This window comes from Achroia grisella, unplaced genomic scaffold (genome assembly GCF_030625045.1).
Source record: "Achroia grisella isolate CSIRO2021 unplaced genomic scaffold, CSIRO_AGI_Agris_v1 utg1847, whole genome shotgun sequence".
NCBI lineage: Eukaryota > Metazoa > Arthropoda > Insecta > Lepidoptera > Pyralidae > Achroia > Achroia grisella.
The window spans coordinates 617143-761321 of record NW_026712687.1 but is presented as its reverse complement, the minus strand read 5'-3'; the positions used below and the strand labels follow the sequence as shown (position 1 = coordinate 761321).

Below are 144179 nucleotides of genomic sequence, written 5' to 3'. Positions count from 1 at the left end.
GTACACAGATAGTCTAGACCCTGCGAAAGGACATAGGCTACTATTTAATGCGAAATAAGGCTTGTAAGGGGTTGAAAGGGGAAATGAAATGTTGTATGGAATTATTACCATTTTTAAAACTAGAAGCTTAAAACTATTTAATTTATATATTTTTTAAGCTGTTGATTAAATGTAAATAAATATTACTTTCAAAGTTTATATGAAATATGTTCATTACTATCAAGTCTTCATCTGACATTTGAAATATAATTTTAAAAAGTATAGTCAACTTTAACACATTAGATACACGCGGATAAATAATCGAATAATCGGAAGTGATAGAACATGCTATTCTATGAAGTCAGTTAATAATGAAATTACAAATTACCACCAATACAAAATAAAATTAACAATAAATAAGCTTGAAACAGTTCTTCATAAAATATATCTAAAGACCATCACGGTCACTTTAATATTCAATAAAAAAATCGCATCAATCATCATTCAGATGCCACAGACATACCAAACTTATAAAAAACCCCAGAGAAAATAAGTATGTTCATTTATAAATTCTAAATCCTAAAGGTATTGTAAACTAAGTAATATATTTACTGGGCACTGCATCTACCAGTAAAAGATAAATAAAACGTGATTTTCGATAAAACTGACCTTTAAGACACAAGCACCAGCGTATTATAATAGAACTAAAATCAATCTTTGTACGTCACCCTTGGGAGAGACCAAACATGCAGATTAATATAAACTAGTGGCCACCCAGTGGTTGAAATTCGACCATAATTAAATTAACATTCAGTAAGTTTCTTTCAGTCATTCAAAGGTTGACTGGAAGAAATCCCTCATCCCTTACACTCCGCCATTGTACTAGGTACTTATTTTTTAAGATCTTTGTATCCTTAGTTAATTTAAATGTATTTACAATACAATAAAAAATTATATAATATCTTCTTAATTTATAGCCTATATGTGTTATTCTGCTGTATAAGCTATATTACTGTTGAGTTTCATCAAAATCCGTTCAGTAGTTTTTGCGTGAAAGACACACAAACTTTCGCTTTTATAATATTAATAAGATTCTAAATTTAAGTTAATCATTTTAGGTTTCCATAAACTCTTTAACTGAATAGAAATACTTGGAAACTAAACATTCTTGCTGTAGCGACCGTAGCAGGACTACACTGTGTGTGTGTATACTGGTCAATAGTTAGTAAATCACGTGATAAAGGAGTCCGTTCATGGACTTGTACCACACCAGTGTGTTTTATAGTGTCGGGGTCGGCTTGTTTCGGATTACAATTCGCGGCTCGTCGAGGTCAATATATTGCGCGCGTGCATCGACTGTAATGGAAACCGACTAATGAATTTAAAAAACAATAAGTTTGTTTTTAATTAGTCTGTAATTTGTCGATATATAAGTTAGGTCATGTCATATTTAGTAGTCTTCATGTTTTTTATACAACTAAAATGGCAAACAAACTGACGGCCACTTGAATATAAGTGTGGTGGTGGTAATATGTGAATGAACCTAGCCTGCTTTCGGCTGGAGAGGACCACAAAATCCGCTCCTCCAAAGTTGCCGGTCCCAAGCCCGGATAAATAGCGAGGGTCTTTGTATACAGTATATGTATGTATATTATAAAATAACTTACAAGTAATGTCATATTTATATTAATATATCCGTCTTCTCTTTCAAACTATCATATTTATTTCAATCAGCTGCACCTAGTAGGTGAGTCTGCAGCACATATGTATATATATTGTATCAATAGTGTATTTATAAATAAAATGTGCCTGGGCAAGCACCAGAATTAATTATAGCCTACTTATATATATTTACCTATATACTATTAAATTTAAATAGCTTCCTGCACCTACCTGCGCTAAGGCCTGCGCAGTTGAGCGCCGTAAGCGGGGAAGACGGGATCCTGGGAGGTTGAGTCAATCGGAGGTCGGAGCAGTTACTTCCGGGCGACAACACGCCTCCTTTGGCCCATATTTCTGGCGAAACGGTCGCCTGAGCAGCCAGCCACTGCTCGGGAAATGGTCCAGTGCTTTACCGTCACAGGAGCACGGCGAGGAGTGGGAAGGTCTCTTCGGAGAAGGTAGTCGGCCATGCTGACGGGGTAAGGCACTGTGGAAGTTCTCTAGCCGCAGTTGTCCGAACTCCCGATGTCGCGCAAAGACGCCACCTTTCTGCTCCTAGATCCACTCGAGAAGATCCTGGTGCCATTGCGGCATCCCCATTTGCGGGCTCCGAGGAGGGTGGGACATCGAGTGGACGACTTTTAAATATTCTCACAATATGGACATCATCGATGACATTGAGAAACTGCTTGAAGGAAGTACCTTGGACGAAAATGAACGCCAAGAACTTTCATCCGATGACGGAAACTGTTTGGAGATGGTTGTTGAGCCTACAGGGACGGATGACCTAGGTCTAACGCCCAAAAAGGACTCAAAGCCAAAACCAAAACGAAGGAGGTTAACAGGAGCAGCGCGGAAACGCCTAAAACTGTTAATAGCCGCCAACATCAAGGCTGATGAAGCCTTAGAACTCTGCCGGAAGCCAATGCGAGACCAGCCCTCAGAGGTAAGATCCATCAAGCGCCCACGGTCAGAGGAGGTGTCCCCAAAGGAGCATACGCACAAAGCGCCTCGCGTGGCGCAGCCGACGCCCACCGGGAAAGGTACCCAGGCAGCGGAGACTGCAAAGTCACCAGCGCCTACTGTACCTCAGACACCTAGAGTCACATACCAGGCACTTGCGACACCAGGTGGCTCTTCAAGCCCAATGGTGTTTGCACCAACAAGTGTCACTAGTAGCTCAACTAAGCGCTCTACGAATACGGCCCACCAGTTGCGAACGCCTGCACCCAAGCAGCGCGTAACGACTACAGGGACGAACGTAAACGCAAAGGAGGAAACTGCAACCTATAAGGACGCTCTCAAATCGTTCCGAGTGGGGATCCGACACACGGCCCCAATGACGGACGAAATGATGAGCATGGTGCGCTCCTCAGTTCTCCGGGAAGTTGGCAAGATCACGGAAGCTGGGAAGGGCCCTCGATTTGTAGGTTGCAGTTTCAAACCTGGTTGGCTGCTAATCACCTGCCAGAATGAGCCGACCAAAATATGGCTGGAGAGCATAACGCCCTCCCTAAAACCCTGGGCCGACGCAGAACTCTCTGTGTTGGACGAGAGAGCGATGCCCAAACCAGCCATTGGAACGGCCTTCATCCCCAGTTCGGAGACAAGGTCGGTCGATGAGGCACTCAGAATGCTGAAGTCCCAAAATGACTGCCTAAATTCCGAACTGTGGAAAATACTCAACCGTAAGGCTGAAGAGAACGGTACAGTCCTGACCGTATCTCTGGACGAGCCTTCGGTTGACTTCCTCAAAACACAGGACTATAAAGTCAACCTTGGCTTTAAAAAAGTCCTGTTCCGGGTCAAGGGGATCTCCACGCCTACACAGCAGCCTACTTCGGACGGTAATGGAAGATCTGCCACAGAAATACCCACACCATCCGAAGCGGCGAAGGGCGTAGACACCAACGCCAAACCCGCCAGAGGCAGCTTTCCCCAGCCAAAGGGGACCTCGCAGACGAGGATCCCCAGTTTCAAGACGGGACGGAAAGATCGCGGCAGGAGCGCCACAGCTTCCAATCGCAACCCAAAGGGACGCCCACGTCCCACAGGGAAGGCGAAAGGAAGCTGCTAACACGCCCACACGCAAGAAATGTATCAGAGCCAACATTGTCCAGGTCAACTTACATCATGCTATGGCAGCAACAGCGGTCATAGAAAACCTCTTCCGCAAAAACGACCTGGACCTTGCTCTGATACAAGAGCCATGGCTCAACAAAGCCACGCCTTTAGGCCTCAATGCCTCAGGTAATATTCTTTTTAATACCACTGGCACTAAACCTAGAGCATGCATTCTTTTTAATAAGAAACTAGATTTTCTGACTGTTCCAGAACTATGTACAGACGACCTAGTGACAGCCTTCGTCAATTTCCCTGGATGCACAGGGTCAAAAGTACTGGTCTGCTCTGCATACCTACCTGGACATGATGAAAACAACAAAATCATCAAAGACCCGACAACCGGCCTACAGCCTGTGGTGGAATACGCCCGTAAGCACAAGGCCGAACTCCTCGTGGGCTGCGATGCAAACGCCCATCACACAAACTGGGGAAGCTCTGACATCAACACCAGAGGTAAGTCACTTGATGATTTTATACTAACCAACTGTCTTCAAATCCTAAATACAGGGTGCACACCGACGTTCGTCACTGCCACAAGACAAGAGGTACTAGATATAACACTCGCGACCGACAAACTGGCCGAATATATCACTCATTGGCATGTCAGCAATGAGAACTCCATGTCTGATCACAAGCACATCAGATTCACAATTGAGGCTGCAACAGACTCAAACCCCATACTCTACAGAAACCCAAAGGCTACAGATTGGCCTAAATACAGAGACAGTCTTACAAGCCTAATTGCGGACCTTCCGAAGAGTATCAAATCTCCTCTAGAACTAGAACTCGCTGTGGACATACTTCTAAGTGGCATAATAAGTGCCTACCAGAACAACTGTCCCATCAAAACCAAAACCGCCAAATGTAAAACACCCTGGTGGAATAAGAGTCTAGAAAAGCTGAGGAAGAAAACTCGCAAATTATCCAACAGGGCTAAAAAGGGACCTTTCGAATGGGCCCAATATAGTAAAGCCCAAACGGAATACTACTGCGAAATTAGGAAAGCCAAAAGAGCATCATGGCGTGCTTTCTGCGAGGAGATAACTCAGACTCCCCAAGGATCCGGATTACACAAAATGCTTGCCAAGGCGCCAAATAACCAAATTGGACTTATGAAAAGGCCCAATGGTACCTATACGACATCAGAGGAAGAAACTCTACAGCTGCTATCTACAACCCACTTCCCTGGTTCGGTTCATATCTCAAGAGATAAGGAGAATCCTCCAAGCTCACATCTACAAAAGCCCAACCATGAGGCGTGGAACAGAGCTGCGAGGATTTTTCGACCAAAACAAATTATATGGGCTATAAAATCTTTCAAGCCATATAAATCATCGGGAGAAGATGGAATTTTCCCGGCCCTGTTACAACAAGGGCTTGACATCCTATCTCCCTATCTGGTAAGAATATTTAGAGCCAGCTTTGCCTGGGGTTTTATACCAGAACCATTAACGAAGGTCAAAGTTACCTACGTACCGAAAACCGGTCGAAGAGACTACTCGCAGCCAAAGTCTCACAGACCTATAAGCCTAACCTCTTTCATAATAAAAACCATGGAAAAGGTTCTGGACCAACACATTAGAGCTACAATCCTCGAAAATGCTCCCCTGCACAGGAATCAACATGCCTACCGCAAGGGACATTCCACAGAGACCGCCTTGCTCGAACTCACCGACAAGGTCGAAAAGGCCTTTGAGGACAAACAAATAGCTCTATGTGCATTTCTCGATATTGAGGGTGCTTTTGATAACACGCCCATAGAGACCATCTCACAGGGACTCATCCGCAAGAAAGTGGATGAAACCACCACTCAATGGATCAAAGCAATGCTCTCAAATCGAACCATTAAAACTACTCTTTACAATAGTACGTTAGAAATCCGACCTACCAAAGGATGCCCTCAAGGAGGCGTTTTATCGCCACTGCTGTGGCTACTAACGGTAGACCAGCTCTTAGATGTTATGACCAAAAACCAATTTGAGGTACAAGGCTACGCAGACGATTTAGTAGTCATGGTCAGAGGGTTCTGTGCAACAACAATATCAGACCGCATCCAAAGAGCACTAAACATCATAGTTAAATGGTGTAAGGAAAATGAATTATCAGTAAATCCTGATAAAACAGTAATTGTTCCGTTTACAAAAAGGAAGAAACTTGACAAACTTGTCATGCCTAAAGTAAATGGAAGAATATTAGAGTGCTCCAAAGAAGTCAAGTACCTGGGCGTAACCTTCGACCAAAAACTGACATGGAACACACACATAGACAACATAACTCAAAAGGCGAAAACATCCCTAGGTATAAGCCGACGGGTAGCGGGGCCCAGATGGGGAATCAACCCCAAAATTGCCCTATGGCTTTACACAGCAGTGGTGAGACCGCTTACCACCTATGCCTGCGCTATCTGGTGGAGGAAAACCCTCCAATCCACAGCCGCCACCAAGCTAAACAGCCTACAGAGAATTGCTTGTCTGATTATTACAGGAGCCATGAGCACCACGCCGGGAGCAGCTCTAGACGCATTATTGGACTTGACGCCCCTTCCTTTATTCATACAGGAAAAGGCGAAAGCCAATATGCTCAGAATAAGTTCCCAAAGGAGGATATCTTGGTATTCCCTGGCCATAAAAACTATACAAGACTCGATTATGAGTGATCCTATTCTGGGAATGCCTGAAGACAACATGGCACCAGAGTGTAACTTTGTACAATATTACAAAATCGAAATATCTGGAAGAGACGAATGGCAAAATAACCATACACCGTCTCACTCAGAGCATGACCTAGTCTGGTTTACAGACGGGTCCAAAATAGGAGATGATGTAGGATGTGGAATATGTGGTGTAAAACCCAAAATCTGCAACTATATAGGCTTAGGAAAATACGCCTCAATCTTTCAGGCAGAGACTTACGCCTTAATTAGATGTCTGGAAGTAATCCTAAGCCTCAACTACATCAATCAGAACATATACATTTATTCGGACAGTCAAGCTGCTCTACTAGCACTTAACTCGTACGAAATCCGTTCTAAACTTATTAGAAACTGTATCCTGCTACTAAATGAAGTAGGAAGCAGAAATAATATTATTCTGAGATGGGTCCCCGGGCATTCAAATATTGAAGGCAATGAGAATGCCGACCATCTGGCAAAGTTAGGGGCAAAAACCGTCCAACTGGGCCCCGAACCCTTCTGTGGTGTGCCTCGTTGCCTAAAACTGGGACATCTCAAATTAATAACCAAACGAGAAGCACTGAATCACTGGCAAGAAATGCCAGGATTAATACATTCAAAAGACCTTATATCGGGCTTCTCGACCAAATACTCCAATCGATTACTGCTATTGAGTAAAAACAACATATGCATGATGACTAGGGCCCTCACAGGACACTGCAAATTGAACAAGCATATGGCTAAGCTAGGCCTATGCACGACTAGTATCTGCAGATTCTGCCAAACTGAAGAGGAAACGCCGCTTCACATCCTATGTGGTTGTAGCCCACTCATGCATAAACGAAATATCTCCTTTGGAAAGTTTACACTCTTTCCCGAGGAGATAAAAACGATCGCTCCTAAGAATATCCTTCAATTCTTGTCCCTGACGGGTCTAGGTAGCGAACTCTGAAAAGGGCGAGCACAATAGATCTATGTAGGTCGCAGTGCTACAGGTGCTACACATCTGACAATAGCCCAAACAACCCAATAAAAAAAAAAAAAATATGTGAACTTTAACGAATGTTAGTAAAAAAGCAAATTGAAAACTATTTTTATACTGTTTTAAAGACGCGATAATAACTTACATGTACAATTAGGAAAAATCCGGGATCTTACTTCCATTAGTAGCAACAAACGCATACGTATGAAGGTAGCGAATACGTCAGTCCATAAAATAGTTTATTTACCATCTACCCGCTGCATCTATCAGTTTACCCATAATCATGGCGGTTGAAACGCTGTCGAAATATCGCGAACTCAAAAAAAAAGGTAAGATCCTGTGATTTTTCCTAATTGTACGATGTTTTCCTTGTTTTGTCCACCAGATTTGAACACAGTATCTATGGGGTTGAAGTCGTGTAGTACCTAGACAACTAGCCCACAACGCTATCCGCTGACAATAGAATAAATAAAATTTATACCAGACGGTCTGTCATGGGCACTTGAAAAAATTGCTTCCCGTATAGTGATATACAGGGCCGGATTAACCATGTTGGGGCCCCTTGGCAATACAATTAACAGGGGCCCACAATTTTTAAAATGTCGAATATATGTCGCTCCATGCTAATATGTTATCTGTGATGCTATTTTACATTTATATTTACATTTGTATCGAGACAAAAATAGATATGGTCATTGTACCAGACTGTATAAAAAGCGAGGAAAATCAAAGACGATAGCAAATAAGAGCACCATATTCTCGCAAATATTCAATTGACTTACTATAACAAACATAGACAAAATATAACAATTGTTTACAAGAGTCATTGACGCTACAGATTTTCTAATTAAGTTATCAAATATAAAGAAAACAATTACTTTAAAAATACAGAAAACATCTTTACATAGTATAAAATGAAGTCGCTTCCGTTCTTTTAACAACGGATTTTAGTGCAGTTTTTAATATAGATAGAGTCATTCAAGAGGGAGTTTTACACGTTCTCCTGTGCGAAGCGGGCGGAAAGCTAATGTAATATAAAATTGTTTCCAACAATCCAATTGAATATTCACAATTTTAATTAAATTTCCACACTATGAAACATATTATTTTAAGCGCGCGGGGCCCTAACCGATGCTGGGCCCCATAGGCAAGCCTATTCTGATTAATGGTAAGTCCGGGCCTGTATATATGTATTATGTATTTACTACTATTAGTTCGAATATATCGCGAACTGTAAACAAAAACATTGGTCATTGCATCACAGATAATAAATCCCGTATTGGATAGCTTCCAAATCCTAGAAAGTTTGTCATATTACCTACCATCTACAGCGTAAGGATCTTGCTATAGTGCTTTTTTTATCGCGTGGAAAATTCTTCCAAAGACCGTCCGCGTGTCAGAGGGGTAAAGAGGGGGTATGTGGGATTCTTACCCATTAAAAACACCGCTTTACTTCCGATGGTCGCGTGTTCAATTCCTCGCACGGTACAAACATTCGTATTCAGGAGTATGATGTTTGTATCGGTCTGGGTGTTAACTATGTATATATGTATTTAAACAAAATAAGTATTTATATCAGTTGTTTGGAACCCATAAGCTCTGTTGAGCTTGAGAAAAGATGAATATGTGTGAATCGTCCAGGCATATTATTATTATAATTAATCAATTAATATTGATTATAATATATAGTTATTTAATTTCCGAAATTTCAACGTAGTGACATAGGTTCACCTGGTTATGGCACACACACAAACGAACAGATAAATCTGTCTACCCATTTCTGTGGTCATTTTCTATGAATATAGTTTAACAGTCATGATACGATTGTGGGATAAGCAAAGAACAAAAAACATATAATTTTATATTTATTAATATAATTCAGCATTATCATAGTGCACCCATAAATTTAATAATTAACATATAATTTATTATAACCACAATATAACATTTTAATTTTGTGTCTAATTGAATACAGTTTATAATATAACAATTATTATTACAAACAGTTAAAATAATTATGCCGTTACTATTATTATGAATATATAGTTACATTTTCTTCAGCGCAATAATATTTTAATTTAACATACTAATGATAATAATTTAACACAATTAATAATTGTTTTTCTTTTTAATTAAATACAATTTTACAAATTACAAATTTGGTATTATCGCAGTCAAAAGAGAATAGAACCAATAAATTTCTTAACTCAAATACAATATATAAATTAAATTTATTATAAATTAATAATTTTGGTATTATCGCAGTCAAAAGATCTCAACTTACATAAATTAACAATTTTATTATTATCATAGCCAATATTTATCACAATAACAATTTAACATAATAAATAATTTACTTTTTAAATTAAATATAATTGTTATAGATTTACATGTTGGTATTGAAATAGGCAAGACTGTCATTTTCAGTGCTTTATTAATATTACTTTGTTAGTTTATTAATTAGTTTCTATAAATATAAAAACTAACTATATATATATATAAAGTTAGTATACATGTTGTTACCATAACCCCATAACAATAGTATGTTTGATATGTTGTAAAGGGTATACCCAGACAGGAGAGGGAGCTGACCCCCACTAAACATAGTACTTGTTTCTATATATTCGGCATTAAAAACAAAATTATATATTAAAATAGAACCATTCGGCTTTTTGTGCACCTCTTATTTTTTATCATTATCCCAACATCCAGTTCTGCTGCTAGCTAGTTTAGTTGAGAAGAAACAAGAAGTTATTATTATTTTAGTCAGTTTCTATCTTTAAATATTACATTTGTTTATTTATTTATTTATTTATTTAATTAACACAATATAAACTTACATATCGTTTCAGAAGTGTATGTCGAACATAATTTAAATATAAAATCCCACGTTATATGTTAACAACTAATGCCATATAAGGTAGTCTGCAAATAATAATGGTTTACAGTTATACTTTCTTCAATACACATTTCTTAATATTTTTTTAATTCATGAAACGGCAGATTTATAATGTCTTTAGGTATCATATTGTATAATTTAATATAACCAATATAATTCCCAATTCCATAAAAAACATATTAATTTCATCTAAACGAAATGTGGGATTTAAGTTTAGAAAAATCGATTCCCGGCCTAAAAGTGACTCCACTCTCCCTGCATCCCAAAAGATAATCGAACTTGCCCCTCCCTAAAGAAGAAACTGGGTACACCCGTATATGTTATATTATTGCATTGTATAAAATATTATTTATATTGTCGAATAATTTTATGGTAAACAAAGGTATTCAGCCGTGGCCACGGCTAGTGCAACCTAATCGAAATGTCGAGAGAGGTAAATTTTATTTACCATAAAATTATTCGTGTTAAGACCTGGCTAATAATATAACCACGAAAATTTAAAAATAACTATTGTATAAAATATGTTACTTCTTATAAAACACCTACCCTTTATAACGTAAATCAGGGCTGTCCAAACTAGATAGGATCTAGTGCCAATAAAAATTACTAAATCCATTTAGGGGCAGCAAAATATTTGTAATAACAAAATGCAGGTATTATATCAACATCAACGTCAATATTGGTAGTAGCTAGACGCTGTGCATGCTTATAAGAGCAGAAGAGAAAATTAGTTATTTATCAAATCATTTGGGATTACAAAAAATCTAATTATAATCTCACTACAAAAAGTTTGTTATTAAAATAAAGAAAAAAAAACAATTTGCGAGCCGCATCAATTCAACCCATGGTTTGGACAGCTCTGCCGTAAATTATGAATAATACCAATCCGTGCATTATTACATAGATGTGTGAATTACATTTGTAATATTCGATCCATTGATACTGTAATTTTTATTTTACATAAAATGAACTGTACATTGTAGCGGTGTACCAATAGCAATCAAGCATACGGCCCATCTGATAGTGAACGATTACCGTAGCCTATAGATGCCTGAAACACGAGGGGTATAACATTGCATGCCCTGAACTAGGTCCATAGGTTATGATAACCGTTAACCACCAGATGGGCCGCATGCTTGTTTGCCATCGTTGTAGTATAAAAAAATTAGAATGGTGGAATGGCCGCCCTGTTTGAAAGAGGCAATCCGTCACCTATATACATGATCAGCACAACGGATATCACGTCATCATGTGATGCCAGTGGTACCCCTAAAGCGTTGCCATTCTTAAGAACAAGTGTGTCGTACCCTGTGATTTGGTAAATAGATAGATAGATAGCATATGCTTTATCTACATTATACAATGTTAATGATAATAATAAGTACAATTAATCAGAAAACTAAACATATGTGTACAAATACAACAAGACGAACCTATTTCTGAAATCAAACTTTTCAAGGCAACCTTAGGGCAATAGATACAATCATAGGAAATAGTACTTTGATATACTTTCTTATAGTAAAGGCACTTTTTTATGTAATTGATGTGGCAAACAAACAAAACACTATAAATGATAACCGTCGTCTATGTACATGAACAGCACCATGGATATCACGTTACCATGTCCGTGATACTACTCTAGCGTTGCCATTCCGGAGGACTAAGATGTCATGCCTCGTACCCTGTAGTTCCACTGCCTTATCTAAAACCTTATCTCAACCGCAACACCAAGGGAATTGCAAGTAAGTTTTAAAAAGTAATAAACTCTTTTTTTTTTTCGAAGGTTTCAATACTGTATCGGTTCGGAAATACCTTTACTGGAAGGTGATTCCACAATGTGGTTGTGCGGGATATTTTAGAAATATCTGAATAGGACCACCGTTATTACCTTAGGGTATCAATAATAGCCTACAACTTATTCTCAGACCTAGCAAATATACTCCAAAAGAAAACATAAAAATAGGTCAAGCCATTCCCGAGGAGTTCAATGACACTGAGATAGCCGTAATGGCAGCAGTTCGATAACAAACACTGAGATTTGTATAAAACTTTCTTTAAATCCTTTATTTCGTAATCATTGAGAATTTCTCATTGCAGTCTGTCCATCGACGGCTGCGTTCGACCGAATATTTTAAACACCGTAGAGAAGGGTCAATGGATTGAATATCACACCTTACTATTACATCGCCGCTCGGTCCATACTGTATGTATGGGTGCGAGTGAGTGCCGCTCTAGTAGCATCATCCAGGTCTTACGACGCGTCTGTCTGGAAATTTAAGAGTTTGTGACATGTATATTAGTTATTACTAACTACATGATAATGGGTATATGGGTGCGGATGACCTGTGTCCGGTGTTCTATCGGTTTAGCACACCATTTTACTTCTGTTGGTCGGGGATTTTCGCTTCCTCGCGTGGCTCAAACATTTGTATTTATGTGTTTGATTCTTTGGACGAGTCTGCGTGTTTTCTATGTATAGGTAATATTATTGCCATTTACCATTGGATCAGTAATTAAAACAGTCAGATTGCCATCCGAGTTACATTAAAAAAGAAACAAATTTTAATAATATAAATGTATACGTACGGTGCACAGCGAGTCCTGACGATTTTTATTTGTCATTGTCTCTGGTCTGTATTCATTCTCCAATCCGAAATGCTGGAATAGTAATATTCATAGTGTCAAACATTTGTACTATTTAAAGAATAGAATAAGAATAATAACTTTCATTTTCGAAAAACTTAAAATAAGGTACAGCCCACCTATGACTTCGCACTAGACTATGGCTGTATCGTGGAGATCAAAGCAAGTGAAATTAACAATAGTACGACGATCAGAGATAATAATAATTATTATTATAATACTGTGTGTGTGTGTGTGTGTGAACGATAGAGAGAGAGACTGACAGACAGACAGACAGAAAGAGAGAGAGAATTATTATATTATCTATACATATCAATAAAATTGGAGTGTCTGTTTGTAATATTGAAATAGCTGTTTTTTACTACATGCATATAAATACGGTACATATACCAAAACAACACTGTGTGTGTGTGTGTGTGTGAACCGATTTTGAGAGAGAGAGACGAGTAACATAGGCTACATTTATTTTAGAGATAATAATAATTATTATTATAATACGTGTGTGTGTGTGTGTGTGTGTGTGTGTGAACGATAGAGAGAGAGACTGACAGACAGACAGACAGAAAGAGAGAGAGAATTATTATATTATCTATACATATCAATAAAATTGAGAGTGTCTGATTGTAATATTGAAATAACCGTTTTTTACATGCACATGAATATAAATACGCTACATATACCAAAAAAACACCTTTTACAATTTTTTGTCTGTCTGTCGGTCTGTTTGTACCGGCAAAAAAATTTTGACGGGACCTTTTTTTGCTTTGATGTAATAACGAGTAACATAGGCTACATTTTTTTAGAAAAAATCTTTTAAATTAGAACAATAAAGTTAAATTCCACGCGGACGAAATCGCACGAACAGCTAGTACTTTATAAATTTGAACTTTTTAAATATATATTTGAATTTCTTCACATATGTTAACTGCCAAGGACATATTTAATGGTTTCATATAAAAGGGGCGTCCATAAATTACGTGAGATGTTTAAATAGTCAAATCTCATTTAATCTTACGTTGGAGAGCGGGGGTCTCGGCAAATATACGCAATTTTTTTTCTGATTGACACAAAAAAAAATCTTTGTCCATTTTTGATTTGGTCCATTTAATCCAATTGAAAAATCAAAAAATATAATAAATAAAATAAAGAAGCAATTTTTCTTTCTTTTTACAATTGAAAAATCAAAAAATATAATTGAAAAAACAAGTTGAAAATCTCACGTGAGATTGGGGAATGGGGGAGGGGGTTGAATAAAATCTCACGACATCTCACCAGGGGAGGAGGGAGGGACAGAAAATTTAAAAAAACACCTCACGTAATTTATGGACCCCAACGTGAATACTCATTTTATATAGCCGCAAGTTGTTCCATCTTCGGTCTGATGAGACCGAAGATGGAACCACCTCATCTTCATCAGATAAAACTAGCATCAAATTTAATATTTAAAACGAATCCTAAAGGCTTCAGTTTTGGTTCTGTCATGGGTAGAATAAGCAAAACTTTTCTTTAAGTGCTTACTTTTAAATGACAGAATTATTAGAATCATAGTATGTTTACTTGCTTAGAGATGAGAAAATATGTCTCAGATACAAATCAACAAACAAATCAAACTAACAGAAGTAATAACCAAATTTAAAAAAACAAACCTTCAAAATCTCGAGATTAGGCAAGTGATCCCCGGGTCCATGCTGAACAAAATGCTGGAGCAATTTCCCGCCTTTTTCGACCAGCAACGCGCCGCCGACTTGCACCCAATCACCTCTCAAATCCCCACCGAGTCCTAATTAAAAAACAATAAAAAATGAACCTCGAGTATATCCACATTCGGAAGACGATCGGCAGGGCCGCACTGCTTGAAGTGTTGTAACAGTTTCCCGCCATTTTGTATTAATAACGCGCCGCCATTTTGTAATCCGTCACCAATTATATCGCTTTGTAGACCTGTGACAGCGCTACTGTTACTATGATATATTTGCATTTAAACTAATATTATAAAGAGAAAAGATTTCATTTTTTGTTTAGTATGTTGTAACAGTTTCCCGCCATTTTCTATTAACAACGCGCCGGCATTTTGTAATCCGTCACCAATTATATCACTTTGCAGACCTGTGACAACACTACTATTACTATTGTTATAAAGATAAATGAATATTTTTTTTTGTTTATTATGGGTAAACTCGAAACTTTAGTAAAAAAGAGCTATGAAACTACATTATCAATTAATAATGCTTATATTCCATTTTCAGAAATAATAAAAATTCTTACAATTCCGTGTTATCTCTTATACATACTATACATCATCAAAAAACCGGAACACAGCTTATGAATCAAGCTAATTGGTGGCATACATAATAATAATATCCCTGGACAAATCACACGGCGCCTTCTAATCCCAAGCTAAGCAGAGCTTGTGCCATGGGTACTAGACAACTGATAATATGCTATGATTCATTTTCTGTAAGTACGTACATAATACACATAGAAAACACCCAGACTGATACAAACAATCATACTCATGACTACAAAATATTATTACCGTTCGAGGTATCGAACCCGCGACCATAGGAAGTAAATTAGTGTGCTGTACCAAATACATGAAATATGGATTCATCTATTTTTGCCGCCAAATTTAGGCAGACAAATTTATAGAACATCTAGTTCGATAGTGTTGCCAAAAATACAATAAATTAATATTTTCCATATGGCAAGGACTTCTGTCGTCCTCAACAAGACTCTTCTACTAAAAATTTCAAATACCATAAAAAATTAATAGGGTACTTGCCCATATCTCGGCCTTTGAACACAGCTTCTCTGGACTGTTTCCAGAAAAGTGATGTGATGATTGTGACCACGTTGAACCTCTTGAAGTGAAGTGCTTGGTACGTGGATATGTCTTCCACGTAGTAAAGATCTGGAATAAATAACGAAGGTAATCAGTAAAATGTTATTGTAGAAATCAATCAATCAATCATAATATCTTTATTCAGTTAGGTATATTACAGACTCTTGTGATATGTCTAGTCTACCACCAGTTCGGAGTTCTTTCGAGGTAAGAAGAACTGACAAAAAACTCAGCTCTTATTCTTTTCTCAAATGAGCTTGTACATGTTTACAAATGTATAGATTTTTTTATTCTGTATTGTACAAAATCACATGTACAAAAGGCGAGCTTAATGCCATATGGCATTCTCTACCAACTAACCTTGATGTAGAAATAGAAAGCGTTGTTTTTTCAGATTCATTTTTAAATTTAATTAGGCAGAATACAGTATATAATAATATTGTATTTTTAAATTTTCAATACTTTGTATTCACAACGTAACTATACCGGTCAAGCCCCATAGCAAATTCATCGGATGTCCAATGGGTATCTCTTTTTTTAAACTTTCGTGTATAATATACATTATTTATATTATTAACCGGGTATTTACACGAATCAAATCTCGACTAGGTTGTACTAGTTGTGGTCACGACCTGACTGGAATAACAGTGAAAAACGTCGAGAGAGGTAAATACGTTTATTTGCCATAAAATTATTCGTATTAAGACCCGGTTAATAATATAATATAAATAAATGCATATCTCTTAGGATACCCCAATTAAGACTAGAAGACTTGAAATTATTTTTTATTTCCTTACGTAACCGTTTCTAAATCAATGCCATATTATAAATCAGTAGCATTAGTATCGTCTGAAATAACCGACGATAATTCCGGAAAGGACCGACAGATTGTACCATTATAATAGTACTGGTAAAACAGATATCTTTAAAACGAAGAACATCTTATTTGAAGACATTTTCAAACATTGCTTAACCTCGACAATCGAAATTGATTGCTAATAAAATTTTTATCGTAGTCCACAAAGTTCAAATTTAATGGAACAATTATTCGACCAATTTCCATATAAATTGTACATATTTAAAAACACGTACAATTTTCTTATAATTGTCTTTATTACTGCAATTATAAGGTCGATTGTGATTTATAAAACAATAGTGCAATTATTTACAATTTCGGTAACTACAAACTAATGATATAATTGCGGACACATGATTCTTTCACAATATAAAGATATCGATCAACAAAACAACCTTAAGCATATTTGATATACGATACACTTTGATATCTGGCTGACTGAGATAAGAGATAGACTTTGTACAAAGTCATCTACGTACCTGTAGTTCTGGTACATTAGCGCCAGTAACTATTTAAACAAATACACAAATAGGTATTAAGCGTCTGCAAGTTAGTTAGTTTTTAAAAAATTCACTTGAAAGACTAAACGCTAATTTTAAAAAAATGTGTCTGTGTGTTTGTTCTTGCTAATCTCCGAAACGGCTAGACCGATTTTGACGGTACTTTTACTCGCAGATTGCTAATGTAATAACGAGTAACTTAAACTACTTTCATTTTATATATTTTTATAGGAAAAAAAAATTTCATGCTGACGATGCAGCTAGAATAAATTATTCAAAACAAACTTAGTCCTGCCCGCGGTTTCACCCGCATGAAAATTAAAGTATATGTGTTATTCTGATGTATAAGCTATATTTTTGTAAATTATAAAAATAAGTTTTATTAAAATGCATTCTTTAGTTTTTGTGTGAAAGAGTAACAAACATACATCCATCCACACTCACAAACTTCCGCGTTTATAATATTAGTAAGATACAATATACTTACTTCGATATCTATCTGATATTGAACTATTGCGTGAGATAAGAGGTAGACTTTGTATAAATTCATATGCGTACGTCTGTAGTGATGATGCATATTTGTGTAAGACTAAGTATACGGAGATATACCTATATTAGAAAAGTATTGATAACAGAATGAAAAATACATTTCTGATTAGTCAGATACAACAAGAACTACAGAAGTTTTTTTTTACTATGATAGCATACAAGTATACGGCCCATTTGAAAATATGCAAGTTTGTTTTGAAGCCTATGTTCCTATTAGAAAAATGAGATATTATATATTTATTTATTAAAACTTTAATGCACATATCTTACTAATATTATAAACGCGAAAAATTTGTGAGTATGGATGGATGTTTGTTACTCTTTCACGCAAAAACTACTGAACGAATTTTGATGAAACTTTACAATAATATAATATATAGGCTATATTTTAAAAAGACATTATAATAGATGCAAAGTTGCGCGTGTCAGCTAGTACAAAAATAGAGATGCATATAGCGGACTTAACACCATAAGGCATTTTCTCCCAGTCAACCATACGGCAAACAGAGATTAGTTGTCGGTGCATTTAAGTAAATAACATTAAATATATAATTGACGGCGCGGTGGTCTTGCGGTTTAGAACACCGCCTTACTTCCAATGGTCGCGGGTTCCATTCCTCACGCGGTACAAACATTTGTATTCATGAGTATGAATGTTTGTATCGATCTCAATGTTTTTTCTGTTTAATATGTATATATTTATATTTGTATCAGTTGTCTAGAAACCATAACAAGAGCTTATCTGGGGACTAGATGTCGCGCGATATATTACTTATGTTTGTACTTTGCTTGTTCAGTAGTTAATCTAGTACAAGTAGGCATAAAATATGAACCATCTATGACTAATGCAGGTTGTATATACTTATAGTATAATTATACTATAATAGTATACTGATATATCAGATTAAAAAAATCACTATCATAAAAACAATTTAAATCTGATAAAATCGATGACTATATAATTGATAATAAGTTTTATCATAATATACTAGAATGTACTATATTCGACATACCGTGGTGGTACGACAGTAAAATACACTGCTTCACAATCCAATGGTTTCAGGTTCGATCCCCACAAATTACCAATATGTTTACATTGTTTTTTTTTTATCATTAAGTAAAAAAAATGTATACTAGTATGGTGTAGACGATGTAGATTTTTTTAAATATATCATCGTCGGGGTTGGTTCTATAGATGTTTTTTATTACAAACTACGATGATAAATTGCTGGTGAATTTGCCATGATGGGCTAACTGGCCTAATCTCATGCTTATCCTCCATTGGTGTCCCGCCTGCGTAAACCGTTAGCTCAAGAGGGTGCACCATTCCTTTATACACCATCACCTTTTTTTTTATAGCATTTATTAAAAAAATAGGTGAGACTAAGGTATGCTAAGCTATGTATGCTATGTAAGCTGTATGTTCACCTAGGACATACATTAAAGCTGAGTGGAGCCATTTCAGTGCATATATGGATGTAAAAAAAATATTATTTTATGTTTGTTTTTAATTATCTACACGGTAAATTAAGTTTAATTATATGTACATATTATTTGCTCTTTTTTTCGTTTATTGTCTATATTGTATTTTTTACATTGCACTGAATAAAATATTTTTCTGTCTGTCTTTCTCCTCACACATTCTACTTTTTGCAATTCTAGTGTAAGAAAAACAATACCTCCATCAAAGAATTTCCGTTCGACAAACTCCTTGCAGCCATCTTCTTCGACACCGATGCCTATCAACTTAATGTTATTGTTCTCCAGCACTGATGCTATTTCACCCAGCTGAAAATATGAATATATAGTAAAATTACCCTAAGGTTACCTTGAAAAAAAAATGGTTTCAACTATAAAGCCGCTGTTATATTTTATTATATTTGTACAGGTAAGAAAAAGAAAAGGACGGAGAAAATTTTATATTAGGATAGACTACTGACATATAACAGAATAGAATGAAAGTGAAATAACAAACAACAATCTACAAAAGGCACTATAACTTTTAAATACAAATTTAGAATATAAAACATTTTCATTACCCAGTTACAACAGCCGCCTTCTTGTATTTCTACACACATCACACTATCATTGTATAATGCAAATAAATTATAGAAATAGATATAATGTTTATTCAAATAAACTTAATATAAGCAGTTTTCAGTCATTGCAGACTCATCATAAGAAACTTGCGTCATGTTGCTCTTTTAAATAAATGTTTTTCAGAATTATATTTTTAAGAATTTTGTGTGAATACAAACATATTCTATCTATCTATCTAAACTTTCATATCAATTCAATCGAGCCTTTAACATATATAGGACATGCCAAAATTACGCTAGAAACGTCAAAAAGTGTGTAAATATTTTTAGTAATTTTTACAACACCCCCAATTATCGTAACTTGAAAAACCCAACTTCAAAAAAAACAAAATTAGATTCCTTCAATGCCAAAGTTCCTAACTATTTATTGAGATAGAAAGCTGAAAATTGGTATGAACATCTTTAACCAATTTTGAAGTTTCTACCCCATAAATATATGACATTTGAATTTTTAAAACAGTTTTTTGGCTCTGTTGTAAAGTTATGTTTTTAAGTTACGACAATGCCGCTTTCTTCCGTCAACAAGACGCCTGTAACACTACTCCTCTGTTGCCATTCCGGAAGACTAAGATGTCATGCTTCCATAGCCCTTCCCCATCTCATCTGCTCTAGATCTTACAAAACGAACAGAAATACAATGCAGCAAATACTTAAATATTGCCATACCTCTTTCGCCCACAATCTGCAGAGCATGCAGCCCCAGCGACGGAAGAAAATGATGACCACATTCTGATTTTGCCAGAAGCTCCTCATTTCTGTTGACTAAAAAATCAATGTAATTATGATAGCATTATACAATATAAAAAAATTTATTAATTTATAAGGAAAAAGAAACAGTTACTGTAAAATAGGAGTATATATATGTTTTTGAAAAATACATTACATTGTAAGCTTAAAAGTTAACAGTAATTAAATAAATAAGTATATTTAATAGAATAGAATAAAATAGAAAACCATTTATTCAAAACTTAATTTAAGCACTTTTCATAGTCAGAATAGTCATAACAATGTTTTTTTAATCTACTGCTTATTCGGAAAGCCGTCTCATCACAAGATGTGAAACATGTGAATAGAAACTACCAATCAGCACTAATTTATTAGGGTTAAATAATAAAATATTTGTATATCCTTGAAATAATTCACATTGTAATTAATAATAATTAATACTACTAGCAACCTGTTTCGGCTTTGCATGGATGCATTACAAGTCTTTTCATTTCTCGGCTTGTTCTATACTATAACACACATGTATTATACATATAAACCTTCTTCTTAAATCACTCTATCTATTGCTGAATACTGCTTTAAAATCTGTTGCATAATTTAAAAGACATAAACAGACAACAGTGGTAACTTCATTTTATACTATGTAAATATATTTTTCTAGGCATACTCTAAACTTGAAAATTTTATTTTTTATTTTTATCTATTTGTGTCTTAGTGCTTCATAATAAGTGTATGCACACAATAAATTTCTATATTTATTACATAGTATTAAAATTATAATAAAAATTACTGAAATCAATATATATAATAATAGAAAGATTAAAAATATTTTATTTAGTTTATTACACTGTCTACCTAGTATTATAAATTAAGGCATTTATTGCACTATCAATAATATATTTTTTTAAACAAATTTAATTGTATTTATAAAGTTACACAACATTTTACAATATCTTAATTAGATAATTTGTATTTATGTAACATATTTCTGTTTAAAAAAATGTACACGTGATTCTCGAACTATGTTATAAGAAGTGTATCAATAGCATCATAAATTGTGGAAAAAAACTCTAACAATATTCCTGACTCACTCTATTCATACTAGATAAAAAGAGGTAGGAACTATGCAAATTAAAAAGTGCACGCTAGAGCGGCAATTCTAATTGCGCGTAATAAATACCGGTTCAGAAGCAAAACAAATTAATTAATATAAATTGTTTTAACCATTTAAGTATTATATAAACTGTATTAATATAAATTTTAATTTATGTATTGTTTATTATATGTTTTTTACAATGTTCACCGTAACTTCGAATAACTAGTAATAAATAATATAAATTTCTTTAAAATAATTGCTTACCTCCCCAGTAATAACACTCTTCACTCTATGAGATCCAATTACATTGATATCGGTGGACATTTTTAAAGATCTTAATTAATAAATCTTTAATATACGAAAAACCAATATCTGAAATTAAACCAACTATAAAAGTATGTAATCTGAAAGTCGGAAACTAACTGAACTGAAAATATGAAAGAAAAATAGTTGAAAACAAAATTCGAATGGAACGTCAATTTCTGACGAATACGAATGACATTTTTTTTTTTTTTCCATATTCGTCCATCTCCTTTTCAGTGATGGAACAGGCAAAGATCCTTAGACCGTACAGCCTAGTCTACTTTTAAACTTCTTCATATTTGAACAAGTGATGAGGCCAAAGGCCAATTCTTATGTATATTTATTTATTATGTTTTCATTCGTGTTCAAAATTTAAGTCTTATCCGTAGTCCATATCCTTGTATCAATTATTTAAAGTTTCATCGATATCGAGGTAACGTATAAATATATAGGTATATATGTTTCAAAATTAGTTAGCATGTCTTGGATGTCGCGCGGGATTTTTTCCGGTTTCTTGTAAATGTTCAGTAAATTATCAATAAAGACCAAGCGTTGAATATTATAAGCAGAACATTCGAAAAATATGTGATTTAGGGTCTGACTGCTGTTATTGCACTCTTGACATGCATTTGAATCAATTATTTTCATTCGGCACAAATGACTATTGAATCTAGCGTGACCAAAACGAAGTCGTATAAGGAGTGTGTAAAATTTCCGGTTTTTATAAACTCTAGATTTAGTGAACCAGGGTGAGGAATGAATATTTTTGTTAATGGAGTAAAACCAATTACCCTTGGTCTTTAGCGAAAGTTGCCACTGTTCAATCCATTTTTGACGAAAACTCTTGTAAACTATAGAAAGAATGTCGGAATAAGGTATGGCAACATCCTTGACAACGCCAATGTCATTGTTGGTGATAGTTCTTGCCAGGAAATCTGCGTTTTCATTACCGAAAACACCAATATGTGATGGTGTCCATAATAAAATAATATCATAACACTCCAATGAGAGCTCATATAATATTTGCTTAATGCTATCTATGATATAATTAGTTTTATAATGTAGTTTGTTACTTTGAAGAGCAGTTAAAACACTCATACTGTCTGTGACAATTAACCATTTTTTGCAATTGCCCCTATCATCTTTTATATAACAAAGTGCATTTAAAATAGCCAAAGATTCTGCTGAAAAAATACTAAATTCTTTATGTATTCTAGTTCCATGACCGGTTCTGATACTTGGTAAGTATAGAGCAAAGGATGTTCTCGATTCGTTTTTAGAACCGTCTGTAAATATGGATTGATGAGTTGAAAATGTAGACAACTTGTTATAAACTTCTTGTTTGGTCCTTAACTCAGAGTCAATTACAATATTAATATTTGGAAATTTACTTTCAAATGGTCCATGGTAACAATTCCAAAATCTATTGCTTTTGTGAATTTTGTATTGCTGATCAATATTGATTGAGTCAGAGAAATCATGAAGTATATAGGGAACTGTTTTAGAATTAGAAAGGGTAAATAAAGAAGTAATATGTTTGAGCTTTTGTAAGAGTGGGTCTTCAGAAAAGGATAATAATTTTAGGATGAATCTTTGTTTTAAGTACCAGAATCTCAGGTTTAATGGTGGTATACAGCACTCTACTTGTAAGGAATTTATAGGGGTTGTTTTCATTGCACCAGTTATGTATCTTAAATTATTATTCTGAAGTACTTCAAGTTTATGAAGCTTGTTTTGGTCAGAACCAAAACATAGATAGCCATATTCAAAGTGGCTGCGAATCAAGGATTTGTACAGCATTAAAAGGATCTTAGGATCACATTTATATAGAGCTTTGATAATATTAAATGCTTTGGAAGCTTTACCTAGTAAATAATCAACATATTTGTTCCAAGACAAATTGCTACAAAAAATAACACCTAAAAATTTAACTTCAGCAGTAATAGGTAGTTGTGAATTATTATATAATATTTTAATGTTTTTGTATGATTTATTAGTTTTAGAAAATATTACTACTTTAGATTTGTCAGGGCTTACATCTAAATTGAGGTATTTAAAGTAATCTGTTAATCTTAACAATGCATTACTTATTATTTCTGTAACTTTATTAATGTCTGGGCCTGAAAAGTATATAACAAGGTCATCTGCAAATTGAAGATTCCTGACATGTGGTCCTAAAATTAAATTAAGTTTGTGTATGTAGAGGATAAAGAGTAATGGACTAAGTATTCCACCTTGACACACACCTTTATAAGAAAAACGAGGTCCTATTAACTGCTTGTTAACTTTAACAAAAACTTCTCTACCATTTAAAAAGTTATAGACCCAGTTTATAATTTTTCCAGGTATACCAATAGAAACAAGTTCCAGAGTGAGAATGTGATGATTGACATTATTGAATGCACCGATAATATCAAAGAATATCAAAACTTCATTGCATTTAAGTGCTTTAAATATATCAATATGAAGATGAGTAACACTCTCAGAGGCAGATTTACCTCTACGAAAACCAAACTGATTTGCTGGTAATAAACAATTACTCTCTATGTAGAATTCTAGTCTTTGTTTTAATAATTGCTCAAATATTTTTCCCATGCAGGAGGTCAGAGTTATAGGTCTATAGGAATCTATTTCATTTGCATTTTTGTTTGGTTTTAGAATTGGAATAATACAATCTTTTTTCCAATCGGAAGGAATAAGTGAATCTTTCCACAGTGCATTATAAATACATAAAACAATATTTTTAGAGTTATAAGAGAGGTTTTTTAATAATTTATATGCTATGCCATCGAGACCAAATGCTGTATCTCTTCGGGTAGATATGGCTGCATTAAATTCATAAAAAGTGAAGGGTTTATTTAAATAATTTAATTTGTTACTATTTTCATTAATGTGTGATTTAAATTGGGTCTCGACAGTGTCAGGAGTATATTTTTTAAGAAAATTAGAAATCCAGTTATTATTATTTGAAATCTGACTATATACATAAGTTTTATTGAATTTTTTAACAGTATTCCAAATTTTGGAAATGGGTGTGGTGCGATTAAAATTTTCACAAAACTTATTCCAGCTAATTGATTGTTCTTTTTTAAGTATTAATTTTTTTGGCTTGTAACCTTTTAAAAGCAATATAATTTGCCTCTGATGGGTCGTTTTTAAAATTAACATATGCCTGTTTAGAGTTATCTACTGCAAGAGTACATTTTTGATTCCACCAAGGTAATGGAATCCTTTTATTTTTAAAAGGAATATCATTTGTAGAACTTATGGGTTTTGATTTTGATATACAACATTTGTCTATAGCTAAATTTAAAATATCAATTAATTTAGAATAACACTGCAGGGGTGAATTACTATAAGTGTAAAGTGTAAAATCTTGTAACAAACTATCTGTGGTCTTCTTATACACAGTCCAATCTATAAGATTGTAATTATGAAATTTGGGATAATCTAAGGATTCTGGTAATCTAGAGCAATTGTTATTAATTACTATTTTTGTTATTACAGGTAAATGGTAGCTACCTAAGGGATCATTATGTACTATCCAATGTGAAGCAAGAGATATGCAAGGGGATGCAATAGTAAGGTCAAGCGCATTACTCTGCCATCTGTGTGATCCTACTGTAGTCGGTGTACCATCATTTAAGAGGACCAAGTTGTTACCATCAATACATTCAAGAATGTCACGACCGCGAGCATTAATAGACGAGCAACCCCATGCTGTGTGATGAGCATTAAAATCACCAGCAACCAACATGGGCTCTGGAATACTATTAAGAAGATTACTGAATTTATTTTTGTTAAAACGTGGACTACAATTATTTGGGCTATAAAAACTAACAACTGACATTTCTGTGTTTTTATATTTTAATCGTACCGCAATATTCTGTAAGGAATCATCACTATATGTATCAATTTTACTGAATTCTATAGTTTTATGAACTAAAATTGCAACGCCGTTGTGGTCATTGCCTGAGTCTAATCTAACAATGTTAAAGCCTTTAATATTTAATTTGTAGTAGGCTTTTAGCCAGGTTTCTGATATCAGAGCAATATGAATATTGTTCTCCAATAGAAAATGTGTAAAGATTTGTTGATTACTTACTAAACTTTGTGCATTCCACTGGACTATTACTATATGGTCCATAAAGAAATAAAAAATTAAAGAAAGAAAGATTAATCTGGATTTTTTTTATTCTGTAATGTCTCTAGGAGAACTTGTTTTATATTTTCTGTACATATTGTTTTGTCATTGGTTCTATTCAATGTTATAATTTTAACAATTGATTCTAATAGGGTATTTAAAATTTGGTCAGAATTAAGTAGGGATATAAATTGTGCCGAAGGTGAAGTTTTGGTACTGCCTAATTGAGGAAATGATTTCTCTCTAACAATATCAGCATAACTTTGTACTTTATTTTTATTCTCCTCTATTTTCTTTTTCTTAATAGGACACTGTGATGAAATGGCTATATGATTACCATTGCAGTGACAACATTTGGCTTCGTTAATATTTGCCGAACAGTTTCTGAAATTATGATTATTTCCACATACTGAGCATCTTTCAGCGTTCTTACAAAACTTAGCGATGTGACCATACCTTAAACATTTAAGACACTGCTTTACAGGAGGTATGTAAGGCCTCACCACAAAGCGCCAGCTATTCAGGTCGACGGTGTCAGGAAGTACAGGACAGGAAAATGTGATGGAGACGGTTTTAGTTGGCTGCATTGTAAAGGTGTTATCATCACCTTTAATACGCCTCATGAATCTGCGTACACAAACAATATTTTTTGAGCTGGTTATATTAGAGTATATTTGTTCGTTCGATAGATGCGTAGGAACATGCTGAACTACTCCAGTTACTTCCGTGGCTGAAGCTGGTATACTTGCCTTTAATTTAAATCCGTCTAGAAATTTTTTATTAACTAAGGCTGCATTAGCTAAACCGGGGCGTTCGAAAATGACGCCGATCTTAAATTTATTCATCCTTAATAATTGCTTAACTCCTTTATTATATTTTTTCAAATTAGTAGCTAAGTACATCATATCCCTATCACCGATTGGCTTATTACTATCTGTACTCTCCATAAATACAATGTATTCAAAGTTTCCACCATCCTCCGGATAGTACCGAACATAATCTGGTATTTGAAATGCCTTATACTTATCCACATCCTCAGGTGCCGATTCCGAGTCAGACCCTAGAAAATTAATATCATCGGATGTATCATCCGATATTTCCTCTTTCTTTTTTCGCTTCTTCCCGCTCCTCTTCGTCATCTTTACTAGTTTTGACTAAAAAAACTCAATAAAATATTATTTTCCAAAACTAGCGCGAAAAAATACGTGTAGTCGCTTTGAAAGTTCCCGCGCTTTTTCGAATACGAATGACAATGACAAGTGATAACCGTTCATTTTTACGTGTAATGATAAGGCAAAGGGAAGTGTGCGTATACAGCTATGTTAACTGGCATTTGTCAATTGGCAAGTTAACTAGCATTCTAGCCTCAAACAAAACTTGTTAAAGTCGAATGAAAAGTCCGAATTAAAAATCAAACCTCTTCGTATTGTATATGAGTGGTATATATGTGTGGCGAATTTACTATTATCGCGCGGCAACACCGTTGCCTAGTTACGACGATAAGAAGAAATAACAATCTTGCATTAGAGACCGAATCACCAATTGTAAATACTTTGTTAATATAAATATATAAATAGTCACGACTGGTTTCTATTCACCTCCCTCTTCCTGGTGCTACTGCTACAGGAACACATACAATACAGAAATAATAGTGGCCCCAACATAGCCGCTGAATATGGTTTATATCAAGTATTATGTTCCTTGGTTTATACTATGACTGAATTTAAAGTTGACAATAATAAATTATCTTCTTTCGAATTAAAGTGAATGCTAAATAAAATAATATGTAATACTTTAATTTATATTGTAATATGTAATTTTTGAGGGCTATAAAAATATTACAGGTACGTAATGTAGTACAAAAACCAATACTTAATTGATACTAGGTTTTAGAACTGTCATATTCCTAGACAGATACTTAATTTATTTGCTTTAACATTTACAGTGTTAGGTACAAATGTTCGTCTAATATTAAAAAGCATGCAAAACTAAATAGACCACACTGTAATGGTTTAAAACAGTCCAATAAAATTTAATTGAGATATAGATATATAATAAACTTCGACTACTTAGTGCCCGTGTCTTACAGGGAAATATATTTAATTTAAAAATTGATTTAAATATTACGATTTTTTTTATAAAAAAAACCACTAGCTATTACACCGTCACACTAATTAAAAACAATTAAGGACGATGAAAGTATATTATTAGTAGTAGTTACAACTTTTTTCTTGTTAACAAACGAAAATTTTAACACCTCCGTATTTTTAATATATAAAAATATATTGAACCTGGCAACACGGTCCCTTTCATTTTGTCCATTCGCTTCACCTCGTGTTCTGCCGGTGTGAAAAATTAGAATTTTAATCTATTCCTACACGTAAGTGCTATATTCTTGTATTAATTTCCCGTTAAAAAATACAATTTATTGTATTTTATCATAGCAAATGACATAGGTATATAAATGTAGTAAGAAAATAATATTGACCTTGTCATGACGTTGTCGCAATTGATTTTTCGTGTTTGTTTATTTTTAATAGGAATATATTACTATGTACATAATTACTTATCATCATGACTTTCATAAAAAACTTGATTATTAAGTTTTCAATCTTGTTTAATAGTTTAAGTAATAAATTTAGCTGATTCCAATTAGGATTTACGTAAACGCTTCACGGTTTCCGCTTTTTACAACTTATGTATTTATAATTTATACATTCTTACCGATCGTTATTGGAATAATATTTAAAATATTACCTAATTTCCACCGAATGGATGTAGAGTGACTACAGGACGCCGAGCTGTATTGTATTATGCTAATGATTTTCGTATACCATAAATTCGAATGAAAGAAAATTAATACAGAAATACCCTCAAATTTTGCTTTATAATATTATATTAATAACTAAAAAGGAACATTAATAACAAACAATACAATTACATTCAACCCACAAACATATTTTTTTTTTATTTGAATTTGCCTCTTCACAACATGGAATCCAGCTAAATATTATAGTTATCTTCCAATTAAAGAATACATTTTGAGTCAACCTTATATATTCACATAGGACATTTCTTTGCTTCTTGTGCATGTGAATTTTTTTATCACTATACTAGTTTAGCTAGGTAATTAATACAGTTGAGAAGAGATGGGAAAAAATCCAACAGAACATTTTTTTTTATATTTTACTGTGTATTTTTTACAATTTTAAATGTTACTTGATCAGTACAAGACTTTCCGATTCAGAATTATCGGGTGTACAAATTATTTAAATATGATATCTACCATGGTTATATTATTTATGAGCTCTTAATACTTTTATATTCTAAATATAAAATATATCATGAGTTAACTTTCATAAATTACATAGTCATGGTAAAAACACTTTTATGTAATGTGTACCAACAATATTTATCACATATAGTGTCATACTATTATTTTTTTTAAAAGTAGATAGTCACAGGTAACATCTATCAAGTCAAGCTTACACTCTGCATTTATGAATATAGTACTCTACAGTGAAATTATTTAAACCCTTGAAGGGTTTAAATAAACCACATACAGAGAAACTTTTCAATTTCAAATTACATTTGTGTAGAATGAAAAAAAATTCATTTTAATCTATCTTATTTTATGCAAAATTATAAATACAAAATTGGAACTAAAAATAAAGGCATATAAGAATTTAATACTACCTACATATTACCCGTGTAATCATGTCTAGTCACCTATATATAGAAGTAAAAAAACAGGAGGTGTACAGGAAACTAATATTTTTTTAATATTAAACACATCCTTATATTTGACACACACATATATATATATATATATATACTCTTTTTTATTGTTGGAAGTGTGGTAAAGTTGAGAATAGATTAATATTATTTGTGTATAATATTACTGAATGTTAAATTAATTATGGTCAAATTCCGACCACTGGGTGACCACTAACCAAAATAATTATTTGTCCTATCGACAAAGTTATTTATGTAACCTCAGTGGTTTTTCAATACAGTTGCACACATAAATAATATTTAAATATAAGTTATAATGAGATTGTCAGTAACTCCTATCTTAATCAAACAATACTTGACTGTTTTGAATATACAACTATCAGGTCATTCACATTATCTCCTCTTTGTAGCAATAAAACTAATTATGTGTACTCTAAACACAAACCAACTCTAAAACTACAAAATGAATTAAGTCTTCAATATAATATATAAACTATGTTCAGTGCTGTCTACTTGAATTGTAATAATCTAAGTTGTCTTCGACTTATTGTTTGACTTTTTAAAGGATTGTTAGTAATTGGGGGAGGGGGGGGGGGTTGTTATTCATCCATTACTAACACATCATTGTTATTATTGTTAGTGGGTCAACTTGAGGACAGAGGAGTTCCCCATTACTAACAATCTCCTTTCCCCAACCTGCTTCACCACAATGGAAGCGGCAGATTTTACTGTTCTAGTCTAGTCTAGATACTATTAGGTCTCTTAGGTCATCCACAGTCGCCCCTCCGATTGATTATTCGTGTACCCTCAGACTAAAGCCGTAACTCCTAGCAGTGTCCTCAGACAAATTTCGTATCCATCAGGGAGGAGTTGGCCGTCAGCCTCTCCATAAATCTTTTCTAGGGTTTGGAGTGTCATCTGCACTCTGCACTTGCCCCTATCGTTCGGTGAAGCTGTAAAACCCCGCTGTGGCCAACCGCATTAGAGTAGGTCGAGAAAAAAATAGGTCTCATATTTATGAGGCTTCGTCATACTTATACTATGATGCACACGCGGATTTCAACGTAATTTACCTTCCTCTTTAATTTGTCAATGTAATAATCTGAGACCAATTCAAGGTTGTGAGTCATAAGTACCTATTTACGCCATGCGAACTTGTATTACCAACGAAATACGATGACAAGGTAAGAGCGGCCGTACACAAACGATTTTTAGTTGCCAGACTGTAGGACGATTAAATCGTGCACGCTTTAAAATGTTCAATTATTATATTATTAGGTAACTACTGAATCCTCAACTCTACCTGAATATGGTTATTTATATCAACCGTGTGTAGACCATCGCTTTTTACTGTTGTGCTTTATGTTTTTTATATATCTCATTCTTACATTATTTGTTCGTACATAGTACAGTAGATAGTTCATATCAGTAGACGATGTTTTAAATATCGTCTACTGATATGAATAAAGATTTTATCTGTTTCAATTTTTGTTCAGCAAGAGAACTATGCTACGCCTATTTTGCTACCGTTAATAATAGAATAGAATCGAAACTACTTTATTCAAATAAACATTGAAGGACTTTTGTCTAGTCATTACATTTTTTTTTAATCTACTGACCATTCGGAATGCTGTCTTGCGTGTTGCTCTTTTAAATAATTTTATTGTTACTTTATATTTTTTAATTTGAAGTGTGTGAATACAAGCTAACATCTAGCACTAATTCAATTAAATATTCTAATAGAGAAAATATTAAATATACATCAATTAGTTGAGTAACTAAATCAGTTAAGAGTTAAAAATGCAGTTTTATTTTCTTTCTCTCACAACGCGATATATCGTCTACGGCCGATCGTATACGTCCAGCCGTAGTTAACTCTTCGTGGCAATGCACCCCGTTGAATAAAATAGGGCATGTATCAAAGCGTTCTCTTTAAAAATTCAACGATGAATCGTTAAGATAAATTTAGACGAGTGGCGCGATAAGCAATTTTAGTTGGCAACTTGAAATTGATAGTGTGCCGTCTCCCTAAATCTATGCTATACGTTTCCTTGACCAGTTAAGGTATATACGCCGTATCAGACGGACGTTTCATATATTCTAGTGCAGAATCTCTGTGATATTAATTTAAGATTAATTTACGGTGAGTTATTAAGTGGCTGTTGTTTTTTCTTATAATGTATATTTAATTTGTTTGTAACGTTTTTTTCCATTCTGTACAGTGGGAACAATGATGTCATGTTATCAGCTTGAACATGTCTATTTAATTGTACTAAAATGTCGATGATAATTGCAGTCGATAAATAGTAATTTGAAAGAATTATTTTTTTAATTTTGGCTAGTATAGATCACTTTTAAGGAAACTTACTCGACTAATTTGGTATGCAACATTTTTTCTTATATCCAATTATAAATTAATGTGTTAGAAATATTTTAATAGAAAGTTTTCTAAATTAATATAAGAAAAAAAAATGAAGTTTAAAATTATAATAAATATGTATCTATTTCTTATTCCAAATCTAAAGTAACACTGTAACGAGTATAATTAATGTATCTTTATTGGTATAAAACAAAGTTTCTCCCACTGTCTATTCGTTTAGATCTTTATTTTTAACTGTTTTTAATACATTTTTCAGCGTTAGCGTTTATGTATATAATACATACATATCATAGTACAAAAAAGCTTAAAAATTCAAAGATTTCTAATGTGATGTAACGTTGTATCTATGGGAAGCCGGAGCTGATCGCTAGTATAATATAAATTACATTTAAATAATAAAATATATTAGAATACTAAACGTAAGCTGACTAATGTAAACTTGTATGCGATGACATTGCTTCCTAATGGATTACAATAATTCTTACTTTGCCATTAATTACACATAAAAACGAGTTTTATGGCAGTGCGTTAAGTGGCTCACTTTGCGTAAATATTTCCAAGTTCTTTCTTGATTGCTATAAAGAAATCATAGATAACAAATTTAACAAGAATATTCTTTATTCAAATATGACTTATTGTTTTTATTTACCGCTCATTCAGAAAGCTGTCTTATCACAAGATGAAGGAACTTGCGTTTGCTCTTTTAAATAATTGTTGTAACTTACATTGTTAAGTTGAAATGTGTGAATACAAACTACAATCTAGATGTGATAATATGATTAAGTAGCACGTGACTGGTGTTTCAGGCATCCATAGGCTACGGTTACCGTTTACCATCAGATGGGCCGTATGCTTTTTTGCCACCATCGTGGTATAAAAAAGTATCACACCTTACAACAAATCCTGTATATGATGAATGATGATATATGATAGACTAGCTGTTATTCGTAAATTCGTTTGCATCCTTATTCTATGCTTGTATCCCTACAATTTTTTGTGATAAAAGTTATCGATTGTCTATCTTCGAGTACTATCTTCACGCTGAAATTCATCAAAATCCGAGCAGGCCTTTAGTCTTGAAAAGTTAACGAGTAAACAGACAGACATTTCAATATTTATAATATTAGTATAGATATTTCATTGTATTATTATGTGTAATTGAAGCCATTGAATAATGAAACCTAATCTAGGAAACGCTAGTCATTTTGCGCAGGACTGTTTCGACCTTTGATTGTAACATATAGATACACAGATTATGGGTACAAGTATAGATTGCATGAGTTATCGTTGACGTGTAACACAGCCGTAAGATTTATAAACCGACTTTAAAGGAAGAGGTTCTAAATTAGTTTTTTTTTATGTTGGACAATATCTTTGCGAAATTAACAAATTCGATGATTCCTTTTGCAGTCGAAACGGATTTGTTTCAGTGTTGATTTTTATCTTACAATGTGATCTTGTTACCATCACTTGGAATTTAATATACTTGAATTTATTACTAAACCAACTGAAATGACGGCCTTGGTGGTCTAGCGCTTTAGAACACCGCCTCACTTCCGATGGTCGCTGGTTGGATTTCTCGAAAAAATATAGTTAATCTTTTAATATATAATTTTACTAGCTACTCGCCCCGGATACGGTACATGTATTATATATATAAGCCTTCCTCTTCAATCACTCTATCTATTTAAAAAAAACCGCTTTAAAATTCGTTGCGTAGTTTTAAAGATTTAAGCATACATAGGGACGGACAGACAACGACAGCGACTTTGTTTTATAGTATGTAATAATAATGATATTGCATTTTTATCATGGGAGCCTGGCTGACACTTCTAAACTTACCTACCCTTATTACTGTTTGGTATATATTTATATCAATTTTATTTTAAAATCTTGCTATCTAGGAATGTTAGACAATTGATACGGCTATTTCCCCAAGGAATAGCTACATCAAACAAATTGACAAAATGTTTAGTATATATTTATATCAATTTTATTTTAAAAATGAATAATTCCAGTAACCTTTCGTGGATCAATAAATTTTATTTCATTACAACTCCTCTCTTTTTGAAGTTGGTTGAAATAAAAACACATTAATGTTTACAACTGGATCTGATACACAAAATGTGTACAAACAACATAGAACCTACTAACCGTCAGGCCTTTTTTGTTTCGCACAAGGTCTATTGATTGCTTTTATTGTGAGGCCTTGACTGAGTTTTTGCTGCAGTGTTCGTTAATCATTTACGTGCCTTCTGTCTAGACTCCACTGTGATTTTATGACGGTTATAACAGTTTAAATATTTATTTATTCTTTTGCACACAATATTGTATATATGCCTGATGGCATTCTCTACCAGTCAACCGTACTACCAATCGACCAGTACCTAATCAAAAATCTCTCAACTAATGCATATATACAACTTAATTAATTAATAATATTATTAACGCGAAAGTTCGTCAGTATCAATGTTTGTTACTCTGTGACGCAAAAACTGCTGAGCGGATGTTAATGGAACTTTACAGTAATATAGCTTATGCATCAGAATAACACATTATAGGCTATATTTTATGTTTAAATTTAACGCGGTTGAAACCGCAGGCACAGCTAGTCTATTATAAATTTAGATATATTACAAAATCACACAAAAAAGTTAATTACAATTAGATTTAACCTTGTAACAACAAAAATAACCAAATTAATAAAACATACGACTAATATTCTTCACTAAAATATGAATGGAGGCCGATCTTGCACTTTATACGGTTACATTCAATTCAAATTCAAAAATCATTTATTCATGTAGGACATTTTAGCCGCTTATGAACGTCAAGTTTTTACATTAGAATATTTTTTCCCTACCGTCCAGTTCGGTATATAGATCCAACTGAGAAGAACTGGCAAGAAACTCAATTGAATTACTTTTTTTTTTTAAATCCAGTTTATTTACAATGCATTTATATAGGTGTCTATGTCTAACATTAAATGAAAATCCCGAACATGAAAACTATTGCCATGCACGCTCGTCATTCAAGTAATCGTTTAGTGAGTTAGGCCTTGCTCAGTAAATATGATTTAACAGATGTTTTGAATTTATTTAAGAGTAATTCCAATATATCCTTTGGTATCTTATTGTAAATTTTTATACCTATTCCCATAAAAGACCTATTGACTTTTTCTAAACGATACTTGGGGACAGCAAGTTTGTCTTTAAATCTAGTATTAATATTATGAATATTGCTGTTTTTTGGAAACGATTTACATGGGTATATTAATATAATATGGACTCTATTCTCAGCATTTAGACTCTCATCTGGGCCGTTGTGCGTGTGAATATTGTATACTAATCTTATATATAAAATTCTCATGTCACAGTTTTCGTTCCCATACTCCTCCGAAACGGCTTGACCGATTCTCATGAAATTTTGTGAGCGTAGGTAGTAGTAGTAGGTCTGAGAATCGGCCAACATCTATTTTTCATCTCCCTAATTTTTTTTTTATTTTATTGCAAAACCACGTTTGCCGGGACAGCTAGTAAACTATATATTGTCCCCCGCCCCGGGTTTGCACGGGTAATATCATTAAGAATGATATGGGGGTATTTTTTCACAAATTAATAAATATTTTGGGGCTCTTTTACACCTACAAAATATCCTACAAACAGTAATTTCTAAATTAATTTCAAATTAAAATTTATTAGTAAACAATTTATTTATAATATGTGTTTTTTTGCTTTGAAATTTATGACTAACCCCTTTATCATAGTGTCGCACTTCGTCGACCCCCATCCCGCCCCTAAAGTTCCTGTATGACGCACTACGTTCCGAATGAGTGATATAAAAAAATGTGACTATTCAAATGTGTTTATACTAGGTTCCGGGTGAGTAATAGAATAAAAAAAAAAAAGATCATTCAAACGTGGATATATTAAGTTTATTTGAATAAAGATTATTTCTATTTTGTTTAAACTTTTCTAACTGTTATTTTCATTGCAGTCAGCATGTCGATCCACATCAAGGACTCCGAAGACCTGAACACGAGGCTGGCAGACGCTGGTGACAAGCTGGTCGTCATCGACTTCATGGCCACCTGGTGCGGACCCTGCAAGGTGGTCGGGCCTAAGCTTGACGAGATCGCCAACGAGATGATCGACTCCATTGTCGTAGTCAAAGTATGTACTTTATGTATTTTTATTTATTTATTTTAGGCTACTAATTATTAATTTGACAGTCTGGATGGTCTAGTGGTGTAGCGGTTTATTCCCGATAGTCGCGGGTTCAATTCCTGGCACGGTACAAACATTTGTATTCAAGAGTATGATTATTTGTATCGTTCTGGGTGTTTTCTATGTATATCATCTATGATTTAAAGATATTTAAAACAGATACTTATATATTATTGATATATATTTAAAGATGATTTTCATATTTTAGATGTATTTAATAAATCTAAGTATTTAAAACATAGCTCTCTCTTACCTTGGGACTAGATGGCGTTGTGTGAATTGTATAGGGGTATTATTATAAATACATTATTAAAATACATATAAATGATATTGAAATTAATATAAATTGACTGTGGTCACGGCACTGACAACGGCAAGCAACCATGGTAGCGCCAATACACCACCCCTTTTGGCCAGTAGTCCTCCTTCATGAAGGTGGTAAGCGTGTTGGTGGAGACCCTAGTCACAAACACCTTGAAACTCATCGTATGGTGCACCTAACTGAGCTAACGTTATGCGCTCAGTAAGTAAGTCAGGTCAGTTAGCCCACCGTGACAAGTACACAAGGAACTTACTTCGATGGTTTCCAAGGGAAAACACGTGGAGGTCAACCTGATATGGTAATTGCTAGCAATGGGTTCATTAATCCACATGACTAACAATCCCCTTCTCGACCTACAAGAAAATATTCCCAAATGTAAATTGTTAGCCGTGGTCGCTAGATCGGTATCATGTTGTATTTGACCTCTGAAATGGTTGAGCATTAGTTTTGTTTGACCTTGTATGTAATTACTACCAAACCTCGGTTTCGCTTGGGTGGTATTACAATAGAGTTTTCTTTTAAACTAAAATACAGCTCACGTTATTCACTAATAATAACTATCTACAAAAGCTTTCTTTTGAAAGAAGTTTTACAATTAGGCAAGAAAGTTTTTTACTTCATACATTACTAGTACAAGCCTGCCTTGGCATTGCTCTGATGCTCATAAATTTATGAGTTTTGTATTTATATATTTTTTTTACTTATTACAATTTTCATATTTATTTCTATGAAAATTGTAATAAGTAAAAAAAATACACATAATAATAATTCACACAGCGCCATCTAGTCCAAAGTTAAACAGAGCTTGTGTTGTGTAGTAGACTACTGATACAAATACATTTTTTTTTAAATACATAATATAGATATATAGAAAATACCCAGGCGGATATAAATAATCATACTCATGAATACAAATGTTTGTACTGTGCGAAGACTCAAACCCGAGACCATCAGAAGTAAGGTATCTAAACGTAGGTGACTAGACCTCAGACGCCGTCGAATAAATTTATGACTAGTATATATTAACATAGTAATACTGTACCTTTCTAACATTTAATGTATTGTTCAAAACGGCACAGTAGTTTCGGGACTTTCTACGTAACGTTTTCCTCTCTCACTTTGTAATATTTGTAATATAGATTATTCAATACAAACGTACAGAAATCAAATCCTTCATATTTGTAAGTAAAAACTTATGACTTGCATAGGAGCCCGAAAAATCCTATATGAATAAATATAGTTTTAATTTGATTTAATCTAGTAAATGTTGTATTATATTATATTGTTATATTATCTATCTAAAGTTTACAATTTATTTTGTCGACTCATTGAATAATGATCTGATGGTACCTTTACCATTTACAACTTACAGTGATATATATTATACATAGTAAAGCAAATAGGTAAAATAAAATGTCAGACTTATCATCCATTTATAAAACAGCTACGTTGATAAAATACTCATCATTATCATTCAAAGATAACAAATGTGCGATGCAGAGCTGTTCAAGCCAATTACTAACGCGGGCAAACGCATGCCACAAAATTTACGGCCCCCAGATATACCTGCTTATATTCGATACATTACATATACGTAGTTTAGAAATTACTTGGAGCATATTTTTTGTACTTAAATGGTTGTTTTCTAGATATGATATTTTGCATTGTGTTACATTACAGCAAAGGTAGACGAAAAAATCGTCTGAAACCTTAGTCTGAACTATTTTTGCCGTCAAGCAGCTTGCTTTGTAAGCTGTGTTTCAGTTGTAGATTAGGTCCTCTGGTATGGCAACACATAAGTGGTGTCCCGGGTGCCACATGATAACGTGATATGATATCCATAGTGCTGTTCATTTTTATTTACGGTTAACGCTTACCAACGGTGGGCCGTCTGCTTGATTGTCATTACAATGGCAAAGAAACAACGTCGTCTCCCACGAATTTATGATAGATCAAGAGCAAACTGCGGGTCGCACAAATATAAACCCTGGCCCGCATACTACACATGGGCCATGGTTTAGAATGACTCTGGTTTATAATGACTACTTAACATGAAACAGTGACGTGGCGACGGCGTGGTATATTGTCAAACGACCTATTTTTTTTTTAAGTGCAGAGCTATTATTGATTTTATGATTAGGCTCATGCATCTTTGTAGATTATAGTTGTAGATATTTTTTTTTATTCAAGATAATGGAATGGTGCACGCTGTTTAATTACGCTGAAATTACTGCTACTGCTGAATTACGCTGTTTCTAATTTCAAGTTTACATCAGAAAAATAATGTTTTATTTTTGTATGACCGTTTGTTCTTTCTAATCTCTGAAGCGGCGTGACCGATTTCGACGGGACCTCACTCGCAGATACCTTAGATATTGTTAGAAGGAGTAACGAAGGATATATTTTTTAGAAATATTATTTATTTTAGTTAAAAACAGTTTATTTTCACTCGGACGAAGTCGCGAGTAGCTATCAGCTAGTTTTTTAATATGAAGGTTCCGAATACACGCTCTTTTAGTACCGGCGATTACCTATTTAGTGCTCTGTGCAGCGATTGCATGCAACAGTCGCTAATTGTGGTAATTCTCTGGTTTTATCGCCAGCAATTGCACGCTACTCTATACACACGATAGTTCATTTTTCTTTTAATTGGAATAGAAATAATCTTTATTCAAATAAACTCAATACAAGCACTTTTGAATAGTCATATTTTTTATTCTACCACTCGTTCGGAATGCTGACTCATCATAAGAAGAATGAGTAAGTAACCGTGTGTTGCTATTTTTAATAAATGTTATTTTAAATAAATAAATAATGTCGCCAGAAACGTCATAAACAGTGTGTGCATTGTCTTCAAAATACATATGACCATACAATATAATAATCCTGGACAATTTACAATGCGCCATCTAGTCCCAAGCTAAGCAGAACTTATATTACTAGGGTGCTACACAACTAGTAGAATATTCTTTTTTTTCATCGAATAAACCGGTGTGTAACTGCTAAACCACTTAGGCGTCTATAAATTCGAATAGTATTATGAGAACACTGTATTTTTAACATGGACTTCTAGTTCAATAACTAATCATGAGATTCAATAATCAAGAGTACTCGTCAATTGCGCAGTATAACGCAAGAAGTTAATTACTGCCGGGGATGCTCCCTAATATTATTTACACTGTACTCATACTCAAGATACCTTCAATCTGACCACACATATCTATACCACAGTCTATATTCGGACTTCTAAAGAGGAAGAATAAAGTTGTTTTTTTATTTACCACACTGGTGTCAAACTTATACGCCTATCTAATGGTAAACTGTTATAATACTTATAGACGTCTAAAACACTGGGAGAGTCACGCAGCGGGCTCTTTAAAAACCCATAATAAATCCTATGCTGTATGCATGTGTTTCTATAGAAAATTTCGTCAGGGGTTTCCTTTGAAATGCCACTTTTGGAATAATTATCAAGTCAAAAATTTATGTTATTATATTATGTACTAGTTGTACCCGCGAATATGTGGATAATATTTTTAATTATTTAGGATAATTATTTTACAGCTAAGACATGCAACACATCGTTCTTGCTTCAAAAATGATGAATGAAACCAGTGTTTTCCAACCTTTTTTTGTGCCATGTCCCATATTTTAAGTATCGAACTACTAGTTATGTTATTGTATGCGAAACTCACGAATTATGACCACTCGGGCGAAATTAAGTTGAGTCTACTTTAATTGTATTTCTGTTAGTTTTTTAGGTAGCTGAATTTAAGCATTTGAGGGGGTGGGCAACCTTATATCCAGCTACCTGGGGGTTTTTGCCCCCGGAGTTGATGACAGGGCAAAGGGGTCACCCTGGGGAGTTGAATGATGGAGCCTCAGGCGCGGTTTTCATGACCAGTGTCGGTCACTCGGGCGAAGCCGGAGCAGCCCACTAGTATACATATCTGTATATTCTGCATCTACATCACAGTTGGGCAGTCATAGTATAACTTGTACAATATTATATGAAGCGTGCGGTAATTATTTCTGTTCTCAATGACATCAGCCAACGACATTGAAAACAATACTCTGCAGTACGCGTCATTGTGTCTATATGTCTAAACAAATCTATGTAAGTGCCGTTTGACTAGTTAGTAATTCATTTTATAGGAATTGCGTTAGGTTTTAGAAACAATCTTCTAGTCTGTTCTAAATCTGCCAGAAAAAAAGGATCTTAAAAAACATTTACGTAAAAAAGCTTATCACAAAATTGAAGAGTTTATAAATTATATAATGGTTTTGTAGAAAAGTTAAACTTGAATTTTATACCACTGACAATATTATCTGATTGCACAACGATTGAGTGCGTAGCGTTTTCTATCTTGATTGTCATATGTGTAATCTTTGTAATTATGTATTTTCTTAGAATAACGATTATTTAAAAGAGCAACTCATAAGTTTCTCGCACATTCTTCTAGTGATGAGTCTGCGTTGCGAATGAGTGGTAGAATAAATATAAGATTATTTCTATTTAATCAATATTTTATTATGACAGTCGCTTTCCCCATGTTGCTTACGTACTGGCCACATACTTTTATAGTTCATATATTGTGTTTTTTTATTATTAAAAATTTTACTGTATATATTTTTGTATACAGAACATTATAGTCTAATAAATAATTGTGACAAACAACAACACTCCCCATATTGTTCTATACTCCATATTTCATAAGGATAGATCTGTATAGGTTAGTTATAATCACAGATATCGTTTGCATGAAATTGGTCACGTCGCAGATATGAAATCTCCGCGTCCAAAATCTGTCAGACTTCATCCAAATGTGTATTACAAGATTATATTGATAATTTTAGATATATGTTGTTTGTTGACTTGTAATTCGTAAAAAAAGAATCCCGGACAAATATGTTGACGCGATGTTTTATATAAATGTTTAATGATCTAAATGTTCTTGAGTCACAATTTTCCAACAATTTGCTAACATTGAATTATACACACACATTGACATTAACATTGTGACTCAAATATATTTTGCTTCTACTTACACCGCGCGTTGCATCATGCCGTAATTTAATAGTGATTGACGGTATTATATTAAAAAAAATATTCTTAGCTTATAATTATTTAGTTTTTTGTATTAATTATTTTTAACCTAGCATCCAGTTCAGTTATGGATTCAATTGAGAAGAACTGCTAAGACACTCAACTGATTTTAATAGCCTGTTTCTATACATTGTACACTTATGTATGTGTTTATGTCTAACATTAAGTGAAAATCCCGTGCATGAACTAGTATTTCAAGGCACGTTCACTTTAACTATTTACTTCATGTATAGGTAGGTAGTTGAAAGTGGAAGAGGAAGCGATTCCTCTGTATGATAAAAATGTTGCAGATATTATTACGATTGATTTATTAATTGAACTACGACGCTATTATTATATTCTTACTCTTTTAAATTTACATAATAAAATTTATTCATGTAGTATCTTATATGAGTTTATTTTGTAAAAAAAAACTTTGTAACTTTTTAAAAATAATAATTTGGATATAAATTCCATGTAATTTAGAATGGTGCTACTTGTTTCAAACACGTCAATGTGATAATTTAATCATAATAAGTCTGATAACCACAACATATCTATATTAGGAATTTCTATACAATTGATAAGAGCCTATTAATATTTTCTGTAGGCAACAAAGTTACGTCGCGTTGATTTAATTTTATTAATTTGTTTGTAAATAATTGTATAAAAAATAAACTAGAATATATTTAACATATTAAAAAATATCATACATAAAAAACTATATAATATATCAATATCAGCGAGTACATTTGCTGTATTTTAATATTACTTCGCACCCAAGCAGAGTTGGTAACGATTGCTAGTTCCGACACGAGTAGGTACTTGATACTTTTGTAACATTATAAAGATACGGGATATTTACCAGCATTACGGGTAATATTATTTAACAGGTCCTGATATATAACATCGAGAATACAGAAAAAATGTTTTTTTCGAACTACTTAACAGCGTTTAGTGCAGATGGTACTCAGTGGCATAGCTAGCTAACCTAGTACCTAGTAGCAGTACCCCGAGCCCCTCAACCAAAAATTCTCGATCGAACAGAACTTTGGAAAATTTCTCCCATTTTCAAAATAAATATGACAGGTTGCAACCCGACTTTAATCATGGCAACTCAGTTGAGAAAATTTCGAAAGTTATACGTTCGGATGTCCCCTAAATTCTTTCTGTGGGATGGCGGTTGGTTTGTAGTTGGTTGATATCGATATGTTTTAATAAAACTGGTAATGTAGTTTTTTGATTTGCCCCAGGGCCCTTGGTTACCTAACTACGTCAGGAATGGTACTCCAAACCAAAGAAAGAACTTATAGAGCGACTGGAGGCCAACTCCCACTTGACGGATACGACTTTAGTCTGAGGTCACCGCTAGGAGTTCGAACCTCGGCTCAGGCCGTCGTAATTTCGCTCTCTGTTTGAATTGAATTGGATACCAAAAGTACTTGAAACAAAAGTATTGAGTTGTTTACCATTGTACACATATATATGGGATATTTACCATGATAATATTATTTAAATCGTCAAAATATAGACACGAAACATGTATTTATAAGAAGCAGAAACTGATATTAAGTAAAGATTAATTTAACCTGACAAACTATAAAAATCATGTGCATTACACTGTACAGTGATACCTTAAACGTATCGACAATTTGGAGTACTGATATGAGTGGTATCGACAAGTAATTTAAGTACTACTTAAATGAGTAGGTATCGGGGCATCCCTAATCGCAGTTTCATAAATGACAATTTCATTTAGCTTTAATAATAATATTTGATAATGTAACATTCCTAAGATATAGATATGATCCTATACATAACGTTAATCCTGTACAATTAACACAGCGCCATCTAGTTGCAAGCTACGTAGACCTTGTGTTATGGGTACAAATACATAGATAATTTTTGTTGTAAATATCTAAACATACTATTTATAGGAAACACCTAGACCGCAACAATCAGTCATAAAAATTTTTGTATTTCCGTGCGAGTAATTGAATCCGCGACCATCGGAAGTAAAACTGTGTACTAAACCGGTAGAACACCGAGGACATCAACGATGGTATAGATATGTTTACCCGAAAATGTATGATACTCCAATATCATGTTTGCGACTTTTATTGTACCCAGGGGTCACACCGGCCGCTCCTATATCTACAGTTGGAGTTTAGGTCATAATGTTTGTTCTGTCGGCTTGTATTAAATCGTACGATTGTCAATACTATTTCAGAATAAATATTCACCATTCATCCCCATTTCACTCCAATACTATCTCCTGAATGGTCACTAGATATATTTTTAATGGATGAATTTGAAATAGTTCACCCCCTTGCGCTACGTTCTTGATGAATAATGGTTATTTCTTTTAATTACAGGTGGACGTTGACGAGTGTGAAGAGATAGCAACAGAGTACAACATCAACACCATGCCCACCTTCGTGTTCGTCAAGAACAAGAAGATATTGGAACAGTTCTCCGGAGCCAACGTCGAGAAACTAAGGGCCACCATCTTGAAGAATAAGTAAAAAGGACTGCGGGGGTCGCACGCTATCCGCAGTTGCACTAAGATGTGTTTACATGGGTGATTCGATTGCATAGTCCTGGCTCAAAGGACCAAACCACGCAACGCACTAAGTATCCAAATGACGTCATAATTTATAGTGTCCTAACACTAAGCGATTTAATACACTGTCAATATAGAAAAATAAACTATATATAGCTATCGCCAATAGTCAAAATATTACCCTTGTAAGCACATCTATATTATTATTGAATCGAGAAGTTCTGGTTCAAGAAACTTAATAAACATAGCGGATGCATTTGTATTAAGGTTTATATGATATATATGAGATAGTTTTAATTGCATGATGTAACCAAATGTTTCTAAAAGCATAATGTTGAATATTTTGGCCCATTGCCTTGTAACTCTTGAGATATGTAAAACTAATTCGTATTGATGCTTAGAACAGCCTTCTCAGCTGGTTACTTCCCGTTTGGGTATAATCCATTTCTGAATGTTTTGGATTTATTTTTTTATCTCTCCAGGGGCCTTATAGATGGGTGTATCCATCTGTTTAGATCGCGTTCAGAAATTGGATTTTGCATTACCAATAAAAGTAACAGAATTTATAATGTTTTGGCGTATTGCCCCAAATAATTGTATAAGTTTTAAAGAATATTAACTAGTGTGCAATGGGCAGAATATACTCTTTTTTTAATTATCAGTTATAGTAGTGGTTGCTGTAAAGTGGAAGGTACACAGTTTATTTTTTTATGTAGAAGCCTGATATTACACTGCGCGCTGGGAACGCACTTGTGGCTCTGGATTTGCGTACCCCACTATGCTCGTTGTATTTAATTTCTGCATATTTTTATGTATGTTACAAGTATTGTTACTGCAGTAAATATTGTGAGTAATTGAAAATTTTATTTTCATTTCCTGTTAGCTTTTAACCTTTTTTTCCGGACTACTTTAATGCTGTTGGCCGCAGCTGGCCTTGACGACAGCTTTGCCAGACTGGGTGGCACTCCAAACCCGCAGAAAAACTTATAGACATGAGCTTTTGGCCTATAAGTTCTTTAGACATACTACCTTTTATCCTATGTTATAGTCAGTAGTTATTAGTTTTGGGTACAATGGGACTAGCATGTACTTGTAGTTCCTACAAAAGTCCTACATTTCAAAGATTATTTAAAAAAAAATGTATCTAAATGGAATGGCAAAAAAACAGAATACTCATCACTTATATATATGAACAGCAACACAGCCATTCGTCATCATGTGTGACGGTATCATTCGTATTTCGGAGGATTAAGATGTCATTTTATATGCTGTAAAATCACTGCCTATCTCTTCAGCCGAATACAACTTATAAAAGCAGTTTTCTTGGCGGCAGAAATCCTACGCATAATAATTAGTGCATTGTTCCTTCCATCCACATTTCCTACACTTGGTCAGTATGTATCTTGTAACAAATTTGCTTCTCCCCACGATTCATTTTGTTTTTTATAGCGTAGGAGACAATTTGTGATTTCGCTGCTTTTATACGTAGGAGGCAAACAAGCTAGCGGCACATCTATGTTATTACGGCCGCCCATAAACACCCCGCAACATGAGGGGATTTTCAAGTGGTTTGCTGGTTTTTTAAGAAGGAAGAAATTTTGCCTTGAGTTTGTCAATACAGTTGTTTAATTCCTAAGTTAGGAGGTGATTCCATAATGCGGTTGTGCGTGATAAGTTTCTGGATAACAGTAATGGGTAATTTATCTAGGAGATGAGGATGTTATATGATGGTACTTCTAGTTGGTTGTGCGAATATCGAATTCAGCTGCTGGTATCAATTCGAATACATGATCAGAGTTTATTCTGAGTAATCCCAGAACAGACAGAGCAAGATTGAGTGTAATAAAAAGTAGACTATGTTCATTATAATATATTCCAATTTCATTATGCGTTAGGGGCGTAAGTATTCAAATTAAACTATTAATTACCAAAATTTAATTAAAACTAGCTAATACAATATAAAACGAATTTATTACTATTTATTAATCTTACACCTAGGAAGTAACAATCGTGCGTTGGAATATGGTATCTCGTGTCTGAAACAAAAAATATACACAGCTCATATCATCATGATTTACAATATGACGTGAGTTTATTTTTTTTTAATTCTAAACTATTTTTTAATCTGTGTTCACATTATCAGGTTTAGTCCCAAGGCCCGTGACAAAAATTTTCGAATAGTATATTTCCAAAGCCGGGCCAAAATGAATTAAAGAATAGAATATCGTTTGTTTGCTGTTCCAGACTGTCTGACACTGTACTCGGGTGACTAATTCAGATCAAATGATTGTACTATTTGACACCTTTTTATACTCCTGAATTATACATTGAACCAATTTATGTTTAATTATATGTCATAACAACAGTAGATTACAGATTTATCTGTAGCTTTATGGCAAGTTAGTTACCTATTCACCTTTGCGGCACATAAAGCTACCTCCATTTGTTTTATTAGTACATTTATTGTTTCTGTACTCAAACATGTATATTTGTAATTGTAGAATAAAAAAAATATTTATCTATTGTATTGAAATCGACTTCAATGAATAGACGTGCAGTTCAGTAAAAAGGTTAAAGTTGCTCATACCAATTGACTAGTCCCGCCTCTTCTTCCCGTGTTGATCATGCCTCTCGTGGTGGTCACGCTTACGGCCAGACTTGTCTGCGCGTTTAGCCTCCGTCAAGAACCGATCCAGACCGAACGGATCGAAGTCTGCATCCGGTTGATTACGCGCCTGTACCATAAGTTTTATTAGTGAGATTGATAAATCATTAGGGCTATACTCAACAAAAATCTGCAGTTTTTGCCAAGCTGAAGAGGAAACGCCACTACACATCCTATATGGTTGCAGCCCACAATATATAATTATCATGCATAAATGAAATCTCCTTTCGGAAGTATACACTCTATCCTGAGGAAATAAAAACTATCGCTCCAAAGAATCTCCTTCAATTCTTGTCTCTGACTGATCTAGGTAACTATGAAAAATGGCGAACACAATAGATCTTCGTAGGTCTACAGCACTTGACAATAACCCAAACATCATTAGAAAAAAGATAAATAATTTGTTTGTTTGTCACAAATCATATGCAATTAAAGTTTTATCAATATGAACTAACAACTGTCGATTAATAAATAATTCGATTTACTAATTTATGTTATGTAAATAGATCGTTAGCATTGTGTGTATTGGGGCTTAATTATGTTGTTTGGTGTGATAAGACAATAAAATTATAAGGTACATGACATCTTAGTACTCCAGGCTGGCAATACTATGAGTAGTATTATAGATGTCACAGGATAACGTATGTCCATTTTTTCATCGTATAAAACAGTCACCGACGCTGTCTGTTCGCTTAGATCTTTTAAACTACGCAACGGATATTAATACAGTTTTTAGAAATAGATAGTTATCCAAGAGGAAGGTTTACACTGAAGTGCTGCGTTTTTTGCGTATGGGCGATGCACACACTACGTTACCTCCACGCTTTTACATTTGTACCTACATTGTATTTTGTCAACTGACCATTGTAATTGTGTATTAAGCCTTGTATGCCAATAATAAAAATCTTACCTATCTATCTAGCAGCCTCGAAACTTCATTTATTTCGAGGCGGGCAAAAATTAAAAAACGCCCTTCCTTATGGCCAACAATATACATGTTAACATACAATTTGTCCAATTAGTATTGCAGTTAATTATTGTGGCTTTTTAACAGTTATATCTTTATTTTCAAATCTATTAAATATAATTGTCATTGGTCAAGTTATCCGTCGTTATTAATAAGATCCGGGGCTGCTATCTACAATCAGGAAAAAAGAATATTGTTACTGCAATTATATGAACCAACTGTTATACTGACCGGCGGTGCGTCATCTCTAGAGGGAGCGTCTTTCTCAAATTGCACGGGGCCTGATCTCGTGTTGGTGCTGCTGGTACCGGCAAATTCTTTATCTGCTACAAACCTGATGCAGTAAAATAACAGATTAATTATCATATCTATAAAAATAAATAAAATTTAAAATGTCTGTCGGTAATTTCAAATTCTGCCGCTCCATAAGACCTTCTGCGGGTGAGGAGTGCCATTTGCTGTACTCGCCCGCCATCCTGCAGTGAAGCTGTAAATGTCAGCTGCGACCGACAGCATTAGAGTATACATTATTTATAATATTAGACGGGTCTTAACTCGAATCTAGTGACGGTAGTAGAAAACACTGTGCGCACCTACCGATATATACATACATCGCTGTTACTCCCATGGCAATCGCAACCTAGACGAAACGTCTAGAAACTACTCCTGTCAGCTCGTGACTACGGCTAGTGCAATATAGTCGAAACATTTGCCACCATAGTAGTATAAAAAAACGTAGAGAAAGGTAAATACCTTTATCATTACATAGTATTAAACAAAGTCGCAGTCTCTGTCTGTCCGTCTATGTATGCTTAAATTTTTAAAACTACGCAACGGATTTTAAAGCTTTTTTTTTTAAATAGATAGCGTGATTCAAGAGAAAGGTTTAAATGTATAATACGGGGTGAGTAGCTACTCACCCAGTATTATTTTAAACCTTACTGTATTAAGGTAAACTAGCTAGTTTACATTACAATTATTGGTGTTAAGACCCGGTTAACAATATAAATAATGTATTATATATTAAACACGAAAGATTAAAAATAACTAAAGCATTAGAGTAGTCTGAACAAAAAAGAGCAATGTAACTTAGACTTAAGTGCAATCAAACCTGCGTTGATTCACTATGGAGTCAATATCTCCACCGTAATTGTCCTTGTCTACGTGTCGAGTCGGTCTGTAGATGTGTGCTCCCACAGAATCTTGATTACGCCATGGCTTGTCATAGACTGTATACGCTTCGTCATCACCATATCCTGCAAAATTATTACATTTGATGAATCTGAGATGAACTTCTTAGCATTCTATAGATTCACCGCAGGCGCCAGGTCCATTGTGTGGCAGAGGGAAACTCCAACTCCCCGAGGGGATTTGTTGTCCTGGTTTTGGTGGATATGGAATACAGTTATAATTTTTTTTTATGGATGGTTTTGGGCTATATTCAGGTACACCCCTGGTGTTTCAGGCCTCCATGGGCTATGATAACAGTTTACTATCAGATGGGCCGTATGCTTGCCACCATAGCAGTAGAAGAAAAACCAAGCTGCTTAGCAACTGAAATATGTGAGACTGAAGTACACATGCAGACAATTTTTTAGTCTGTGATTATAATAACAATAATAATAAAGCCTTTTCCCAAGATTGGAGTATATTATGTATAAATTGTAGCGCAAATTAGTGAGCCTTTTAGCATAGGCCTCCTCCAGCTCTCTTCATTGAACTCTGTCTTCTGCAACCCTATTCCAGAATGGTCCCAGAGTCAGGTTGATGTCATCTTTCCAACATGTTCTTTGGCGACCCTGTCTTGTGGTCCCGTCTCAAGGATACTAAAGAGTCACCAAGCCAATTATTTGCCTCGGACACTATAGCCCCATCTGCGAGAAGTCCTGTAATTGGTCTTATAGATGAGACGTTAATGTTATTTTAACAGCTAACAGCTGAAAGGATAAGGACGTAAATTAAAAAAAAAGTATTAAATAAATACTGCTACTGACCACTGTCCATCCCCTTGCTGTTGTTGAATAGTCGCTGGTCGAACATGCCCTCGCCGGACTGGTTGGTCTTGGCCGGAAGACCGAGTGCGATCTGCTCGGATATATCACGCTCTCTGTCTTTCACTAGTTTCGATCTGGAAATACATAAATCTAAGTTACACGTAGTACCGTCAAAATGTATTAAAATTACAATATGTCAGGATACAATTCACACGGCGCCATCTAGTCCCAAGCTAAGCAGAGCTTGTGTTAAGCTATAACGGATACAAATACAAATATTGACAAAAAATTATCTATGCATTTTTTTTTAGTGTGCATAGCATGCACATGCAGTATAAGTACGAGTATAATCATATTACATCGCGTTGCATAGCGCACCTACTGCACGTCCCTGCCCAGTCAGTCTTGTATTCCATGTAATGTAGGAATAACGTATTACATCCGTGATAAGGACTCCTGAGTTTTCATTTCGTGAACTCACATACACCACATCCAAATACGCTATACTGATGACAATCTGTACTACGCATATACATAATATAAACAGCGAACTAGTTGATATAGTGTATAGTTTTGACAGGTACCTCTTGTCAGGTGCGGCTCGTGCTAGATTCCGGTCTCGTTGTCGCTCCCGATGCCGTTCAGCTCGCAGCTGGTCTCTCTCGGCGACATCGTCCACTGATGCCCCCAGACCTGCACCTTCGCCGTCTTCAGGACCGTGGATACCTGCAAACAAAGGGGCACTATTCATAAACAACAATTGCACTATAAAAATGGAATAGATTGATAATTCAAGATTTTAGGTAACCATCAATAAAAAGTGGTTCATGTAACAAAACCAGAATAGAATCACTATTCCTTTATAAGAAAAAACGAAACAACTCACCGGCCCTATGATCTCTGGCCCTCTGCGCCAGCATCCTCAAATGTTCTTCCTTCTTCTCCTTCTCCCGCTGCGCCAATCTCCTCTCCAACTGTGCTCTAGCTTCGACCGCCTCTCTTGCTTTCCTATCAGCTATATACAACGCCTCCGCTAGCTTGGAGAAGTTCTCATTTATGTGCACTTGTTGAAGACCACGGCCGTCCGCAGCCAATCGCTTATCGAGAGGTATGGTGTAACCTGTTTGTTTAAAATGGTATAAAATATTTTCATATAGTATAGGAGACAAACGAGCTTGCGATTGTAGCCTGTAAAAAGCTTCTGTAACTATTTCAGCCACCAAACAAGTTTTTTAGCTGTATTTCGGTTCTAAAGCAATGCTTTAGGCAGTAATATAACGGGATAAGAGGCATAACATCTTACTCCTCTGGAATGTCAATGCATACACGTTACACTCAACAGTATTTCGGATTGTTATATTTGGATCATGAGCAAAATTTATTTAGTAATACTAGTAATATTTAGTTTGTGAAGATTGGTATAGAATTACATTGTTAAAAAAAAATATCCTCCCTTCATAGGTCTGGACGTTATATATTTTTTATAATGGATGATAATTGTTTGGTGCCCCCGTCTGATATACTTATGTGTATACTTAGTGGATGAAGATAGGGTGAGTATAGTCAGGTCAAATAGTTAGTCTATCGTGACAAATTCGCCAGAAATTTATCATGATGTTTTCTAGGGAGGACTGCGTGAACGACAATCTAACATGGTTCATTGCTAGAAATGGGATTGTTAGACCATATTATTAACAATGCCCTCTGTGGCTGTATATCACGTTACCTTTGGCGTTCTTCCAATGTGAGACGCAGGGCGGGACCTTCCAGTCGCGCTGCTGCTTGACGGAGACTCTCCGCGGGGGGGAGTGCAGCACGGGCGCGGGGGGGGAGGGCGCGGCGCGCGGGATCTTCTTGTTGATCTGGAACCGCGGCGGCTCCATCGGGTCCACCTGCGCCTCCACCATCCTGACCCACACATGCCCAACTATTAACTATGTCTATCTCACTGCTGAACCTTTGTTTTTTTTTTTAATTTACACTGAGCTGTCTAGTTCCAGGCTAAAGACAAATTGTATTATGGTACTGACTCAATAAACTAATTGATGAAGAATATTATCAATTAATACATTTTGTTGTAATACAGAAACGTAAATAATACTTATGAGTTAAATTTTTTGTATCGTGCGAAGATCAAACTCGCGCTAGCGCCTGTCCCAAATAGAGCAATTTGATTAAACATACACATTTATTTAAATTTAAGGTTGAAGGGTGAGATGTGGCAGTTATAATTAAATTATTACAGCATTTTAGAACTCCAAATAGCAACACATGAATGACATCACAAGCATAACATTATAACCTGATGTCGTAGTGCTGTTCATGTATATAGGTGACAGTTACCATTAATAGACAGACTTCAGATGGGCCGTAAGTTTGGTTACCATTCTAATTACATAAAAAAAGGTACATCATACCTGATAACTCTTTGTTTGGCGCCGGAATTGAAAGCGCCGCCCTGTTGCGCTGGTGTATATCTGATGTACTGCGCAGGCGCCTAAAACATGGGGTACTATCAACGCGCTTGATAATATTGAGTTCTAACGATACATCAATGATGGATATTGTCTATGAATAGTACAAAAGACTAATTACAAAATGCGAAAATTTGTTTAAAAACAGTACTTTGATGAAACTTACAGTAATATAGTTTATACATTAAAATAACATATAGGCTATAATGAAAAGAAATATTAAGTAAATGATAAATGTCAAGTAAATGATGTTGCGCAGGTCAGCTAGTAGTACATACTAGTCTCATAGACTATTCTTGTATAAGAATACCACTGTGACTTTTCATCAACTTAGTTAATATTAGATGATACCCACAACTTTGCCTGCTTTTTTAGAGACAAAGTGCCTATGTTGATAGGGAAACAATTTAGTAAAGGATGAGATAGGGCAGTAAAATTATGAACACCTTCTGTTGCAAACTATTTTTATACCTTTTCTATTATTTATGTTTTTTTATAATATTATATTGTTTTTATACGACATAAGTCAATTTAATACAAAAATATTCTAAAACTACAACGGTGCCGTTTTACTTTTTGCTCGTCATCTTGGTCTCCATTCTTCACACCTTCCTTTAGTATGACTGAGTGGTAACATGGGTTGCATAATAATGTACATAGTGATGATCATATATATATGCGATGAACCATCAGCTAGTTTGCCATTCCAATCACATAAAAATCATTAAATTCCAACTCACAGCTTTAGGAGCAGCTTTTACAGGCATGGCAGCAGATATTTTAGCATTCGTCAGTTTCTCCAATGCTTGCTTTGTTTTCTCTGTCAATTCTTGTATGTCTTCATCGTCAGGCTTCTGAAGAGATGGATCATCTTCTGCGAGTACCTCTGATGGCAGGAGATCTGTGAGTTTTGAGTAGATGATCTAAAAAGAAAATATAGGTTAATTAAATAGGAGTTTATTGCAATTCTTTAAGGTACGATTTTTATTGTAGGAAGCATTTTTATTCAGGAGTATATGAAGATTGAAATAATGGGGCAGACATTTGTCCAGCAGTGCCCCAAGATAGATTAATAAGCAAAAAATACTGAGGTTCATCCTCAATAAAAAAATAATATGTCAAAGTTATCAGGTACCTTTTCTTTATGTAATAGAATGTGCCAACATATATATTTCTGTCAACACTCGCTACCCTTCCATGTGTTTATTTATTTATATCAAAACTAAGGCAGCTTCACAGTTATGCTCAATATGCTCTTAGAAAAATTAAACAAAAACATAATATACTAATAATTTAAAGAAAATTAAAGCAATTAAAAGAAGAATAACTTAATAATTTACATATTAATTAAGTAATCCACTGCCATTCTGCTAAAATTCAACAAGTTACATGTAAATATGTATAGCTCTGGAAATTGATTAACAAGAGCATTGAGTAGACTCAGTGCAAGAGTGAGTAGAAGTTTAAATCGATGATTATATCTCCACATAACTAAGATTAAAATTCCATTTATGTCAATCCACTATATGATTTTGTATTAAGTACTAAGCTGACTAATAAGACATATAGCATGCTATCAAATAAACTTACTAATGTAGTTCAATTATTACACTTGTATACTACAGAAAACAAATTAAGTAGGGACACCTCACCACATGTATCACTAACAAGTGAGTTTATAAACAAACCTTGTCCGCACTGTGACCATGTCTGGCAATAGCTGAATATTTCACACGCCCAGACTCATCCAGCTGGACTGCAAGGGCATTGGATGTGCTCTCCTTGCCTCGTGCTCCCATGTTGAGGGGATACTGGGCAACATGGATCTCTGGGAATGCTCCACCATCTGTAATAATTATATAATTGTGTATAAATCTATACATATGATAAAATAAAGTCCCCAGCTGAGTGTTTGTATTTTGGCAAAAATATTAAATACCACTGGAGTAACTCTCATGCGTAGCGGAAAATCAAGGAGACATTCTCCGTAATCTCATCCAAAAAACTGCTTACAAAGTGCTTGGTGATTCAAAAAAACTTATTTAACACTAAGAAATACTGTGTAAATTCGTAGGTTTATTTATTATACAAGATATAAATAACATTATTGTAGAAACAAATAGTACAGACCTCCAAAGTCTTCCGTACTGCGAGGAACCCATCCTTTCCTCTGTCCATAGGGAGGGACACTACTTTGTGAAACAACCAGGGCACTCCCGACTCGTTTGGCTTTGAATTCATCATCACGGTCCCACACTTGTTGAGTGGGAGCCGGTAGTAGGCTGAAAACAAATCAAATCACATTAAATTTAAGAAAAGATTAAAGAACCAAATGATCTTACGATAAAAACATTGGATTTTTGTAAACCAAAGAAACAATACGGTGATAATCCTAATAAAAAGAATTAAAATTAAACTAAACGGGGAAGATAATGGATTTATTTTACTTCTAAGATTAAATATGGGAAAATAATTTAAGAAATAAAAATACCTCGACAACGACGACATTTTAACACAGAATATAATTAATACAGATAAAACGTTACAAATTCAATCAACACAGAGTAAATTAATAGTTATGTGTTTTTTCATCTTCACGTATTAGTGCTTTGGAAGAAAAGTATATTATTAATAATATTGAAATGAATTGACACAAACTCTTTACATATTTTCTCTATGACGCGACTTTTACAAAAATATACCACCAACTACTATTCGTTGTACCTATCTAGAATTTGAGTTGCCTAAAAATAATAAAATACGATTATTTATTATAAAATTTTTAATGAGTGCTTCCGTAGCATAAGAAATTGTTCGTAATACAGAACGGGTAAAAATACTTCAAAAGATGTACTAATTGAATATTGCATATTTGGTCACAACAATATTATTACTTTGTCTGAAATAACAAATTTCTAAATTCTGAACATTATCGTCAGAAAATGGAGGTGAAACCATAGATTATTGATATGGACAAACTGTCAAATTGGTATATAAATGAAGTAGGATGCGAACGTCTCCCTTTTATAACCTCAAAAATGCGCGAGAAGTATCACACTCTTATGGCGAATTAAGCTTAATATATTATTTAATTGGTGTTTAAGTGAACTGATTACCATCATGCCTTCAAAGAAAAGAAAATACAATGCAAGGTTTCCTGCGGTAAGTTAATCAGAACTATTAATCTATGTCAAATGGGAAAAATGTATTGTTGTTTTCATCTACGATTTTGAATCTAAAAGTGGTACCACCACTTTGTTTGTTTGTAGGGGAGAATTAAGAAGATTATGCAGACAGACGAGGAAGTGGGGAAAGTGGCGCAGGCCGTACCAATCATAATCTATATCCTTTTTAAATTTGTAGAATAAAAGTACCAATATAAAATAAGATACGAATTGTATTACAATTATATGACGGATAAACTAAAATATTATTTATTTAATTACATACGTTGCTAATGGACATCATTGTCAAAATTTTGTTTTTTTTTAATTTATGTTCTCAAATAATATTTGCTATGAATATTTTTTAAGTACCAAATATGACTTCTTGAGTACCACAGGAATCCATATCTACTATGATGATAGTATTTCCCTTTACTATTTCAAATTGTAAATATTTAATAACTTTAGCTATTTGCGACTTGATTTATAGTGTGTTAATATTATTTGGATGCATATTGTTTAATAATATATAGCTACATATACATTTGTAGCAGTATATTTTTAATCTTTGATGCTAAATGTTAACTGAGTAGTAGTTTGGACTTTAGAGGACTTACTGTTCTCCCCCCCTTGCACATATACTTTGTACAAATTTGGTCTTACTCTCTCACCTATATTAGCCAAGTAGGTGTAAAGCTTTGTAAGATGTGTTTGGGATCATTTGCAATTAACAAACTTTATCCTTGACTATCCTATTGTAATATTGATGTTGTAATTTGTACTTTTATGGAACAAAATCATATTTAGTGTAGATAATGTTAATATTATTATTATTATTATTGGATAGTATAAATGTTGATAGTGAGGTTTACAAGAAGGAAACTAAATTTGGTGACACTCCTTAAGTGTAAAGTATTTTTTTCCCCTATCTGCAATCATACTTATGGATATAATCTGATTAGTTATTAACAAAAATGTTGTTTTGGGATTTGTAGATTATTGATGTAACACCACCAGTGGCATATCAAAATCATTCCATTCCTTAGCTACCAAACCGCTTGTAATCTGTGTTTTGGTTGTAGGGTATAGATTAAGTAGTGAAATTAGAGGTTAAGGGATATAGATCTTAGTCCTCTGGAATGAAACACTTGATGGATCACATGATAATGTTATGTATATAGGCAACAGTTACTACTTTCTACTACCATCTTATTTCTTCTACTACCATCACATTTGCTAACAGCTTGTTTACCATTCCAATAGAAACCTGTTTATTATAGGAGATCTTATATTTAGGCTATATATCCTTAGGGCTAGTTTGTTGGTGTGATGTTCAAGTCTGTGCTTGTACATCTGACATATTCTGCTGATTTCCTCCTTCATAATTGGGATCTCAAGATACTAGTGTCCTTCATCATTATTTCCTTGTAAACCATGGTGTATTTGTGATGATTTTTAGAGCAAATATTCTGAAATGTCTATATTATTTTAATATTGACATAAGGCCACATAGTTCACCTGCGTTAAGTCCATATTAGTTTGCTTGCAATGCACAAAGTTTAACCTCCATGTAGTTCCCCGTGGATTGTATAAAATATTATTATTATGTATGAAGGATGGACCAACTGATCTGACCTCACCTTTCATGCTCTATTTGTCGCCAAAATCTATTCTGATAAATTTTGAAGTAGACATAGACTGGTGGTATGTATGATGTAGACATAGACTGGACTGTAGTGAGGTACATAAACATTTTTTATTGCGGAAATAAATATTGAAAGGAATGAAATAAATTATGTATGAGAAATAAATTAATTTCAAATAAGATATGTAACATAAATAATAATAAAATATACCATATTATTTCTTCTTTCAAGATTTATTTCCGCAATAAAAAATGTTTATGTACCTCACTACAGTCCAGTCTATGTCTACATCATACATACCATACTTTTTAATATTTATAAATCTAATACACTTGTACACAAAAGGGCCTTTTTCATGCAAAGTATATTTTAAGGAATGATATCAATGTGTTATCAATTGTTTTCAGATGAAATACCTATACAATGTGGGTGTTGATGAACTAATAGATTTATTTATATATAAAATTTATTGTGAGTCAATCCTATAATGTATTTTATATAAGTGTACTGATACAAATATATTTATAGCACATCTGTTATATTCATAAATGAGTGCTGCTTGTAGAGACTCATCTGCTCCAATCACTACGACTGATTTACTCGTATTTAGTTACTGACTTTGTTGGTATTTTATATACACACATTTTAAATTAAAAATGTAATGTTACAACAATTATTTAAAATAGTAACACACTCCCGCTCATCGAAATGAAGAGTACAATAAAATAATAAGTATGACTATTCAAAAGTACTTTTGAATAAAGATTTTTCTATTGTATTCATTTATAGATGATTTCATGTTGATTTATTTATGTAAAAGTATAGTACTGTCAAAACTTTATTATTTTTTAATTTAATGTTAGTTTTGTCAATATCAATCCTAAAAAAAATTTACATGGAAAGGATTATGAATACAAGTCTATATACATTATTACTAAATTGAATTTATTCAATTTCATAATTATTTTTGTTCGTCTTACAAAACAAGCTGCTTGAGCACTGAAATAGTAGATACTGATTTATCCACCTACACTTCTTCATATTTACTACAATAAAATTCAATTACTAAAATAATTTGATTATTTTTAATGGAATTTTGTGTTTATTTTGGGCGACATAACCTTAATTACATACTTATTCTTAGATATATAGAGACTATGTCACATATACATTTTCGTCACACTTTCGTTCATAATGCCTTAACTCAAAGCTGTTTATCGACTACACCTCGCACCTTGGAGCTGTTTGTGGAGTCACTACTCACGAAGGCAAAGCAGGTGACAATGGCGCGGAATGCGAAGACTCTCAGTCCGTCGCACGTCAAGCAGTGCATATTGGCGGAGTCTAGATTCGATTTCCTAAGGGATTTGGTATGTATATAGAATAGAATAGATTTTTATGATTCGTCGACATAACAAAAAAAAAAACAACATACAAACGAAAATTTACATACATTACAAAACAGAATCAATATGGACCACAACTTAGTAGAATGCTGGAAACATAGTTTCTAGCGCTGTTCGGTATATTGTATGCTTTTTTTATTCACAAGATTTATAATTGCGACTCTTTTTTGAAATTTCTTTTCAGAGGTTCATTTATTGTAGAGCTCTATCTTTCTGATTCTATAGAATTCTCTCACTTTTTTAATGAAACTCAGCCCATCTTATACACTGATAACGTAGCTATGTTACCTGAGATTTTATTTTTAAATAGATTGCATGTTTTTTTTATTACCAATTACTGAAATGTATAATGTATGTATTTACAAGAAAATATATTTAAATAGGTATTTCTATCGGTTGTCTAGTACTCACAACATAAGCACTGTTTTGTATTGTATGTATATTTTTGGAATGTCACTTTGGTTGCTATAGGTTTGTGTTATTATGTCATTGTCTTGGTTTTCTAATGTACGTATTAATATATTTAAATATTTTTTACTATATACTAACTCTTACATGCGACTTCGTCCCTATGGAAATATTTTTTTTTATTTTCATGATCCGAACATGAGCCATATGCGAGTGAAAGTCAAAATCGGTCCATTCGTTTCATAGAATAGCAAGAACAAATAAACAGTCAAAAACCTTTTATTTATTTCTTGATGGAAGTACCGTAAATACTTTCATATGCTTTTAGGGAAGAGCTATTACTATATATTATTATTATTATAATTTGAAATTACAAAACGAACATTAAGTTTGAATTATTTGTATGTATTGACGGCCTCTGATGTCAAGCAATTTAGCACACCGCTTTACTTTCGATGATCGCGGGTTCGCTTCCTCGCACGGTACCAACATTTGTGTTCATTTTTATTTGTACCAGTCTGAATGTTTTCTACGTATATTATATAATGTATTTACAAAAAAAATCTAAGTATTTATATCAGTTGTCTAGTACCCATAACACAAGCTTTGTTTGCCTTAGGACTAGATGACGATGTTTATAGTCCAGGGTTATTATTATTAGATACAAAAGTTTAGGACTGGATGCCACAATGTGAATTGTCCAGTATTATTATTATTAATAATAATCACGTCATATCTATGTATGTAGGTAGCCGTATATGCACACAGGTATTGCGCATTGTTATCTTTTAACATCCCGATACGGTAAAGACATCTTCGTGAAGGTCAACTAACTTACTACACAGCCTTAAATTTAATAAAAATAATAAATGTTCTTATTTACATGGTTACGCATCAAATCTATACTGCCTTATTATTGGACGGCTTCGGTGGTCAGCGGTTTAGTACACCGCTTTACTTTCGATGTGCGCGGGTTCGATTCCTCGCACGATGCAAACATTTGTATTCATGATTGTTTGTATTGGCCTGGGTGTTTTCTATGTATGTATTTACAAAAAAATCGAAGTAAGTTATAAATATGAAGTTTGTTTGTTTGCTTGTACGCGCTAATCTCAGCAACTACTATTTCGCGTTAAAAAAATATTTTAAGACTAACAGTTTTAGATATAACTGAATATATCCAAGACTAGATAGCCCATTATCGCGGACTACATGCTTTATAACACCTATATGAGCAGAGTATCATGAAAAATGTTGTAGTAACCGGAGGCGAGCGGAGGTTGACTATTTTGTCATAAACGGAGCTGATATCGCTAAAAACTTAATCGGCCTTATTACAAAAAGATAAACCTGGTTTAGCACTAGTAATAAACCATTCACCAATGTATTCCTTATTACAAAATGAAGTTAATATATTTTTAATTTAGTTAAAATATTTTTCGAAAAACAACAACTTAGAATACACATTTTAAAATGGAGTTTGACTTTTTGCATTTAGACCACTGTTAACTAGGGGCATCGCAGGTCTAACTTTAGACCATAGACGAATCACGATTTAGAGATAAACTTCATTTTAAAAATTCTATTGTTAGTTGTAGTTTTTGGAAAAATATTTTAACTAAATTAAAAATATATTAACTAAAAATATTTAAAGCTAATTTTACGATAATAAAAATATATAAAAGACGTTATTTGTTATTTTTTCACTCATTTGACTTTGAAATAGTCACCAGTCGAATCGATCCAATAAAAATATCCCGCCGTTCCTTTTCTCCGTATAGGACTCCTACTTGTAATTTAAAACTGATTTTCAGCCTAATAGTACATCAACAAATATTATATATTAATGAAATAGTTACAATGAAGACATAGATAAATAGAAACAAATTTATTTTTAGTTTATACATTTTTATTTGAAGTAATATTATTTTTGATCTTTTCATATTTCTGGTAAAACGGAACGTAATTGTACGCTAACAGACATGAGTGACTGATTTCTGTATGGAATACATAATGAACGATTTAACTGTAGTACTAAGTAGTCCTCTGTTAGATCTGGATTCGTAATAATGTTAGGTTTATTCCAAGTATTAACTTTAGGAATGGTTTAAACCACGACCATTTAGACCACGTTTCGTCCGAGTTTTAACAGATTTTTTGTAATAAGACCGAATGTTGTTTTCATGTTTATGAAAAGATACAGCCTTGGTGGTGTTGCGGTAAAACGCACTGACTCACAGTCCAGTAGTAGCGGGTTCGAGCCAAAAATATACCATATATTTTCATGAGCTGTTTTAATAATACTAGTGGTCATTGGTCGTAATTCGACCATAATAAAATATACAAAAAGATCTTTAAACCAGCAAGAACAATTAAACAAAAAAGAGTAGGTATATACGCGTGTGTCAAATACATGATAGTGTGTGTAATGTTTATTTCTTATTAATTTAGTGTATTTTTTAAACATGATTTAAAAAAAAATATTAGCATTCTGCACTCCTTCTCTATATAAACTATAAGTGTGCGTAATTTCATACTCCTCCAGCCGAGCAATTTTCTTAAAAAGGAGTACAAAGTTTCTGCTTCACGTATTAATATAATGATCACAAGCCAATTGTGAAAAAACTAATTGTTCTTTCACTATTTCACACAAAAACTATTGAATGGATACACATTCTTCAACCACACACACATTCAATCTTTACAATATTCCATAATATTGTAAAGATTGAATGTGTGTGTGGTTTCTTTTCCATGAGAATCATCATCATCGCAGCCCGGAAGACGTCCACTGCTGGACATAGGCCTCCCCCAAAGATCCACGACGATCGGTCCGGCGCTGCTTGCATCCAATGCCTTCCAGCGATCTTGACCAGATCGTCGGTCCACCTTTCTGGAGGCCTTCCCACGCTGCGTCTTGCAGTTCGTGGTCGTCACTGGAGGACTTTATTATCCCAACGGCCATCTGTCCTACGAGCTATATGCCCTGCCCATTGCCACTTCAGTGTCGCAATTCTTCGGGCTGTGTCGGTCACTCTGGTTCTTCTGCGGATCTCCTCATTTCTGATTCGATCACGCAGAGAAACTCCGAGCATAGCCCTCTCCATGAGAATAACACATAGGCTATAAATTTCGCGCTGGTGAAATCGCGGCCTATTCATAACTAGTTAAATATATAGCTACTAATAATATATTATTATTTTTCAGGTAAAAAATATTCCGGATGTGTCGGCAGCGGAAGAGAAGGAGATCGTTAGTGCTGAAAGTTCGCCTAACTCATCCAGGTATGTAGTAATTTATGTTAGGTATGTAGTAATACACAGTCGGTTAGATTAGGCCTAATGTTTAAATTGCACTCTGATTGCCGCAGTTGGTTGTTATGCCCCTTCGTCTTCGGAACGATTGTCATATTTTAACAACCTGACAGCTAACCGACTGTATATTAACAGCCTTAGTTAGACGCCTTTAATTAGTTTAGGCTGTGCTTATTAGATTAGTCATAGCAAGTCCCTTACTAGCTAGTGTATATTACAAACATTTGCCTACTTCGTCCTCAAGACCTTGGAAAAAGTAGCATATGGCCTTCTCCGTTATATATGCAATCTGTATTCCAAATTTTATACTGATTTGTTAAGCCGATATAGCATTAAGAGGTAACAAATAAACTCACTCTCGCATTCATAATATTAGTAAACATAAGGAAGTATGGCATAATATAATATCATAATAAAGATAGCATCTGATTTAGCAGAAAAATGTTCATTTTATCTCATGTTATCTGTGTTTATATATAACGCCAATAGTAGTAGGTACTCTCTATCTACCCTGTATGGAATCTGGCGTGTAGGTATGCAATATATAATAAATAATTACACATATACACTAAGCACTATAGTATTTATGCTGCTCTGATTTTTGCTTGTAGATCATGTTTTAAATTCAAAGGGATGTAAGTAAGTAAATAGGTAAATTTAGTTTTACCATATTGTTTATTAGATTTGGGATATTTAGAAAAAGAAATATCTGGTAATATTGATGATAGTAGACTAGATTGACTGTTTAACTGATTTATTGCATTATTCGACGACGCCATCATGTGTACTAAGATGTCATGCCTTTTATGCTGTAATTTCGCTGACTTATCTCAAATTTCGACCTAATCAGCTAACGAGGCAATGGCGACTGAAAGGTGAGACTTAGGCACGCAAATGACTTTTTACAAAGTCTCTCGGTAAAATTTCTTAGCAATCTTACCGAGAGACTTCGTAAAAAGTCTAAAAAACATTCATCCATTTATGTTACTTCCAGGTTTTCAGACATGTCAGCCCCACCTCGTAGGATAGTTAGGCAAGATTCGAACAGCTCCAGTGGTTCAGACTTCAAAGTGCAACCGATCCAACCTCCAAGGGAGACCCTAAGGGCTCTATCCTCTGAGACCGAGCTGCCAAACAGAATACCAAAGAGCGAGCCGACATCGACCCTAGTATCTACAGAAGCAGCTATAGACTTAACCAAGAAGATAGAAGAAAAACCAGTTAGAACTGCTAATTTCTACCAAGAGACACTTTTGACTGACGAAGTCCAGCACAAAAGTGTTATCACCGCCAACCCTATTTACACTCCACAACCCTCAACGAGTTACAACCTAACTCCGCTACAACCAGTTCAAAATATAGAAGTGGCTCTGCCCAAACAACCCATGTTTTATATAGATCTACAGCATAATAATAATCACCCAGAAACGGCACCTAGAACACCAGTCACTCCAATATTGAATATAGACTTTTCTAAAAACATAACCAGGCCAGAAATTAAAGTTTTAGATACAGCTGGCGCAAATATAGCTGTACCAAAAGAAGTTAAGAATTCAATGAAACCTCTATCGAGACAGAACTCGAAGCCGAAAGAAATAAAAAAAGTTGAAATAAAAACTATGGTTCAGCCTCCAATTAATATTGACCATTTAAATTCAGGCAACTTGCAGATTGATGAAGATTACGATACCTGACTTTATTCGTTGTTTGTTTGTTTGTTTTTGTGTTGTGTTTAGATACTGAATACCGTTGTTCAAGACTATACGCGCTATGACTGATATTTGTGTAGTTTATGTGAATTTCAGTGTTAATTTGATGTATAGGTAGATTTAAAAGATGTTTCAAATGGGATTTGTTATAAATCTATGAACAAAATGTTATGAATGTAAAGTTATAATAGTGATAGTAGAAGGACGCTATTACACTATCAAGAATATGTAAATCCACGTTATTTAATATTGAGAGTATTTTACATTATGAATACAGTTATGACTAAACAATATGTGCTACAAATACATTATGTCAATTACATTACATGCTTTACTCATTGTTGTTTGATACAGGCTGAAATTGCCGCCGATAGCAATATATAAAATTAAGAATAAAACTAATAAGACGATATAAAAATGAAAGATTATATATATTTCTATTTTAATAGTACCTTGTTAAAATGCAATAACCTTCTTATTTATCAAAACGTCTAATACATTTATTTTAACTGTTGGATATATAGAATGAGTCAAAAAAAGCAGTCTTTTTATTTTCCCGCGCAAAACGCAATGTGCTACAGATACACAAATCAACTTGAAAAGCCATAATCTTTCTAGATATTTTCTTAATGTGAAACAATGACAATTTGATGTTAATTAAAATGTATTTGTAAGTATTCGTTTTCATGAATAAGAAGGTAAGATTAAAGTATAGAATTTTATATAAATACCTTTAATGCTTTAACTTCTGAGAACTACAATGGCGAGATTAAGCGGTTGCTAGATATCTGTCTCACTGGAATTCGCCTGGCATTTAAGCGTAGCGTTTTTTTTTTACTATTTTTATGCTTTTGGCCTCTGGGCTTTACAGCTTCACGGAACCATGGGGGGGGGGGGGGGGGGGGGGGGGGGTAAGTGCAGATGGTACTCCAAACCTATGGAATGATTTATGGAGCGGCTGAAGGCCAACTCCTAACGGCTAGTCAACGTACCTACCTACACTGTAGTCTACTGCTTATATGCTAAACTAGTTGACCCGCGCAACTTCGTCTGCATCACACTAACTTGACATTTATCATGTTTTCCCCAATTTATATAGTTTTAAAGTATAGCCTATATTTTTCCGTGAAATAATATATTAATATTTCATACTCACAAACTTTCGCGTTTATTATATGAGTAAGAACGCTAATGATTCTATAAGGTATGAATTCAGAAGATAAAGTGTTAAACTTAATAGAAGTACATATATAATTCCAAATAGTATATATAATGTAATAAGGTTCTATCAGTTCCTATATTCAGTATCACGTATTCTTACCAATAAAATAGCTGTATGGCTAACAGCAGCACTTGCCAGAGCCTAAACAAGAGAAAATAACTATATGTACTGCGCTGTTATTTCTTAAAATATATAGTATATTAATTATTCTATATATTAAATATTTATATATTATTATTAATAATTAAAACGTAATAATTATTATAATGGTAAGGAGGCATAATACCTAGTCTTCTGACAATGCACATCATGCAATCCACGGGCGTCAAATGACGCTAATTTTTATACTTCCGCGTTTAGTACACATTATTGATATAGTTAAATTGGTTTTAACACGAATTTAGGGTAAATGCTGGTATTTACCTCTCGACGTTTCGACTAGGATGTACTAGTGATTGAGCATATTTACCATTAAATTATTCAAGTTAAAACCTGTTTAGCTATATTAATAACATTGCATATAATCTTGAGACTTTCCATCAGAGCCATTCGCTTGTTTAGGCATCCAGTTATATATTTCTTCTTAACCTTTCTATACTCGCGTTAAATAATGTAACATACCGCGTAGGGTCTGTGGCACCGAGGTTCCTAGGACTATTTTAGCAAGATTTTATAATTATGGAAGTAAAACTTATTAAAATTTTCCGGTCACGAAAAAGCGTTATTGTCGTGTGGAAGAGGTATACGATATATCTTTGTGAGAGAAAGAGAAAGGTTTTAAAGAATGTGTCTCACACACAGTAGTAGTGAAACTTCAACTACCGTTGGCCTTCTCCGCCACCAATTTTTCTCTTTCACTCACAACGCGATATATCTCACACATTTTTTTACTGATATAATTTAAAAAGACAAAATTTTCTTATTGTAAGATGAGAACAAATGTGATTTTTTTTTACATAAAATTAATATGCCGAACGTAACACGGCCTCACTGACCAATATACAGGTATAGAAAGGTTTACATTATATACACAATCGTTGATCTATTTTACTTATGTTATTTTGAGATTTCAATATTTTCCCACCTAATATAATAATTGTTTCTTATATTTATAATCTGTTACATTGTTGTATAATAATAATAATTGTATTTAGATTCTGGATCTAATAAATGCTAGTTAATGAAAATGTAGCTGTGGTAATATTTTCTTTTTACTTAGAGCAGTGTTTCTAAATCTGTAGTCTAAGTGCCCTTGGTGGCCCCCGAAAGAATGTATTGGTCCATAATTAATCTTTGGACGACTTAAAATTATTAAACTAATGGCACCAAGTCTCATTAATTGTGTTTGTTTATTAAGGGGGTCCTCCAAAATAATTTAATAATCCTGTTTCCTTATGAATATTAAACAATTTAGGTTATGAAACACTGAACAAGAATCAAAGCCATGATATAAATCACAATGCAAACATGTGGCTTTCGACTACATATATAGCTTTATATATCTTTTTTTTTATTGGGTTCTAATAATCCTGTATTTGAACTATATTTGAATAATTTCAAGTATTTATTTCAAACATGTTTTATTTCTATTGACAGTGTAATATTGATCTTAGTTTATATGCAGTATTACGACATTAGATTTTTTAAACATAACTCCAAAATATTCCGTTTTTTGTTTTAATAAAAACTGTTTGTTGTTATCCAGGTAATATATGATAATAATAGTCATTGAAAAATAGTGTTATAATTAAATGCAGTTTTGTTATGAATATAAATGAAATGTTTCTTATACAATTATGAATGTTATTTAGCAATTTAAAAGTAACGTGTATAATGAAAAAGATTTTGATGTGTAGAGATCTTAATACAGGAATTTAAATATCTAATCTAATGCAATAATACTCCCATAGTTTTTACAATACTTTCAATTGGGCAATGCATTTGATTTTCGATTTCTTTAGTACTTTATTGCAGCGAAAACTCAAGCAGTGAAATAACAGAATAAGAGTCATGATATCTCAGTACTCAGCAATGGCAATGCATGATTCTTATTAGGCGTTTCACAAGTGACGGTTACTGTTTATCATCAGGTAGCTTCAGCTTCATTACCATTCCATTTACATAAAAAAAATGGAATGAGACTACGATTAATCCGTCACACTTGGCTATAACGCTCGTCTTATATCGCAAACACGCTTTGTTTATAATACAGTACTACAGCACACCCATGGTAGTTTGCCCAACTTTATGTATTGTAAAGCTGTATTGGACTTTGAAGTAAAAATCATTTACACTGTATTCTAAAGATGTGGAATGAGAGATAGTCTTTCAAAAAGACTAGAATTTGGTTCGGATTCTTAACCCCTAATGTTGATAACGTCCACACGCTAACAATTTGCGGATTTCCACGGTTGTCATTATATAAAAAATACTATTTAAGTACTACTTAATGGATCTGTAAATCCAATAAGTAATGAAATGGACAAAACAACATCTAATTCGATAAACTGTACTATTTAAGTACTTTATTTTACTTCCATGTAATAAGGATCTTTCAATTGAGATTTCATATTTGGAATACAATGTAATAAAATAATAGAAATTTTGAAAAAGTAAGTACATTTTCAATACAAATATATGTGTAAAATTGCATGTATCGTAGATGTAATCATTGTTATGTATCAATGTTCAGTCTTGTTATATGAAATGCTATGCTTTTTTCATGTAGAGTATATTATTTATTATATATCTTTTAGTATTCGCTACCCCTTTGTTAGTTGAAGAACTCAGATAACAACAAAGTCCCAACCTAAAACGTCTTATTTGTTTATATAACTTCAATGGTCATAACACCAAGGTAAAAGTGCATAGGGCGGACTTAACTCCTTACAGCATTTTCTACCAGTCAACTATAGATGGTGCGCTTATATCAGTGATTTTAAAATTGTATCGCATTTTTTTATTATAGTGAAAGAACGAGTCTTGTTCGTCAACAAGCATACTCCACAAAAAAATAGCTCCCAGAGGTCGCGGTTGACCTGCAGTTTCATACATAATTATATGCACTATGTAGCCACATCTACGTACTATAACATTTTTAATAATAATACGTTTAAAATAGATAATTTTCTGCGGTATTTTGTATTACCGTATGTTTTTTTTTTCATGGATAATAATAGACGCATATAAATCTGTAAACCAAATGAAATGTTAATTACCTATAATTTCTTAAAGTAACAGGTAAAATCTAATGTGTATTACTTAATAATTATATCTAAATTTCGATATACTTAATAAATAAAATGTTCGAACGATAGACGATTAATCTAAATTATCGTTAGAAATAAAAAAAATAATGATAATATCCAATACATTAATATGTAGCATCTTTTAGGAATGATAAAAATCACTTACCTGGATTTAAAAAGGATCAAACATCACACTTTTTAAATTAAGTAATACAATGTTTCTGTGTTACCGAATAAAGTAAGATAGGTCAGAAAACTCATCTAGAACGAGGGATCAATTCTGAAACCTATCTCTAAAACACATATTTTATTTGAGTACTTTAGCAACTATGTAGTGATATAAACCAACCCCGACTAATAAAATAAATAGTTATTATTAGAGTATAATAATTGATTTATTATATTATAATAAATGTTTTTTTAATGCATAATAGTATGGTAATTACGATTTGATATTTATCTATACATTTAACTTCATCGAAATTAACTATTAAATTATTATAGTTTAATGTATTTTTATGAGTAATGTCGTTACAGAATTGATCCTGATGTTTTATATGTAAGTATCTTTATACCTCTGTGTATATTAATTTTAGGTATTCTGAAAATCGAATCAGTCTGATGCAGTGTTTTTCAAAATGATTGAATACATGACCCCTTTGTATGTTGTAAAATGCAGATGACCCCCATACGACTTTAGTCTAAAACTAGAACCTATGTTATATTATATATTCGTAGTAAACGGTTGTGTGGAGTTAACAAAAAATATTTCTTTATTTTACCCGCGATTCCTCGAGAATAGACTCGTGACCTCCGGGAGATCATAGCCCAGTTTGGAAAACACTGCTCTTATGTAGCTTCACAAGGATAGTAGAGGCGAACTAGGTATTTAAGTAGCTATAGATTGTAATTAAATGTAAAATAATAATTTTGGTATTATTTTAATACGAAATATTATTCAATACTTCTATTTGTATAATAATTATTTATGTGATTTGTTATTCTCGTATTCGATATTGTTTCATGTAATGCGTGATTTTTTTGTAATACATATATAGGTACAGTCGCCTTTATATTAATTGTATCGTTAACAATATAAACACACAGGTATAATTTCAAATATTCACGCAATTTATTTATGAATTCAATTGTACCTATAATGCTTTGTGATTACTATATTTGCCTCAACTTTCGCTGAGATATGAAATGCCTTGTCGAAAATTGAGCAAATTCGCGAATTTCTACATTTTTCATTCATTCATCATGGCGTCCATAAGTAACATTTGGCGCCAAATTTTCTCGTAATGGACATAACCAAATTCAAGGCAACGTAATATGTCTGTGTATATAAATAATAGAGTTTGTAATAGCAAATAACATCTTATTGTGTGCTACTTTTAGTCTATGGAAGTAGAATGCTGAAAAATATCTAGGACCGGATTAACTATTAGACAGAGTAGGCAACTACCTTAGGGCCCCCTGAGCATGCAAAAGAAATAATATAGTGATCGACTAGTAAAAAATATATTATAAATGCATTACTTATTTATTACAGGCTACTAATAGCCTATATTATAAATATCTTATAGAATGACATACATATGTAATAATAATATAAATAAATATTTTATATTAAACAAAACTTTCGAAAACTCACACCAGTTAATAAATTTGAAACGAGCTGATGATCTTTAAACGACTGAAAAGCTTTGTTTATAAAAAAATGTATATTCTATAAATATATAGATATAATACACAATTACACTGAGAGTTCTCATTTCAATACTTTTTATTTAAACAAGGGGCCCGATAATTGGACAAGGGGCCTGGGGGTCCCGACATGATTAATCCGACCCAGCATATATCTTGTACTCTATGGTCAATGTAGATGTAGCATAAGTATGTAAATATTATATGTTAGTAATAGTACAAAGTAAAATCTGAATGATTGTGAGAGTTTGCGTTTTGTATTCAACAAAAACTTTGATGAGAACTTGCCGTTTTATTTACCCCATTAAATGTACTTAAGGGGCTTTGTACAAAGTTGACATTCAGTGGTATAACAATAGAGTGGCAGAGCATGTAGCATCAATGGACAGGAACCTGTCAGGTAGAATCTGAGAGTAAGTACAGGAAGAAGCTTAACATTTTTAAAATGCTGTCTTATTAAAAAAAAAAGCTTCGTGGCCTATTGTCATTTCATATATCTGACAGACTGGTGAAAGATACACTGATATCAATCCACAAAATAATCAGAGAGACGACGCGTGGCGGTAGACTCGTCCCAAATGTCGGCAGTTGACAATGCTTCGGGACTACACCATCTGCGAAACCAGACGTATCAATATGACGTTTTGTTTAAAAAATTATAAAACTAGTTTTTTTGCATAATGATAGAGCCGAAGGATATGCCACTGGCCTTTATTACTACTGGATTTACGCACGATACTATGTATAATCAGAGAATATCCGAGTATTGATGCCTTGGATTGCTTCGTAACGAAATCAGGGTTGATTTCTCAAATCAGTTCTCATAGTAATAACCCCTAGACGATTTTCAATATCTTCACTGACTTGATGTTGTATACCGTTATAGTTACACTACTGTGTTTTATGTCATGAGAACTTAGTACAGTAGGCGAAAGAAATTTTACTAGTGTTCGTGTATGTAGATCAAAAATTTTCTTCGTATTGTATTTTGAGAAACAGGTGACCTGAGTAGGTCTTCACTCGTCTGGTGACCTATAATTTAGCCACTAAGCTGCTTGTTCTGCAAGATTTGTTCCGGTGTGAAGGGTGAGATGTGGCAGCAAAAGTGTTACAGGATAACTAAGCTGGGTATGTCAGTTAATATTTTATCTAGTTCTTTTACATTCATGTCAAAGATCTAGAACAACTTTGAAACTTTGCTGTAACTAATATATCTAAAATATGGAGTACACAAGGACAGCGAAAATAATAATAGTTTATTATAAATAACATTGTTTAATGATTGCAAAAATACAAATAGTTGAACTTAAAATAAATATTACGTTAATTCTTACAACAGAATCGATAATACCATGGTTCGACTTTAGATAAAAGAAAATTACGATATTGTTACACTGTACGAACAATAAAACAAATCAGTTGTACATAAGACTGTACTTATATTTAAGTTATTTATGAGAAATAGTGAACATTTTATTGGCAAGATCCATCGGTGTTAGTACAGAACTTCGGTGAAAACTTAAAACGAATTTTATTGAAGGTAAACATATGGCAGCGACGTTATATGCCATAAATATGTAGCAAAAAAGCCTGTTAATTCTATTGTATTTGACTTTGATATAGTAGTCTATTTCCATAGTTAAACATTACAGCTCCAAATTTTCCATTAATTTTTAATAGTGTTTACAACATCAATGCGTATTCTGAAAATACTCTCTGAACCACACTATAATATTGGAAAAAACTTTTATCAAAATTTAGAGGTAGTTTTAAAGACACTTCTGATTCTTTCACAAACTTTTTAATCTATTTAATGCTGTAGGGTGCAGCTGGCCTTTACAATTCTACCAGTAAAAAATTGGGTCGGGGTGCACTCCCGGACGTAAGAACTTACGAGGCAGTTGGACGCCAACTTCTGCTTGACGGGCAATTTCCTCGAATCCTCGTGGTCAAAATTTCTGTTAATAATTGTCATATTGTCATTGTCATTGCAATTTGCCGTGGAGACAATGGCCACATGGAGCACAAAAGCTAAATTGTTTTAACGAGTATTTCAGAGCGGCTCATCGAAATTACTACTGACGCGAGAGCTTGGTAGCTACTTTGTCCAGAAGGTAGAAATGGTAATTCAAAGAACGTTGTCAGTATCTTTTGTGTGATGTGCCGCGTTGGATTACAATGATTCTTTTTTGGGTGCATAGATGTAATTGGATTTAATTTTGGCATTACAAATTCGGATTGAGATTCAAGATAACGTCGCAATGTGATATTAACAGCTTATAACTAATGTACATTGGTCATGTTTTTAGTAAAGTGGTTTTTCCAAGAACATAACGGCGGTTGAGGATGACCAGTGTTGCAGGCAATCAAGTGTCAATTCTTGATAGGTTATTCATACGCTTAATTCTTTTTTTCGAACCATTTTAATACATGCATTCCTATGTTGAAGATGTAAAGGTCAACTGCAGTTGGTCTTTAAAGCTTAACCGGTCAAAAATAGGGGCAACTGCAGAAGCCACTCCAAACTCGACGTAGGACCAGAGCGACTGAAGGCCGTCCTTCTTGATAGATACAACCTATAGTCTCAGCTCGTCGTAAGTACTGTCTATTAGAAAGAGACGGGGAATACGGTTTCCTCTCTGAATCAAAAACAAAAGCGCGAAGTGACCTCAAAAAATATGATCCTCGTACTACTGGTTCGGTTGACTCATCTCTTAATACCCACTTTGCTATAAACATGACCGAATCGGTTCTAATAAACAACAACGGATATCTAATCGTAAAATACCTAACAGTCTGTCGCGATTCGCTAACTTAAAGCTAACTTACATCGCAAATAGATTCCGTAACTGAAATGTATTAGTTGTCTTGGCAAACTTATTGAAATCTTATTGTATTTATTTTTTATACTCCCATCTGCAATGGAACCAGCTATTGGATTCGGACACTATAGCGCCATCTGTGAGAAGTATTGGTCCCATAGATGGAGCGTGTTATTTGTAAAGCTAACAGTTGAAAGGCTGTCATACTAATTCTATTATTTCATTAATAGGCACGATGTTATTACCTCTTCTCTAATCTGGATATAATTAGATGAAACAGATTAAACTATTTCAAATGTGACAAGGGATGGGAAGACCCAAATTTTATGCTGTCACATTTCAAACTATGTTGTTAATTTAAATGTTTTCTGATGTAAAATTAAAATAGGTGACGTCACACTAGGGAGGGGGAATGTGACAAATGTGACAAGGACGAGTAGTCATTAAATTTGTAGGAGGTATTTGTAACTACGGTCGTTGTGGGAAGTAATTTTTTGTGTAATTTCTTAAAGCATGGACCTCTATAAGTTTGCCAAGAGATATGATTATAATTAGATCTCCATATAAATTAGGATATTGTATTAATACTGATTACATTACTTACTTGTAGTATGGTAATTGATGGCGATATTTACATTGAGGCATGAAACATAGTTTAAGACGTTTAGACCCGCATTATATCAACACAACACTAATTATACATTATAATACAACGGACGCTTTATAATAAATAAATTCTAACTTAATTACTATTTAATTATTAAGTACACCTACATGTTCGATATATTATATTTAATGCAAATGGCGACTAATTTTAGTCTTTATAAATAGTTGCAATAATGCACATTTTTCAATAAGCACCTTTGTAAATCATAAGGCACTATTTTGAAGTTTTATTTCACTTTATGCATAGTAATGTACTGAGCCATAGATGTATAGGTACTGCTAGACATGTTTTCATATATACATATATTATATTACTCTTTGCCTTTATTAGACATATAATCCTTATTTCATAGTCTATTTGTTGAAATTTTATTTAAATTATTATGCTACAATTGTCATACAGACAACTACCGGATTTTATATTGTACTAGCTACACGTTTTTGCACGGGTGTATATGTGTTATACATCAACCTACCTCTTGAATCATTATCTATTGCTGAAAACTGCATTAAAATCCATAGCGTAATTCAAAAGAACAAAACGGAAGCAACTTCATTTTATACTATGTAAAGATATATTGGTCCCTCTTTAACTTAAATATATAATTTTAAATGTCCTTCTAACAGGCATATCAATCATATTCACTGTATAAAAAATTTCATGTCTTATTTTAAGAAGGTAGGTCTTTGTGTGTATCATAGAAGATATAAGAGTGCATAGACCATAGATAAGCAAAATAACTTCTTAAAATAATGCATTTATTTTTTATTTTATTACATTTGTAGTGGCTCTGTGCATTACTAAACAAATGTATTGTATAATATATAAAGTTACCATTATCATTAAAGGAAGACAATATAACAAATTATTTAAATGTCATATAATTACAGTGTTATTATTTAAATTATCATAATATCCTACAATTAATATAAATTAATTACTTATTAATAATTATAATAATCAATATAGATAATTTGGAATGTAAATTAAGGATTGGCAGTCTTTGTGGTATGAAAATTGTGTATGAACCTAAATCAATTATACAATATTTTATACATACCTGATAAAAAGTTATTTAGCATATTATTAGTAAAGAAATTAATTTTTTGCACTTGTTCATAAAAATTCTGAACAATATGGCATGCATAGTATGATACAAGGAAAACAGAGGTTTTTAAAACTCAACTGAATTCATTACCTTCATACAAACTCTCACACACATCCAACAACCTGAGTACTGGGCTTATGTTGTATGGGAATAATGATTTAGAGACAAGTCTACTTATTTGGAGACGTAATCGTATTAGAACACTCATTGTTTCCTCCAGTCCCCTCGTACCCCCGTAATCCTCCTGCTGACATGTCTCCAAAAACTTAGGCCAGTTCCTTCTCACATGCTTCAAAAATCTGAGCAAGTACAGCAAGAAACAGGTCTCATTACTTACCAAGTAATCCAATAAAACATCACTATCATGTGATACCACTTTTAAGAACTCTATAAATGATGATATGGGATTCAACATTGGTATCAAGTCTGGGTACATGGAATTCCTGTAAACAATACCCACAGTGATATCCAATGTGCACACCATTGATTCGATGAGGTAATCATCTTGTTCGCTAAATAAATGTATCAACATCTTAGTAAATGGAGTCTCAGGATGGAACTCCAAGCTATTTCTGATGAAAACATCAAGTTTCCTCAATACATCACGTATTGATCTCTCCACAATCTGCATGTCCTGTATTGCATTATAATCTGATGAATCTATTGAACTATCAGATGAATCACATCGCATCTCTTTCACTGTGACTGCTATTGATTTGAGAACTAATAGAGACATTCTTTGCAGCATTGTTTTGTCTACTTCATTCCTGATTTGTGGTGAATCATCATTGTCATCCTCTCCATAAGTCTGGTCTACTAACTGTATTGAAGATGACAAAGACACCACATCTGGTCCAAGTGAATAATCTCTTATTACTTTACATTCATGACCTAAAAATCCGAAACCACTGCGACTGTTCTGTATTCTTACTTCACTTAACAATCTATAGTCTTTCACAAATCTAACTATAGAGTGTGCAAGACAGCAAATCTCTTCAGGCAAAATATCTTGCAATGCCAATGTTGACCCATAGCAGAGCACTTCATTGAATAAACTCAACAATTGAGTGTAAATGAGAGTAGGTAAGGTTGTATTTCTGAGTAAGTCTACAAAACTCTGCAGATCTTCATAAAATGGTTTAGTGTCAATCACTGACAGATTTGCTTTCACACTTATAATGTTCTCCCATAATGAAAAGAATGTGAGAACACAGTTTTCAACATTAGCTAAGTTCAGGTACGTATGTAGGAGGAGTTTCATGTTCTTCACCAAGTCTGGCCAGTTGTGCTCCAATGTTTTGATTGTTAAGCACTTTATATGAGATGTGTCAAAGGATTCCGAGTCCCTCAGTAGAATTGTTACACAACCATGCTCATTCACTCGTTCTATCCTTGATGGTGGACGTTCAGGAGAGCCAGGCTGCTCAATATCATCTACAGGTTGGTCCATTGGAAATTTTAATACAGGCTCATGAAGCCTGAATGTTGTTGATTTATCTTCTGCTGGTCTCTCTCCAGTAGATGATGCACCATGAGTTTGTAAATTGGAGAATGCATTATGCAAGTTATTGCTTTGAGAACTTGATGAAGGAATTTCTATACTGCTACTATTACCATAGCCAACACTACTTCTGAATGGGTTATCTTCTTGAACATGCATATTTCCAGCTGTGTTTATATAATTGCTATCTTCCAGAGGATGTTGCTCAACATCCTTCCACTCAACTATCCTCTTTATTATGTCTAAACTGAAGTTAATTTTTTGTACTGTTATTCTATTTATACTTTCAAATGAATATATATTTTCAGCAATCTGATGTAACCAGTTCTCATCTACAGTATCTTTAGAAACAATAAGAAAGCTCGCTAGTACCCTACTTGCCACAAAAGTCACAAATCTACTATGATGATCAGCCAAATCTATGACCTCTGTAATCCAGTCATGCCTGTTTCTAACAAATATATCACAAGCCTGCATTAATTTTGAACATAAGGTGCCTGTGTTGTTTTGTTTTAAATAAATATCAAACATAAGCTGCATAGTGGATAGATATGTTAATGAACATGTCAATGGCCATGACACTATGTTTAGCTGCCGATCAAATAGATGTAGAACAATATTTTCATCAAACCGACACAAACACTGACCTACAAGTGCATCTTGTAGTACTCGTAATTCAGATAGTAATTTATCATCTCCTGAACTCCAAAGAGGTGTGGGATTTGAGCAGGTTGGTATTAGGGCTACACTAGAGTTGTTTGGAAGGCTGAGAATAGCTGAACAGTCCACAGCATCCTCACTAACAGTACCACTGTCAGGTGACTCGCCATTTCTGGCTGGAAATGCATCTGATGTCTCACCAGGAGTTTCAGAGTCGAATATGTCTGTGAGCACCTCTTCCGAAGACCTATCGCTCCCATCGTCTATATCTGGAGCGTCTATCCGCTGCTTCTTTTTCACGGGTTGATCTGATGCCATAGTTTCATCTGGTACGGCACAATACTGATGCTCTCTCCAAACCATTAACTCAGATACACCGACACAGAATTATATTTCCGTTTCTTTAGTTGTCATAAACTTGTTAATATGATCAACATTCGTTATATTGTAGAAAACATCGTTCTGGAAAGAATAAAGTGAACATGAATGCGTGACCTTTTAGTTTAGCTACCCAATTACGCGGGCGACAAAGCTTTCTGATTTTTAACTCATAGCGACACGGTAAATTGATGTATAGTTCAAATATTACTGTATTGAAGTAGGATTTATCTAATGTAAACTAAATATGACATGAAATAATAATATAATTGGGATTTTTAATGAACTTTCCAAAATATTATGATGGCATACATACCACTGACAGAACAAGGTTGACAAGACACATTCCCGTTGTTATATTCCATAAATCAAATAAAACCACACACTGCAATCCAAGTAAACACAAATATAAATAGTTTTATGTGATATATCATCGAATTTAAATAATTATTTTACAGTAGAAAAGAACATGGACTCCATTACGTACATGACGCTCTATCAAACGATATACTTTTTGGATCGGAATTTATAATTTTCATTGAAAATAAAAGACATAGGAGGAAAAACTTATATATAATAAATAAGGAAATAATTTTAAATAACTGAAAAGGTATTTAATATTTAGAATGTAGATAATTTTAAATTATAATAAATAGAAAGTTCGTACATTTACAATGTTATTTCCGGTAGTTCATCGTTGCCAGTCAGACGACTACCGAATTTAGCAATATTTTGTAGAGGTAAATTAAAGATGCGTTCTCTTTTTAATAAAAAATAAAGTTAAACAATTTATATTATTATTAAGATTAATACTGTGTAGTCTAGATATTCACATTTACATTTTTCAAAACCTTTTACATATATAGTTAGAAATGGTTCGAATTAGGGAATGTATTTACATTTTTTTGTGAATTAAAATATCTAAAAATAATAAACCATGCAGGTAAAAGCTTTGTGTATACTTAAAAAATATATATTATCAAAAATGTGAATATTTGCAATTCAATTAATTAATGTTGTCTAGTTTACTATTTTATGATATCATTTGAAACAAAAGAAATAGAGCAATAAAGAAGTTTTTTTTCTAATTGAATGGCAACACTAGTATCCCCCGCCCCTCTGCCTCTTTGAGTAAAAATGTCTGCTTCAAGAGACTCAAAAAATAAGTTTTCAGAATGAATTACAATTGATAGCCGAGCATAATTATTTATTACGAAATAATCAGGTGATTGTCATAATATAAAATGTGTGTTGTGTGACTACAGTGCCAATGATGAGTCATCTCAATGTTTTTGCATAACAATCGATAGAATATATTTAGGTTAAGATCTATTGCTATTGTATTCGGACCAATACAATATTAACTGGATAACTGAATTCTGTGTTGGATCATATTTCCGTCCCACGCAAGTACATGTTATTGTTTATTTATAGTATCAATACGGAAACGCATCGATATGTCATTGGCTCCTATTAGTTTTTTTTGGTGTGAAATGTAGGTATAAAAGTTCATTGGAAGGGTTGCGAAAGAGCTCCAGTATTGAATGACACCAGCAACCTTGTAATAAACGATAGAAAGCACTCGTTGTCTATACAATCGTTAGACAATGGGGAAATTAGTTAATTTCCTGCCTCTGGGGAGTGGCGACCACATTAAATTAATACGCGATATCGCCACCGTGGATTGTGATTTTGTTGCTATTTATTATTAAATATTTACTTATTATATTTATTTTAAAATCACTCTCGTTTTCATTACACTTAGAATTATATGTATCTTTAATAATTAATAAATCTGAATCACTCAGTGTAATGTAAACAAAATCTTTAACACAGCTTGTAGCATAAAGTAATTTCTTTATACTCTGAAAATTTTGTGAAATATTTATTTCAGTGTCTCCTTGCTTTGTTACTTGATAATAAATATTTTCATGTTCATTCAACCAATATTTTTCATATATGTAAACTAAACTGAAAGATGAACAAATAATAAACATTGGTTCACTTATTTGAACATAATTTTACAGTTTCCAGAAGGTTACACTAATTAGAACAACAAAAGCATTCCAATTGGACTAGTTATCTAGTCTGTTATGATAGATTCTAAATGTTTTGCCCTTCATAAAATAGTATTTCAAACTTGATCTACACATAAAAGCAACTATTTATAAAGGTATTCTTTTGATCACTAAAATGGACAATAACTTTTCACTTAGATTACTTAAATGACTAATGTGCATGGCATTAGTTGTTCATGTATGTCTTTTTAAATTTAGAAGTTATATTAATAGTTTAAATGTAATGAAAATGTGTAATTTACTTAAAACTCAAGATGCTATATCTAATATAATGCTATAGAATAATGAAAAAAAGTATAGTTATATAGATGCTATATATATATAGCATATGTTGTTCAGGAATAATGTAAGTATGTTGTATGTACAACAATTCAACTCAGGGCAGTGGTTCCAGAGTTTACTCTTGCATATATATGTATTATGAATATTCCAAATATCTTTAATAGCAATATTTCAAAAATATTTGTTTTCACCTCTTAGTTATACATTAGTATAATATTGGTATTTTTTAATTCAGTTTCTGGTATAGCATTAAAGATATTTTTCATGATGTATATATATTTTTTTATTTATTATTATTATTGGTGGCTGAAATAAGGATTGAAAAAATATATACAAAATTAAACACTAAACACAAAAGGTGGTGTTATCGCTAATGCAATCTCTTCCAGACAACCTTTGGAAAGAGATTATTTATAAATAAAATATGAAGTAGGTAATTGGTTAGGTATTGATATTTAATTAATTAGTCTGTATTATGTATCTACTATCTACAGCTGTGTCAGATTTAGCTAGCTAATCTGAAAGTCAATGAAATCATAATGTCATGCATACAGAGCATGAGGCACACCTACTTACCACAAATAAAAAGAACTTTCTATTTTTTTTTTCAGATTCGAAAATGGAACACGAACAGAAGACGGACACAATAAATTGCTGCATGCCTTAATTTTTTAAAAAGTAGATTTTTTACGAATCTCATAGAACATAAGTGTAATTGTGTGGGTCATGTGTGAACATTGAAGTTGTGTGTGTGTGCAGTGAAACATGTCTGATGAGGAGGACTCGTCACCTGATCGGGCCTTGGTCCCCACCAACAATGTACCAGGTATGTTATGAATAAACTTTTTTTTTAAATATATTTAGTAAAGGAACTCAACAGAAAGTTTATAGTAGATTTTTTATTTTCATATATTGTGTATATATCATGTATTTTTTTCTTTTTGAATACTGCTAATTGGCAATCTGTTTTTTAGACAATTGTCCAATCTGCTGACCCTTTTATATTATATACATGATAGCTTATCATGTATGACATAGAAGACATTGAGATTATAGAAATTATACAATCCAATATGTACATGCATCTGTTTCATTCATTCTCAAAAACAAGGTTTATTATAAGACATTTAATATATGAGTATGTTCCTTAATTAAACATATGACTTTCTATTGCTACATGATGTTTTACTATGTCATTTTATGTATTATCAAAATATTTTTTTTTTATTTCTTAATTTATATCCTTAATACAATATTAATTTTATTTAAGACTACATTGTATCTGCTATGTGTATATATTTTAATGTTATTGTTTTAATAATGTGAAAGCTTAAAAAACATAATATAATAACTAAAATATATTATTAAAAGGTGTCCCTTTAGGCTTTTTTAATTTTAGGTTCTTAGTTGTACAATTAAGTCATGTAAATAAAAATTCATTATCGGTAAAAAAAACATTATTAATTGTATGTCTGATTCATAGACATCTGAAAGTATACTTTTCTTTCATATCCATATCTTGCCCATGGCTCACCAAGCCTCGGCATGTTTTGATGTGGGAATCTGCTGAGAGAACTACCTCTAGTGAGGAAACTGGCTCATTTTACTTTACAGATTTATTTCCATTAGTGAATGAAATCCCATGCATTTTAAACCTTCAGTTTTTCAAAGGGCAACCTAGTACTGTTGCCTGTAATGTTTTCTTTTCTTTGTGATAATTTTATATGCCTGCAATAATACTGATAAGATGTGACATGACAATTATATGACACAACTTGTGTGTCACATATACACATCATGTGTCATTGCATGACAATTGTTGACACAAGCAACATTTATCAGTCATTGCATTCAGTATGAGACAAAAATAAAACAGATAATTACAGCATGTCTGTGTCTAGGTTACAGGGATTAGCAAATATTTTTCTGCATAACAGGTATTAAATAGACTGTCTGTAGTATCTTATGTAGGTACCATATGTGTCAAATCAAACCTGTGACCTTCGGAAATAAGACGGAGTTCTGAATCGCTAGACTACCGTGATCGAGAATTCGCAAACTATACAAGACTGATTTTTCTTCTTTTTTTTTTTCTTTTTGGACAATTCACACAGCGCTATCTAGACCCAAGTTAAGCTAGCTAAAGCTTGTGTTATGGGTACTAGATACAAATACATAGATAAATTTCTTTTTCGTAGATGCACATATTATACTATACATAGAAAACACCCAGAGCTATACAAACAATCATACTCATGAATACAAATGTTTGTGCCGTGCGAGGAATCGAACCCGCGACCATCGGACGTAAAGCGGTGTGCTAGACCGCTACACCACCGAGGTCGTTGATTGTAATAAATTATTTGATGCATATCCAGGAAAACTATATAGAGGAAACAATGTTTATAATATCCCTATATCTATTATTAAACTTGGATAAATAACTAAATAAACAACCACTGATATTAATACGCATTGAAAATAAGCTTGTATTATTGTTACTAAGCAACTTATAGAAATATTTAAATATTATTTTTTTTGCAAATAGTTTTATTTTATTATTATAGCTTTAACATTTGCGAAGAGATAAACCATAATTATTTTACAAATTCAAAAGTATCTTTGTCTATAATAATAATAATGCCACTAGACGATTCACACAACGCCATCTAGTCCGAAGAGAAGCAGAGCTTGTGTTATGGCTACTAGACAACTTATATAAATACTTTTTTCTTGTAAGTACATACACGGTACAGACTAATGTTTGTACTATATATAGAACATCCAGTCCAATGTAAATCTGCGAATGTTAAGGGAATTACGAGGAGAGTGCAGATGGCACTCCAAACCCGCGGAATGACTTATGGAGCGGCTAAAGGACAACTCCCGCCTGACGGATACGACTTTAGTTTGAAAGCACCGCTAGGAGTCCCAACCTCAGCTCAGGCCGTCAAAATTACGACGACCTGATCCTCCATTTGACCTCCTTTTAAACCCCCATCCGATCGTTTCACGATCGGATGGGGGCAAGTGCACCCTACCATTGTACAAAATACAACGATAAAAAATATATGTATTATAGAATGTAGGCCCTGAAACTCCGGGAAGTCCCACAATATATGTCTTTGATGTTATCTTATCAGCCCTGTAAGTGATTTCCATCACTGTTATCTGTATACCTATTGCAATTGTTCTCTATATATAGGATGCTACTAAATTATTTGTATTCAGTATAAAGCATATAGTATTGTAGACGTATCTCTCTCTCTCTCTCTCTCTCTTTTCCTGGCTATGTATCCCTCATGGGTTATGCATTCATATTTTAAGAGCTGTTTTGTCGGTGGATCCCTTGCCATTCCTCACGATTTTCCATCTCTCTCTTTTGTAGTCGATACGATACGACTACAACTTTTCCTTGATCTGCTTAATGCGTTTTTGTCTTGGTCTTTCCCTACCTACACATAATCCCAAGCTAAGCATAGCTTGTATTATGGGTACAAGACATGTGATAGATTCTAAGACCTTTTACTATATTGTTTCATGCAATGTAGAAATTTTTGTTTAAAATAATTATATTTTTTGTAATACTCGGTACTACCAATATATGAAATTTATATCGTACTATATTAAAATATGTATGTAACTAACACTATAGACTGTAAGTGGATGTAGATGTAATATGGTATTTTAGTATCACCTTCTGTATCTAAGACATTACACTTCATCTTTAGAAAGAGGTCAGATAAGATAAAAGTTACGTTAGCTGAATATTCAGAAGTCTACATACTTAAATAATAGTAATATGCTTTATACAATAATTTTATAAGGGCCCTGTACATTTCCGTTAAGAATCGGACGGCGCGTGCTGACTTTGGCGCCGTTTAATTGGCCCAACTATTTTTACGCCCCGCCCTCTTTAGAAATGCACCAATCGAACAGTGTTTACGGTCGCATAACCTAATAACATGAGCCCAGGCTAAAAATCGAAACTTCAAAAGTCCATTTGTTAGCTTGTTAGGAGTAATTTAAATTTAAGCCTGCTGTAGTATCTGCTTACCTCCTACTGTACGACTGCTAAAAAGTCTTTTACAGTATAATAAATCTTTGCAGACAATAATTCTTTAAGCCTTTTTTTTAATAAATTAAGAGAAATATCAAAAGAGTTCGTGGCGGTCGATATCCAACACTAAAAACCTATTTTTATTATTGCAGTGCTGGGCATCAAGCGTCTCAAGCAAATCGAGACGATGTGCCTGTCACGTAGGGTCCAAATTCCCCGCAGCCACGGGCTCAGTGTGGAGACACTGCTGGATGTGCTGCTCGTGCTGTACGACGAGTGCTGTAATAGCAGCCTTCGGAGGGAGAAGGCTGTCGCTGACTTCATACAGTATGGTGAGTGGAAATAGAGATAGAGAAAAAATACAAGTACTTTTGAATAGTCATATTTTTTTATTCTACCACTCATTCGGAACGCAGACTCATCACAAGAAGAATGAGTAAGAAACTAATATCTTGCTCTTTTGAATAAATGTTATTTTAAATAAATTATTACACATTAACAAGTAAGAGGCATGCAATATTCGACACAGAAAAGAGTGTTGTTTACCATGATACATTGTCTACCAGAGGTAGAACGTAAAAAGTTGTCTCCCGACTTCAGTTTCAGCTGCGAAGCAGATTGCTTTGTAAGCTGTTTCAGTCATAGAGTGCAGATTAGACTGAAATTACAGAATAAGAGGCATCTTGGTTCTGTGGAATAGCAACGTTGAGTCGAGTGATAACGAGGTAGGGACGGAGTGGGAGGAATGGTAGGATAGTAAAATATTCTGTATCTATAAACTGTATAAACTTGATTATAAAAAATTAGGAAATTTGACTTTAGTTTTTTGCTTTAAGGTTGAATTTTCAATAGATTTATATTTGAACTTATGCAGTTCATTATATAGCGTGCGATATCAACTAACTGTAATAACTAACTCAAGAATGAAGAAGCAACGAATGAACAATACCACAAAAGTCGCATTTTATGAATGGTGGTACCCGCGTAGTATGTAAAGAAATGGGATATATTATTATCTGTATATATATTGTGTGACACATATATGAGTGTATATGCGATGTTTACCACATATCAAATCGAATGTTATTTTGCTGTTGTTGTGGTCATATAAAATTAGTTATCATACCATATTAAAAGAACTTTAAATACAGTTATTAGTTTCAATTATTTTCACCACCCGTTGTAAGCTAATTCGGAAATACGCACTTTCGTTTCCTTATTATAATAATAATCATTTATTCAGCGTAACATAATACAGAGTGAAAATATAGAAAAACTTGAATGCTAATATCGCGCGTTATGAGCTGAAAGGGCCTCCACTAAGCAGGTGCCGCAGTGTGTCACTGCAGCGCTGATTTTCAGTATTAGTATTCTGTTTGAATTAAATTTAAGATAGACAAATCTTCTAAACTATCGTTTAATTTTGGGATTGGTCCTCGATTAACGTAAATTCTGCGTGGTGACATGCGACATCGACTTAAGCGATTTCGATTTCTACTGTGATGGACCCGGTAAGTCAAACTCATTTATATATTTTTGGCTAGCTCACGACCACGGCCAATGTAACTTAGTTGAAAGGTATATAGGCATATGAAATTACCATAGGCACCTTTATTTACCATTTTTTTTTGTGTTAAAACCTTTATATTAAAACCTTATATATTAATTAATATTGCGTACTAAACGCGAAAGTTTAAAAATAATAGGTTTTATTTATGGATCCGAAATTGTTTATCGGTATCTCGTAGAATTTGATACCCATTCCTACAAATAGAATATAATAGAAAATCATTTATTCAAATAAACTTAATTTAAGCACTTTTAGAATAGTCAGCATTATTTTACTATTTACTACCGCTCATTCGGAAATCTGTCTCATCACATAACTATCAGATCTATTAATTTTATAAAATTTACCTGGGAACGACAACTTTATATTTCTATCTAATATAAGGGTTTTTTTTATTGGGTTGTTTGAGCTATTGCCAGATGTTTGTAGCACCTGTAACACTGCGACCTACAGAGATCTATTGTGCTCGCCCTTTTTCAAAGTTCGCAACCTAGACCCGTCAGGGACAAGAATTGAAGGATATTCTTTGGAGCGATGGTTTTTATCTCCTCGGGAAAGAGTGTAAACTTTCCAAAGGAGATATTTCGTTTATGCATGATTGGACTACAACCACATAGGATGTGAAGGCGTTTCCTCTTTAGTTTGACAGAATCTGCAATATAAGGGTTATTAAAGTTACCAATGTTTGATATTGTTTTAGTTAAACCAGTGGCCACAGCGCTGAAGCGGCTGCGACTGTCGCGGGATGACTTCGAACTAGTCAAGGTGATAGGCCGCGGGGCTTTTGGTGAGGTGTGCGTTGTACGAGCGTCTTTTATGCAGGTATGTTATAACGCCAACTAGATACATAGATAATAATTTTTATTCGTATCTTAGTTAACACATATAGCCTTAATTATAACATTATATTAGATTTAGAGTCGGAAACAAGCACGTAACACGGTGTTTCAGGCGTCCATAGGCTACGGTAAACATTTACCATCAGAGAGGCCGTATGCCTGTTTGCCACCATAGTAATGTAAAAAAATTATATAACAAGTATAACAGCCCAGTAAGGGAATACCTACAGCAATACAAAACTGGTACGTAGCTCAGTGTGGAGGATCACTCAAGGAACAAAGCGCTGATTTTCAGCTTTGTCCTCAAGGGTGAATAATGTACTTTTATTTTATAAACTGAAGAACTCAGACTCGACTGAACGACATAATATGAAATAAAGTTACTAGTTTTTTTTAATTAAAAATGCACTAGGAGGATGATAAGATGAGCATAAAGTCAGGTCAGCCCATCGTGGTAAATTCATCAGGAGTTTATTATGATTATAGTTTTTAGGGGAACAACGTGATCGATCTGACATGGTGCATTGCTAGCAATGGGATTATCAGTTCACATTAATAATAATAACAATGAAAAGTCATTGTCACTTACGGATAACCACAGAAGAACACAAAATATATAGTAAAATTACTTTCCCTTATCCCGCATTCGGCATTGTTCTTTGGGACAATATACATAGATTCTAGGTTTATTAAATAAGAGATATCATTTTTTTATATTATGACTAGCTTTGCCCGCGGCTTCGCTCGCATTTATGTATCCCCTTAGGGGTGGAATTTATCAAACCCTTCCTTAGGGGATGCCTACGTCATAGTAGCTTTATGCATGCAAAGTCTCAGCCCGATCGGTTTAAAATTGACAAAGTTTCATACAAACTTTCATCCCCTATTTTATCCCCTTGGGGGTAGAATTAATCAAAAGCCTTTTTTAGCGGATGCCTACGTCATAACATCTACCTGCATGTCAAATTTCAGCCCGATCCGTCTAGTGGTTTGGGCTGTGCGTTGATAGATCACCATGTCAGTCACCTTTGAGTTATATATATCTAGATGATGGCAAATAAGCATACGGCCCAATTCATGCAAAATTGTCACTGTATGCCTATGGACGCCTGAAACACCAGGGTGTAACGTGCGCGTTAACGAGAGCAGTTTTTTTTCTATAATGCAATGTAAACATTTTTTTCTTGATGTTCTAAATAGGGAACAGACGGTGGTGTCAACATGGCGGTGGCGGGCGGCACAGTATCGACAACGACTGGCGAAAGGGTGTACGCAATGAAAATATTGAACAAATGGGAAATGCTCAAGGTAAGATACATTAAATTACACCAATAGGGACGTACGTATTTTTATTAGTATATTGTGAATGCGAAAGTAACTCTGTTTTTTTGTCGGTCTGTCGTGCTGTCACGCGAAAACTACTGAGCCGATTTAAATAAAATTTCGACACAGATAGTCAAGACCCTGAGACGGACTACTACTTTTTAATTTTTTTTTTATTAGATTATCAATTATTACATGTATGTATTTAATTAAAAAAAAAAACCCTAAATAATTAAAAATACTATCCAACGTCACTGTTCTACTAGGGCACAGATAGTTTCATAATAAAATAAAGACTTAGCTATATACGGCATATTGTCTATATGGCAATGGTTTCCTGTTGCAGAGGGCGGAAACAGCGTGCTTTCAAGAAGAACGTGACATGCTCGTGTTTGGCGATAGGAGATGGATCACAAACTTACATTACGCCTTCCAAGACGAACACAATTTGGTAACTAATATTGTTCTTATTTTAATAAAAAAAAAATTACTACTTTCTTGTTCACTACTATTTATAATAAGTAATTTTACAAAAATGAAAATGTATTCTTAATCCGACATATTATGGTAACAAACTTATGTAATTAATAATTTTAAAGATTTTAAATAAAAAAAAAATCTTCATAAAAAAATATTTAAAAAAAAATGAATCAGCTGATATCATAAACGCGGAGATAGTTTTTTCACCCACATATACATGGCAATTGGAATAAAGAAAAGCATAAGTTTTTATCTCAAACCATTGACTGGCAAAATTGTGGGCTATAATTATTATTAGTTAATTAATTTGCATTCATAATGTATTCCATACAACTGTTTTCGCTTGCAGTACCTCGTAATGGATTACTACTGCGGCGGGGACCTGCTAACTCTACTCTCCAAGTTTGAGGATCGTCTTCCCGAGGATATGGCTAAGTTCTACATTGCTGAGATGGTGCTAGCCATACAGAGTGTTCATGAACTGAGATATGTACACAGGTGAGTGGGGAAACAGGTCGTTAAAAGAATATCTATATATTAATATGTGAAGTAAAAACCTTGTACCCCTGTTTACGAAAATTGCGTGTTTAGTTTGGGACTACATGGTGCTGTATGAATTTTCCTGGCTTATTGTATTTACAATCTCATGCATGAACAACTTGCAATTAGTTATATTTTGTAAGAAAGGGGCCATTCATAAAATAACGTTACACGAAGTTCATGAATTTTAACTGCCCAAGGGGATGTCACAAATGGCCACATGTGAAAATAAGTGTGACCGTATGAATACGCGATATTTCGTATATTTAACAATTTTTTATCTAGATTAAGTTAACAAGCAAACACTTGTTTAAATTTTGAAATCTGAAGTCAGGAATTTATACACTTCTTGGACAAAATAACTTATGACATGATTTATGGATGTTCCCTAATATGGAATTATTTATTTCATTTAAATAGGTTCTGTGCAGTCTTAATAAAAGTTTTAAAATTATTTTTTTTTTTACAGAGACATCAAACCAGATAATGTTCTGTTGGACGCCAGTGGGCACATCAGGTTGGCTGATTTCGGATCGTGTTTGCGGTTAGGTGATGATGGAAAGGTAATTAATTGTCAACATTAGTTTAAAGCAGGTCTGTCCAAACTAGATAGGATCTAGGGCCAATAAAAATAACTAAAGTACGATTATTAATTCCAGTCAGTAAAATGACAAGTGCAACTATCACTGATTCAAAAAAGGGTGACCCGCTACAATAGTGATGTGCGGCAATCAATAGACTTAGACATTTAGTCATGCTTTATTTTATTAGGTATCGAAGACTTTTATTTTAATTTTAAATATTTAATACATATCGTATTAAACAATACGATTTTATAAATATGGACCTTACCAGCATATTAAAATTTCTCACTATAACATTATTACAAAAGCTGGGAAAAAATGTAAAAAGAGATTCAGAGGAATTAATACTAGAATTTTTATTTGTATAAAGGCAATTTGATATTGAATAAAAAAAATGTAATCTTGACTAACTTTTAATTGTAAAAACTCAACAACATCACTATTTATTTGAGACTAAAAACCTGCAACACTGGAAATGTCATTTTACTGACTGGAATTAATAATCTTACTTTAAATCAATGAGGGGGGCCGCAAAATATTAAAAACAAAATGCATGTATAATATTATAATCATTTTATTATTGTGCTACTTTTTCATTAATTTGTCAATTTAAAATGATAACCGCCTCATTGCTAAACGCCAACTATAAAAAGGAGGTTACCAATTAGATGCCTGATCATGAATCATTAACCGTTTCTGGAATGACTGTTTAAGATGTGTCAACTTTTTTGTCCATAAAATTGTTAGTTTATATGACTTATATTGTCCCTGTTGTGACACCATTTTAGGATTTATGGATAAAATAAATAATATATTATATATTAAATTCTCGTGTCATAGTGTTAGTTAGTAGTATATAACTACTCTTCCTAAACGGCTTGACCGATTTTTATGAAATTTTATATGCATATGTAATATGGTCTGAGAATCGGCTATTATTTATTTTTCATACCTCTAAGTGCTAAGGGTTGTCCACTCTTAACATTTATTTTCTTTTTTTTGCCAAAATTTTCTTATGCGATTTTATTATACTGTCAGGTACAAAGCAACGTGGCTGTAGGGACTCCAGACTACATCTCTCCGGAGATCCTCCGCGCCATGGAGGACGGACAGGGCCGTTACGGACCCGAGTGCGATTGGTGGTCGCTTGGTAAGCACTTTATTATTTACACATACATTAAAATGCTCTCAAAATTCCTCTCAGTCATTAGATGATACGTACACTCTTTCACGCGCGAATCATTTTTCACGCAGGAAAGAATAAACATGTAAATGTAGACAAAGAGATCGAAAAATATCCGCGCGCCGACACTGAGCACATTCACGCGTTCTTCAATTATGAATACTTTAGCGTCTTTTTATAATAATTAATTATTATTGTAAAATGGCGGACTATGTTACAAAGATATCATAGAGTCATTAATCTTCACATAGTATAAAATAAAGTCGCTTACACTGTCTGTTCGCTTAGATCTTTTATACTCTGCAACGGATTTTAATTAAAGTCTTTAAGAATATAATGAAAAAAAGACGCTAAAGCGCGCACGATTTTCAAACACCTAGGAATATTTTTTTAAAATCATTTTATGGATATGAATTATCAGATGGTTTATCTATTTAATATTATGTTGTACACAGGCGTGTGTATGTTCGAGATGCTGTTCGGCGAGACGCCGTTCTACGCGGAGTCGTTGGTGGAGACGTACGGCAAGATCATGAACCACGCGCGCTCGTTCCACTGCCCGCCGCCCGAGGAACATACCGCACAGGTGACGTCACACCACCGCCGCCACGCTCACCACCACACGCCAGCCCATGCCACACCACACTACACTAGGTTACATCACACTACACACCAATGAACCACACTATAGAGCTCAATCAACCGGGCGCTTTACACCGGTGCCCCCGATCGCCCCACCGATCGATCCCCCGCGCAATTCAAACGGGGATCGAAATTACGATGGTCTGAGCCTAGGTTCGAATCCCTAGTGGTGCCCTCAGGCTGAAGTCGTATCCGTCAGCCGGGAGTTAGCCTTCAGCTGCTCCTTAAGTCCTTCCGAGAGTTTGGAGTGCCATCTGCACTCTCCTACCGTCCGGTGAATCTGTAAAGACCAACTTTCGCCAACAGCATTACAGTTATAAAAAAAAAAAACACAGCATGTCAATTTACATTCATATTGTAGCATCACACAAGTTGCGCAATATACTTGCACGTTAATTGCTCGCGGAACGCCACCTCGGTTATATTAAACCTTAGTACGAATAGGAGCGCGCTTGTATTTCCGTCTCACTCACTGTATTCGACCAGCTGATCACATAGTACACTAATAATATAATTTGACACATATGAATTATAAATTGTTCCTAATAAAATGTCCTCAAGTTAGTGGTTTCATCACTGTATATAAAGAACCACAACAATGTCATATTACTGAAATGCAACTGCCAACATATTAATATGAGTACATCGTAATACATGAAAATGTATCTTAATTCTTACAGGTATCTGAGGAAGCGAAAGATCTCATCCGAAGATTGATTTGTTCATCTGAGAATCGATTAGGAAAGAATGGCTTACAGGATTTCAAGGTAAGTTATATATTAGGCAAAATAAGGGCGTTAAACTAAGAGACTATAGAGGCCGCCTATATAATGTAATTGAATATAATTAGACAACTATATAACATCCTTCTAACTTTAAATGTTACATATTATAATAGTTCTTCTGTATGTAGATTTGTCACTTAACTACTCCTAAGCTGGATTGATTCGGATGAAATTTTGTATGTTATTCCAAAGGTTTCTGGATGGTTTGAAACACAATTCTATCCAGTAGGTGACTCTGGGTACGACAACATATGTCGAGGTAGTTCTATTAAATTTATATACAGTTGTCGTCCATTTTTTCTTACATACGCATATCCTAAATACAGTTTACATCCTATTGCCCACAATGCCTACGCCGATATTGTACAAAATGATCAAATGTTCTCTGAACTGACAGTAGTTTTTGACATATCATTAGAATAATAGACCTACGTGAATAAATATACTTTTATAATTTCTAGAACCATCCATGGTTTGCGGGCCTCGACTGGGAAAATCTGCGCGAGATGCAGGCGCCGTTCGTACCTGACGTGTCCAGTCCTACAGACACGTCCAACTTCGATGTAGATGACACCGACATTAGGTAATTATGATTTGTTGTGGTGGTCTTATGGTGACGGTGGTTTTTTATGGGGTGTGTGTGTACACGTCCCTTTAGGGTTTAGGTATATAACCTACTTCGTCGAGACCCGGGGAGCTTCAAATAATAGAGTGGAGAATGTTTTTTTTTTTCGGACTATTCTAATGCTGTTGGCCGCAGCTTGGCTTAACAACATTAGATAATGAAAAAATAAAGAAGAAGACCTGTTTGAAGAAGAAGAGGACCTGTTGTCAGCAGAATTTTTTTCTCTAAAATTTTTGGTAAAAACTATTTTTCATATGTCTTACCGTTAGCGAGTTATTTTGAAAAAAGACCATTTTCAACCCTTTTTTAATTTTTTACATCCCTTTCCCGTTAACTTACTAAATTACTTTCTGAATACTCATGTATTTAGGGACTCGTTGCTTGATCCCGTACAATTCAAACGGGGATCGAAATAACGACGGCCTGAGCCAAGGTTTGAACCTCTAGCGGTGGCTTTAGATTAAAGTCACATCCGTCAGGCGGGAGTTACTCTTTAGCCGCTACATAAGTCCTTCCGCGAGTTAGCAGTGCATCTGCACTCGCCTCCTATCGTTCGATTAAGCTGTAAAGGAGTGGAAGATAATATAGTTCACCGATGTCAAATAATAAGATAGAGGCGTGGCAAATGATGATGTATTATGGCGGGACCGTCAAATATGTGTTCAAACTATTGTACCAATGTATGGCCAACGTGTGTTCAAATGTGTAGAGAGTGTACGTAATGTGTGTGTGTCGATCGATCAGGGTGTCGGGAGCAGTTCCGCCGCCGAGTGCGAGCGCGGCGTTCTCTGGGCTGCACCTGCCGTTCGTGGGGTTCACGTTCACGGCCGGCTCCAGGCTCTGCGACCTCGGCGCGCCCGCCGCGCCCCTCAGCCCCGCCAAGAACGCGCCGCGACAGGTGCGCACTACACCACACACTACACACTACACACTACACACTACACACTACACCACACTACTCACGGCCGGCTCCAGGCTCTGCGACCTCGGCGCGCCCGCCGCGCCCCTCAGCCCCGCCAAGAACGCGCCGCGACAGGTGCGCACTACACCACACACTACACACTACACACTACACACTACACCACACTACTCACGGCCGGCTCCAGGCTCTGCGACCTCGGCGCGCCCGCCGCGCCCCTCAGCCCCGCCAAGAACGCGCCGCGACAGGTGCGCACTACACCACACACTACACACTACACACTACACACTACACACTACACCACACTACTCACGGCCGGCTCCAGGCTCTGCGACCTCGGCGCGCCCGCCGCGCCCCTCAGCCCCGCCAAGAACGCGCCGCGACAGGTGCGCACTACACCACACACTACACACTACACACTACACACTACACCACACTACTCACGGCCGGCTCCAGGCTCTGCGACCTCGGCGCGCCCGCCGCGCCCCTCAGCCCCGCCAAGAACGCGCCGCGACAGGTGCGCACTACACCACACACTACACACTACACACTACACACTACACACTACACCACACTACTCACGGCCGGCTCCAGGCTCTGCGACCTCGGCGCGCCCGCCGCGCCCCTCAGCCCCGCCAAGAACGCGCCGCGACAGGTGCGCACTACACCACACACTACACACTACACACTACACACTACACCACACTACTCACGGCCGGCTCCAGGCTCTGCGACCTCGGCGCGCCCGCCGCGCCCCTCAGCCCCGCCAAGAACGCGCCGCGACAGGTGCGCACTACACCACACACTACACACTACACACTACACACTACACACTACACCACACTACTCACGGCCGGCTCCAGGCTCTGCGACCTCGGCGCGCCCGCCGCGCCCCTCAGCCCCGCCAAGAACGCGCCGCGACAGGTGCGCACTACACCACACACTACACACTACACACTACACACTACACCACACTACTCACGGCCGGCTCCAGGCTCTGCGACCTCGGCGCGCCCGCCGCGCCCCTCAGCCCCGCCAAGAACGCGCCGCGACAGGTGCGCACTACACCACACACTACACACTACACACCACACACTACACACTACACCACACTACTCACGGCCGGCTCCAGGCTCTGCGACCTCGGCGCGCCCGCCGCGCCCCTCAGCCCCGCCAAGAACGCGCCGCGACAGGTGCGCACTACACCACACACTACACACTACACACTACACACTACACCACACTACTCACGGCCGGCTCCAGGCTCTGCGACCTCGGCGCGCCCGCCGCGCCCCTCAGCCCCGCCAAGAACGCGCCGCGACAGGTGCGCACTACACCACACACTACACACTACACACAACACACTACACACTACACACCACACTACTCACGGCCGGCTCCAGGCTCTGCGACCTCGGCGCGCCCGCCGCGCCCCTCAGCCCCGCCAAGAACGCGCCGCGACAGGTGCGCACTACACCACACACTACACACTACACACTACACACTACACCACACTACTCACGGCCGGCTCCAGGCTCTGCGACCTCGGCGCGCCCGCCGCGCCCCTCAGCCCCGCCAAGAACGCGCCGCGACAGGTGCGCACTACACCACACACTACACACTACACACTACACACTACACCACACTACTCACGGCCGGCTCCAGGCTCTGCGACCTCGGCGCGCCCGCCGCGCCCCTCAGCCCCGCCAAGAACGCGCCGCGACAGGTGCGCACTACACCACACACTACACACTACACACTACACCACACTACTCACGGCCGGCTCCACTACCACAGTACATTATACCATCTCCGACTAACCAAGGCACAGGGACAGGTTCTTATACGCGATACAATCCATACAACCACACTACACACTTCCACATGTAGTGAGATTTTATAGCGATAAAATTTTAATTTGTATGTCTCAAAAAATTTGATAACAGTTAAACTTTTTGCGACACAAAAACTCAGAAACTCATCATATAGCACTCTATAGAAGAAATTTCACAAATATATAACCTACTAATGTACATTTTCAGGCGCCAAGCAATGCTGGCGATCGAGCAGCGCTTAAAGCGCTTGAACGCGAGAACGCGCTGCTCGCACAGACCATCGCTGAATTGCGTGCAGGCGGGGAACCCACCGGTAAGTACAACTCATACAATCTTAATCTTTAGAATATTATAAACGCGAAAGTTTGTGAGTATGGACGTTTGTTACTCTTTCACGAGAAATCTTCTGAACGGATTTTCATGAAAAAGTAACATAGCTTATAGCATATATCTTTTATTGAAATTAAACCCGGTTGAAACCGCGGGCACGCGAATTAAATATATAGAATCGTTGGGCTTCAGTAATGTTATACTAATTTTCAAAATAGAATTAGCAGTACCAAAAACATCCATGCTCAAGTTTTACCTCTTTTTAGTATTAATATAGAATAGTGTTTACAAACCTTTTTAGTGCCCCATGTCCCACTCCCACTTTATCCTTTCTAAAATTCTTATGCCCCCACCCCCTTTTACTATGTAACATATATAATTTATGACATTAAAAATGTAATGGTTCAGTTAAGAAACTTAAATAATAGGTTTTAGGAAGAAATTACTAGGAAATGTTTAATAAGAATAATTATTAATGTAAGTAAATTTTCAAAATGTATAATGAAAAATTTAAATTCACATTCTATATCATTTTAATAGAGTCCATTTTCGATTAGCCTCCCTTAAATTGCCCCCTGTGGAGCGTAAGCCTTCCGACCAAAAATCCTAACCTTGGCAAACACTGGTATAGACGAACAAAAAAATTGTAATAACAATACAACTATTGCAGAGTTTTATATGAATTATAAAATGGCGATATTTATTAAACAGATGATCTAGTCCAACTGAAGGAAGATCTGGCAGCAGTATCAAAGAGGAACGCAGACCTTGAAGCCCAAATCCGGTGTTACGAACAACTCAACAGTGGTATAACTGCACAGGTAAATAAACGATTTTAATAAGAGAGAGGTTACTGATAAGTTGAAACTTATAAATACATAAATATTTGTTTTGTAAATACATAGATAAGATACATAAAAAACAACCAGATCGATACTAACAATCACAATTATTTAACACAATTAATCTGTTGTAATATGTGAATGTCTGTTAGTGGCTTAATGTGTTTTAAAACTGTAATACACATGTGTGTAGTAAGAACTGGTTTTCCTTTAATAAATATATAGTTATGAATAAAAATGTTTGTACGATGTGTGGAATCGAATCTGCGAATACACACTGCTTGTGTGCTAAACCGTTAGATCACCGAGGCCATCAAACATTGAGATAAATGGTGACAATGAACAAAATGCATACGTCTGAATATGTAAAGGTAAGAAGGTCCTGAAAGGAGAAGTCTATTATGACGGAAGGACTGTATTAAACTGGTTTAAAATGAGACACATTCCTAGTTGAGATAAAATATGTATATTCAGCTCGCTAGCAGAAACGAAAAAGGCCAGGAATATCGTATTAGAAAACAATCGCTACATAATAACAGAACGTCAAAATATGTAAATCAAAAATATATATAAATCTTATAAAAACTATCAAAAAGGTTGCCTTCAGCAACATCTATAATTCTCTTTCTCACTCTCAGGACGTGCAAGCAATGACCGGTATACCACAGGATGCGGCGCGGCTACGAGAGTTGGAGACAATGATCAATAATCTTACTGCGGAGAAAGAGGATTTGGTGAAAGATAAAACGGACTCTATAGAGAAACTGAGGCTGCAGGTGTGTACGAATTTATATTGTTACTAGCTGCACTCGCGATTCGGCTGCGTGGAATTTAACTTTATTATTCTAAAATAAAAGAATTTTTCTAAAATAAATGTAGCTCCTTATTACTCAGCTACCTGCCAATAAAAGTCCCGTCAAAATAGGTCCAGCCATTTCGGAGATTAGCCGGCAGAAACAGACAGACAGAAATTGTAAAAAATGTTATTATGGTGTATGTATCGTACATATTTATATTCATATGCATGTAGTAAAAAACGGTTATTTCAATATTACAAACAGATTATTTACATGTATAGATAAATATTATATATAATAATCTATTTATTATGTCCTATTCCTTGTACGAGTAATTACTGCAAATAATATAGGATTTCATTTCTTTTAAATAGGAATATTTCGGTCACCTGTAGTTTGTAGTTGTTTGTTAAGTCAAATAAAACAGAGGATAAAGTGTTCATAATTCTGCACAGGATAAAATTTTCATGACCATAAATTAGGACGAATAAACAGTTGCCAATTAGATTACCTGGATATTATTATAATCATTTAACTCTGCAAATAAATTCATTTCAGTTCAATGAACTGTCAGCTTGTTTGTCTGTGATTTTTTTTACCAGTTAATCACTATGATTGAGACAACATCTGTGGGCTAATTATGTAACTTCGTTCGCAACGATTTTCGTATGTAACGTAGTGAAAATGACGTCATCTGTCAATAATGCGATCATATAGACGCCATTTGACGCTGTCAACTAGCATTGCAACGTAAACGCAACTTTACATATCGATAAAAATTATTTCTATCGAATGTCGATTTAGTAACCTCGTTGCAACGTCACGTAATCGCTATTTTGCCGAAATGACAGCGTGGAATTGAAACGGTTTTTACATTATGAGAAACAATTTAGAAGGTGTTTCTTTTGGTTACAATCTTTAAAATATCAGCATTAGCAGCATTATTTATCTTGTTTTGGTAATTTTCAGTATTACATATATTTTTATTATATTAAATATTACGTAGAAAGTCGTGAAAAGGTTTTAAATTTATTAAAATGGGAAAATTGTCACGACTCACAACACGACATCAGTGTTGCCAATTCGATATTTTATTTTCGTCCCAAATCACATAGAATGTTGTATTAACTAGAGTAAATGTTTAATATAAAATTAGGGTTGATTATGATATTAATATAATTAAAAAACTATTTCAATGAATACGGTGCTCTGTGAACGGAATACAACGTTTATGATGCTCTGTGATTTGTTTAAAGTAAATAAATTTATTTGTTTAAAGTTTTTACAATTATGTACAAATTTAAAAAGATGTGCCCATATCATTTTAAATTTATATGGATACCTACGTACTTAGCTAGGTATCTATAGCAGAAAAAGAAAATTTAATTTGTAGGTTAGATTAATATTATTAATGATTATAAATAGTTTGTATAAAATATGCTTTTATATTCAAAATTATTAACCTTATTTTTTCATTAGAATAGAATAGACTTTCTTTATTTTATTTTATTAAATGTCTATTAATAAAATTAAAATAAAAGAACAAGTGAACGCTGCAGTATATTTTGTAATTTTTGAACGCAATAAAAATTGTTTCAAATCAACCAACTAGTGTAACAACCCAATAAATTAAAATGTATCCCTCTAAAGGTATAAGCTATCTAATGTACTGACTTTTTAAATTAGTCGGATTAACAATATTCCGCTGCAACTTCATAGTAGTGTTTTATCGATAGAAATGATTTATGTTGCGGTCATTCGACCTTACTTGATCGCATTTTTTAAATTGAAATGATTTCATATTGCATCACAACTTCAACAGAAACAATTTCATATCGCGTTACATAATTAGCCCACTGTAATCATAGTTTTGAAATTATGTGAAAATTAATTATTTGAAAATTGTAAAATTACTCAAATAATAGCATCTGTTTTGACTACAAATGCATGTTGGGAACAGGACAAAGAACTGAAGGATGCATTGTCACAACGCAAGTTGGCGATGACCGAATACAACGAAGTGTCCGACAAGCTGTCCGAGTTAAGGCGGCAGAAGCAGAAGTTGTCACAGCAGGTGAGTTCACTAATTATTGTGTTAGGTATTATATGTTTCCCCGCCACGGTATCCGTCCGCATTCCTTCGTGAAGGCGGGCGGTTTGGTAGGAACTTTTGCCCTCATTAAAAATGGCACTAGTTGTTACATTTCCCTATGGCCGGCGTTATAGGTCAGGGATATCTCATTCTCGTAACTTGGTCAATAGAATAAGGACGTAAGGGTATTCTATCCTGGTCTCCCAAGCACTACATTGCAGTTTTTGAGTTACCAATATGTTGGCAGTGTTGCAACCGCCATATCGGTTAATTTCACTTCCTGTACTGTGTAAACTGTACATTAGATTAAGTTTTCCGCGAAACAAAGATAGATAGATAGATATTCTTATTCTTAATACAGGTCCGTGACAAGGAAGAAGAACTTGAGGTAGCCATGCAGAAGATAGACGCACTGCGGCAGGACATCCGTCGCGCTGAGAAGGGACGCCGCGAGCTGGAGGCGAGGCTCGATACCGCTATCTCAGAGGCTACTAAGGTAAATTTTTATATTTTATTGCCATACGTATATATAAGTATATTGATTCAGAATGGTGGCATTTATTGAAATTTCTTTTTGTTGTTTATAATTGTTAAGACAAGTAATTTTGAGGCTCTTTTGAAAAAAATAGTTGTAAAATTGTATGAAATAGTGAAAAACTTTGTTATGAAAATTAATTTTGGAATTTATAGCAACGGGTCGAGTGATGATGACACTCCAAACCCGCGGAAGGACCTGTGAAGCGGCCGAAGATCAACTCCTGTCTGTCTGATATGACCTCAGTCTGAGGGCACCGTTAGTTACGAAGTCGCGAATCTCAGACTGTCGTAATTTCGTTCTCCGTTTGAATCGATCGATAATTTAGCTTAATTGTTGACGGTTTGTCGTAGGAGCGCAAGTTGCGAGAGGAAACGTTGCGCGGTGCGAGGGCGGAGGCCGGCGCGGCGGCGGCGGCGGCGGGGGCGGGGGGCGCGGGGGGCGCGGGCGGAGCCGCCGCCGACGTGGCGCGCCTGCAGCAGGAGGTGGAGGCGCTCGAGGTCTGCACACACACACATACATCTGTCTTGTTCCTACTCTGATACGTTACTACTCACATTTCATATACTTCTATCTACACGTAACTAAGAGTTGATATTATAACTTATCGTCACGACTATTAGTATGTTCTATTTGATAGCAATAAATCCTTCAGCGAAGAGACAGTCAGAAGCGTAAATTAGCTCCTAATATTTTTTATTGTGTCGACCAGATTTGAATACACTACTTCTTGAGGGTAATTAAGTAATTCAAGGTAGTAAATCACCTGTAATCACATCACTGCATAATAAACGCAACAGAAATCGAAATTACAAAGTGTTAGGAAAAAACAAGATTAAAATAACAAATAATGAAATTAAATAAATGAATACATAATTACAATATATGCTATATTGTGTTTACAGATGCAATATGCGGAATCATTGTCGCAACAGCAGGCGCGGTTCGGTGCAGAACTGGCCGCTTTACGAGATCAGATGCTGGAGGGCGACGCGCTTCGCAACGTGCTTAGTAGAGAGGTATGCTATTGCACGTGTGCTACGCACACATATATAGTATAAATTCGGTCGTATTAGTAGGTAATTTATTCCGCAATCTAGTGGAGCTCCTCTAAAACCTCACTGTCCTAGACCACTTCATATATATGAACACGTATATCACGTTGACGTTATGTGACGTTATTATGTCTCTATCCAAAATGATACTTGGCAACTCTCAAATTATTATCCTGACATACATTGACACTTGTTAGATTATTAATAAATTGGCTATTAATGATATTAAACGTAACATTTAACAGCTACAAACGTCCAAAGAGAAGTTGGAGAGCCGCCGTCTAGAGCAGCTGTCGGATACTGAGGACAAGCAGATGCTCATCAACGAGAACAGGAAGCTTGCCAAGGATCTCGAGGCTGTAAGTAACTGTATAGCTAGCTGTACTTTCATATTGTTTTCTTATCATAGTGTTCAAAATCTACCCTGTATCATCGTAAGCACAGATATTATATTATATTAGAGTCCGTTAGTTTTCTGTTCCCGCGCGTTCCCTTCCCCTCCCTAACTAGTAACAAACGGACCGTACAGCGGCCTTGACGCGCGCGCGCATTGTGTTGTGACTTAAATAAATTGAACGAACTGTGAAACCTACCGTGAAACTGGAAAGCTAGCGAAGATATCTTCGAGACCAAGCCCAAGAAATCCGCAGAACCATACAGGTACGTGACTGACATTTCCCTAACATTTTGGTAGCAGAGTTGTTCGGGTTGTACCGAAACTATAAAGATTCTGATAGGTAAAACTGATAAATGATACTGATAGAAACTTGATTAAAACTGTATATTGAAACTTAAAATATAACTGATTAATGAATGTAATGAGTACGCGCGGCGTCCTTGATGACCGAATGCGAACTGATTTTAATGAAATGTGAAATGTAAAATAAAATGTTAATGTTGCGAAATAATGTACGATGCTAGCTCGTACATATTCCCGGGCGCGAAAGAAGATGTGAATGGGGATGCTGTGGTTGTGACCTTAATTACTACTTACAAGATGATGTACAATTGTTTCTTACAGATAGCATGCTAATGATTTTGTTAGTAAGTCGAATGATTTAACAAGATGATATAATACAATACACGAAGGCTTATTCTACACACACGCGTTAGGGATGGCGTACACTGATCTTAGCACAGACGATGTGCTTCTGTTTTGCTCTAAGACACGCGCACTTTCTCTCGTATTCACTGATATCACGGGCACTACACTTATTTTCTACACAGACACACACACTAACACTAACACTGATCGATGGCGGGGGAGCGCCCGGCTCCACCGCCGCTGGCACCATAGGCGCCCGCTTGCAGCGCCACCATCCAAGAACTGGAAATCCGGTCACTATCATAGCAACTGAAGCCATCCTAATTTAATTACTAAATTGAGGACGAAAATGTGGTGAAGTTGCTTTATTTTCCACGCACAATTTAGGACGTCCAAATGTCTTTTTGACAGTTTGATAGACTACACTGTCACATTCACTAACACTATCACTGTTTGCTGTTTCCATCGCACGGGGTTGGGGCGCGGGAGAGCTGGCCATGCCAACCGCCACAGTCGGCGATGCTGTGCTCGTCGAAGGGACCTTCCAATTGCGTAATCGACGCAATGTATAGATTACGCCGACTAACACCATCACGGCGATAATTATATAAATTAAAGTATAGTGATGTACGTCATGATAAGTTATGTGATCTGATAGTACGGGTTCGTTCTCTTTCATGAACTTAATTCTTTCTCCAATTTCTGTGAGTTGCTGACTTTCCGAATTCGATATGTCATTCCACTCGTGATGAGGAATAGATATGTTAATGATGTGGTTTATCGGTGCGACTGTGGGTGAGTATATATCTGGTGATATCTTTAATTTATTTGAATGCTGATAATGTGATGTAACAGTGAAATTATCGGTTTTGATGATGCATCCACTGTCTATAGTGCTCAATCCCGCATAAGTGAGCATATGTACGGTAACGTGATCTCCACACATTGCTCGTACTTGACACTGATTGCAACAAAAATAAATATAATTATTAAGTTCATTGCTTTCTTCCCACATATTTTCGCATTTGCTAGTGATCGTTTTGCAAGTGGAATTTTCTGATTCACAAAATTCTTGATTTGTATTAATTTGATATATAGGTTTTTTAATATAACATAAATGTGCATCTACAATAAGGCATGATTTTATATCGAATTCCGACATTGTGATATATGTATCTTTCTTCAAATTTATAGCTATGTATTTTGAGATGGGTATAATTCTGATCATTTTGTTTCCTGTAACTTTCGGTATTGAGAATAAACTGAAAATCTCGAATGAATCTCTGCTAATTAGCGGTAGTCTTATTTCAAATATGAGGTATGATTGTAACATTCTTGCTTTAACTTTAAGTAATTTATATATTTGAGTGAGGTCAGTATGTATGCTTTCTGTTGGTAATATGACGTCATTAGACAAATGACTCGCTATAATGCTTAGTTCTTTCTGTAATTGTTCTGGTTGTAGAATATGAGGGTTAAATCGGCCATGATAGAGATCTGTCACTGTATCTAAGATAGTACCTTGTAAGGTTTTCATATTGCTGAGTAAGTTGCTTGCAATGACTGATGCTAAGGTAAACTGATTTACTATGAAATTATCTTGTGTCTCACTTTTTATGGTACTTATTTCGCGTTCTAAACTTATAATATGTTGATTTATCATTTTATGTTGCTGAGTCATAGTATTTTCTGTTCGCTTTAAGATGTTATACTCAGCCTCCATGATCGATGTTTGATTTTTCCAGAATGATGTTAATTTTTTCTGATTGTCTCGTAGTAAAGTAATGTCCATTTCATACTTTTCGGCGAATCTTTGATCCAATACTCCGAATAGGGAACTGGCGATGTAACCGACACCGTCGATAAGACCGCGGCGACGCCGCCTTGCGGATTGCACCTGCTCGTTATAATGCTGACTGAGCAACATATGATTGTAGTAATCGAGTTCATTGGACCCGTGGCGTAACTGTAGTAGTAATGTGTCGCAGTGAATTTGATATCGTATTGTTTTGCATGTTTCTTCCAGCGACTTTGTATATTTTTCAAGAGCACTTATTCCTTCCCAATAAGGTTCCATGTTGTAGTAGATAATGAGTTTCCATTCATCTCGTATGATTTTCATGCTATTTAATTTATCGAAGAATAAAGCTTGATTTTTAGAAAATGTGGTAAAGTTGAATGTTGCATGTGTATTGGATATGATAGATAAGAATAATAGTAGTGATGTCGCTAATGTTAATAAGCTGAATACCCCTTTTCGTCTTTCTCGCTTAGGTTGGTTTTTTAAAGTTGATTCCTGAATTTCTGTTATATTTTTCTGGTTTTCAATCTGCTCTGTGTTTACAGGTAGTAGTGATACTTTAACAATGGGACGTTTTATAATTCCATTTTTAGTTTTAAGTGTGACTACTCTCACGTGTCCGTCACTACCTGGGTGCACTTCAACTACGCGACCTATAGCCCATTTCCCCGGGGTAGATTTTCATCTCTGATTACTACAATATCATTATTTTTTATATTCTGTTGAGGCTTTCTCCACTTACTTCTGGCTGCTAGTTGAGTAAGATATTCATTACTCCATCGATCCCAGATATCTTTAAATATTTTCTGTGTTAGATGCCATCTTGTTCTTAAGTCGTTTTCTGTTTCACAGATGTTTAAGGTGGGACCACTTCCTAAAAAGTGAGAAGGTGTAATAATATCTAGATCATTGGGATCTTCTGTCATAGGACAAAGAGGTCTTGAATTTAAACATGCCTCCAACTGGGAGAGCACCGTGCTATATTCCTCAAATGTAAGTTTCTGTACGCCTACTACTCTCTTAAGATGATATTTTAGGGTTTGTACTGACCGCTCCCATAATCCTCCTGCCGAGGGCCACGCAGGAGCGTTAAAATGCCATTCTATACCCATGTTTGTTACTTCTGACATGAACTCCTTGCTAAATATTTCTGTTAAATGATTATACTCCTCCTGTAATATTCTGTTTGCCCCAATAAAATTTGTTCCTTGATCACTGTAAATGTGACGGGGTACGCCTCTCCTTGCCGCCATCCGTCGCAACGCAGCTAAAAATGCAGACGTTGTCAAATCTGATACAAGTTCTAGATGTACTGCTTTCGTAGACATACAAACAAATACTGCCACATATCCCTTTGTGGTCTTGATACCACGGCCCTTGTTGGCTTTAATTAATATGTGACCTGTATAGTCGACGCCTGTATGTAGAAATGGTCGAGAACGATTGGTGCGTGCAGGTGGTAAATCTCCCATAATTTGGTACTGTTGTTTTGGACTTTGTCTCCTACATTTTACACAGAGACGTAGTCGTTTTTTGGTAGCTCGAATTCCACCTACAAGCCAGTATTTACGCCTCATAATTGCAGTTGTTAAACGAGCTCCGCCATGATATGTCAGCTCATGTGCTTCGTCAATCATGAGGTCCGCCAATCTTGTGTTACTCGGAATGATCGCAGGATGTTTTGTTTCAAGATCTATATTGGCATGTCTCAGTCTACCACCAATCCGAAGTATACCGTTTCCATCTAATATTGGATTGAATTCGATGAGTTTACTGTTATTTTTTAAGCACTTGTTTGCTTTTAAAGCTTTCACTTCCTCAAAAAATTCTTCTCTCTGCACTTCTTTAATAATTATTTCTCTAGCATCCTTCAATTCCTGTATAGTTAAATAATGTTGCTTATTTTTATTTTTCCTATTAATAAATCTTAAAATCCATCCTAAAATATTTACTGCTTTACTTAGTTTACTACATCTAGTTAATATAATGCTTATAATATCGTTTTTCGGGTATGGTTTTATTACAGTCATTACATTTTTATTTTTTAATTCCTGATTTGTTGTATAACTTGTTACATTTTTCTCCTTAGTAGGCTGATATGTAGGTAACCACTTTGGTCCATTCCACCAAAGCGTATGTTCTCGAAGCTGAGATGCAGTGAGACCACGGCTAGCACAGTCAGCCGGGTTTTCTTTCGATTGAACGTAACTCCAACACGACGATGGCATAATTGACGTGACTTGTTTCACACGGTTGGCTACGAATGGTTTCCATCTATCTGTATCTCCTTGCAACCAACCTAAAACTGCCATCGAATCTGTCCAACCATATAATTTAATATTACAATTATTAAGACCTGATTTGATTTTTGTAATTAATTTGGAAAGTAAGACGGTGGCGCATAACTCTAATCGAGGTAGAGATGTGTTTTTATTTAAAGGTACTACTTTCGCCTTTCCGGCTACCAAAATAATTGTTTTATTTACTCGGCAATAAACAACGCAGGCGTATGCTTTTGTGCTCGCATCACAAAATCCATGTAACTCTATGCACTCATTTTCCTCTGTATGTAGCCACCTAGGCACCTTACAATGCTCTATCGAGTTTATATCTTCTTTGATTTTACACCATCTCTCCCAAATTTCATTAGGTACCTGTTCATCCCACTTTATGTTTGATTGCCATACATCTTGAAATAATATTTTTAGTGTTGTAGTGACAGGTGACAACCATCCTAATGGGTCGTACAGTTTAGATATATTTGATAAAAGAGTGCGCTTCGTGCGTTTTAAAGATGTCGCTTGTAATAAACTTGCTGAATTAAAAGTAAAAGTATCTTCTCCCGGGTTCCATTGAAGCCCAAGGGTCTTTGTTGACTCCGCTTGTTTGAAGTTAAAACTCTCCTGATTTTTGCTGTTGTTTTCTTGATCTAATAACTCAGACAAGTTTGACTTCCACTTCCTTAAATTAAATCCACCTGCTTTTAAGAGATTAATCATATCTTGTTTCAATTGTACTGCTTTCTGTTTAGAATGAGAGCCATGAAGAAGATCATCCATATAGAAAGATTCTTCTAGAATTTGTGGAGCGGAACTGTTGGGGTAGTGTATTTTTTCATCTTGCGCTAGACGTTTAAGTGTCATCATGGCGAGAAATGGCGCGGCCTTAGTCCCGTATGTGACAGTTGCTAAATTATATTCCTTTAACTCTTCTGTTTTGTTCTCCCTCCAAATTATTTTTTGTAAATTCTGATCTTTTAAATTTAACCAGATTTGCCTGAACATCTTTTCTATATCTGCTGTAAATGCGTATTTATATTGACGCCACTTAATTATAAGGCTTTGTAAGTCTTGTTGTAAATTTGGACCTCTATACATCACATCATTTAAACTGTAGTTACTTGTAGTTTTAGCGGAGGCATTAAAAACTACTCTTAATTGAGTTGTAATTGAATCCCGTAATATGCAAAAGTGAGGTAAATAATTAGCGATACTCATATTACCGACTGTGGTGGTCGCCGGTGTCATGTGACCGAGCGATAAATACTCGTTAATAAATAATTTATAATTGGATGCAATTTGAGTGTTATTATTGAATTTTCTTTCCAGTTGATAAAATTGTGCAATAGATTTATTTTTAGAATTTCCTAACTTTTCTTGATAATCTGATTTTAATGGTAATCGCACTTCATATTTTCCATCCTCCCGCCTCTTAGTTGTCGACTGATAATATTTTATACAGTTTTGATCCTCAATCGTTATATCTGACCGGTCTGAGATATCTTCTATCTCCCAAAAACGACTGATGTCCTCACTGTTGTGTAATATAACATTACATTGTTTATGATATGTTGTAGTATGGCCACTTAAAATCCACCCTAGTTGTGTTTGTTGTGCTACTGGCAATGTCGACTCAGACCGACATAAACCATCCATAATTATATTTGAATAAACGTCTGCTCCCAGCAATAAGTCCACTGGTTTACTGATAAAAAACTCGGGGTCTGCTAACTTGATATGATCTAAATACTGCCAACTTGGTTTGGTGAAAGTATAACTTGGTAAATTCTTGATTAGATTTTTCATAATATATACTTCTGTTTGAAATGTATAATCGCTGTTTAGTGAGGAACAATTTACTGTGGTTGCTCCTCTACAACTGTTTTCCTTATCACCTATTCCTGAAATTACCCCCTTGCATCTTTGACGTGGTATTTTTAATATCTGTGCCGCGTTTTCAGTTATTAATGATGTTTGAGAGCCCTGATCGAGAAGAGCACGCATTCTGTGGTATGTACCATCTGCAGCCTGTACCTTGATTGCTACAGTGGCAAGCAAAATTTCGGAAGTATCACGTTCTAGTGTCGCGTGTGACCTGCTTTGCACATAATTCGGTGCAGTCGTTGAACTCGATGGAGTAATGTTCGCGTCGGGTGTCTTGTTGCTATAGGTAAACGCGTGATGCAATAATGTATTGTGATCTTTTTTGCAATCACGGCATCTATTATTTGAAAAACATAATTTTCCATTATGATTATAAAGGCAATTATTACATAGATTTAATTTGGCAGCTGTTTTCCGTCTCATGTAACCAGGCATTTCTAAAAATTTCCGACAATAATAAATTCCATGGTCACTGGAATTACAGACTGGACAGTTGTATTTAGTATTTAAACTAACATGTAGGTTTTTATTTGATGAGGAATTTTGTACACTTGATGAAAAGGTATTTTTGTTAAAATTATGTTTCTGATTAAATGGATTTTTATAATATGCACCTCCTTGATTTGTGAATTGACTATTAGTTTTTGATGTATAGTTGTCTTGTTTTTTACGTGCGGTCTCCAATGTTGTGAATTTAGTTTCCAAAAATTTCAAAAATTCTTTTAATATAGGTAATTCTCTAGGGTTTTTTAATGACTCCATATAGTCATTGTATGTGTCACTATCCAACTTTTGTGCTAATATATGTACCAACAATGGGTCCCATGTTCCAGTATCTATTCCTAAATTTTTAATGGCATTCCAGCATTCCATCGATGTATCATGAATGCGTTTAATATGGTTTAATGATTGCTGCTGCATCAATGGAATGTTCATCAATGTATTAATATGCGATGTAAATATTAATTTTGTATTGTTATATCTATGGTTGAGTATATCCCAACACACAGAATAATTATCAGAACTGATCTGAAGATGTTGAATAAGCCTTTCCGCTTCCCCTTTTACTTTTCCCTTCAGGTACTGCATTTTTTGTGCGTTGGACATGGAGGGATTATTATGGATACTCTCCGTAAAGAGATCTTTAAAGGAAACCCAACTATTATAATTTCCTTGGAACGTAGGTATGTCCAACTGAGGGGTTGAATTTGCTGTGTGTACCATCGCCCACATTTTCTTGTTTAGTGCCTTCTTTATTTTATTAAACTCCCCTTCATAATTGTAAAAAGTCTGTTCATATTCCTGGTTAGACCCCTCTAACTCGCTTTCCAGTTCCCAGTGTAACGAGTCTATAGTAGCCCAACGACTCTGCAAGGTGCGTAATAAGTCGTCGAACTCCCATTTCTCTGTTATTGAACTTAAGTCTATGTTTGATATTGTACGTTGGAACGCTTTAAAATTAGCACATTGTTTTTTCAGCATATCTTCTGTTCTGCTGTTCGTTCCACGTGAAGATGTCGATGGTTGGTGCGACTGACCAGTAAAAATTGGTGCCTTTAATACCGGAGTTCTTGGTCTATCTGCTGTCGTTGGCTGATAATCTTGAATATACGTTTTGATTAGCTCATACCTGCCCCTCACCCTTTCATATTCTTTTTTAATAACATATACATGATTCTCTATACCCAACTCTAATAGCTTCTGATGGTTATTGTCAAATTCTGCCCAATAACTACTTAAAATATCTAGCCGACGTTGCAAATAATCTGGAGATTTTCTTTCAGTACTGTCTTTTTTAAAATTACTGTAAAGCTGTTCAATTGCGTTGGCGATCTGCTGTTGGTTGGTAAGGATGTCTTCCATTACGCCCATGATTAAAATAAAATAAAATGATAAATCTTACTTGAGAGATGCTGCTTACTAATTGGTATTTGCGTGAGCTTGTTCTCACGATACCTGATGACCACGATGCTTGCTGTCTCTGTGATACTTAACTGATGACTCAAAACCTTGTTGTTGTTCTGAGTTGAAGCTGTTCTTGATAGTTCTGCTTGGTGAAGTTATCTGGAACCTTGCTATTCCAGAACTTAGTACACAACACGTGTAGCAATGTACTTTGTCCAATAGGTTGCTGCGCGGAACCACTGACACGAATAAAGTTCACCGAACTAATCACGTGTAAAGGTCCCGCTTTTTCTAAAAGCTCGAAGGACCAATGTTCGGGTTGTACCGAAACTATAAAGATTCTGATAGGTAAAACTGATAAATGATACTGATAGAAACTTGATTAAAACTGTATATTGAAACTTAAAATATAACTGATTAATGAATGTAATGAGTACGCGCGGCGTCCTTGATGACCGAATGCGAACTGATTTTAATGAAATGTGAAATGTAAAATAAAATGTTAATGTTGCGAAATAATGTACGATGCTAGCTCGTACAAGAGTAGTTTACCAAACATTTTGGTAGCAGAGCGTAGTTTCCCAAACACATAGAGTCATATGCTATCCATTCATTCATATTTTTTCATAATTTAACCTTGATAAATATCTTTATTAACCTATTGTAATCTGATTATTTTATTACAGATGGCAGAGAACGGTCGACGGTGGCAGTCAGAACGACGGCAAATGGAGATGGAGTTGGAAGAGCTAAGAGCTAAACGCGACACTATGCAACATTGGGAGACTCAGGTACTGTGTCCACTCGAGTAAAAAACTATCATATTTTATAACTCTGAGAAATAGTCTGTTTTTAATCAATATCCGGCTCGAAGGACTACATGTGTAGTACTGGGGAGTTCTGTTGTTTTGTAGAAAATAAAAAAAGGAAAAAGAATAGAGATCTCTTTTAGAAAGTTCACCCTCTTTAATTGAATGTAGTAAAGGAATAGAATAGAATAGAATAGAAAATCATTTATTCAAATAAACTTACATTGACGCACTTTTGAATAGTCATTACATTTTTTCATCTACCGCTCGTTCGGAAAGCTGTCTCATCACAAGAAGAACGAGCAAGAAACTTGCGTGTTGCTCTTTTAATAATTTTATTATTACTTTACATTTTTAAGTTTAAGTGTGTGAATACAAACCACCAATTAGCACTAATTCAATTAAATACTCAAATAGAAAAAATATTGAATATATAACCAACTGGTTAAACAATTAATAAGAGGAAATCAGTCATAGTGATTAGAGCAGACCAGTCCCTACAAGCAGCACCCGTTCACGAGTATGACGGATGAGCCAGCCATCACTGCGCTCGACCATATTTTAGGGAGCCCAATGACCCGGCCCACCACGCCGCCACATGTCTGGACATTTTAGTGAGCATGACTACTCAAAATACTAGACTACGTCAAAGCTACTTACAAGGATATTTATAATTATCCTCAAACTTTCATTCTCCTGACTGAGCCGGTTATCGAACCGGTATTTAATGTTACACAAATATATTATAGATTGCCGATATAATACGATGGGTCGCGGACGAAAAGGAAGCACGCGGTTACTTACAAGCGCTCGCTACTAAGATGACAGAAGAATTGGATTATTTGAAACGAGGTAGGCATATAATGTGACTTAAGTATACCTCAATAAGAATTATTTTACAACGCTTGTTCTTACGTGCGACTTTTGTTAAACTTTACAGACCCGAATTGACTGCCGGTAGATTTGACATTATTCATTTTTATTTTTTTTTAAACATGTTTAATATACATTAGTTATATTACGTATAATTAGGAAAAATCACGAGATCTTGCCACTTTTTATATATTTTTATTGAGTGTCCGTTATTTCGACCGCCGTGATCACGGGTAAACTAAGAGATAAATACCATTATTTACTATAAAATTATTAACTCGGTTACTATAAATAATGTAGATTTGACATATCATTCATTCATTCATTCATAATTTAAGAGCTGAGCTCTTGTCGATGGAGCTCCCGTCACCTTCCACGATCTTCTATTAATCTTTTTAGTTGTTGATACAACACAACTCCAACTTTTTCCTTAACCTGCTTGATATAGGGGTCTCGGTCTTCCCCTTCCTCTCTTTCCATCTAGTCCTTCCATAATATTATGAATAATACTTTCGTCGTGTCATATCGAGTGCCTCAACATTTATCCTTTGTTTAATGACACTCATAAGAGTCTATTATAGGGCAACATGAATAAATATATTTGAATTTGGTATAAATAGCGAGTGCGTCCCGCACGGGAGTTCCGTCGTCGTCGCCGCCGTCGTCGGCCCCGAGCGGGTCGGGCGGGTGGAGGAACCGCCGCTCGCAGAAGTTGGACAAGATGGAGATCCTCACGCTGCAGTCCTCGCTGCACGCCGAGATACAGGCCAAGCAGGCCGTCGGGGAGGAGCTCTCCAGGACCCGCGCCGAGCTGCTCGACACGCAAAGGTCTCTTATTGTGTAATCCACTTCTTGCTACTATTATAAACGAGAAAGTTTGTGAGTATGGATGCATGTTTGTTACTGTTTAATGGATTTTGATGAAACTATACAGTAATATAGCTTATACATCAGAATAACCCATAGACTGTAATTTAAAAACATATGTAAATAAGACGAAATATAATGATAAATGTCAAGTAAATGTGATGCAGACAAAGTCAGCTGTTATAATAACATCACAGAGCTCCATCTAGTCTCTAGCTAAGCAGTGCTTCTGTTATGGGTACTAAACAACTGATATAAACACAATCATAGATATATTTTTTACATAATACATATAGAAAATACCCAGCCCGATACAAACAATCATACTTATGAATACAAATGTTTGTACCGTGCGAGGAATTGAAACCGCAACCATCGGAAGTAAAGTCGTATGCTAAACCACTAGAGCACCGAAGCCGTCAAAATACTGTGACCCTGCACGTTCTTACTCGTATCTGTTTTAAAATTGAAACAATGTCTATATGATTATGACAGAGAGTTGTTGGAGAGTCGGCAGCGCCTTGAAGCCGTCGCGCACGAGGTGAAGCGCAAGGAACAGCACATTCGAGATATGCAGGCCAGACTGGACGCGCCGCACCAGCCAGGCAACTCCTGTGAGTATACACAAGCTTACATTCTACATACACATGAACGTGCTCACGTACACACGCACGCACACGTATGCACACAAGCACGCACACAATCATATCGTATTTGTTTATGATAAAATGTCCTAGCACGAAAATTAGAGAATTATTAAGAGATTCATATCAAAGTTTCCACTAAACACCATATAAATCAAGATAGCGTTAGAGACGTCTTTGGCGGGGAACGCTCTTTTGGAGATTTTTGCGCACGAGGTTAGACCACAGTAGATGTTAGGTTAAAGTCTAACCGTTAGACTATAGTAGATTTCTATATGATCTTTTTTTATTTTAAAGTCATCTGCGTGCCTTTGTCTCACATATTTCTTCCTCCAAGCAGCTTGCTATGTAAGCTGTGTTTCTTATAAAGTGTGAGATACGGCAGTGAAGTTACAGAGTGTAGAGGCACGACATAGTCCTCTGGAACGAGATGTATCATGGGCGTCGTGTAACAATCATGCTTTTATGGCTTTATAAAATTTGTAAGATGATACCAAAATTGTATCTTACACAAATTTGAGATTCCTAATCTTATAATTATATACAATTTTGTTATATATGTAGAATTTATATTTCCTTTTGCTTTATAAATATATATTATTAGGTATTCTTTTTTAGCACAGAATAATAATAATTTATTTAGTATTGTATGTATGTAAATACTTATTATTACAATTCTAATTTACACATTATTACATGTAGTTTATTTATAATTGCAGCACTCCATTACAATCCACGTTACATATTAGTTTATAATATTTTTATTTAGTGCACTTTTTCTTTTTGTTTTCGTTACATGTGTCCGCACAATATCACCCAAAACAAAAATGAAATGTTACCTAAACGTGACGTCACAATATATACGTCTCTTACCGCCCTAATGTCACATGGATTCTGGGCTCCCACCACAAAGTCCAACGTCGTCCACGTCGGAAAAAACGAAAATAAACCCTGAATGTATACATTTATGGACTACATTCGCTATGGACTTTATGACTTGTGTTTATAATTTAATCTGTGAAATTTTAAAATTGGAACTGTGATTCGAAATTCCAAATTGTTATTGTTGGTTCATTTGAAATTTAAAACATTGTTGCATTGGCTTTTTTTGTTGAAATATTATGTGTATCTATGGTACAACAATCATGTATTATTTGTGGCATTTATTTACTCTTGCGTGGTACGCGGTATATTTATCTTTTTTTTTTGTTTGTGTTTTCTTTTTATATTTTCCTGTATTGTGTTTTGCATATTCGTATGACAGTTCGGACTTGGTTGAGGCCGTACATACCCCTGTTTATTGGTGTGACGTCATGCTTATGGGGCGTAGCTATTCTTGTGTATCATCAAATATACGATTGATTGTTTTCAATGGCACACAATGGCACATTTTAGATTATACAAAATATAGTATAAGCATATCAACATGAAGTGTCTATTGCAGCTGATAAAATTTTTGTAAATAAAAAAACACCTATGAACAATTCGGTTATTAGCTCTTGGTCTAATTTAGTCTCAATTGCTAGTTGTGTTGTAATTTATAGCTAAAGGTTCTGTATGGTGTTGACTGTTACAGATTTGTACATATTCTACGCTTTTATCAAGGATCTGATGTTTTACAAAACTCGTATGACGTCACAATTACAACAAAGAAAAATCACCAAAGGTGTATCAACGTTTTCTAGTCTCAATGAGTTAGTCTAGTCTAAAAATTTACCAAAGATTATTAAATATAAAATCAACGAACAATACTCAACCATTCGTACTAGTCATTAGAATTGAAGTATGCGTGAACAAAAGTCTGAAATGTAATTCGAGATGAAAAGTGTATACAACAAAATGTCACTGTCAAAGTAACTTTTAAGGGATAATTACCATATATTGTACCATTAATGAGTGAGATCAAATGACCAGTGGTAAGACAAAGTCAAAATATCCTCCGCAAAACAATGATATTTTCAATTTATTATTAAATTCTTATTGTGAATAATTTTTTTTTTTAATTATACATAACACTTAATTGAAACTAAGTGTTAATTACTATAAAATGTCGATAGCCAAGTGATTCATCTCGCAAAGTAGTATGAACCCGTTACTTGATTATTCGCTTTTTTATATGTGGCACGCTGAATAATAAACTGCAGTAATTAGAAAATTATAAATATTACGAAAACAAATCGATGTTGCCACTTGTAGAAAAAAAATTGTAATTAACAAAAAGTAACCTGAGGGTTAGGTAACGCAATTGACTTTAATTCTAATTCTAATTGATTTAACAATAATCTTAATAAACAATTGTTAATCTCTTGTTATACCTACTTATTTTTTTATACTTTAAATCTCGAATTAAATATCAGACTTTAATGAATTCATAATTTTTGTGTGTTGCTATTAATAAAATAAGATATTTACAGTGGTTAAATGAAGCGCATATTTTATTTATATATGAATTCATATAATTAAAATATTTATCAAGAATTTAATAATACAATCTTATAAATTATATATGTTCTATATTGCACTTTTAAATAAAATAATTGAAATACAAACTATCTATGACAAAATATTTAAAACACAATGCAGGAATAATTAATTTTATACAATTATTTTAATAGATTTTAAGTTTTCTTTAGAGAGGGTTTACAATCTCAGTGTATTATTTCTCCGTTTTATTTATTACCTTACTTTTTATTTTATTTGTTTTAAAGTATTATTTTTCATTCCGGTGTTCTGATTCGTGAATAATTTTAAACGGAAATACCATAAAGTGTAAATGTAATTTGATTTTTTTTCCTTAGTCATAACACCGGACTGTACTTTTTATTTCCATTGATATTTTTTTGATCTGTATTTGTTTTAATTATTTTTAAGCATCGCCGACACATTTATTCTGCATTTATGTTATGTCTGTAAGTTATAAATTTCACTGTTGTAACTTTGTCAACTTGTTGTACATAAGTTATTAAATTCTGTTACATTATGTGGGTTTTATATTTATTATTAGTTTTACCTATTTTTCAATACGTTGGTTAGTATTTAAATTTTCGCGGTTTAATACACATTGTTAATATAGGGTTTTAATACGAAATACTTTTCCATTCGTGTTAAGATGCGATTCAGTATACATACTATGTTTGTTTTTTTATGTTAATCGTAAATAAAACTGTTTAAGAATTTATCATAGACTGCTACTCATCATATATACTATAGAAATTCATGAAGGATGTCTGAATGACATTTTTTTTACAATTTATGAACATACATTTAAAATATTAATTTATTAAATATAGCCAATAGTACTAAATAAATCCCTAAACTAAAAAAAGTATATTATTAGGTTGATTTCTATATTTTTTCTACTCTTGACTATTATTATGCAAGCATTATTATTTTGTTTTCTAATACAAAGCTTTAAAGTCTATATTTCATCAACATCACTATTGATGGACTCCACATATTGTATCATATATTTTGAGTCTTGTAACAAAGCATTAAAGTAGTAAGTTATGCGCAAGCAGCGAGGCAAGGATCGGCCAAGTCGTCCACATATTGGAGCGGTAAAGAAGAGAATGGTTCGTGAATTTTACTTCAAATAGATACAGTAGTTATCGTATGTGATTGTGCATTTTGTTTGTCCATGTAACGTTGTTTTTTGTATATATATAAATGTGACAGACATATATAAGTACTAGCCGATCCAATAGTTGTTATATTTAGATCAATGTATATGCTGTCCATTAAGTTGGACGAAATATTTCGTAATAATTGGTTAAGTAGTATGGAAAATCTCTGATTTGCCTTACAAACATCGAAATATGCTATTTTTATACACGTACAGTCGTACATATATTGTTTTCACTGTAATATTGATTTTATTAATGCTTTTTTTTTGTAATGGATGATAATGGTATATGTAATAATTGTGTACCCGCCTGCGCTAACGGTTTATGCTGGCGGAGCACCATTGGAGGATGATAAGATGAACATGAGGTCAGGTTAGTTAGCCTATGGTGGTAATTTCACCAGTAATTGATCACAATAAATTCCAGGCGGTACCGCGTGGAAGTCAACCTGACATGGTACATTGCTAGCAATGGCGTTATTAGTCCACATTACAAAGCATCCCCTCCCCCTATTGCTAAAGAGATAGCTTGATCAATACTTTTTTTTTAATATTACAAAAGGCAACGTTACAATAATAAAAGGTGTAAGTTTTAATGATTTTTAATTTTTCCTATGTGATGCGTTCTTAGCATAACACATTTTTCGTTATTAATTACCAGTTTATTGTAAATACGAGCAAGTGTCAAGGAAAATTCTACTTTTAATGGCATTGCGGTATCACTGTTTTGTGGGTATGAAATGTATAATCGTTAGATTTTAGTTTTACATACCATACATATTGTATTTAAAGCGTTTTTCTAATGTAAAGGAAAATTTAGGTCCTTTTTCCTTTTTTTTCATTATTTTACATATTTTTTAATGATTTTATTGTTTGTGTTAGTAGTAAGTAAGGTTGTGTTTGCAGTGATTAAATTAAACAAAAATCAAATAGTAAATGATAACATAATATATAGTCAAAGTGTTCTAATTTCAATTATAGTAATATTTTAAGTTTTTTTGTTAGATTTAATCACTGCTAACTTAGCAAAGTTGTTGTATTGTTTTATTGTTAATTTATTATTTGTAAATTTTACAATGTTGATGCGTACTCCAAAACAGTGATGGCCGCCGATGATTTGGCGATTTAATATTTTCATGAGCGTTATTTTTCTTTTTGTAAATCGCTTCGCTTCTGCTTGAGCTTTTTGTGGTGATATGGATGTGACAGATATTTTAACAGAGAAGAGAATTAAAAAGTTAATTGTCTTTATTTTTTTTTAATGTTTATATTATTACATATTTGTAATGTCTCGCCATAACACCACATAATACGCTGAGCGACATGGTTTTCTTTAACACTTGTTTGTATACGCACATAGGTTGACTAATCAGTTTTATTGTAAACCCTATGCCATTGTATTGTGATACAATTTTACGAATCACAACATTAACGCAGCATTTTGTTATATTTTTGTTTTGTTTATTTCCGCTTGCAAATATTATATTAATGTTTTGTTTGTTAAGTAATTTAAAACCGGTATTTTCATATTGGTAATTTTTTTTCTAAGTTTATTTATTATGGCAATGGAATAATTTTCAGACTTATACTTAATGTTTTGTCGTAACATGTATTATTTACTTATTTAACATGATATTGTAATCATGTCATAAGAATTTTCTAAATTTATTTACCAAGCACAAAATATGGAAAATAATTTATGATTTTTTTTATATGAATGAATATATTTTATGGCGCAGGTCGTATGTAAAATGTTGCGTTAATGTTGATCTACTGGTGAGTTGAGGGCTTAGTTAGTACCTCGTCAATTGTAAACGTCCCGTGCATGTTAGTCCCGGATTTTGTTGACTAATGTTGTTTTGTACGAGAGTCAGGTGCACAAGTGTTTACTTCATAAATACAATAGAGACCCGCTCCGGCTGCAGTTGTTGTAATGATTCTATTTTTTTTAAAACATTATAACCCATCAGTGTTGCCAACCTTAAAACACTTAGGCTCATGCGATGCAATAAAAATCTGATAAAATCTCGTATATTCTTTCTAACTGGTATTTTGCCTAATTTTCGTAGGTCAAATTAGAAAATAATTTACTCATTTAAGATATTTTAGCCGCCTATAAAAAATATTTTTTTTCTTTCTTTATATTTATAATAATTAGATATTAAAATTTGTAACAGAATATTTTCATGCTGTATACAAATAGAGTTTTTTTTTATGTGTATCGTAGGACCGTTAAATAATATAATCACGGGCACTGTACGGCTGTTTGCTTATTATATCAATATTGTATGATTATATATAGTTAAATTACTGTACACGAAGCACTTTTGCACCTGTCTAATATGTTCTTATATTAATTGTACCCTTCGTTTGTACATTGTTTTGTGATATTGGTTTCGGTTGAGGTTGGGTAATGGGATGACACCCTGTTTTTTATTGAAGTATTCAACACTGGATATGGTAGTAAAAAAAATAATATTGTTGCATAAATTACAATCCGAATTGGATATATAATTTTCTAAATATTAAAAAATGAGTCACTTGTTTTTCTCTTTTCTATGAAGTTGACGGCTCATTTTATATAAATGAACAGCGCTACGGATTTTCTCTATTCGGACACACTCATAAATTTATAAATTGTGTATATGTTTTGGACATAATATAACTTTCCTCATAACAAAATTTTGTTTTTCGCTCTCCCTTTATAATATTAGTACATGTATTTTGTAGAAAAAGAATCTTCCCGTGTCGTGGGTGTTGAATGCTTTAACCTGTATATCTTTATGTTTATATATCTTATACCTGTATTAGTGTTCCGTACGTATGCTGTCTCTTAATATGTATATATTATCTATATGTTCATTTCATTTCAATTAAGTAATGCTTCTCTAAGTGATGACTATAAACTATTTTAAATCTCGTGCTTTACCCTCCCTCCAATCGATCTCCCGTCCAATTCAAACGGGGATCAAAATAACGACGGCCTGAGCCGAGGTTCGAACCTCTAGCGGTGCCCTCAGACTAAAGTCGTATCCGTCAGGCGGGCGCTTGTTGGCCTCAGCCGCACCATAAATTCTTCCGCGAGTTTGGAGTGCCATCTGCACTCGCCCCCTCGCGTTCGGTAAAGCTGTAGAGGCCAGCTGCGGCCAACAGCATTAGAGTATTCTGAAAAAAAAAAAGTGTTTTACAAATATTTATTTACAGACCTACATTTTTTTTTCATAATTATACTCTCTGATATATATTATAATTTCGTACGGAATGCTAACCTAATAGTGATTCGAAACGAAATATTTCCCTTTCTAATATGTTTTCTGTAATTCCAGTCCTGGACCGCCCGTCATCGCAGATGAGTTATCTCGACCAGTTCCTCAAACAGACGCCCACAGAACGGCACTATGATAATGTGCCGTCGGTCAATAATGAACAGAAGGTATATATTGAATTATATATTAAGGTATATATTGTATACTTGTTGTTATATTGTAGTAGCGACAATGTCTTGAAAGATAGTCTATGTCCGCCGTGATATAATCTATTTTCTAGACAATTTTAATTGTTTTTTCTGTTTATTTACCAACAATTTTATTTATACTCCAACCATTTATCTTATGTAATTATAAATATCAATTATTAATAAAAGTCGTAACTAATATACGAAATCATTATTCATCAATTAACCATTTGTTTTTAATCCTCACAATATATTAAACTTTATCAGATTATGTAATATTCTATGGTAATAGGTGGAATATATGACTAATTTATATATAGAATATTTCATGTAACAGCTTTGCGTAAAAGTACATATATTACTAATAGTAATTAGTTAAATAAACCATGGACAATTAGCCGTTTTTTGCTATGGATTCTAAGCAATCCATAGACATTTGTCTAGTACCCATAACACAAGCTCTGCTTAGCTTGGGTCTGGATGGCGCTGTGTGAATTGTACTACCATATTGTTATTACAGATATTATTATTACATATATTTTTTTACATATTACATATTATTATTATTAATTGATGTACTTCTTCGCCACAAAGCATTATTTTGCTTTTATGTTTTTTTTTGTTGCGAATATTTCTGTTGTGACCGCAGATGTCGCCGCAGTATCGTTACAGGAATGCGCAGTATTGTTGCAATGCCAAGGTTTGTTTTGTTTTATTTCGTTTCATTTGCGCTTTCATTTGCTTCTTATATATTCTAACATTTTGCATTACATAAATTAATAAAAAACTAAACAATAACATAAAAACTAAAACCTCGTATAATTCTATAAACAAGGACAGTTGTTTGTTTGATTAGATAGTGAAAAATTCGACAAAAAGCTTATTCCTTCTTGAAAGGCCGACAATTTGCTAGCAATTCCCTTGAGTTGCGGACTGCACATGGTAATCACTATATCATCTATTAAAGTGTTTTGTCTCTTTCTAACAAACTGAATTCGTAATTTGACAGAATACGATAAAAGATAATTTATGGAAGCCCATAAATTATCACCCAAATTTAATCATTTAAAAAAAATATATCTATGTATTTGAATCAGTTATCTAGTACCCACAACTCAAGTTTTAGCTGGCTTAACTTGGGTCTAGATAGCGCTGTGTGAATTGTACTGAGATTATTATTATTATTATGTGACTTAGGACTTCATTTAATTTAGTTTAATAGTTGTAAATAAGGCTTTCGTAACAAACGTATATAAATCTAGAGTGTTCAATTTTCTACTTTTAGATGATGTATGGATCTCAGCAGTCGGCGGGTCTGAGTGGATCTGTGGAGTCCCAAGATGAGTTAGAGGCGAGAGCCGCCTCTCCTGCCTCAAGCAAGAGTTCACCCAGTGAAATGTCAACGGTTAGTAAAATTTTATAAGGAGCAATTGTAACTTATATAGCTTAAAAGTAGCTTAAGTTAGTATTACAGTATTTTAGATATTAACCTAGAATTTAGTCTATAAATATATGAAATTTGGTACTCAACCAAATTTCATATTTTTTATTCATTAGTATAGGCAATTTCTGTTTTTGAACTGGTGGACATGTATTTTTTAACATTTTAGGATAAACGCTAAAGCAATTTTTTTTATACCTTAGTTACTTATTGAACATTTAGTAGGAATCCCTAATGTTTTCTAGTAATAAATGTACTCAGGATAATATAGCATTCCAATGATAAAAGAATTAAATCGGTCTAGTGTATTTTGAATTTATTGGTTACAAACATACAAATCTTTATCTCTATTTTAATTATAAATACATACTTAATAGCACAAATGCAAAAATAAAACCAAAATATCGTACAAGAACTGCCTTAAAATTTGATGTCGTCTCGTCCAGATATCCGTATTAATTTAGTCATTTATAAACTTTCAACTATTTAATGAATATGATATTAAAAAATACATGTAATGATAGATTTTGTTTCAGAACATAGGTATAAGTAAAATGAAGGGACAAAATTCAAGTATTTAATAAATTTTAAGAACTGATAAGTGTGTCAATAAATGTCATTTATGTGTGTCGAATTCTCGATATATTTGGGATTTTAAAATTATTTATATTCTATGCTGTAGGATCCATCAATAGGCCCCGCAGTGCCAGGCAAACAGAAGCTTCACCAATTCCTCGTGAGGACATTCAGTAGTCCGACCAAGTGCAATCACTGTACTTCGCTTATGGTATGTTTTTTAGCCTTTTTTTTATAACTTTTACAGTATAACATAAGTGTTAATAATCATCTCTTTATTTGTAAACTTTGAACAATTAACAACCGGATGTCATGCCCAATGTAGTGTGGTAACCGAAGCCTATATAACTATGGGCACCACACATTAGTATTTTTCAGAACAAAGTATTTTTTGTATGTCATAATCTCGTACTAATAACTACGAGGATAACGATGACCTGACTTGTTGGAGTAACAACAGCTGCAATTATAAACGAGTTTGGTTGCTGATACACAGTCAGTTGGTCAGTTGTCAGGTGGGGCCCGTCGTTTTCTAAGGTACGCGAAGTCCATCGGAATGTATTTGAGCAACCTGACGACTGACCGAGTGTATATCAGTAGCCTAACACGTGGTACAATAGCGACGTTTTGTGAAAGACGACAGCGGGGTCCAATAGTCGATAATCTGGAATATTTTTTAGAAGTGCCTTATTGATGACGAGTGGAACGGAATGTACATTTTTTGTTAACGTTATAATTTAAATTAAACCGTAAGTGTGTATGCGGTCGTAGATCGGGCTGACGCGGCAGGGCGTGGTGTGCGAGACGTGCGGACTATGCGTTCACACGCGGTGTTGCGCGCGGGTGGCGCCGCGCTGTCCGCTGCCGGCCGAGCGAGAGCGGCGCCCCCTGGGGATAGACCCCGCGCGCGGACAGGGCACCGCCTACGAGGGCTACGTCAAGGTACGCTCCCCGCCACGCTCGCCGCGCTGTCCGCTGCCGGCCGAGCGAGAGCGGCGCCCCCTGGGGATAGACCCCGCGCGCGGACAGGGCACCGCCTACGAGGGCTACGTCAAGGTACGCTCCCCGCCACGCTCGCCGCGCTGTCCGCTGCCGGCCGAGCGAGAGCGGCGCCCCCTGGGGATAGACCCCGCGCGCGGACAGGGCACCGCCTACGAGGGCTACGTCAAGGTACGCTCCCCGCCACGCTCGCCGCGCTGTCCGCTGCCGGCCGAGCGAGAGCGGCGCCCCCTGGGGATAGACCCCGCGCGCGGACAGGGCACCGCCTACGAGGGCTACGTCAAGGTACGCTCCCCGCCACGCTCGCCGCGCTGTCCGCTGCCGGCCGAGCGAGAGCGGCGCCCCCTGGGGATAGACCCCGCGCGCGGACAGGGCACCGCCTACGAGGGCTACGTCAAGGTACGCTCCCCGCCACGCTCGCCGCGCTGTCCGCTGCCGGCCGAGCGAGAGCGGCGCCCCCTGGGGATAGACCCCGCGCGCGGACAGGGCACCGCCTACGAGGGCTACGTCAAGGTACGCTCCCCGCCACGCTCGCCGCGCTGTCCGCTGCCGGCCGAGCGAGAGCGGCGCCCCCTGGGGATAGACCCCGCGCGCGGACAGGGCACCGCCTACGAGGGCTACGTCAAGGTACGCTCCCCGCCACGCTCGCCGCGCTGTCCGCTGCCGGCCGAGCGAGAGCGGCGCCCCCTGGGGATAGACCCCGCGCGCGGACAGGGCACCGCCTACGAGGGCTACGTCAAGGTACGCTCCCCGCCACGCTCGCCGCGCTGTCCGCTGCCGGCCGAGCGAGCAGCGGCGCCCCCTGGGGATAGACCCCGCGCGCGGACAGGGCACCGCCTACGAGGGCTACGTCAAGGTACGCTCCCCGCCACGCTGTCCGCTACCAGCCGAAGAAGTTTGGGGTTTGCTGTTTCCAGACCAAGTGTAGTAAATTTAAAAAACTGGTTTATACAAATGACATATGTCTTCAGCAATACTTTGTATTGTATTCATAATATTATCCATACTGCAATTAATTTATATGCATTTATGTCAGATTATCATGGTTGCTATTCATCATTGAAAGAATGTTTAATATATGTCTTCGCCGACATTGTATATTTTTCCATTTTAATTACTTTTTTGTTCAGGTTCCAAAACCCGGAGGTGTGAAGAAAGGCTGGATGAGACAGTTCGTAGTTGTGTGCGACTTCAAACTGTTTCTATACGATATATCCCAAGACAGGTGAGAGTTTATAAGCAAATACCTAATAATTGTTTTCTTTCAATATACCGACATAAAACTTACTTTTCAATCAATTTAAAAATGTTCACTGTATTACAGATACACAGAGGCATACATAATGCGTCGAATATAAAGTATTACTTATTGGTCCTTTGAACCGGATAACCTTAGTTAGATTTAGTTCGGAATCGATGGACCAGAGATGTAACTTTTTATTCATGAAGTTATAGGCATAAAGTTACCAATACGTGTCGCAAATATTTCTACGTTTTTTTATAATCTAAATTTAAAAATATATATATTATATATTTCTCTTTTTTTGTGAACAGGAATGCTTTACCATCGGTATGTGTAAGTCAAGTGCTCGACATGCGGGACCCTGAATTCAGCGTAACATCGGTAAAGGAATCTGACGTCATACACGCAAACAAGAGAGATATACCGTGCATATTTAGGGTAAGTACTCATAAAAGGACTAAAATCCATTTTTATATTTTAGGTATTCCTCACAATAAGTAACTTAGTTTTAATGTAAAGTTTAAGAGTAAGTATGTAGATACATTCAAGAATACAAATACGTAGAAATGCACAATCCGGCTCGATGGATCGTGGTGTATTGCAGTGACAGTGATCTACTATATGTTTTGGGAACTATATTGAATAAAACGACATATTTCCGTGAACATCACTAGACTAGGCAAATATTCTTTATTTTATGTACAGATATCAACGTCTCAACTCGAAGGCGGCAATCGTTCTCACACATTGATGCTGGCAGAGTCTGAGTCTGAGAAAACAAAATGGGTGGTGGCTTTAAGCGAACTACATAGAATACTCAAGAGGAACAATCTGCCAGATAAATGTGTATGTATATATTTTTTAAGATACTGTTACATTTACTATGATATTGAGGTCAGATTAGTTAGCTCATCATCCCCACATTGTTAACAGTCCTCTGCTTCCCTGGAAAAGGTGTATACATGTATTGCATGTGTGTGCAGGCGTATCGAGCGCGGGTGGTGGCGGAGGGCGGGGGCGGCGCGGGCGCGGCGGCGGCCGGCGTGCGCGGCGCGGCCGCCGGCGCCGTGCTGGAGCGCGCGCGGCTCGTGCTCGCCGGCGACGCGGGGCTCGCGCTGCTCGACCTCGAGCGCGCCGAGCTCACGCCGCGCCGCCAGCACGCGCCCGTCGCCAAGCTGCTGTACGTCGCGCAGGAGCAGCTGCTGGGTGAGTGACCTCCGGCCGCCGGCGCCGTGCTGGAGCGCGCGCGGCTCGTGCTCGCCGGCGACGCGGGGCTCGCGCTGCTCGACCTCGAGCGCGCCGAGCTCAGGCGGCCCGGCTGCACGCGCCCGTCGCCCAGGTGCTGTACGTCGCGCAGGAGCAGCTGCTGGGTGATGACCTACTTCGGCGCCGTGCTGGAGCGCGCGCGGCTTTTTCGCCGGAACCTTGGGAGCGCTGCTCGACCTAATAGCGCGCCGAGCTCACGCCGCGCCGCCAGCACGCGCCCGTCGCCAAGCTGCTGTACGTCGCGCAGGAGCAGCTGCTGGGTGAGTGACCTCCGGCCGCCGGCGCCGTGCTGGAGCGCGCGCGGCTCGTGCTCGCCGGCGACGCGGGGCTCGCGCTGCTCGACCTCGAGCGCGCCGAGCTCACGCCGCGCCGCCAGCACGCGCCCGTCGCCAAGCTGCTGTACGTCGCCGCAGGAGCAGCTGCTGGGTAATGCAAACACTATGGCCGCCGGCGCCGTCTGCAAGCGCGCGCGTGTGTCGCCGGCTACGCGGGGCTTTGGGCTTTCGACCTCGACGCCGATAAGTTAATCCGTCGCCGCCAGCACGCGCCCGTCGCCAAAACTGCTGTACGTCGCGCATAATCTGCTGATAATTTATAGCCATTGAAGCATATAGCGCGCGCGACAACGCGGCTTCGCGCTGCTCGAAGCGCGCCGAACTGACCGCGCCGCCAGCACATATTAATCGCGCAGGAGCATGCTGGGTTTCCGGCCGCCGGCGCCGTGCTGGAGCGCGCGCGGCTCGTGCTCGCCGGCGACGCTTGCTCGACCTCGAGCGCGCCGAGTCTACGCCGCGCCGCCAGCACGCGCCCGTCGCCAATGCTGTACGTCGCGCAGAACACGTGGGTGGTGACCTCCGTGCTGGAGCGCGCGCGGCTCGTGCTCGCCGGCGACGCGGGGCTCGCGCTGCTCGACCTCGAGCGCGCCGAGCTCACGCCGCGCCGCCAGCACGCGCCCGTCGCCAAGCTGCTGTACGTCGCGCGGAGCAGCTGCTCGGGTACCGCGCGGCCGCCGGCGCCGTGCTGGAGCGCGCGCGGCTCGTGCTCGCCGGCGACGCGGGCTTGGTCAGAGCTCGAACGTACGTACTTGTACGTTAAGGAAGTGTGTGGAACACGTTTCTTTAGGATTTAGGTTTATGACCTACTTCGTGACTTTTTTCGTCGGAACCTTGGGAGCTTTAAATTATATAATACCAGTAGACTGTAATAAGTAGGTATGAGTAGATATTGTCCCTGAAAATATACTCACGTACTCGTTCATCTTTTACAGTGGTAATAGCTGGACGCGGCCGACACGTGCGGCTGGTGCCGATCCGCGCATTGGAATGCTCCGAAGTGGAGTGCGTGAAGCTGGCAGAGTCCAAGGGCGCCGTCGACGTCGCCGTCGGGGATCTTAATGCAAACACTATGGGTTTCGCGGTCGTCTGCAAGCGACAGGTGTGTATAAAAACTATACTTGTATTGCTAAATTCCACATTTTTTGGACTTTCGAAACGGATAAGTTAATCCGTCTCGAAGGACTATAAAACATGTAGTTATCTAATCGGGATAATTTATAGCCATTGAAGCATATATTGACAATTTTGTTTAGTTGCAAAACTGACGCATACATATTAATTTAGTTTTTTTTCATTTAGTAGTAGACTTAGCAAGTCTACTAGATTTTTTAAATAATACGTTAATAATATAGAACACGTACGTGGTGAACGTGTACGAGATCACGCGCACTGCGGCGCGGCGGTGCCGCATCGCGGAGCTGCGCGCGCCGGGCGCCGTGCACTGCGTGCAGCTGGCGCGCGGCCGCCTGCTGCTCGGGTACCGCGGGGGGTTCGCCGCGCACTGCCTGCCCGACCCGCGCCGCCCCGCGCTCGACCAGCCCGCCGTCCGTGAGTACTGTCTACATCTGCTCGGGTACCGCGGGGGGTTCGCCGCGCACTGCCTGCCCGACCCGCGCCGCCCCGCGCTCGACCAGCCCGCCGTCCGTGAGTACTGTCTACATCTGCTCGGGTACCGCGGGGGGTTCGCCGCGCACTGCCTGCCCGACCCGCGCCGCCCCGCGCTCGACCAGCCCGCCGTCCGTGAGTACTGTCTACATCTGCTCGGGTACCGCGGGGGGTTCGCCGCGCACTGCCTGCCCGACCCGCGCCGCCCCGCGCTCGACCAGCCCGCCGTCCGTGAGTACTGTCTACATCTGCTCGGGTACCGCGGGGGGTTCGCCGCGCACTGCCTGCCCGACCCGCGCCGCCCCGCGCTCGACCAGCCCGCCGTCCGTGAGTACTGTCTACATCTGCTCGGGTACCGCGGGGGTTTCGCCGCGCACTGCCTGCCCGACCCGCGCCGCCCCGCGCTCGACCAGCCCGCCGTCCGTGAGTACTGTCTACATCTGCTCGGGTACCGCGGGGGTTCGCCGCGCACTGCCTGCCCGACCCGCGCCGCCCCGCGCTCGACCAGCCCGCCGTCCGTGAGTACTGTCTACATCTGCTCGGGTACCGCGGGGGGTTCGCCGCGCACTGCCTGCCCGACCCGCGCCGCCCCGCGCTCGACCAGCCCGCCGTCCGTGAGTACTGTCTACATCTGCTCGGGTACCGCGGGGGGTTCGCCGCGCACTGCCTGCCCGACCCGCGCCGCCCCGCGCTCGACCAGCCCGCCGTCCGTGAGTACTGTCTACATCTGCTCGGGTACCGCGGGGGGTTCGCCGCGCACTGCCTGCCCGACCCGCGCCGCCCCGCGCTCGACCAGCCCGCCGTCCGTGAGTACTGTCTACATCTGCTCGGGTACCGCGGGGGGTTCGCCGCGCACTGCCTGCCCGACCCGCGCCGCCCCGCGCTCGACCAGCCCGCCGTCCGTGAGTACTGTCTACATCTGCTCGGGTACCGCGGGGGGTTCGCCGCGCACTGCCTGCCCGACCCGCGCCGCCCCGCGCTCGACCAGCCCGCCGTCCGTGAGTACTGTCTACATCTGCTCGGGTACCGCGGGGGGTTCGCCGCGCACTGCCTGCCCGACCCGCGCCGCCCCGCGCTCGACCAGCCCGCCGTCCGTGAGTACTGTCTACATCTGCTCGGGTACCGCGGGGGGTTCGCCGCGCACTGCCTGCCCGACCCGCGCCGCCCCGCGCTCGACCAGCCCGCCGTCCGTGAGTACTGTCTACATCGGGAGCTGCGAGAGATTACTGCCTTCGAAAAACGTTACGCCGACCCCAAATAAATGGTATAAGGAAAGAAGCAAGTAACGATATATGGACTCTATTATCCGCATTTAACATCTCATCACCGTTGTGCGTGTAGAGGCAAGACTACTAAAGTAACTAACCGAGCTCAGAGCCTCCTAGTGTTTTTGCTAACTTTACAAAGCGATCTAATCGTTCCGAGAATTTATGTACATTGTGTGACCACTGCTACATACTCCAGGATTACGTGAGCGATTGTTAATCGGCTTCAAAGCAACCCCGATAAAGAGTACTGTCTATAAAATTTATTATATTGTATAACATATATAAAATTTGAGTTAATCTTTAAGTTATATACTAATATATACTTTGTTTATTTACAGCGGTGGTACATCCAGACAATCAAGTCAATCTATTCCTGTCACATTCGGGCGCAAAACCATTGGCTTGCGCGCCGGTACCCAACTCGCACGACATGTTACTAGTGTTCAACTCGCTAGCTATTTACGTGGATCGTAATGGACATCGTGCGCGCGACACAGAATTAATGTACACCGCGCAGCCCACCTACCATGGTAAGTGTACTTTTTTTTCGGACTACTCTAGTGCTGTTAGCGCGGCTGGTCTTTAGAGCTTCACCGGACGATAGGGCACTTCAAAAGGAGTGAATGTATGCCAAGTCCTGCCTGACTGATACGACTTTCATCTGAAAGCACCGCTAAGGGTTCAAATCTCTGCTCAGGTCAATGTAATTTTGATTCCCGTTTTAATTAGACGGAGTATAGATCGGAGGAACCACCGGGGATGCCGGTGTGGAGCGCCCGGTTAATTGCGTTATATAGTGTACTTGAGGTCGTTGTCTTCGCCAGAGAGGACGGTGTCGTATGTGTTTGCGCGTGTGATAGCGTGGTAAGAGCGCAACTGATGGAAGTAGCGGAACGGAGTGTACTTGTATAAGTTTGTTGCTTTGTATGAAACTATTAAGTACATTTTTTATTAAGTATTGTATTAAGAAATTGTATAATGATCCCCAAACGTTACTAACGTATGTTATAACTGGGGTTTGAGAATGGTGTCACATATATATAATTAATATCTTTTTTGTTTCAGCGATAAACGAAACACATCTATTAATATTCACAGCGACACATATCGATATATATGATATAGAGTTGGGAGAGTGGGTGCAAACCATCAATATACGTAAGTATATACTGTTGTTTGTAAGATTGTACTTAGTGGTTGGTCTATACTGCAACGTAACTAAGGCGAGCTATAGTCTTGTATGAATTTGCCAACCACCTTTCAAAATCGATTTAATTGCTAGTTTTTTTTTTAACTATTTTGATGCTGTTAGTCGTAGATTTTTTTATAACTTCATTGAACGATAGGCGACGAGTGCAGTTTACACTCCAAATTCCTGGAAGGACTAACGGAGCGGTCGAAGGCTAACTCCTAGTGGTCGTATCCCTCAAGATATGACTTTAATTTAAGGGCACAGCTAAGGGTTCCTTCCTAGAACTTCAGCTCGAGCTGTTGTAATTTCGATTCGCGTTTGAATTGGACAGGGGTTTCTTTGGAAGGGAAACTAGATACAATACAAGCATTGAGAAACATTGTCGTTTCATTTTAAATTTCACTAGTCCTAAAGCAAATGAAAAGTAACTTTAAGACAAACAACATTGAGATGTCTGTCCATTCTAATTGTACAAATATCGAGGGATAAGGTCGTTGAATTTAAATAATTAAATAATTTCAATGCTCTTAAGGCAAACGAAAAGTAACCTTAATATTAACAATCGTGAGATGTTTTTGAATGGTAAATAACGCGAGCGTGGTGTGCGGATCTCAGCGCAGGCGCGTTATCCGCTAATTGTACTGCTACTAAAGCAATCGAAAAGCGACCTCATGTCAAACAGCGGTGAGGTGATGTCGGAATGGTAAATAACGTGTAAGGTTGCGTGCCCCCGCAGCGCAGGCTCGCCCGCTGGACGCGGGCGGGTGGCTGGTGGCGTGCGGCGCGCCGGCGGCCGACGCGGCGCCGCTGCTGCTGTACCTGCGCCCGCTCGCCCGCCGTGAGTACCATGCCTCCCCCCACACCAGCGGAAACAACCCCCTTTCTCGCCCCCGGAATCTCCTTCTCCGGAAGCATCTCCAATACCCACAACACCTCGGATGGCACCCCCTTACCCTCATCCCCATAAGAAACTCCCTCTCAGTACCAGAAAGCCCTTCACCACCCTGGAAAAGAACCCTTCACCCCCCAAAGCAAACCCTTCCTCGCCTCCCAGAAGCACCCCATCAACCCCAAGAAACGACTCCATTCACCCCCCGAAATCGCTCACTCAATCCCCGGAAGCACCCTTCCTTCACCACCTCCTTCCGCATCCTCTTGATACATTTATTAATTGATGATAAAGATATAGTGTACCTGCCAATGTATGATATGTAACCATGAAGCAAAAACCAAATTACAAATTTGTTAATAATTTATAAGTTTAAATAAATCTCCAAAATATAACATCAAAGTAAAATGCTAATAAAATTAAAACATATGTACAAACTACACACGAAAAAGTGAACACAAAAAATAAGTTTCTTTCTTTCGTTAAAACCTGCGCATTTTTAATCTTTTCATAGAAACATGTCGGTAAGTCACCTATTAATTATACAAGTGTTTAATTTTATTATTGGATATCACAGAGGGTCCTCTGGCTGCGGAACAGCTTTCAACGTGGGGCAGCAAGCGACGGTTCTCTGTACGTGAGCAGTCACATCAAGCCATCGAGGCACATAACCGGCTGTGAGTTTTATAATATTCCCAATTACAATAGAATAGAATAGAAAATAATTTATTAAAATAAACTTACAAGCACTTTTGAATAGTTATCACTTATTTTATTTAATCTACCGCTCATTCGTAAAGCTGTCTCTTCACAAGAACTCTAGTACCCATAACACAAGCTCTGCTTACAATGGACTAGATGGCGCTGTGTTAATTGTCCAGGGTCATTTATTTATTTAACTTGGAACAAAATGTTATTTTTATTTACTCCTTCACATCTAAAATATTTGTGGCCCTTCGAGCCGGATCGCAGACTATTTGAGGGCTCCAATTGGTCGAATGTATTTCGAAATTTCAATATTTGTTACAGGTCTGAGAGGCGGTCGCGGCTGATCTCAGCTCCGACGAACTTCGCACATCTCTCACACATGGGGCCCGGCGACGGCATCCGCTCGCAGCGACTTCTAGACCTCCCCACCACGCTCGAGACGGCCGACGAACTGCCGCAGGTATCACACTTGTAGCTTTATTGCTCTAATATCTTGCCAATATCGAGGTAGGAGAGCGGGATAACCGCGCGGAGCAGTTATCTGATAAACTGCAGCAAGTATAATACGTGTAGCTTGTAGCTTTTTTGCCCTAATGATTATACTGGTCCGCGCAGTTATCCAAGCGGACCAGTTATCAGATGATCTGCCGCAGGTTTGACATGTATAACTCGTAGCTTTATTGCCCAATACCGATTGGGAGAGCGGAATAAATGCGCGGCGCAGTTATCGGATGGTCTGCCGCAGTTACTACTACTTGTCCCTTGTAGCCTTATTGCCCTAATGTTTTTTTTACCAATACCGAGCGATAAATTGTAGACTTTATCCGGATGTGATAATTAATGGTCAAATTAGTAATAGTAAAATGTTAGATGTGCATACGAGTAAGTTTGGTGAGAAAACGTGAACTAATTTTGGTAATGACTGAATCGATTATGAAAATTACACTGACGCTACACGAGTGAAATGTACGTAAACCATACAATGTGTCTGCTCTGAAACCATGTTCTATGTTGTAGTTTAAAGATATTTTGTACCCTAATTTGAACTGCTATTTTTTTTATTATATATACGCAATGGTCTCTCCCTTCATACTTCTCTATTTTGAAATGTCTACGCAAATTAATAATGATATTTTATTTACAGCAGGTGTACAGTAGCCGGGAGAGCAGTAAGCGTACATCCCCACTTACGATATCGCATGGGACCGGCTCTTACAACGGTTAGTACAATGGAAACTCAAATTTACGTATATCTGCTATACGGAATAGAATTGAATCAGATTATTAAATACAAATTAATGTAATACATCGGTCTTATCACTTACGAATCAATTGACATTTAATGATAATGTGGTTACAATCGAATAAGATAGCATTAGTTTTATAGTTTTACAACTGTACCACTATTTATTTATTTTTTTATTTATTTATTTATTAAAGGAAAACCAAGGCTATTCAAGTACATCTTAAATAAAATAAAATGTCATAGTAAGCCACTGACAGGCTTTCACTAATAACAATAGACTAATTCTTAAAAAATTTACATCACTATGTATAAAGGCATTATAAAGTTAACAAAGAATATGATATTACTTAACAAGAAACAAATAGTAAATTTATAGAAATATATACATATACATGATTTTACATAAAAATTAATTGTTATTTAAAGAAGGGCTCACTTAGTTGGTGTCTCGTTGATTTAATATTATTACAAAATATATCTATATTAACTGTTTTAGATAGTTTATTAAAATTGTTGCTAGCTCGCCAGAGAAATTAATTCTGCATGTAGTTAGATGGCACTAATAAGTTTTATTAATGTTTCTACATCTCGATGTAAGATTTCCGCGTGACTCGTGTGATTTCTAATATAAGCGTTTTGATAATACCCCTCCCATCGATCCCCCGTCCAATTCAAACGGGGATCGAAATTACGACGGCCTGAGCCGAGGTTCGAACCACTTGCGGTATCCTCAGACTAAAGTCGTATCCGTCAGGCAGGAGTTGGCCTTCAGCCGCTCCATAACTTCTTCCGCGGGTTTTGAGTGCCATCTGCACTCGTCCCCTAACGTCCGGTGAAGCTGTAAAGGCCAGCTGCGGCCAACAGCATTAGAGTAGTCCGAAACCAAAAAGTTTTGATAATTTTAAAAAAATTTGAAAAAGTATAATAACCACTGTGCAATGATTACTGCATAAATTTAAAGTTGTCGTCTATACAAAGTAGTATAGACGACAACTTTATACAAACTTACTAAGTACTTAGATTAGGGTAGAGATATTGTAAAACTTTTAATACTATTATTTTGTAGTTAAATACCATCTTAGTCTAGTGGAAAAAAAAAATTTTTGCTTATGTATTTTATTACTGCAGGGTCATGGCGCGGACGAGGTCGAGAAGCGCGGGAAGAGGCTCCACCTTCGCCGGGCTCCCACCACCGCCCCATGGAGAGGTGCGTATTGTGGAGCTATGTCGGTCACAACACAGTCGGAACACAGACTCATCACAAGAAGAACGAATTCTTGTGATTAGTCTGCGTTCTGAATGAGTGGTAGAATAAAAATCTCATTATTCAAAAGTTTATATAAATAAGGATTATTTCTATTTCAAAAATTTCAATTGATTATAATTGAAGCGTGCCAAGGCACGATACAAAGACAGGAGATGGACTATTCTAACAACAAGATAGCTGGGTCTGACAGACAAAAAGATGGGCTGATGATGTAAAGAATAATTCATAAACTAAAAAAACAGAATCAATTTTGTAACGTGCGTATTCAGTTTTATATTTTAGTTTCGTGTTTTTTTTTATTATTATAATGTATCATTTATAGGTCGATAGGCGGCGGATCTCAAGGTAGTGGCTCCTTATTACTGGAGAGGTCAATAACGCCACTGAGCCTCGGCAGTATGAGCTCGTTGCATGATGTACTTAAGGTGAGTACAGTCATAAAAAAAATATAAAATTACACAGCCATAAATTGTCGCCTCTAAGGCGTAGGCCTAAGGTACTATTACGATAGTACAATTATCTCTTCATCAGACCGCGAGGGGTAGTATTAAAAACCTGCTACGATTTATCTGTTCCGTTTGCGGGATGTTCGTATACCTTTTTTGTCCGAGTTATATTATATATATACTTATAGTACACTAATCATATAATTTTACGGACATAAGTTGTAAATAATAACGAATATAATACCCACAAATACCACTAAGATAGTGGTTTCATTACTACATATGCTGAGCTACTACAGTGATATTAAGGTTGAATGTAATATGACTTGGGAAACGTTTAATTTAGTACAATAAAAAAAATATATTGTCTATTAAAATATAGTTATGCGTATTCCACCAGGTGGGTACGGATATGGGGGAAGGACTTCACTCTGAGGATAGCAGTGCTCTCTCACTGAATTCGACCCCATGGATTATGGTAAGTCTATAATCATATAATTTTCTAAGCGAATAAGTATGAATAAATTATTATTATTTTTTATTAAATGTTGATTTAACTTGTCTAAATTCAGAATCCGGCCGTTTATTAAAGTTAGCTGTAAAATATCATCTGTGTCCTATATATTTATTATTTATTTTGAAACATAATTATTACAAGATGATTATACATAGGACCTTGCGCTTGGCGAAACTTTAATTTAGTACAATAAAAAAAATATATTGTTAACTATTAAAATATAGTTGATGATGTATTATAAGATTATGCAATATACTAATACAAATAAAAATAATCAGTGAGTTGAGTAGATTTGACATCATCATAAGACTCTGTATAGCCCTGATGGTAAGTCTATAAAGAAAAAAGATCCATTATTCAATTCTATATTAATTATGAATAAATTATTATTATTTTTATTAAATGTTGGATTAACATGTCTTAAAGGATCAAAGAATCTGTAATGTACTAAAGTTACTTCGTAAAAAATCATTCTGGATACCTGATTTGTCTCTCCTATATATTTATTATTTATTTTGATATCATAATTATTACTGGAATAGCAACATTATACATTGGACCTTGCGCTTGGCGACATCTGTATGCTGTTCATGTATAGGCCACAAAAGACTACCAACATCAGGTGAGCGGTCAGTTTGTTTTCTATTCCAATTACTGCAAATAAAAATCCATGCGACTGTTATAAATGCGGAAAAGAATCTGTCTCTTTGTTGAATAAACGGCTGAACGAATTTTAATGAAAATATACTTGGAATATAAATTGTATCACGAAGACGGACGGATATTTTTATATCATAAAAAGCTGACGAAGTCGCTCGGTAACTGCTAGTAGTCTATGATATATGTTATCTTATCTCTTATATCACGTATGATCTCAGAGAGAACTAAAATTCAAATTTTTATCATTCATTGAAATTTTTATCCCGTTCTATCATTCATTTCGTTCAATTCTTTATTGTGTAGACTACCAAAGAAGTGTACGAAATATTTTTTTTTAATTCCAGAAACCAGTTGGACGCGTATTGGAACATAGACATGTCCCGTTTCTACGCTTGCTTCTGTTAATGTTTTAATAAACATACGAGGCTACATTTGTGTACAGTCAGCAAACAAGAATTACCAAGAGAATATTATTTTAAATGTTATTTATTTTCTTTTAACTATCGCTGACTGTACAACATATATTACAGCATGCATTACTTATTTATAGTTGAAAATACTGAGTTTTTAATTCAACAATTTACTGGCATTTGGAATCTATAAATAGTGTAAAGGAAAGTCGCTACTTTTGTATGTTCATTTCCGGCTTCTAAACGACTCAAAGAAATTTGTAACGTATATAAAAAATTCTTATAAATGATATATATATATATATATATATTCCAGAAGAATTTTCTATGTTCTTTTTATACATATGTAATTTGTAAGGTTAAAAACTCAGTAATAATGTACGCTATGACTTTTGACGTACGCATAATAAATTTATTTATGAATTTGGTTCCTAATATAAATGAAAATTATAATTTGCAATACATATATTATATTTAATCGAATGATACGACACAATACCTTCCATTATGATAATAATGATGGTTATATTTAGGTGTAAAACAGACGTGACTTGTAGGTCAATTAGAATTGGCTGCGTCGAAGTCACTGCAAAATTGATACGGGTTCGATTCCCGGATCGCCAGATATTTATCACTAGTGCAATGATTATAATTTAAATACCAACGAATATGTAATATGACAATTTTATTTATATATTTTGCAGTGATTTCGATGCCACATCGCATAATGCGTGGTTTTTATATAATATAACAAATATATAAATATAATAGAAGTAGAGTTAAATAACCAAATTGTATTTATTTGCTTTTAAGGATATATTAATACGTTAAATACTCTTGGACGCCATCTTGTTTTATGCTGACACCGCCGATTTCATGTATAAATATATATATATAACATATGTTTATGGAATGGCGTTCATTCTTTTATATCTGTAATAAAAATTTTATGTGACTTTGTAAATTGTATTCCATGAACAATTTTATACCGGATGACTGTTTTTACCGCGTGAAAAAAAAATATAGCATAATAGGTAGATATTCGGCTGTTTTTTTTTTCAATGAAAATATTTATTTATAAGAAATATTGTCTAAATACATGTCAATAATTTATTTTGTACAGTAATCAAATATGAATAATATGAAACAAGTCTTAGGTAGAATACCTAAGACTTATATATAGCAGAGTTGAGTTGATATTTACTTGGCAGAACAAATACTAAGTCAATCAGAAACTTGGCTTAATATTTTAACTTCTGTTAAAAATATCTAAATTTTTATCTATAAATTGCAATTAGCCTTAAAATGTAATGCTTTATCGTATTTCTCTAAGTTTTATGATAACAAAGAAACTTTGATACGGCAAGAATGTCATCCGGTATGATGCCTCACTAGCGTAAACATTAAAGGCTAACCACTGCCATTCTATATGTGATGTTTTACGCGACAGATGTTCAGTTTTTAAGGGTTCACATAGTATAGGCGTTGTCACCTTACACATCATCCTTTGATTTGGAGTGCCATCTGCACTCGGCTAATGTCTGGTGAAGACGTAAAGAACAACTGCGGCTGACAACTTAGGAGTAGTCCGAATAAAAAGCTATACAGACAGTCTAACATAGTAATGGCAGATGAAGAAAATTAGAATCTCATAGGCATTTAGAAACATTAAAAATATTTGATGATCGAACAGATATGGATGGAATAGAAAAACATATTACGCCGTCTCCATATAAATGGGATAAGGAATAAGCAGATGATGATGGAAATTATGTGGTCACGTTTTTGTAAGGAGTAAATTGAAATTATTTTATTTTACTAATATATGTATGCTTAAGTATAACATTTTATACTTTAATAAAAAGTTGACTGTTAATATTGTATAAGAATATATTTAATGTTTGCGCTAGATAGATGTTAGATGTAAAAATAACGTTAACTGTACGCTGGAGTGCGTTTTTAAATATATAATGGCGCTTTATCATCATTATCATCATCATCATCACCATCATCAATGAGTCATCGTTTATAACTTAATGATATACTTTTAAATTGACTTCCAAAATAAGGTACGAACATACATAAATGTCATTCAATTGTTAGCTAGTTGTAAATATGTTGAAGTCGGATTATTGCTTATTAAATACGCGTTATGACAAAATTTTTAGTATATATATGTTCTTATATTTCGAATTCTCGTGTATAATAATGTTAGTTACCATACTCCGAAACGTTTAATCGATTTTTATGAAATTTTATATGCAGGTCTAAGAATAGGCTACTATATATTTTCATACCCCTAAGTGATAAGGTTTGGCCACCCCTAACATTCTTTTTTTGTTTTTTGGACAATTATTTAAATTCAATATGTGGCATTAAAAATACATATTACCCTACATTTTCACCAACTATGACACACACACATCCCTATTTTTTAATATCGATTTTAATTTATATAGCAAACTAACGTTTGCGGGCCAGGGGTATCTCCCAGACAAACTTAGGATGGATAGAAATGATTCGGCTGTTGTTACACAAAACGATGTTTTTGGTGACCATAATAATTCCATAAGAGTTCCTGTTTGGGTTCGAGTGGAAACCTCGTGGAGGTCAACCTGACATGGTGTATAGCTATGGGGTTATCGTCCACATTACTAATAATTTCCTTTCCTCCCTACTGTAAAAAAAAAAGACTGCACAGTAAAGCACTTGTGGTGTCTATTTAAATCTATTAATCTGTAACAGCTACTCTGTGCTTGTACCGTTTTATAACGATATTTATAACTAGCTGACATTTGACAATAATTGTAAAAAAATATCTATTTTATGTTGTATTGTAAATGTTTGTGTTGATAATGGCGCTGTTTTTTTTGTCCCTAATTGATCAAATTACATTATATACATATGACAATAATTGTAAACCAAAATGTCACATTTAAGTTAAGCTGAACATATTAACTGTATATTAATTTTACATATTTTAATCGTATCCTAGGTTTGTAATGGCACAAGTGACGCTTCCCTGATGTAAGTTTAGTTTTGTTTATGGAATGTACACTAGAGGGCTATATATGCAGTTTTAATGAGGATTTTACGGACCCTGTGCACTAGCGGATTAGCACATGGGTCGCGGTTGCGGGTTCGATCGTCGCACGGTACAAACATTTGTATTCATGAGTATGATTGTTTGTATTGATCTGGAGTATATTCTAAGTGTAATACTTATTTATTTTAAAAAAAATTAGTACCTATAATACAAGCTCTGCTTTGCTTGGGACTAGATGGCGCTGTGTGAATTGTTCAGGGATATAATTATTAAGCTTCACCCTTATTGCTACCTTTTACCGGGTATTATGGAACCCAAACTTAAACGCGAATATTTTGAGCATTCTAAAGTTATTGTAAGAGCTTTTTTTTGCATGATATACGAGTATTATACGCATAATAAACTTATAATCGCTAGCTTTAGTATTACGACCAAATTGAGAGGTAAATTAATAAGCGGCTAGCATTAAAATCAAAAGTCAGAAATATGTCAAAACTATTGTAGCCCTCTAGTGAAGTAATCGGTTGATATCTCATTAAGTATAGTAAATTGTGAATAGGTTTTTATAGTTGTGTACGCTTGCACTGTGTACAAATTGTGCGAGATAACTTTGTTACATATATAAAGTAACTTCAATGGATTTATAAACATTCTATGAAAAAATATTTTAACAGATTTACTGGATCCAAGTTTATATATCTTATATATAAAATTCTCGGTCAGTTTTCGTTCCCATACTTCTCCGAAACGGCTTGACCGATTCTCATGAAATTTTGTGAGCGTATTGAGTAGGTCTGAGAATCGACCAACATCTATTTTTCATCCCCCTAAATGTAAAATAGAAATGAGTGTATGTCGCACAGTTTGTATGGCATCTTATTTATTTTCTCATGTCACCTAATAACAATAATGTGATGTATATTAATTTTAAGCGAGTAATGTATGTATTCGTGTTATTTAACAATCTAGTCTTTTGTTTATACAACGTAATGTATTATCGATATAATTTCGTCCCCTGTATTTTGAATAAGTTTTAATTTAGTATTGTTTAGTTGAATTACTGAGATTCTAGCTTAATTATTTAACGGTGGGTGTCCTGAATGGATCCTTTTATACCAGCACGTTGATGTAATGTATTGCACAATATTCTAAATCAATGACTGATACATGAAATCAATAATTTTCTTTATTAGTTATTAAGGGGGAGGATTTAAGTAATATAACCAACCCCCGAAATGCTAGGCGACTGCTTAATTGTATACTTGTAAAATATCATTAACGTATTGTAATATTTAAATTCGCTAACAAGTCAGTTAGTTCCAGTGGTCCTCTGTGCATATCCACGTATATATAATACGTAAGACTTACTATGTAACTGCTTTTCGTTCGTTTTATTACTGAATTTAACGTTTTTTTAAGCACAGTCGAGTAATCAAGGATGAATGTATTGACACGTGTTTCTCTGTTTATATTCTAAGATGTCCAAAGATCTTCGTGAAAATCTAAATTTTATATTTATCTAAATGCTTTTTTTATACTTTTTTTGTGACTACACAATGTATGTAACTATGCACAGATATTTGATCTTTTTATTATATAAACTAGTATATATTTTTTCGGCTATATAGTATAATGGTTTAATATTTAAAATGTATTATGTCCACAGTACATAAAAATAGAAAATACAATGATTTTAATCCTTTTATTGTTATTTATATGCCCAAACGTTCTGTAAATATACTCTATATATATATATACATACTCGCCTATTCATGACAATGAAAACATACAAATCTAAGATTTTATATTGTAACTCGAATAGTCTATATTATAACTCGTAAGAGGGTTTATATACATTTTTTTTATTTTAAAATTCAATGTACTTTATAAAATCGTGCAAGCATTGAATTGGTTATTCTATATGCCATTCCTCTCTCTTATATAAGGGGTTACATAATAAAAAGAAAAATATAATTTACAATAAGTATAATCATTCCATAAACAACATTTTTTTTTTACTTCCAAACTCGGTTGTATAGTATATGTAGTTAGCATAGAGCTATAATAATTGGAACATTAGTTAGTAAATAAAAATAGATATGGCTTACGATTACTGTTTTCGTCTCAAATACATACCTTCACGTTTTACAAAGATAATTAAGTACTTTCGTAATTTTCAGTCAATATAGTCGGTCGACCAAATTAGGACTTTAATTTCTTGGCATTCGGTGCTAAATCTATAGATACTTTTATGAATATTAGGTCGTATTTTGGGGTTTTTAAATACAAAAACCCCAAAATAAATTTAGCTAAAAAAGAAATATTAGGCCGTAAGAAAATCGAACAGTCCTGCGGTATTTACAAATATTTATTTTTATTTATAATACTTATTTTACTAAAATAAAAAGGACAAGAAAAAGCAAAAAATAGTATAAAAGCCGGTTATTTTATATTTGCAAATGTAGACATCTTTTGGAATGAGAGTATACTAAAAATAAAGTGAAAAAAATTCAGGCGGCATTTATATACATAATATATACTAAAATATAGCTGTATTACTGTTTCGTTGAATGTCATAACTTCTGGTCCACGGGTCAATCACTAAGCATTTATATTGTCAATTGATATTATACTAATATAAATATATATATATATTATACTTATTAGTCAATATTATATTGTCGTAAATTACTGCTGAATTGTAAATGATTTTAGTGCGTCCAAAAACCATAATAGAATAGAGATGGCGCCACAAAGTATATTATTTATTTATTTACATTTATGAAATCCATGGTTTTCTTTATGTTCAAGTGCATGAGGGTGGAGTGGAGTGACTACCCCAGGTGGTTTTTTTGATTGAAGTTTTATTAAGGTGTCTTTTTTAAAAATCCTAAACATATATTTTTTATATTTTGTTTTAACAATAATATAGTAAAACCACCATTATTTATTACCATATAAATTATATTTCATTACGATTGCTTTACAATAATTATATTATAAAATATTTGTGTAAATACCAGGTTTTATTATTGTTTATAGACCCAGCGGTTTTTTACGACAGTAAAATATATATTATCATAAATTTGCTATATATATATGAGAATTAATGTAAGAATGAAATTGCCCATAACCTAATAAATGCTACAATGAAAATTTGTTGATATATGTATATCATAGGTTAGATACTGTTGTTATAATATACCTAATGTATAATGAAAATATCAATATTGGATCGATAGGTGTAGGTTTTTCTAAATTAATATGAAATTTTTGCATAGCATTGTAAAATATGTACGTTTAATGGACTATTTAAAATCTCTTGAATTTAAATATGAATTGAGACGCTCTACAATATTATTTCACTTTTTATGTTAAATATAAACTAGTAGTTTATATATTTTCAATTATTTTTACAGTAATTTTTATTTATGTAAGCAACGTAAAACCTTACAATATGAACTTTAATAAGTTGATTTTCTAAAATGTTTATATAGTTCATATACTTCAATAACCATCAATTCTAAACCATTCAAATATTTTTTCATCTAGCAACAATATATATTACAAAACAATTTCCAAAAATGCCAAGAGATTTTAGATAGCTATTAACAATTCAGTCGACAATATCTTTATAGATAGATAAAATTACGCAGTATAGTGACGTCTTCTTATCTTTCTTTTATTTTATATGGTAAGAATGAGTTCTGCCAGGGAAGCATGCTTTTTACTCGGCAAGTAAATCAATCAAGCAATACTGCCCCTCGAATCGTTCCCCAGTCACGTTCAAACGGGGAACAGAATAACGACACCCACATACGAGGGGTTTGTAAGTGGGTGTGCGGTACCTTGAGACTAAAGTCGTATCCGACAGGTTTTCAGTGTCATCTGCACTCATCCCCATAACATTTGTTGAAGCTGTAGCCAATAGATTACAATAGTTTAAAAAAAGCCAATTATGCTACAATAATTTCTAGTTATGTATGTAATTTAAGCACTATGTGCTAATAGCATGCTTTCCTATGGTCCTAAGATGTGGTGATAAAGGAAACCAAAAACGATTCAAATTTTCAGGTTTCAAGTGGTAGTTTTTTTAAAGGAAAATATATTAACGGGTTGATGTCTTGTCTTATACTGTATTTTTTTCTTTTCTTTCCATGACAAAGGAAATTATGCTTATATATTAAAATATTATCGCGCCATTTTTCCGTTATGGCTTCAATAACGGAAAAATGGCGCGAAAAATAGTGTACTCGGGAAGAAAAATTACTACTAATTTAGCACTAGGCAACCCATTTTGCGTATTGTACAGGTAATATAGTTTGTAAATATATTGCCAATTCCATTTTCTCTATTATGAATCACAAAATGTGATAAACTCGTCTGGGGCTTAAATGGGCGTTCTTATTTTCCAAATACTATGTTCACCACTGGAAGCTTATTTGTTTCCCGCCATTCTATATCCAAAAGTAATAAAAAGTACCTTACTACAATTGTTCGTAGGTATATTATTCTAAACAATTACTTGATATGAATTCAATTTTTTATATAGTGGTCATATCTATGCTTTGTAATCGAAACTATTTTAAATTTAACGCTCATTTTCATTATTCAAGTATATATGTGTATCCTAGCTTTGCTTTATTATGTATCAATTGGATCGAATGTTTTATAACACGACCCTAGAACTACTAGCGTTTAATATCATCCTTGTATTTAAATATTGTACCCTACGTATAATTTTGTATATGTAAATCTAAATTATTGACTAACATTAAATTGCAATTACGTAAATTAACTTGAACACTTATTTTATGTAAATACATAAATAAATAAAGAAACATTTGAATTAATTGTTTTATTTCTGTAATTTCCAATTTTTATATCGACTCTCGTATAAATAAATAATTATAATTTATATGAACTTAAAACTATTTTGATTTTCGTAAAGCAGGCAAAAAGAACGAAACAGAACCCTGTGTATTGCTCTTTTAAAAAAATGTTTAAGAATTATAAGATTTTTTTAATAACAAGCT

General features: G+C 35.5%; 6 protein-coding genes and 1 long non-coding RNA gene across 8 annotated transcripts; 4 read left to right on the top strand and 3 right to left on the bottom strand.

Moving 5' to 3' along the window:
• Positions 1-11198: 11198 nt before the first annotated feature.
• Positions 11199-21960, bottom strand: LOC131841558 (prostamide/prostaglandin F synthase-like). Its single transcript, XM_059189874.1, has 7 exons — positions 21893-21960; positions 20473-20568; positions 19387-19495; positions 15743-15871; positions 14607-14740; positions 12904-12975; positions 11199-12583 (listed from the first exon to the last, which is right to left on the bottom strand). The coding sequence occupies exons 1-7, from the start codon at positions 21950-21952 to the stop codon at positions 12569-12571; spliced, it is 615 nt and encodes a 204-aa protein (XP_059045857.1). The 5' UTR covers positions 21953-21960; the 3' UTR covers positions 11199-12568.
• A 2399-nt stretch (positions 21961-24359) lies between these two features.
• LOC131841557 (uncharacterized) lies at positions 24360-25600 on the top strand. Its single transcript, XR_009357456.1, has 2 exons — positions 24360-24456; positions 25439-25600. It is a non-coding gene; the product is annotated as an uncharacterized LOC131841557 (long non-coding RNA).
• Positions 25601-28365: 2765 nt separating this feature from the next.
• Positions 28366-45248, top strand: LOC131841546 (thioredoxin-2). 2 transcript variants are annotated; one of them, XM_059189862.1, is made up of 3 exons: positions 28366-28455; positions 36187-36362; positions 44200-45248. In XM_059189862.1, the coding sequence occupies exons 2-3, from the start codon at positions 36192-36194 to the stop codon at positions 44347-44349; spliced, it is 321 nt and encodes a 106-aa protein (XP_059045845.1). In that variant the 5' UTR covers positions 28366-28455; positions 36187-36191; the 3' UTR covers positions 44350-45248. The 2 variants fall into 2 exon arrangements, with proteins under 2 accessions (XP_059045845.1, XP_059045846.1); XM_059189863.1 differs by lacking the exon at positions 28366-28455 and adding an exon at positions 31869-31953.
• Positions 45249-46339: 1091 nt separating this feature from the next.
• Positions 46340-55064, bottom strand: LOC131841607 (puff-specific protein Bx42). The gene is made up of 13 exons (XM_059189928.1): positions 54979-55064; positions 54618-54769; positions 54176-54333; positions 53228-53410; positions 52431-52510; positions 51740-51921; positions 50900-51133; positions 50598-50739; positions 50014-50147; positions 49131-49275; positions 48251-48353; positions 46975-47122; positions 46340-46423 (listed from the first exon to the last, which is right to left on the bottom strand). Exons 1-12 carry the CDS (start codon positions 54993-54995, stop codon positions 46982-46984), a joined length of 1671 nt encoding a protein of 556 aa, XP_059045911.1. The 5' UTR covers positions 54996-55064; the 3' UTR covers positions 46340-46423; positions 46975-46981.
• Positions 55065-55488: 424 nt separating this feature from the next.
• On the top strand, positions 55489-65016 carry LOC131841609 (uncharacterized). The gene is made up of 5 exons (XM_059189929.1): positions 55489-55649; positions 55757-55829; positions 58525-58667; positions 62319-62395; positions 63420-65016. The coding sequence occupies exons 1-5, from the start codon at positions 55608-55610 to the stop codon at positions 64117-64119; spliced, it is 1035 nt and encodes a 344-aa protein (XP_059045912.1). The 5' UTR covers positions 55489-55607; the 3' UTR covers positions 64120-65016.
• Positions 65017-72548: 7532 nt separating this feature from the next.
• LOC131841596 (protein lines) lies at positions 72549-77931 on the bottom strand. The gene is made up of 2 exons (XM_059189917.1): positions 77767-77931; positions 72549-77534 (listed from the first exon to the last, which is right to left on the bottom strand). Exon 2 carries the CDS (start codon positions 77433-77435, stop codon positions 74985-74987), a length of 2451 nt encoding a protein of 816 aa, XP_059045900.1. The 5' UTR covers positions 77436-77534; positions 77767-77931; the 3' UTR covers positions 72549-74984.
• A 650-nt stretch (positions 77932-78581) lies between these two features.
• LOC131841574 (serine/threonine-protein kinase Genghis Khan) lies at positions 78582-136092 on the top strand. The gene is made up of 48 exons (XM_059189893.1): positions 78582-78675; positions 80422-80636; positions 84023-84202; positions 86141-86262; positions 87480-87587; positions 87949-88053; positions 88432-88580; positions 89092-89185; positions 90245-90356; positions 90845-90975; positions 91712-91798; positions 92278-92399; positions 93186-93339; positions 95403-95508; positions 96237-96346; positions 97006-97143; positions 99125-99238; positions 99618-99752; positions 100145-100291; positions 100697-100810; positions 101092-101205; positions 110447-110551; positions 111319-111421; positions 112063-112270; positions 112805-112923; positions 116472-116525; positions 119902-120008; positions 120679-120729; positions 121315-121434; positions 122153-122257; positions 122818-122988; positions 124176-124270; positions 124600-124726; positions 124994-125134; positions 125272-125494; positions 126822-126988; positions 127242-127437; positions 129101-129292; positions 129828-129920; positions 130691-130792; positions 131421-131520; positions 131873-132011; positions 132696-132771; positions 133926-134004; positions 134387-134489; positions 134911-134988; positions 135570-135649; positions 136032-136092. The coding sequence occupies exons 2-48, from the start codon at positions 80576-80578 to the stop codon at positions 136090-136092; spliced, it is 5598 nt and encodes a 1865-aa protein (XP_059045876.1). The 5' UTR covers positions 78582-78675; positions 80422-80575.
• The last annotated feature ends 8087 nt before the right edge of the window (positions 136093-144179 follow it).

Coding starts and splice junctions, on each gene's coding strand:
- LOC131841558 (XM_059189874.1), bottom strand. CDS start 21,952: ATGTCCACCGATATCAATGTAATTGGATCTCATAGAGTGAAGAGTGTT. Junction 20,569..21,892: donor AGAGTGTTATTACTGGGGAG/GTAAGCAATTAT, acceptor TTGATTTTTTAG/TCAACAGAAATGAGGAGCTT. Junction 14,741..15,742: donor GTTCAAAGGCCGAGATATGG/GCAAGTACCCTA, acceptor TTTTTTAATTAG/GACTCGGTGGGGATTTGAGA.
- LOC131841546 (XM_059189862.1), top strand. CDS start 36,192: ATGTCGATCCACATCAAGGACTCCGAAGACCTGAACACGAGGCTGGCA. Junction 36,363..44,199: donor ACTCCATTGTCGTAGTCAAA/GTATGTACTTTA, acceptor TTTTAATTACAG/GTGGACGTTGACGAGTGTGA.
- LOC131841607 (XM_059189928.1), bottom strand. Junction 49,276..50,013: donor CAGCAAGGGGATGGACAGTG/GTCAGTAGCAGT, acceptor ATAATTTTGCAG/GATATGGTGATGACGAAGCG. Junction 47,123..48,250: donor CTAGAGATGACGCACCGCCG/GTCAGTATAACA, acceptor CTTATGGTACAG/GCGCGTAATCAACCGGATGC.
- LOC131841609 (XM_059189929.1), top strand. CDS start 55,608: ATGCCTTCAAAGAAAAGAAAATACAATGCAAGGTTTCCTGCG. Junction 55,650..55,756: donor ACAATGCAAGGTTTCCTGCG/GTAAGTTAATCA, acceptor GTTTGTTTGTAG/GGGAGAATTAAGAAGATTAT. Junction 55,830..58,524: donor GGCCGTACCAATCATAATCT/ATATCCTTTTTA, acceptor TATCGACTACAC/CTCGCACCTTGGAGCTGTTT.
- LOC131841596 (XM_059189917.1), bottom strand. CDS start 77,435: ATGGTTTGGAGAGAGCATCAGTATTGTGCCGTACCAGATGAAACTATG.
- LOC131841574 (XM_059189893.1), top strand. CDS start 80,576: ATGTCTGATGAGGAGGACTCGTCACCTGATCGGGCCTTGGTCCCCACC. Junction 100,811..101,091: donor GCAACGTGCTTAGTAGAGAG/GTATGCTATTGC, acceptor AACATTTAACAG/CTACAAACGTCCAAAGAGAA. Junction 125,495..126,821: donor CGCGCAGGAGCAGCTGCTGG/GTGAGTGACCTC, acceptor CATCTTTTACAG/TGGTAATAGCTGGACGCGGC.